At 41.3% G+C, this 107,982-nt stretch overlaps 3 protein-coding genes across 24 annotated transcripts; all 3 read left to right on the top strand.

Moving 5' to 3' along the window:
- Positions 1 to 7,062: 7,062 nt before the first annotated feature.
- On the top strand, positions 7,063 to 101,532 carry LOC119647948 (probable serine hydrolase). Of its 22 annotated transcripts, none has more exons than XM_038049314.1 (4): positions 7,090 to 7,192; positions 7,298 to 7,560; positions 24,386 to 24,506; positions 24,566 to 25,742. In XM_038049314.1, exons 3-4 carry the CDS (start codon positions 24,390 to 24,392, stop codon positions 25,472 to 25,474), a joined length of 1,026 nt encoding a protein of 341 aa, XP_037905242.1. In that variant the 5' UTR covers positions 7,090 to 7,192; positions 7,298 to 7,560; positions 24,386 to 24,389; the 3' UTR covers positions 25,475 to 25,742. The 22 variants fall into 22 exon arrangements, with proteins under 22 accessions (XP_037905243.1, XP_037905246.1, XP_037905261.1 ...); XM_038049335.1 differs by lacking the exons at positions 24,386 to 24,506; positions 24,566 to 25,742 and adding exons at positions 18,156 to 18,253; positions 18,313 to 19,371 and having other exon boundaries at positions 7,103 to 7,192; positions 7,298 to 7,417; XM_038049320.1 differs by lacking the exons at positions 7,090 to 7,192; positions 24,386 to 24,506; positions 24,566 to 25,742 and adding exons at positions 63,429 to 63,516; positions 63,577 to 64,495; positions 73,536 to 73,583 and having other exon boundaries at positions 7,202 to 7,560.
- LOC119647947 (probable serine hydrolase) lies at positions 38,521 to 40,038 on the top strand. The gene is made up of 3 exons (XM_038049310.1): positions 38,521 to 38,723; positions 38,804 to 38,894; positions 38,952 to 40,038. Exons 1-3 carry the CDS (start codon positions 38,638 to 38,640, stop codon positions 39,861 to 39,863), a joined length of 1,089 nt encoding a protein of 362 aa, XP_037905238.1. The 5' UTR covers positions 38,521 to 38,637; the 3' UTR covers positions 39,864 to 40,038.
- On the top strand, positions 52,961 to 54,220 carry LOC119647950 (probable serine hydrolase). Its single transcript, XM_038049336.1, has 2 exons — positions 52,961 to 53,101; positions 53,159 to 54,220. The coding sequence occupies exons 1-2, from the start codon at positions 53,072 to 53,074 to the stop codon at positions 54,068 to 54,070; spliced, it is 942 nt and encodes a 313-aa protein (XP_037905264.1). The 5' UTR covers positions 52,961 to 53,071; the 3' UTR covers positions 54,071 to 54,220.
- Positions 101,533 to 107,982: the final 6,450 nt, after the last annotated feature.

Genomic DNA, 107,982 nt, shown 5'->3' with positions numbered 1-107,982 from the left:
AATCGCCACATGGTCTCCAATCGCGGTTGGACTTTGGAACCATGTGTACTGAAGAAGGCCAGCAGCTATTCGATGGTCTGCAAATAAGTACCTGCTTTAAATGTGTGCCAAATTCTTCCTTATCAACAGCGTGTTTCTGGGGTGGTAATGGACGCACTTTGGAGAAGATATGGGAACCAGTAGTGCGGATGTGGTGATGTACATCACGCTTAGTTGGCTGCGAGAGACTACTTTCGGTAGTTATGTTGCTGCATTTTTGAAGAAGCGCACGAATGCGAGGGTCGGCTACCTCTTCAAAAATGATCGAAAGACTGACAGTGCAGGTAGCAAGCTTTCCTGGAGACCTGAGAGAAGTTACGGGATCTATACGAGACCTATTCTGCAGATCCATTAGCAAGCCATAGTGACCTAGAAAGTGTGCGCCTAATATGGGACTACTGATGTCCGCTACTACGAAACACCATGAGAACGTTTGTCGAAGCCTCAATTTTGTATCCATTTGCCTGTAGCCGTAAATATATATGGTTGAAGAATTTGCTGCCGCTAATTTGAGTTGATGAGGAATTAGTTTGCGAATCCGGGGGATCTGAGACGTTTGCGCATGTGTCGAACGGGTAATAGCGCTTACTCAAAAGACCGAAAATTGTTAAGCGAGTGGAACTGCGTTCTGGGTAGCCGCCGACGAAGCTCCCAACGAGTTTAGTTTTTTGATGTCGTGAACGAGCACGGGCTGACACATCTTTTTAATTTGCCGGCAAAGATACGGTGATACCAACAAACTGCAGGACTCTTTGAAGACCCCGACACCGTCCGCCAACCGAAAGTCGCTGCAACCACAACGACTTCAGAGGCTCACCACCAACCTTATCCCCGCCCAACTGCTTCATCTCACGTAGCAGTTGCCCTGGGGAGCGGTCGGCTAAGGTGAGCTCCGTCAGTAAGTGATTCAGCTTTGCCGATTCACTTGCCAACAGTCGCTTGATGAGGGTATTCTTTAACATCAAGTAGGAGCACTCCTCAACAGAGGCACACTCTGTCCAACTTTGTTGGTTCAAAAACTCAAATTTAAATAAACAAATCTTTAATATAATCCAATATTTAAAATAATCAAACATTTAAAATAATCTAATATTTAACATAGTCAAATATTTTAATCTTTGCTAAACTCAAATAATCTACTACTGCTGTCGGCGACGAAACGCTGCAAGCATGCAATACCATTTCACATAGCATGCATATGATAACGTAGACCAAATATTGTAGGAACTCTTCGAGTGCCTCGAAACCCTTATTAGCATGCGCTAAATGGAAATCTATAAGTGTCTTGTATGACCTGACTTGCGGATGCTGTTGTCTCAGCTTCTATTCTTGCTGTGCCAAACTCCAACGGAGATTGTGGCCGTGAATTTCTGTCTCTTACTTCTAATCCTCCACAAACGAGTGCTGTTGACGGTGATGAAGATGCCGCTGATGTTGAAATTATGTTTAATAATAATGATCGTAGGAGCAACAATCCATATTGGATCAAGGCCTTGAAGTGTGTTAGAGCACTTCATTCAAGACGGAAACGGCCCACTACAGTACACTGTAGGAGGCAATGTGGTCAGCATTGCGCTCGCTCGAGATTATTATCCTGATTTGACTCAGGTACTCATTCACAACTGAGTCGACTGGTATCCAACGTCAAATCACGATACAAATCCCACTGCCACCAGTGAGATTTGAACCGCGACCTTCTGTACGATAGCCTTGTGCTCTAACCACTCAGCTATCCGGACAAGTTTTGTTGTTGAAAATGCATTCGTATTGGTTTCATTAGCTGAGATCAGACAAGACTGGAGCACCCAGCATCTGGTTTCCTCACAACTTTTAGCCTAATTTGGCAATAAAAGAACTTTTATTGCTCTTTATTCTTGAAATGCACCACGGGAAGGTATTATCTAACGCATTTCTTTCACACCGAAGAGGGGACCCTCCGCTCGTCATTCCCGAAGTATTTAATGACCTTCCGGTATAAAAAGTTTTCTGATTTTCTTGTATTGTGAGGCTAGTATTACAAGGTGATACTCATATACAAGGTGTCTCAAAATAAATTTTATATTTAGTGGATCGATTAAAAAAAAGTAAGCCATATATAGAACAAATGTTTATTAATTATTAAAATACACTTTTTGGGGATTTATTTCTTAAAAATAATATCGTCTAAATGTAGACCCTCGCGTTCTCGACACTCATTTAATCGAACAGTAAGATTACTTATCCCGTCTCGGCAGGTGGACTCAGGGATGACCATTTCGTGACACGTGGCAGAAAACATATTGGACGTGTGTGAAGTTGCTCCGTCCTATTGCAACCATGTTCTTTGGTTATAACCAGGAAAGTTCAGGTACCAAGAAGTTGTCTAACATCTCCACATAACGGTCTGAATTCACTATAACTGCACGCCCCCTTTCGTCTTCAAAAAAGTAAGGGCCGATAATTCCTCGCGCCGATATCGCAGCCCATACGGTGACTTTAGTCGAATGTAGGGGTTTCTAATATTTGCGTTTCGGATTCGTTGCACTCCCATTAAAGCCATTAAGATGAAAATGGGCTTCATCCGAAAACAAAATGTTGGTAAACGTTGAAAATCGCTCGCTGATTTACGAAATTAAGCCTCTGACCAGCATCTTGGGGCTTTAATTCTTGCACCAACTGAATTTTGTACGGGTGCAGCTTTAGGTATTTGTGCATAATGCGATGTCATGATGATCTATGCACATTTAAAGCATTTGCATCCGAATTGAACGGACTGATTAACATTCTCCACGTTTTCTACCGTTCTTGATGACCTAAGTCGCCCGGATTTTGATTTATCCAGCGTTGTACCAGTCTCTTCAAACTTTTTAACCAAATTTCGAATGAGAGGAATGCTTGGCGCTTCATTTAAGTGGCAAAAACATCGAATAGTGCAGAATTTTCTTCGCGCTACAGTTGCTGAATCGCCGTTTTTGTAAAACTCTCGCACGCACAACGCGCAGTCTGCTCCCGAGAAACGCTCCATAGAGACTGAATTCCCAAGAGCCAGGTTACCAATTGACATAACCCCCGCGCCCCTCGAATACAAGGGACGTTCACTCAGCAAGCTAAATAAATATAAAATTTCATTTGAGACACCTTGTACTATGATGTCGTGGGAGCGTAGTAGTAAATTCGCACGAAAATGAATAGGACAACAAAATCAAAGCTACCTTCAAGTTTTCTAAGCTATGTTTTTCATCATCATCATCAACGGCGCAACAACCGGTATCCGGTCTAGGCCTGCCTTAATAAGGAACTCCAGACATCCTGGTTTTGCGCCGAAATCCACCAATTCGACATCCCTAAAAGCTGTCTGGCGTCCTGAGCTACGCCATCGCTCCATCTTAGGCAGAGTCTGCCTCGTCTTCTTTTCCTACCATAGATATTGCCCTTATAGACTTTCCGGGTGGGATCATCTTCATCCATACGGATTAAGTGACCCGCCCACCGTAACCTATTGAACCGGATTTTATCCACAACCGGACGGTAATGGTATCGCCCATAGATTTCGTCATTGTGTAGGCTACGGAATCGTCCATCCTAATGTAGGGGGCCAAAAATTCTTCGGAGGGTTCTTCTCTCGAACGCGGCCAAGAGTTCGCAATTTTTCTTGCTAAGAACCCAAGTTTCCGAGGAATACATGAGGACTGGCAAGATCATAGTCTTGTACAGTAAGAGCTTTGACCCTATGGTGAGACGTTTCAAGCGAAACAGTCTTTGTAAGCTGAAATAGGCTCTGTTGGCTGACAACAACCGTGCGCGGATTTCATCACCGTAGTTGTTATCGGTTGTGATTTTCGACCCTAGATAGGAGAAATTGTCAACGGTCTCAAAGTTGTATTCTCCTATCCTTATTCTTCTTCGTGTTTGACCAGTGCGGTTTGATGTTGTTGGTTGATTCGTCTTCGGTGCTGACGTTGCCACCATAAATTTTGTCTGGCCTTCATTGGTGTGCAGCCCAAGATCTCGCGCCGATTACCGCCTGCTCGATCTGGATAAAGGCAGTTTGTACGTCTCGGGTGGTTCTTCCCATGATGTCGATATCGTCAGCATAGGCCAGTAGTTGGGTGGGCTTGAAGAGGATCGTACCTCTTGCATTTACCTCAGCATCACGGGCCACTTTCTCGAGGGCCAGATTAAAGAGGATGCATGATAGGGCATCCCCTTGTCCTAGACCGTTGTTGATGTCGAATGGTCTTAAGAGTGATCCTGCTGCTTTTATCTGGCCTCGCACATTGGTCAGCGTCACCCTAGTCAGTCTTATTAGTTTCTTCGGGATACCGAATTCTCTCATGGCCGTGTACAGTTTTACCCTGGCTATGCTATCATAGGCGGCTTTAAAGTCGATGAACAGATGGTGCAATTGTTGTCCATATTCCAACAGTTTTTCCATCGCTTGCTGCACAGAGAAAATCTGATCTGTTGCTGATTTGCCTGGAGTGAAGCCTCTTTGGTATGGGCCAATGATGTTCTGGGCGTATGGGGCTATCCGGCCTAGCAACATAGTGGAGAATATCTTATATATGGTACTCAGCAACGTGATACCTCTATAATTACTGCACTGTGTGATATCTCCCTTTTTATGTATGAGACAGATAATACCTCGTTGCCAATCGTCAGGCATTGATTCGCTGTCCCGTACCTTGATCACAAGTTGATGAACCACTTGGTGAACTGGTCGCCTCCATATTTAACCAATTCGGCTGTAATTCCATCGGCTCCTGGCGACTTATGATTTTTTAGCCGATGAATTGCACGGACTGTTTCTCCTAAACTTGGTGGTGGCAGTATTTGTCCGTCGTCTTCAGTTGACGGGACCTCCAACTCGCCGATGTTCTGGTTGTTCAGTAGCTCATCAAAGTACTCAACCCATCGCTCTAATATGCCCATTCTGTCGGAAATCAGATTTCCCTCTTTGTCTCGGCAGGGTGAGCATCGAGGTGTATGAGGCTTCATCCTACTGACTTGTTGGTAAAACTTCCGCGCTTGGTGCGGTTATTCCCTGTACTTTTCTAGTTCATAGACTTGTTGGTTCTCCCAGGCTTCCTTTTTCCGTCTGTGAAGTCGCTTCTTCGCTCGACGGAGTTCGTGATAAGTCTCTGCGCGTGCCCGCGTTCTTTGAGAATGCAACATTACTCAGTATGCGGCATTCTTCCGTTCCGTTGCTAGCTTACATTCATCGTCAAACCAGCCGTTCCGACTGCTTTTGCGGCTGGGACCAAGTATGCTTGTGGCCGTATCCATGATAACGTTCTTCAGTTGATTGTGAAGATCATTTGTTGATGCGTCATCTCCAGGTCCTCTGTTGACTGCGGTTATTGCGGCATCCATTTCCCTCTTATAGGTGTCGCGGAGGGCTTTGTTGTGGATGGCTTCAGTGTTTACTCTCACCTGATTGTCAGAGGGGATTCTACGTATTTTTGTGGACAGCTTTCCGCGCAAACCAGGTACTTCCAACAACCATTTCGTGTCGTAATTGAATATTCCGCAGTCCGTTATCATTTGTTTTTTCGTGTAAGTTATGGGAGCCAACGTATCGCCTGAATACGGGTTCCTTCCCTACTTGGCTGTTAAAATCCCCAAGTATGATTTTGATATCATATCTGGGACAGGCTTCGAGGGTTCGTTCTACTGCCTCGTATAAGGTATCCTTCTCCGACTCTGCAGTCTCCTCTGTAGGGGCGTGAACGTTTATGAGGCTTATATTTCTAAACTTGCCTCGCAAGCGCAGAGTGCATAGCCGTTCGCTTATGTTTTCAAAGCCGATAACAGCAGGTTTCATTTTTTGGCTGACTAAGAAACCTACTCCGAGCACATAGTTTACTGGATGACCGCTATAATATATGATGCAGTGGCTCTTCTCCAGGAAACCGGTCCCTGTTCATCGCATCTCTTGTAACGCTGTTATATCAGCCCTATATTGGGACAGGGTATCGGCCAGCTGCTCATCAGCTTCATCTCTGTACAGGGAGCGCACGTTCCATGAGAAAATGCGCAAATCATTGATCCGTTGTCGTTGCCGGGTCCTTCGTTTTAAAATCCGTCCTGTCCGAGGCTCCTGTTATGGCTTCGTAACAAGTTGTTTTCCGTGTAGGGTTGTCAGCCCTACTCAACCCCCAACCTGGAGGACCAGTTGATACAATTTGTCCCGTTTACAGGCGCGGGAGACTCGCCTTCATCCTTCTCCGTCTGCAGCTTTTCGTTAAGAAAGGGAAAGAGTTCCCAGCGGTCACCATGTGGAGGTGGAGATAGGGTTTGTTAGTAGAGCTGTTGGTGTTGGTTCAGCAGGCATTTCCCAGGTTTTATGCTCCATCGTGGGTACCAATCCACGTTTCGCCCTGGGACTTATACTACCCCTTGACCTGACCATGCTATGTTTTTAGCAAAAGAATTTATTAAGTTGTTTGTTTAACTTAAGTTAAATAAGAAAATATAATAAAATAGCAGCGAACTAACTCACCCAGATATTGAAAAGTTTTCAATGTTCCGAAAGCTAACCGAAATGTCGAAACATTTTATTTTCGTTTCATTTTACGAGAATCTATCATCAAAACCCGTGGCAACCGGAACTGTGATGAAGTACATGTTTTGGTTGGGGGTCAATTCGAAAACTTCGACCTTCGATATTTCGAAAACGGAAGGAGATACCGAACACTTTTACTTTTTATTTCAGTCCTATTTTGGGCCATTGTGCCGGAATCCGTCATCGCCCGTGGGGCCTTGGAAACCGTAACCGTGTCGACCTGCCCTATCCAATCCAGAAAATAAATTATTAGCAAGTTTTGCCTTGATCATTCTTTTCGTAGCCAAATGATGACAATAAGGAAATTTCTTGATCAAATTTAATTCGTAGTTTTTTAATTGCATTACCGGTGGCTATTCTCTACAGTAGTGTATCTTTTTTCCAAACATTGCGCGAAGTATACCGTGCGGCGGTTAATGTGTTAAAAGTGTTATTCCCACGAACATATGATTCTGTCAACTGTCACTGACAGAAAACATTCGGACCAGTGGGTAGTGCCATTTTGACAGGTGTCCCGGTTTGGTCTTTGCACGGCTGATGGTCGATTCTTATCGGCTCCAGATTCGCAATTGGATATTCAACCTTTGGCTGATCAAATCATAATCTCAGGTAAGTGCACGCCAGAATAACACCGCATGCCGTCAGTCATTAGACGAGTGTAAGTCGGTGCAAAATTCGCAGTGGAAGTTTACATCACTTCATCTCGCCGCCAAGCATTTTTTATTAGTCTGCCCGCGGTTCCGCTAAATTGGACTTTGGCTTTTACAACTTTACTCGAGCTGTCTTGCGACAAATCCGCAAGTCACTTTAGAGACCCCGAACAAGAGATAAAAGGTACGATTTGGAGTTTGGAGTGCGTTAGTTGATTTGGATTTTAGTCGCGTGTGTAGGGTTGAGTGCTTCAGGTGGTTTTCAGTCAGCTATTCGAGGACTTAGGGGGAAGTCGAGCGATCTACCGTAAACTGAGCGGGTTTAATGTAAGTAGAACACAATTGCTGTCCATTTCTCTTTGGTGGTTAGTCGCATATCCTACATTTCTCCTAATAACGAAAAGGAGGCATTTGGCCATTCGCTCGTGTATTCATGAACTTTGATCCCATCGTACCTTGCGAGGAGTTATCCAAATGTTGCGCAAGCCATAGAGATTATCATGAAGTTTTGCTATATTTACGCCACTTATCAGCTTTCAGTGTAATACTTTTAGTGGAAATCCGACTTTTGAACTATGCTCGTGCGAAAAACGTGAAGATTGGGGGGAAGTGTTCTCTGACGAGAGAGGCAACAAACTATGAAAACATTGATTTCCCCCAAATATTCTTGAATAGGGAAGTCATTGCTTAGTAAACTGTGTGCATGTGAAGGCTTGGACTTCTTTGTATATTCAAACTTTTGCGAGAAACTTCCTTTTTTAAAAATACATAATTTAATGTTGACGTCCATCATTGTAGAATAAACTGATAATACCACCAGACGCTGACTAACTAACTTAGATTAAAATATATATGATTAGATATAATTCACGCCTAGTTATGCATAAAACTTGGTTAGGTTCGAAGGAAGCCGCTTTACACTTGAGTAACCTTTTGATGAAAAAGTTCTCGGAATTTATTCTAAAAATTCCGTAATACAAGACAATTCATCGAAATCGGAATGTACTTGTAGTTATGCCACTCTTCTTCTCCAATCTTCGAAAGACATGAATAAAAGAAAACCAACATTTCACCTAAAGTTGGGTCGTTGTCCTGCGCATGACATCATTAGGAGACCTCGAGTCGAGAAAGTGAAAAATGATTGTTCTGTACCGAAAATTTATTATGTCAGCAGCAACACCTCGGCGTAAATTCATCTATTTGCTGATGTCATTTTAGCCTTTAATTGTTAAGGTTTTGTGTAAACACAAAACCTTATTAAAATCGGGTTACTGTCTGTCCGTCTGTCTGTCTGTCTGTCTGTCCGCCACACACATTTTTCTCGGAGACGGTTGTAGCGATTGCCACCAAATTCGGTAGAAAGGTGGGAACTGTGAACATTCACACATATAGTAAGTTACATCCTTTTACGTCCAATTTAAGGGGGGTCCCCATACATGCAAAAGGGGGGTGCATATTTTTTTTTCATCAAATATAGTCATGTGGGGTATCAAATGAAAGGTCTCGGTTTGTACTTTTTGAAGCCGGTCTTAGTTTTGTCATTTGTTGAAAAGGTGGGGAATGCGGGGGGTTGAAAGTGATCATTTTTTCAAAGAACCCATTCTCAGAAACTACCCTACCGAAAAATCTGAAAAAAATCAAGGGGCTGCCACTATATGGTGCCTAGGCTCCGAAATACCCTTAATACCGATACATGTTCAAATAAAGTTAATAATAGTACATTACTATAATTTTTAGTAATTGACAGGAAAACCCCCCTTAACTTCACCCTAGAATTACAAAATTTTGCAGCAATGTAGGCTACAGCATAGAGCATGATTCTGCCAAATTTGGTAAAAACCACATCATCACTAACAAAGTTATACTAGGTCAAAACTGTCGCTTCTCTGCAAATTCAAGACTGTGAATGTCAATATCACAAAAGTGTAAATTTTCACATGATATATGCATATTTTACGTGCTACATGCTAATGGGACAAATGCACACTCAAATCTCTTTATAAAAGAAATGCACAAAACCTATCATACCTGAAGCGTCTAGCTTCCGGTTTCCCGACTTGTTAGATGATGTCTGTGAGTACCTCAGTGGACTCAAACGTCCTTCGAAAGGTGAAAAGTGAATCACCCAAGTTATCCCGGTTATTCGATTTTCACTCACCATACGCAGAAGTTTATAGCCCTTTGGTTTTTTATATAAAATTTAAATGATACAAGTGGGAAAACCATTGTCTTTTATAGTTGGCCAACACTCAGAACTATAGACAGCCAATGGAGAACTACGTTATGCTCCTCACATAGGGAGACACAAAACCTTTTATACCTCAAGCATCAAGCTTCCGGTTTCCTGACTTGTTATTCATTGAAGAAAATTTGAAAAAAGACCAAAATTCACAAAAAAAGGTTCAGCACGGCACAAAAAATTTAGTTTTTAATATTTTTTAATAATCCTAGTTTGCGGTCTGTAGTTAAGTCTGCTCGTTAAAATACTGTTTACTTTTTTCTTTAAGATAATCACAGCGCCCTCTAGCATAGCAGCAAAAAAGCACCATTTTTTGGAGATGGGTGTATAAATTGCTCTTTAGTTCAAAAATGAACTGTGCGATCGGGCTGGACAAATTACTATGAACGCTCAAGATATTAATAAATCTATAGCGAAAAATTCGTATTTGTATCTTTTTCCAGTTCTTCACGAAAAATTTCTAAAGAAACCAAAAAATGGCCTTCACACTGGATGACCCCCTTAATAGGATAACAGTTCCACTTGTACATAGTTAAAATCTCGATTGAGTACTAATTTTCGAGAGCCTCACCTCACACTTCACAATAGGATTTCAATGATATTAGCGAGTGCGAAGAAGTTAACCTAAAATAGGTACAAAAGATTAAGGAAAAGTAAGTTTTTCATGTGTTGGACTTAAGTCTTTCTCATCTTATTCCCATTCTCTAAGATGATAATTACTTTGAACTGGTATAACTTTGTTACTCATAGCAGGACTTTCACAAAACTTCCAGCATTATGTGTAGTTTCCAGAAATTGGAAATATACTATTAATAAGTTTTATTGAACAGATATCAAAAAGACACAGAGACATACATTATTATTCTGTTAGGGGAAAATCGCACCGCGTCCTTAAAGAACTATTGTACCCCTTTTGCTGGTTATAGTATACCTATTAATCACATTATCTCAAGCAAGCCTATAACCGTCAAGAACTGCAGTATATTCCCTACTTCCAGATCTTTTAACTTTGCATCTGATATCAAGTATTCTGTCAGACGCATCGACCTACTTTGCATAAGTGCCGGACACTGTCCCAGGACGTGTATAGAGGTTTCATCGTCCTCCGCACAAAACCTGCAGGTAGTATCCGTAGATATGCCTAGTTTCCCTAGGTGATAGTTTAGCCGACAGTGATCAGTGAGAATTCCCACTATGATTCGGAGGTTCTTTTTTTGAGGTTTAAGCAATCCTTTGTGCGCAAGGGTTCGTATTCCCCAATAAGCACCCTGGATTGCTCCATCCCTGGTAGGTCCGCTCAGCATAGTTCCCTCAGCCGTTCCTCTTCGTTTCTTAGTGTCATAGCCATGAAACCGTTTCCGATTGCACAGAAGGGTTCTAGCCCGTGTAAAGGCGTCCCTGCTCCCTTCTTCTCCGCTGCCTCCCAACCCAGCATGGCCTGGAACTCTAAGTATCCAGACCCTGCTGGACGAGCCGAGTGTATTCAGTCTCTCAAGACATTCCCATACCAGTTTAGAGTTCACCTGGTTGAACCTAAGTGCCTTGATCGCTGCTTGGCTATCGGTGAGAATGGCTATGTTCTGCCCCCTGTGGTTCCTTTGCAGATTAAAGGAGGCACATTTGTCTATGGCGTATATTTCCGCCTGGAATATGCTAGTGTACCTGCCCATTGGCTCAAAGTACATTTTCCTTGGACCAATGACACCGGCACCCGTTCCCTCTGCTGTGAGGGATCCATCAGTGTACCAAGTAATCATTTACTGGTTGAAGCCGTATGTCGCAGCCACGCTCTCCCAGTTTGCCTTGTTACTCCAACATGTTTCAAACTTCTTGTCGAAGTGAAACCTCGGTGTCATGTTATCCCTTGGTTCAGTAATTCGGAGTACCGCCTAGAAAAAATATCAATCTTGCTTCGGTTGAGGCAGCTCCCCGCGTCACTGATACTCCCGGCCATCCTGAATATTGCCCTCCCTACCTGCATCTGTATGTGCAGATGGAGAGGGGTTAATCCCAGAAGGACCTCCAGGGATGCCGTTGGACATCTCCTCATTGCAACACTGAGACACACGCAAGCCAGCCTTCGGAGCTTATGTAATTCCCTGGCTTGTGTGCTGAGTTCGATTTTTTCTGCCCAGATTACCGCCCCATAGATAATCACTGGCCTTACTATTGCAGTATATATCCAAAATTGTATCTTCGGGCTGCAACCCCACGTTTTTCCTGCTGTGGACCTACAAAGTAATTTTTAGACATACATACAACACATAAACACAATACATAAAAAAATTCGATCAATTAGAAAATCTGATTTTTGAAAAAAAATAACGAGCTGATCAAAGAACTAAATATGAGTGTTTTTAAGGTTTTCTGTGAAACAAAACCTTATTTAAATCGATTCAATGTCTGTCTATGTGTCACACCCGATTTATTCCAAAATAGCTGGACCGATTGTTACGAAATTTGGTGAGAACATCTGGGCTGTGTTTCACTTTACATACAGCGAGTGGCACCATTTTGAGAAAGGGAGATGCAAATTTTTTTTCACTGAATGTGGTCATGTTTGTTATCAAATGAAAGGGCTTAGCACTTTTCAAAACGGATCTTATTTCTGACATTAGGTGAAATATAAGGAAATGAAGACTTAAAATATGTGCTCCAAAAAGTGAAACAGGTCTCGTTCTCAGAACCTACCCAATCGAAAAATCTAAAAAAAAATCAGTCACCATCTACAAAACCTAAGCCTCAAAATACATCCCGTTCCGATATCTCCACAAATGAAGTTAATAATATTACATTACCATAGTTTGGAAACTTATCCGAAAACTTCCCTTAAGTTTGTCCTCGAAAAACAAAATATAGGACATAACTCTGGCAAGTTTGAACGCAATCTAACTATTATTAACAAAGTTATTGAAGGTCAAACTATTGAATTTTACGCAAATTTATTGCATTCTAGGACGTCTATGACGCCATCATCATATAAAGTGAAAGGCGGAGACACTTTCGCTTTTCTGTTTTAAGCTGTTTTTAGTTATTTGAATATCAATATTAATTACTGGAGAGCGGCATGTGTGCGTATACGTATATGCGGGTAGTGTTCAATAAGATGGACATATAGGTATGTATTCTTTCGTGCACAAAGTAAAATGGAAATGCGTAAATACGCATTAGATAATTTTTCCGCATAATATCTATGTCTTTAATTTGTATGTATATACGTATATTTTGTTTGCCAATATATGACGGAATTTTTTCTTAGCTATGAACGAATGGAAAAACGTGCATAGAGACTTGCTCAAATGAAATGAACACAAAACCTTTTACCTGAAGCGCTGAGCTTCCGCTACTCCAACTTGTTTTTGTAATGATATTTTGCACTAAAAATAGTTTTTGGAGGAAAAAAAAGTGGGGAGAATTTTTCAGAAGGGACTTTTATTGAAAATTAGTCGACTTTACGAAAAATAGGTCAATTTGGTTTATGTTGCATATCAATCACAAAACTCGTCGCATCACAATAATTTTCTTCTGTTTACTTAATAACTAAACAATAAATCTATAAATGCTTAATTAGAATTTCGCTGCACCTCCTTTTGCTTTGATTACGCCTGTAATCCTCGCCGGCGTTGATGAAATAAAATTCTTCAGAATCTGCAAGTCAATTTCGTTATTCCAGTGCCCAATTTCCGTGGTCTTTTGCCCATAAAAAGCGTTGCTTCCGCGTTCTTCCCTTTAAAAAATGCTTTTGTTTTTTGTGGTACGTCGGACATGAAATCCGCCCTCTCTGAGCCTCCGATAAATCATTGATGCATCAATTTCTGTCCCAATGGCACCCTTGAGCTCTAATGTCCGATAAACTTTTGAACCGATCCCGTAGGCAGAAATCTCCGCATCAGTCTGCCTTAGGCTGATGTAGTCTTTCTCAGCCTTTCAGAACGCTGTTTTCTGGCAGTAGACCCATTGACCCGGAATTTTTTAAAAAAGTCAGCTAAAGAGGACTGACTAAAACCCACAACGACCGCTATTTGTCGTGTGCCACATTTTTCATTGAATAAGGCAATTATTCCTCCTTGTCGATATCACCCATTTGATGTGTTTTTGCCATTTTTTTTAATTAATGCACTTCAAAAACTTATCACTGTGAAAATCTACAATCTAACGGTGCTAATACTCTCTTCACACCTGTATTTATACAACAAAAAAACTGCTTCTCAATTCAAATTAAAATAACGAACTTACACGAGATTAAGTAGGGTACACTTAACTGACCGGATTTTTTTTTCCCAGTACTGTATAGGTAGTGCGGAAAAAAACGTACTCAAAGTTTTTAAAAAAATTTCTGTTCAAGAACGAAAATATTTTTAATCTTTATATTAAGTTATTGTATGATTTTATAGCATATTTTGCATAGAAAAAGATTTGTAATTTCAATTTTTCAAGAACGTTGTCATAAAATAACCACTTTCATTTTTGCCGCTTTCGTCAATATTTTGCGCGGAAAAAAAGATGCTCCCTCATTTAAGGGGGTCGCTACACATCGCTACACAGCAGAACGCTATAAACGGCAAAGAACATTTTAATCACTTTCGGCTCGAGCACACCTCACAAGAGCGGTAGGGAACATTTTCTTCTCTCTTTTCTCGTAATGCAATCAATATATCGGAATATTTTTAATTTAAGCCTTGCCTCAGAATTGTCTAAAGAGTATACTCAAGGGCTTTTTAAACCCGAGGCGGGTTTATAAAAAAAACGATAAAAAGTAGTTTAATTTTTGAATTTTTTTTTCAAACTTTCCCTTCATTCAACATGTTTCAATTGCTCGAGCCTTCAAGGAGAAAATTCTCCTTAAGAATGACGAGGTGTAGTGACCCCCTTAAAATGCGAATTTTTTACCAAAAGCTTTAACGAAAATGAAAAAAAATGAGGAATAATTTGTCGCATATTGTTTCGCAATAATAACTACAAGACAACGCTGAAGCATAGAATCAAAAGGCAAAAAATTCATATCCATTAGAAGTGCCGCCCACTTTTACTAGTTGGCGGTGTATAGGCCAGTTGTTTTTGCTAAATTTCTTTCCCTAATTTTTTGTCATCAATTTCTCAGAGATGTTCAATATAGGATAGATCCCAATAATAAGTTACAGTATTTGGTTGCTTTGGATGCCCGGATAGGTTAGTGGTTCGAGCGCTAGGCTGTCGTACGGAAAAACGCGGTTCATATCTCACTGTTTTGTTTTGTTTTTAACATCATTTTTATTTTTAAGAAATAGATAACAATAATATATAAATTGGAAAAATGAACAAAAAACCGAATCTTTTAAACTAACGAAAATAACTTAAATCTAGTGGCACTGTGGGCTCTCATAATTTTTTGATAACGGTTTGCAGACCGAGAAGAGAAACAGTAAAAAACGAAAATCTTATTTTAAATTAAGCTGTCGGGAAACGGTCAAAATACCCCCGGCCTTAGTGGCAAATAAAAAAATATGAAAGTGATAATAATTGTTTAATCGATTGAAAAATACTATTAACTTAAATTATTGTTCTTTTGTTGTTACTTTTCGCTTTATATATTTTTTCCTTTTTTTATAATACCGATATCCATAAGTAATAACAATTGTTAATACAAGGAGACAAAGAATAAAAACATACGTATGTATATATTGCAACCAGAGGTAAAAGAACACCGTTCAATATGTACATACTTACAATGTCCCACAAAGCCAAATGACAGAACTGAACACGGCCGCCGCTAACCGACATCCCGCAGCCACCAGTACCAGAATTTCTCCTTTTCATCCCGCTTAATACCAATTGCTCTCACTCTGGAGTGTATCCACTTGAATTTCGGATGTGGAGCATAAAAGAATCTTCGAAGAGACATGGATGCCTTATTGACTGTCTAGGAAACTAAAACAAGTCGGGAAACCGGAAGCTAGACGCTTCAGGTACGAAAGGTTTTGTGTATTTCTTAGTACGTAGCACGTAATATATCCATATATTATGTGAGAGTATCCACTTTCGGGTGATATTGACATTCATAGTCTTCAATTTTCAAAGAAGCAACAAATTTGAGGTATTATAACTTCGTTAGTAATAGTGCAATTTCCACCAAACTTGGTAAGATCATGCTCTATATTATGACCTATATCACTGCAAAATTTCATGGTACTAGGATGAACTTAAGGGGGGTTTCTAACCAATTACAAAAAATTGTAGTAATATACTATTATTAACTTTATTTAAACAGATATCGGCATGGAAGGTATTTCGCGGCCCAGGTACCATATAGTGGCAGCCTCCTAATTTTTTTCAGATTTTTTGGTTTGGTAGTTTCTGAGAATGGCCCCCTTAAAGAAGTGATCACTTTCAATCCCCCGGGCTCCCCACCCTTCCAACGAATGTCAAAACTAAGATCGGTTTTGAAAAGTACTAATCGAGACCTTTAATTTGATACCCCACATGACTATATTTGATGAAAAAAAATGTTACACCCCCCTTTTGCATGTATAGGGACTCCCCCTTAAATTCGACGTAAAAAGATGTAATTCACTGTATGCGTGAGCGTTCACAGTTCCTATCTTTGTACCAAATTTGGTGTCAATTGCTATAACCGTCTCCGAGAAAAATGCGTGTGACGGGCAGAGAGACAGACAGTAAACCGATTTTAATAAGGTTTTGTGTTTACACAAAACCTTAAAAAGGAGTACATGGTTTACTTGATGGCCGCTATAATATATGGTGTAGTGGTTTTTCTCCAGGAAATCGAACTCTGCCCAGCACATCTCTTATAACATTGTGACATCAGCCTTATATTGGGACAGCGTGTTGGCTAGCTTCTTTATTGTACAGGAAGCGCACGTTTGTCTGTTTTCGTTGTCGGGTCCGGCATTATAAAATCCGTCCAGTCCGAAACTCCTTTCGTGACTCCATAGCACATGGTTTTCTGTGTACGGTTGTCAGTCCTATCCAGCCCAAGCACCTATCATTTTGATTTTCTTAAACCACTAGCTTACCGATTTGCTTTTCAGTAACTCACAGGTCCTAAGCTTTTTCACGGTCCGATGGACGAATTGCTTAACCGTCAGCCTCTGGATCTGGTTACCCCGGGATCGAATCACGGTTCGGTAGTGATGTTTGTATTCGCCCTTTAACTGCCCCTCCGCTGTGGGCTTATCAATTGTACGGTATGGTGAAATTGAAGCACAGTGTCATTGAAAATCGTATAGAAAGAAAACTGCTCTGTACTCCAGAATTTAGACCATAGTCATCACAATGTTTTGATAATCAACCAGGATCCATGTTTCGATATAAAGACTTCTTTGTGTCGTTGGCATTGCAACAATTTTCAAAAGCGAATGTGACGGTAAAACCATTTAGATAAGGTTTTATTTGACGGAAAACCGTAAAAACTATTTTAAATCTATGCATTTCAGATTATGCTGCATTCTTTCCTCGGCAGCTGCTTTTTGCAAAAAAAAAACCTTCTCTCTCCTGTAAATGAAACTTCTGACAAAAAATGCATTACCGGAAGATTATAAAAGACCTTTCATAAGCAAAGGCGCAACAACCGGTATCCGGTATAGAATATTCACTTTCGGGTGATTTTGACACTCAGAGGGGGGGGGTTTGCAACCAATTACTAAAAATTATAGTAATATGCTTTTATTAACTTTATTTGAATAGATATCGGTATGGAGGGTATTTCGGAGCCTAGGCGTGGCATTTTCTTATAAATATATTCACAACAAAAAATCAAAAGAAATGAATTTACCCCGCACTTTGAAGTGCCAATTGCTGAACATTATCTTTTAATAATTCTCATTCTATAATAAGGTTTCCACACGATCTGAAGCGAACTAATTTTATACCGTTCTTAAGCCAGCAAAAGTCTGGAAGTGAAAAAAAGCCTTATTTTGGTAGCTTGTATGTCTATCTTAGAATGGCAAACCTACACCCAAATCTGGTTTCCTTTCAGAAAGTCCCGATTTCTGAAATGAATCTTTTTCCATCAATAGCATGTATATGTGTACCATCGTTTCAGGAAGAAGGGATTACAGAAAAGCTGTCTAACACAATTATTCAAGAGCAGACGATATAGCACATTTAATTATCTTCTAATCTACGTCCATAATATCTATTAACTTGTATTATTAGCAATGTTGATATGTCCAATGCCCAAGCTCAACAACTTCATCATGAGCTCTCTTATCTTGCTTACCTTCAATGTAACTCAAGCAAATTTAGTTAATATTGATAGATAGGTGTCAGCCACAATATAATGGATAACGAATCATTAACATAGTTCTTCGGTTATTATGTGCGAGTGAACCCTAATAACTTTAATATAAATTACACCTGCCACTAATCACTCGTATCTCTTTTATTGAGGCTATCAGCCAAACAAAAGAAATAGGTATGAGAATGGGAATGAGACCTTAAGAATGAATAGTAACAATCAAAAATCATCCATTCTATTTTTCTTCAGTTTCTGACTTAGCGATGCGGTTAGACAATCTGTAATTTCGTCTTTTACTTTTTACGGGATGTGGGCATGTGATCTAACTTTCAAAATCCTGCTTCAATAATATGAAATCAACTAGTACCATTAGCATCGCATCTTCCACTAGCCTATTCAACAATTGGAGTGGTCACTTGTACTAATTTGAATCTATTTCTCTCTCAGGGATGATTCGAATTCTCAACCCTCGAATACTACGAGCGAATTTTAAATACGTTCGTAATATACACCACGATACGATCATGAGAAACGATAACATCGAGGTAAAGAAAATTTAGTTAAATTATCTAAATGAAGCTCCTAAAGCAAATCTCTTTTTCAGTGTGCTGAAGAAGTTCAAATCCCTGTGCCTTGGGGCCATGTATCAGGCAAGTGGTGGGGCCCAAAAGATGTTCGACCAATATTGGGATTGCATGGTTGGCAAGACAATGCCGGAACATTTGACACTCTTGCACCGTTACTGCCAAAACATGTTGGTTTGTTATCAATTGATTTGCCTGGACACGGGTTTTCATCCCGACTCCCAGACGGAATGTTCTATAGTGCAATAGACAATATTCATGTAATCCGAACTATAATGAAGGAATATAATTGGGAAAAGGTGTCAATTATGGCGCATTCAATGAGTTCTATTATTGGATTCATTTTCGCAGGCCTGTTCCCTGATAAAATTGACATGCTAATCGGATTAGATGCACTAAAGCCACATATTCGACCAGTTTCTTCTATACCCAAGACACTTGCAAAACGATTTGAAAATTTCCTTATAGCCGATGAACGGAATCGATCTAAAGAAGAACCGCCGAGCTACCTTTATGAAGAATGCATCGAGAAACTTCATATCGGAACATTTAAATCGGTGGACCGTGACAAGTGTCTACATTTACTGGACAGAAATATTCAAAAATCGTCCAAATATCCAGACAAATATTTTTTCACCCGCGACAGCCGAATGAAATGTTACAACTATGGCACTTTTTTCCAAGATCTTTGTTTGGATGTTGCAAAACGTATTACGACTCCATATTGCTTTATAAAAGCCAATAGTTCATCGTATTACGAGGACGAGAAGTATTTTCATGAAACAGTTGAAGTTCTCAAACAAAATCCTCATTTTTATTTACATCGAGTAGACGGTACTCATCATGTACATTTGAACGAACCGGAGAAAGTTAGCGGAATTATAAATGATTTTATTAATAAGTATCGAAAGCCTGAAGGTTTACATCAGGCTAAGTTATAACTCAAAGTATTCGATTTTACTTTCACTGCCTGGTAGATTCCTGGCATTGGTATTTTTCGATAACACTCTTAAGGAATGTTTTTTTTTTTTTTGAGATTTTTGTATTTATACACAAATAAAGTTCATATTGCGATACGAGTTGAAAATGCCTTCATCTTTATTTTTGACATATATAGATATATTAAAACTTAGCTAAGTATTTTCGTTCCAATATTATGTTGTGATTTACCAAAGACACAGGAAAAGCGAATGCCGCAGTAATTGAGCAAGTCAAAAGTGTCGCGATCTTTGTCCTATGAGGGAACAATGTTTAGGGCAGACAACACACAACTACGGTATCAGACACACTGCATAGTGGTTAATTTAACGCTTTCTAAGAGGTTAGATATTGTCTTCTATTTGTAGCCTAACCTAAAATTGATAGACCAGTAACTTACTGCAAACTACAATTTTATTTTTCACTGTAGATATATATATTTCGGGAGCAACTTACCCCCTTCATCAGTATAGTAGTATAGTAGCTTACTAAAAACAATTACGATTATACCGTTTTTAAGGTTTTGTTTACAAAACAAAATCTTATCAAAATCGGTTCAATGTCTGTCTGTCTGTCACACGCACTTATCTCAGAAATGGCTATACCGATTGACACGAAATTTAGTGGGAAGGTGGGAGCTGGGAACGCCCAGACATGCAGTGAGTGATATCCTTCTACGTTGAGATTTAGGGAGGATCCCAAACAAAAGGGGGGGTTAAAATTTTTTTTCATCGAATATAGTCATGTGGGGTATCAAATGAAAGGTCTCGATTAGTACTTTTCGAAGCCGGTCTTAGTTTTGAGATTTGTTAAAAAGGTGGGGAGTGAGAGGGGTGGAAAGTGATGATTTCTTTAACGGACCCATTCTCAGAAACTACTCAACCGAAAAATCTAAAACAAATTCATGAAGCTGCCTCTATATGGTGCCCAGGCCTCGAAATACTCTCCATATCGATATCGGTTCAAATTAAGTTAATAATAATACATTACCATATTTTTGGGGATATTGAGTAAAACCCCCCTTAAGTTTACCCAAGAGTGATATCTAGCAATGAGGTATTTGTGAATCATTAAAACACTCAGTTTAGAAGTTCACAACTTAAAAATAATGTCATATATGTGTAAACTATCACGTTCACGACAGTCATCTAAACAGATTGCAAACATTTCCCCTAGTGTCTCAGGGTTTAGACTCAGTGATGGCTACCAATTCATAACGACTAGAGAACTATACATGGAGAGGTAGAATTGCCAAGGCACGCCTTGCATTTTACGGGGATTAGGTCGGGTGGGCGGGGCTTTTCAACCAAAGCAGAAGAGGCGGTCTGCATATTTACTCGTAGAAGTATAGGTTTCCATTCGTGAGATGATCTGGTGGTACCAGTGCACGTGGATCCATCTGAAATAACCTCTTTTCAACAGGGTTGGTTATCAAACGCATCGTTGTGAAAAAATAGTTATTGTTGTATGAATAATTGTTCCTGCAAATGGAAAACACGGATTAAATTATAACGTCCTACTGTGGTTTCCATTCAGCTGTCTGTTGTATGGTTACATGGACACGCACCTTCAGTGAGACTGTCCGTTGAAATAGAAACACGACACAGTATGAACAAGGGATGCGCAGAACATACTGCGACCTATTTGAAATCACATCTGCATGGAGCCTGTTCATATCAACTCTCCTCAAGATTAATTTGCTTGGTTTGCCTTAAAAAAGTACGGGTTACTTACTCTTCGCGTCGGCATAACAGCCGAAACAACATTTCAGATTTGCTGCACTCCAGCAATGACTCTCCATACTCTTTAAATAAGAACGATAGGATTTAACATTCAAATAGTTTTCGCTAAATTCACACGGATTCCTGTTACGTACTAGTATAGTCTATGGTCTTTAGGATTTGGATAATATATCGCCGTCACTAAGCGTAACGCACCATTTTAGATGATGTAGTGCTCTAGAGCAAGACGAACTGCGCAGCGCTGATGAGAATGAATCTCTTGCTGAAGGTAGAACCCCCACACTTGCCATTGACTACAACCTTACTTGCGAATGTTTTAATTTCCTCGAAAGAGTAATCAAGACGATTACTTCAATTTTTTCCAACGCAAACCTGCAACCGTTGGCAAATATCCATCTGCCTACCCCTCGCAACAATAAGTCATATTGTCTATTTTGCACCTGTTCAACAGTGCGACCGATAACAACCGCCGCAGCATCTGCATATCCAACTAGACGTGACACTTTTCGCATTTGCTACCCCAACGTGATTTTCATCCTCTGCGGACTCTCCAGCATCTCCAGAGCAGAGAACGGTACCTCACATAGCGTCTCAATATTCACCAAAGATAGCCTGTAACATGGAAAGAATTTTCTAACGTAATATACTCCTTTAGGCAAACAAGGAATGCACCTGTAGATCCAGCCGACGGTCGAACAATAGTTTATGTAGCTTTGCTAGTATGATGTCGCGCCCTAGCGCCTTGTTATTTTTCATTTTTTCTGTGAACGACGAGTCTCCCTTTAACTGTGTCACATGGAAATTCGCCGATTGTCGCTACCAGGTTCATAACCGAATTGCTGATAGTGTCAGCTGGAGCACCATCAACTCTCTTTATTATTCTCCAGTGCGGCTCTGCCGGTCTCCAGAGCTTAAATACCCAATACTCAACCTTTCACGTGCAGGAAGTTGATCGGACTTATCCACCATCTTTGCGCTTGCAGTTCTGACGACCGGACGCCACCCACAATCTGAAATGTATCATATAATGCTCTCACCAGGCGTGCCACGATTCCTGCAATGAATGTAATTCTTCGTTCCAGGTTTCCGCTTCGTGATCTACCCATATACATCTGCGGCAAGCTTTGTCCCTGCCAGACGCACAACAGGTAATAAATTTGTGCCACTAGTTCAGACACTGATACTGCCCCTTGTATCATGCTTATTATCTAATCAATTTTGATTTTTACACTGTTCGGAAGTTTCCTGCGTATTCTTTGGGAATTTCCGCTACAGCGAGATTTTGGCTTCAAGAACTCCAAAGAAGTGATGCCAATCCAACTATATTTCTGCAGAGCCAAGCTCTCGAATTTCCAAAGAGGACTCAGGGTTAGGCACATATCTTTGTCGGTTGTTTTCGAATCGGATTCAACGAGGAAGACACTTCTGCTTCACTGCATTCGGGATTGATCTTATTGCAGATCTCATTCACTCCGTCTGCAAAGTCCTCCGCCGGTTTAATGAGCGGAGCTCGTATTCGTATCCGATCGATGACTTTCTATGGGCGCGGCAGACTGTTTCTTTTTATCCTTCTCCCCTTGTTTTTTTTGCTTTTTGCTTTTGCGCTTGCTCTTTGCGCTTCTTCTGTTCCTCTCCGTACCCGCCTATAGAAAATTCGGTTCAGTAGCTCTTCCAGTTTTACAAGCCGATTTTCTTGAAGGAAGTCTGCAGACTGTATGCGCATTTCTGAATAAGTCTCTTCTCTTCAACTCGGGTTCTGGACTTCTACTCGGCCTAACTATTATATTTCGTTCCAGCGATGTCCTCTGGGCTACATTCCGGAGCAGGAGCACTGCAGAGTCTTGGAGTTGCCTTCTTCACACTAGCAGTCGCATCAGTTTGCAAAACTTTCTTTGTATTTCAAGATCACCCAACTACTGGTCTATGTTGACGATATCAACATTATGGGAAGAACAACCCGAGATATGCAATCTGCTTTCTTCCAATCGAGCAGGCAGTGCGAAATCTTGGGCTGTACATTAATGGATACAAGAGAAAATACATGCTGGCAGTTGAACAAAACCTTAAAAACATGTTTGTTCAATCACAACGCAATGAACGAATAATGCACCATTATAGGGGGCTTCAAATCGCTCCGAAATTTTACTTTAATATGTTAGATTTATTTCAGTATAGCACGCGACATTTTGCTTACATATATATACATATATCGCCTTGATAACTAGTAATTTCACTAAAACGCCCTTCTGAGGAGAGCACTCTACATACACTTCCTATTGACACTGTCGAATAGCTTTTCGAAATCCACAATAGTCGGGTCAGGTAGATCCAGGGCGCAACCAGCATGCTCTCTATCGATCAGGCGTCCGAGGGGTGTTTTGATGCGTTCCAAGCTTATTTTAAATATTTCCTTTGTAACGGCAGGCAACGCGCAAATATCTTACCAATTGCCACATTCACTGCACAGTTATGATCTCAGATTTCCAGGATTCCCAAATAGGGCTGTAAGGAACAATTCCCCAAAAAGATGGCGTTGATGGCAGAGATGATTTTACGGTGGTTTACTATATCATCCACGAAGATTGAATTGAACAACCGGATGATGTGTAATTAGGAATCGTGGCGAAGTGCTCCTTCCACTTCTTAAACTGCTCATCATTGTGGATGTGAAACCTACCGTAAATGTTTTTCGTACGACTATGGAAAGTCTTAGGACCACTTGCAACTTGTTTCATGGTGCAATATATGGTGGCACTCCATGAATTCTTGAATCTCATCTCAAAGAGCAAATATTAGTCTACACATATTCCAAAAACTCAAATCATCTTTATTCGAAATAGAAACTCCCTAACATTAAAGCTCGTTGTAATTCAAGGTGTTATTTCTAAAATATTTATTAAAGTTAGCCTAACTGGGAAAGCTACATTTGTTTTTTAACTAAGACGTTATGACCCAAATTTAATAGAAAAAATGCATTAGCATATATGTTAACACTTACTGCACGTACATTTTCGCCTCAATAACCAAAGCTTTTAGGCCGAAATAGTTTCCCATCTTCTTTTTGAAACGATAGTGCAACAAACAACCTATGCTTGACATTAATTTTCAAAAATAGCATTCCAAAATACATCTAAAATGACACTGTATGCCCAACCTTATTGCAAGACGTCTAAGCAGTCTAAACTGATGCTTTTGATAACAATACAAACATATTAAGCGACAGACACATTTCGTAACTCAATAAGTACCTCTCCTGAATTGAAGAATCTAACCCAATTCAAGCAAGGGCAAATTTTGCTCCAATAAGATAAAGTTCACATTATTAGCTGCCATTTTCCTGATCTCTCCTTACCTTCCGTTTCTTTCAAAATAGATAGATGGGAGGAACGCTACTACAAAAGTGTCTAAGAGCACATACTTCAATAAAATCACCTTTTCACCGCGCTTACTGCAAAACAGCAAGTAGAATGGAGCCAAGCACCTTAAGTCGGCAGGTAGGTTGCAGCGAATCCGTTACGAAACTTATGATCTATGGCACATCTCATTTTTTTAGTGTGAGGAGATCAAAATAAAGGTTCCTTGGGGCCACATAGCTGGTAAGTGGTGGGGTACAAAATCCGTTCGACCCATTGTTGGATTACATGGCTGGCAAGACAACGCAGGAACATTTGATACTTTAGCACCATTGCTACCAGATCATGTGGGATTTTTAGCTATAGACTATCCCGGTCATGGACTCTCATCTCGATATCCTGATGGATCAGATTACACGCATATGAAATATCTATATGTATTGCGGTTGATAATGAAAGATCAAAATTGGGACAAAATATCAATTATAGGACATTCATTAAGTTCATCGCTTGGCTTTATGTTTTCAGCTTTATTTCCGGACAAGATTGATATGCTGGTGGGATTTGATATGCTTAAGCCGCTAGTGCGACCAGCGGATTCTCTCGCAGATTTATTATCGAGAAATATGGAAGGTTTCATAATAGCGAACGAGAGGAATATAGAGAATTCGGAACCTCCCAGTTATACTTACGAAGAGTGTTTAGAACGATTCTACAAGGGCTTAGGAGAATCAGTAGATAAAGATAAATGCTTCCATATTATGGACAGAAATATTAAACCATCTCGAAAAAACCCTAACCAATATTATTTTAATCGGGATAACCGGTTGAGGTATGGTTTTGGGACTGTTGGACAGGATCTATGCGTAGCCCTAGCACATCGAATCAAGACAACGCCACATCTTTTCTTTAAAGCAAAAGGATCACCGTACTATGAAGATGAAAAGAACTATTTTGAAATTCTTGATATTTTGAAAAAGACAAATCCAAATTTTGAGTATTATAACATCGAAGGTAAGCACCATTTACACTTAAATGAGCCTGAGAAGGTTATTGGCATCGTGAATGAGTTTATAAATCGACATCGTCCACCAAGCACGTGTTCATAGAAATAATATCAAAAATGCTAGTTACTAGGAGAAGCCTATAAGATGGCAAATCAATCTAAGTGGAGAGAAAAGTAGTCTTGTTTCTTCCCAATTCAATTGTGAAGCAGATTTGTAAGATTTTCCTGTATACTATCATAGTATGCATTTATGAATGAATAGATATATACAAATGAAAAAATGTTAACTTATTCGCAAAAATCAAATGTAATTGTGCCGTTTAAAATCTATAGATTGCAGAAATAAAACAAAATAGCGAAGAATATTCCTATAATGTTCGTATCAATTCGGAAGCAGGTGTATGAAACGGTCCTTGAAGAGATTCTAACTTCCACACCGAATAACAGCACAAATTAATAAATGACAAAAGAAGAGGAGATAACTTAAGCAAGTAATTTAAATTCAAACCAACCAACGATTCCCTTTGATAAGGACAATATCCAGTCACAATCTTTTCTAATACGAGCTAATTTTAAGGAATGCGTACTACTTTTCCAGCGAGGCTGCTGAGTAGTAGGTTCTTCGAGTTTAAAAATGTTGACAATTCAGCTACCCAGGGTTCATCCTTGATAGATTATTTAAAACTGTATGTACCTTAATTCAATACCATAGCGCCCATTATTATTCTTTCTCGGCAAACATGCTCTAAAATGATTCACAGGCTTTCAAGAGATTTGTCTTTGGCAGCAGTTGAAAAATAAGCTGGGACTGTGAAGAATTTATTTGATGAAGGTATTTTGCGGGAACAATCCAAATGAAGTTAGCAGAAGCAATTCAACTATGATCTCTCAGACTATATCTTCCTCATGGACCGCAACTCTTCATAATTAACATATAGTAAAGAATCTGCCAGTCACTTTCCAAAGTTTGGGTTTAAGTGAAATAAAATACATCCTTTTTGGCTAAAAATTCCGCTAACGATTCGATGCGAATTGGGTTTTATTAGTCACCAGTGCAAAACTATATTTCGCATGAGAATCAGTCGCGAAAAGGTGCTAATTAATACGACGAAAGGGGGTCGAAAATGACAACTGATCACGAGGATCCGAGCTACTCCTAAATCAAGACTGCGGGGCTAATACAAGCAAAGGATCCGCGTTTTATAGTACTGTCCCTTGATATAAAGTACTTCAAAGTAAAATGGGATCAGCCCTAAAACTAATAGTTATCCTTGACGAAATCCAAAGAACCACAATTTCTTCAAGCTGATAATTCTTCGATCAGTTGATTAGAAGTTTCTCCAATTCGTCGTGGCCATTTGAAAGGAACGGCCGACCAATTGTCTAGGGGATTCGGATCCATTTCTTTACAAGAAATCTCAGTAATACATGGAATAGATCAGAACGAAACAATAATGATAATTATTAATAAAATCAATCTTTGATACTCCTAAAATATTGAGCTAGTAGATTTCGATTAAATAACCTGATTGTATCAAATTTCGAGCATAAACTGTGAACCAGAGATGGGTCAGCGAGCAGCCTGTTTGCATACTTTTTTTTGTAGTAGGGTAGGTGAATGCATTTACGCACACAGTGTTGGACTCCCGATTCGGAACGTCGTCGGACTACCAACTAGACACGACCCCATCGTCAGAGAGCTAGCTTGGAACCGTTTATCACATTACTTCGGGCTAGTCCCCGAACTCTCCCGCCTTGCGGAGCCTTCAAATCAGGGAATTCCTTTCACCAACGGGAGGGGAGAGGAGGAAGGGAACTGTCAGTTCAAGGAACCCCCTGCCATCCGCCTCCTCCACCGATCGAGTTCTGTCTTCTTAGCAGGAGAGAGATCCCCTGTGTTTAAATAGAGGTGCTGACGAACCCCATCCCACCTTCCACAAGAAAAAAAAGTGTGGTGGACGTCGTCCACAACTCCATTGCAAAACACACAATCCGGAGAACGCGCCTTTCCAATCTTGTGCAGGTAAGACTGAAAACTTCCATGCCCACTTAAAAATGGGGTAAGGAAATAGTCAGTCTCACCATGCTTCCGATTCAGCCACGCAGCTAAGTTGCCGATGAGCCGCGCAGATGGCTCTAGTTTCATTTTGCCACGAGAGCTGCCACTCGTCTAGAATGCGTTGCCGTTCTTCGCGAGCAACCACCTCCCTTGCGCTTGTATATGGCCTGACGCTCCTTAGCACTCCCGCGATCACCATCACGGCCGGTTCAGAGACAGTGCGGTACGCAGACGCCACCCACAAAGCTCCCCGTCTCTGTACTTGCGCGAGGCTTTTACGATATACCTCCTTGTTAAGAGCGCCAGCCCATACCTCTGCGCCGTAGAGCAAGACAGACTGCGTTGAACTCATCAGGAGACGTCGCCTGCTAGACGTAGGACCCCCAATGTTTGCCATTAGCCTACTTAACGCCGAAACTCCAGCTGCAGCCTTGTTCACCGCTGCTTTGATTTGCTCAGAAGAGCTCATCTTTGAGTCAAGAGTCAATCCGAGGTACTTTACCGCTGATTTTGACTCGATTATCGACTCGCCGAACGATATGGGACGCAGGGTCAGGATGACTACTTCGGTTTTTTCCAGTGCAAGGTTGAAATCATGAGTAGTCATCCATCCGCTTACCCGTCGCATCAATATGTCGAGTCTGCTTTGCGCCTGTTCGACAGTGCGTCCAGCAACAAGCGCTGCGACATCATCTGCATAGCCGACCAGGCGCGAATCCTCTGGCATGTCCAGTTTAAGTAGACTGTCATAGGTAGCGTTCCAGACGTCCGGCCCTAGGATGGATCCCTATGCTACCCCCGACGTGACCTCCATCCACCTTTGACCCTCTAGTGTTTCATAGAGCAGGGAGCGGTTCCTCAGATAGTCCCTCAATATCCATAAGAGATAGTTCGGTACGTTGGAAGTATTGTCTAGTGTGCCTAGAATGTCTTTCCATCTTACGGAATTAAAGGCGTTTCTGACGTCAAGTGTTACGAACAGCACCACCCGTCGAGTTCGGCGGCTATGTGCCTCTGCTCGTCGAACGGCGTCCACGACTTGCATGACAGCATCAATTGTCGATCTCGCTGCTCTAAAACCAAACTGCCGGGGAGATAAATCTCCGGCAGCGCGTATCGCTTCAGCGAGTCTACTTCTGATGAACTTTTTGAGCACCTTCCCAGCAGTGTCAAGCATACATAATGGGCGGTATGAAGGCGGCAATTCGGGGTCGCCTTTCCCTTTATGGATCAGCGCAAGCCTCGCAACCTTCCAACAAGCAGGGAAAATGCCCTCTTTCAGGCAGCGTTGAATCCGCCGACCAGTAGGTCTGGCCGGTGTTGGAATACCAATTTGTATACCTCTGCCGGAATACCATCGGGTCCTGGCGCCTTCTTGTTTTTAATAGAGAGGACTGCCTGTTCCAACTCTTTTATAGAGAAAAGTGGACAGTCCTATGCGCTCTTCGCGATGACATCACCATCCCATACGGGGTGGACAGGGAAGAGTGCCCCCACAATGCAGTCCATCTGCTCGGCCTTAAGTGAACCAGGTTTCCGCAGAGCCCCGATTTTTCGGGTCACCAGTTTGTAACCGAGTCCCCACGGATCCCCATTCACCTCGTCGACCAGATCTTGCCAGTAACGAGCTTTGCTCTTGTTTATTGCGCTGCGGAATCTCCTTTTGGCTGATTTGTACTCCATCATTATGGTACATGCCTCCTCTCGGTCGCCTAGACGTTGTGTTAAGCGGCGGAGCCTGTGACACTCCTTCCGGAGCTCTGTGATTTCCACTGTCCACCAATACATGGAAGGTTTGCCGCGCCTCGATGTCTTCCTGGGCATAGAGGCTCCACAGACCGTCGTTACCAGATTCATAACTAAATTTACGACAGTGCCAGCTGCGGTGCCACCGCCCCCAAGAGTACCCTCCAGCGTGGCCGCACCTATTCCCAGAGTTTCGACAAACTTCCCGGTGTTCACTTTCGCGACGTTCCATGCACAGAAAGATCGCCGGGGTGGCGCACACCGAGAGTTTGTGTCCACCACTTCGAAAGCAATGTATTGGTGGTCACTTGCCGAGAAGTCTTCCAGAACTCGCCACCCGTTCACAAACGACACCAGTGATTCCGACGCGAACGTTACGTCTGGAATGCTTCCCTCGGATGGGATGGATCCGGTGTTTAGAACTACCAATCCTGTTCTCGCCGCCATTTCCAGAATTTGTTTCCCTCTGGAATCTGTGTGAGGCATGCCCCATTCAAGTGCCCTAGCATTGAAGTCACCCCCGACCAGAATGCGCCCATCCGTGCCTAAGATAGCATCCTCCAAAGCATCAAGCCTCCGACGAAAGTCCGGCATCGTCCCATTCGACGTAAGATCATCATCATCATCATCAACGGTGCAACAACCGGTATCCGATCTAGGTCTGCCTTAATAAGAAACTCCAGACATCCCACCACCAATTCGATATCCCTAAAAGCTGTCTGGCGTAAGATAGACACTAAACAAGTCGGGAAACCGGAAGCTGGACGCTTCAGGTACGAAAGGTTTTGTGTCTTTCTTAGTACGTAGCACGTAATATATCCATATATTATGTGAGAGTATCCACTTTCGGGTGATATTGACATTCATAGTCTTCAATTTTCAAAGAAGCAACAAATTTGAGGTATGATAACTTTGTTAGTAATGGTGCAACTTCCACCAAACTTGATAAGATCATGCTCTATATTATAGCCTATATCACTGCAAAATTTCATGGTACTGGGATGCACTTAAGGGGGGTTTCTAACCAATTACAAAAAATTGTAGTAATATACTATTATTAACTTTATTTAAACAGATATCGGCATGGAAGGTATTTTGGAGCCAAGGCACCATATAGTGGCAGCCTCCTGATTTTTTTCAAATTTTTCGGTTTGGTAGTTTCTAAGAATGGCCCCCTTAAAGAAGTGATCACTTTCAACCCCCCGCGCTTCCCATCCTTCCAACGAATGTCAAAACTAAGATCGGCTTTGGAAAGTATTATACTAATCGAGACCTTTAATTTGATATCCCACATGACTATATTTGATGAAAAAAAATTTTACACCCCCTTTTTGCATGTATGGGGACCCCCCCCCCCCTTAATTTCAACGTAAAAGGATGTAATTCACTGTATGCGTGAGCGTTCACAGTTCCCACCTTTCTACCAAATTTGGTGTCAATCGCTATAACCGTCTCCAAAAAAATGCGTGTGACGGACAGACAGACAGACAGTAAACCGATTTTAATAAGGTTTTGTGTTTACACAAAACCTTAAAAAGGTTTTGTGTTTACACAAAACCTTAAAAAGGTTATTCCTGAATACCGAATCCAGAAAAAGCCGTCCCCTCGGCCTTGGGCAAGAACCCTAAGGAGGGTGCCGTCCCGAACCCACATGGCAGCAATACCTGATATGTCAGGGTGCCATGAAACTGGGCCCTTGTTATGGTACTGCTCACTGATGAGTACTAAATCAACTTTGATCTAGCAACTCGTGAGCGGTTGCACTCCGGTGCATACTAAGACTAAGCCGCGATCGATACTGTCGTACGCATGTTTGAAGCCAATGATATTTTGATGGATATCAAACTTATATTCCCAGCAATTCTACACTGAGAATTAGATATTCTCTCTGGTATTCGGTAGCAATATTTTTGAAAAAGGTTCCAGCCTTCTTTGATTTATTTTTGAAATTACAACAACATCCTTCTATTGTTTACGTACAGAGTTTGTACCTTTTTTTTCCTCATCATCATCGTCAACGGCGCAACAACCGGTATCCGGTCTAGGACTGCCTTAATAAGGAACTCCAGACATCCCGGTTTTGCACCGAGGACCACCAATTCGGCATCCCTAAAAGCTGTCTGGCGTCCTGACCTACGCCCATGTTCCATCTCTGGCAGGGTCTGCCTCGTCTTTTTTTTCTACCATAGATATTGCCCTTATAAATTTTCTGGGCTGGATCATCCTCATCCATACGGATTAAGTGACCCGCCCACCATAACCTATTCAGCCGGATTTTATCCACAACCGGACGGTCATGGTATCGCTCATAGATTTCGTCGTTATGTAGGCTTGGGAATCATCCATCCTCATGTAGGAGGCCAAAAATTCTTCGGAGGATTCTTCTCTCAAACGCGACCAAGAGTGTGCGGATTTCATCGTCGTAGCTGTTATCGGTTGTGATTTTCGACCCATGATGTTTTAAAATGTTAAGCCCACCATGAAGCACTATAGGGCACCTGCAGAAAGACTTTCTTGGGACCGTTACCAGTATCATTCCAGAACTTCCTTTCCTACAAATTGGTGTCAGAACAGCAATAGATTAGTTGACCCATTGCCACTTGGGATCTCGTGATTACATTTAGGGTATGAATCTACTATTATTTTCCGAGTTATCACAATCTCGGCAGATGCCGGATTTTACCTAATACTAGCACTAAGTGCCAAGCATTTAGGCTCGGACGATCCTACCTACTTAAAAACTAAAGGGGCACTGGTGGTGGTGGCCGGTGGTAGGTCAGTGGGAGTCCGTCGAGTACTCCCCGCAACATCGAGCACGTTTGCAGAATGGTGTACTTCTGCATGGTTTGAACCAGACTGTGCGAAAGTCCCAGGACATCAAGGGAAGCCGTCAGGGATTTAGGTACAATACCTGTAGCTGACAATATTATGGGAACTACAACCACCCGCTCGAGACGCCAAATTTCTTTGATTTCCCGAGCCAATGGCTCATAGTTCACCTTCTTCTCCACGTATTTCCGTTCAATGTTGCTATTATGGGGGATAGCAACATCAATGATATACGCGGAGCGACCCGTCTTGTCAACTAGCAGTACGTCAGGCTTGTTGTGTGCGGTATGGCGATCAGTCAGAACTTGCCGGTCCCAATACATGCTGTAAGCAGAACTATCAAGTACTGCTTGCGGCTCATATCGGTAAACCGGACATGTTCCCGTGATCAGCCCATGCTTATATGCAAGGTTTTGATGGATAACCTTACATACAGCATTATGCCTGGTGATGTATTGCACCGGTGCCATAACAGTACAGCCAGAAATGAGATGGTCCAACGTCTCTAACGCCGAACCACACATTCTGCACTGGTCGTTCTCCACCCGTTCTTTCATGATGAGCTTTTTATAAGCTCGGGTGGCGACCACGCCATCCTGAATGGCACACATGAACCCCTCCGTCTCAGCAAAGAGCTTTAAGTAATCCAATTAAGTAATTATGATTACTTATTATTTTTATTGAAATATTTAAGCGAACTCAATGCGAATTTTATACAGCAAACTCAACGCGAATTCTATACAGTAAACTCAACTCAAATTCTATTTTCAAAAAGGACTTCCATATTCTTTAGCAATTTTCAACTTAATCATTAAATTCAGTGACAGGTCTGAAAAACATAATTACTGCGATCTTCCACTCCCTTGGTGTGCCACGCAAAGTGGATAGATCCGCGCCATCTATTCGCTCGCAACATTCGAAATAAATTTCGAATGCTGCGAATCCTGCCGCGCCACATCACTCCGCCCCCAGATGAAACCTAGGGGATTTCAGCGACTGATCCCCGAACTTCGTTCGCCGTTAATCCACAAAGCGGACACGACGTTGCTTCGGGGCGCACGCGGGTTTCAGCCTGGACAAAGAGACCGCCTTTTTGTGACCACCGATCTCGAGCTGGAAGAAATGTTCTCCCCGCTCGAGAACGCGGTACGGGCCCTCATATGGAGGCTGCAGCGGCTTCCGGACGGCATCCGTTCTGATCAGCACATGCGTGCATGTGTCCAGTTCCTTGGGCGAACAAGCAGGTATGGACGAGTGTCGAGTGGGTGGTGTCGCCTTGATGCGCCGGAGATTGTCCCTCAGCAGACGCACCAACCCCGACTCCGTGAGACCCGATCTCTTGTCGAAGACCGGATCGCTTGGGAGTCTTGGGTTCTCCCCGTAAACCAGCTCCGCGGGGCTGGCAGCAAATTCCTGTCGGCGGGTTGTACGAAGGCCGAGTAGGACGAGAGGCAAGACTTGCGTCCAGGACGGGTCGTCGCGTGCCATAATGGCGGCTTTCAGCGTCCGGTGCCAACGTTCCAACATCCCATTGGATTGTGGGTGGTATGCCGTAGTCCGCTGGCGTTTAAAACCAAGGAGTTTGCCTAACTCGGAGAAAAGGGTGGACTCAAATTGCATTCCCTGGTCAGTGATGACCACTGCAGGGACGCCAAAGCGAGGTATCCACTCTCGACAGAGGGCTTCAGCACATGATTGCGCCGTGATGTCTTTCAGAGGTATTGCCTCAGGCCACCGCGTGAACCTGTCGATGATTGTGAGGCAATACTTATAACCATGCGAGTCTCGCAAAGGCCCTATAATGTCGAGGTGTATGGTGTGGAAACCCTTGGTAGTGCGGGGGAATGAGCCCACTTCTTTCCTAACATGCCTGGAGACCTTACATTTTTGGCATGCGATGCACTCTCTGGCCCAGGAATTAATATCCTTGTTCATGGAGGGCCAGAAGTATTTTCCGGTGACTAACCGGTTTGTTGTCCTGATGCCGCATGTTCATATCACGTCGGGGTCACCAATTAAGTAATCCAATTAAGTAATTATGATTACTTATTATTTTTATTGAAATATTTAAGCGAACTCAATGCGAATTTTATACAGCAAACTCAACGCGAATTCTATACAGTAAACTCAACTCAAATTCTATTTTCAAAAAGGACTTCCATATTCTTTAGCAATTTTCAACTTAATCATTAAATTCAGTGACAGGTCTGAAAAACATAATTACTGCGATCTTCCACTCCCTTGGTGTGCCACGCAAAGTGGATAGATCCGCGCCATCTATTCGCTCGCAACATTCGAAATAAATTTCGAATGCTGCGAATCCTGCCGCGCCACAAGCTCCCCAGCACACAGCCATCTGTTCGACAGATGCAAATCGACAAATGGCTGCCAAAGACAATTCACGTGTTTACCGTGCATTGCCTTCGACTTCCATTCCTCGATCCGCTCCTGGTCCGACTTCACCCCACTCAGAGGATTGAAAGATCGATCCTTCAAGTTAAGTGGAGTCAGTCCACAGTCTGCCTTACAGACAGCCGCATGCAAGGGACTCGCCTGCTCTTTACTGTAAAAATAAGCGCGCAGCGAGTCGACTTGGCGATGATGTTGTGCCGCCACGTCAACCACGCCCCTACCTCCGATGTCACGAGGCAGGTTCATCCGCTCCACGGCAGACTTTGGGTGATGCATTCGGAATTTGGACATAGTTGTCCGTATCCGCCGCTGGACGTTTTCCAGGTCGGTCTTCGTCCACGGCAATATTCCGAATGCATAAGCCAGTGAAGGGATAGCGAATACATTCAACGCGCTTATTTTATTCTTCCCCGAGAGATGCGATTTCAGTACCAGCTTTACACGTCGCAGGAATTCGGACAGCAGAGCTTCCTTCAGATCACCAACTCGAGCATGGGTTCCTTGCAGAATTCCTAGGTACTTGTAGAAGTCTGTCTCGGTCATAGCTTCGATGTGGAGGTCACCAATGCTATGTCCGGCATGTGGCTCGTGATGACCTTTGCGAATGGCTTGGATTCGACATTTGTCTAATCCAAAATCCATCCGAATATCACGGCTGAACATGTCTATTATTCGCAACAGACTTCTAAGATGGTTGTCAGTACCAGCATACAGCTTGATGTCATCTAGGTACATCAAGTGTGTCAGTTCGCACTTAGCACGTAGGCCATATTTTATTGCAAAACCATGCCCTCTAGCATCATTCAGTAGCCATGAAAGGGGGTTCAGTGCCATACAAAACCAAAGAGGACTCAGTGAATCCCCCTGGAAGATGCCCCTCCGAATACGGATGGGCTCTGAGGTATTAGCACCCTCAGATGTACGGACTGGCAAGGTGGTATGCCACCCTTCCATGACTGTCGCCAAAAACTTTATTAGTTTCGGATCAATGCGATACAGATGTAGGATGTCGATTAGCCAGGTATGCGGAACGCTATCAAAAGCCTTGGCAGAATCGATATAGCAACTGAAGAGGTTTCTTTGGCCTCTAGTTGCTTGTCCTACAACTACCGAGTCGATAATGAGTTGCTCTTTGCAACCCCTTGACTCAACTCGGCAGCCCTTCTGCTCCTCGGACAGAATATTGTTGGTCTCGAGGTGCGCATTGATCCTTCCACTAATAATGGACGTGATGAATTTGTAGAGGGTTGGTAAGCAAGTGATCGTTCTTGTGTCTGCGGGGTCCTGCACCGTGTCCTTCTTAGGGATAAGGTAGGTAATTCCCGCAGTGAGGAAAGGTGGAAATTCCTCCGGCCGACTCATGACCTCATTTATACTGCGTGCCAACCGACTGTGTACGCTGGTAAATTTCTTATACCAGAAATTCTGCACCCGATCCAGACCTGGGCCCCTCCAGTTCTTCGAGATGTTTATAGCTCGTCGAACTTCCTCTTCGGTAACATCCGCGAAATTCATGCCAGGTGTATTGGCATGGCGGGTGCCTTCGGCGGTGATCCACTCAGCATGCTGGGCAGGTAACCCCCAAAGTCCACCCCAATACTCTTTCGCTTCCGTCACCGAGAACTGTATTGTCTGGGCGCTCTGTTGGGATTCGTTGAGAGATCTGAAAAAGCTCCGCTGGTTCCTCGCGTATGTTGCATTCTGGACACGTCTGGAATAACTTTCGCCATACCGTCGTAACCGACTGCATATGACAGAAAGTTTCTGTTTTAGTGTGTCCAGAATTTCAACTACGGGTGTCTCACAGGGGATGGCATAGTTCCGGTAAACCCTCTGCACTTTATTTCTCACCCGTCGGCTGGCATTGCCAGTGCTGATCTGAATCAGTCTAGCAATGTCCTGCCTTAGTGAGTCCCGCCGACGTTCCAGACGAATTTTCCATGGTGGATCTCTTTTGTCACTCAAACCAATAACGCGAAAGCGAATCTTCTGACCGTGCAATCTAATAGCCGCAACTGCACCACAATACACAAGTGATTGTATCATAGTTGCAGCAGCGACATATCAGCACACAGTCGAGATGCAATCTCATCATTGATTTGAGATAGAATTCCCGGAGTTGCTGGAGATGCATAGAGCCTGGGAATACCTGGTCTATGCAAAGGATCCATATCCGAGAATTCTATACACGCTCTTTGGAATTCGTCCCGAACTTCAGCGGAAACCTCAGCTGGACGGTAGAGAAGAGTGCTTCGGCGAGTACTGAACCTGTTGCCTGCAGTGCGGCGTGGTGTTGTTGATGCCGCCGCCTCTGCCCCCATCGACTCTCGGTCACCAGTTTCCCCGATGACTTCAAGTCGAACACGTTCCCTGATGGTGGCCGGGATTGTGTCACTGCGAGTGATGAAGCGGTACTGGTCTGCGACTCGCTGCACAGTCACGTGCGCGAATTGCGGGAAACGCTCGACGAATCTCTGGTGCAACAAGGGGCGGTAAGATGTTGTACCCGCCCCCGCCGTTATTTCGTAGTAGGAGCGGATGATGAAGAGGTTCATTTCTTCAGTCCATTTCATCCGCTTCCTACGCGAACCTGCTGAAGTGGTCGCCACAGATTGTGGCGAAACAGCTGCAGCAGGCGGAGCTGTGCTCCTGGTCGTCGTGGCACCTAGACGTCGAACCGCCCCACGACTAGCGGTTTCGACGCCGTGCTGTCCATTACGAGAGCCCGACTCAGTCACCAAGTCAGACGACTCCCGCCGGTTATCCGTACCGGACCTTAAATGTCTCCTTCTTCTCATTTTTTGGTGGTGCATTTTATCCCTAGCTGCCAGGTGTGTAGATAGCTTCCTTAGTGAGTAATCTGCAAGACTGCAAAGTTCCTGCACTTTCCTCACCTACCCCCTGAGACGCTGCGGTGGCGTACAGCCATTCAGACTGAAGCCAGCCATCCCTCCTCCTTTCACAACCGGGCTTGGGACCGGCTTCGGCGGAGACTGGAAAGTTTGGTGGAAATCCTAATGTTATTAACAAAAGTATAGTAGGTTAAATTTGCCTCTTTCAGATCAAATTATTACTCTCTAGGAGGTAAAATGTCAGTATCATGCGCCGAATTAAATATCGGGTATATTCGACGTATACATAAATGGAACTATCTTTAGTATTCCGGTGTAGGGCAAATTGCACTAGGCAACAATCTAAGACGCATGGATATCTTTTTCTTCGCATGTTTAGTATTGAACTAAAACCATCTGGGCCGGATTTGCACATTCAGCGCTCAACGAAATTTGTTACAACACTTTTGTCTCTATTCGTCATTCTTCGCGTTTATTATGACGTACCTTTTTCCTTCATTTCAACATCCCTTTCTGACACAACAATTGGAAATTATCGGCGAACCCGCTTTGATCATTTTCCAAACCTACCGATACTGAGGTGCTGAGCCCTCTCGTCTTCAACAATGGCTAAATACCCCAATCTTTCTACTGAGCTAAGTGCATATTGTACCGTGAAGAGTGCAAAACCTGACCCACCTTCTCCAAGTGGCAAGCATTATGGTCAATGTACAATGAATGTGAACGAGCGTACGAACGACTCAGCCAAACTGTAAAATGAAATTCATTACACGCAATTATATGTCGCAATGTCCACTCGCAAAAACTTTGGAAAAATTTAACTTTCACGCGAACATCTCTCTTTCATCTTTCATCCCAAGGCATTTATGTTTGTTCCACTTTGCTCGATATTATCAACAAGGAACAAAAAGAAAAGTCATAATAAGATCCGAAAGTAATTCAAATTGGACATAATGTAATGAGACAATGCACCTAAATATTGGAATAAACGGTCCAGTAAGCAAAAGATAAAGAAAGGACGTTAGCTTTACCTTGGGAAATAGAGCCAACTAAGCATGCACCTATCTCCTAGGGATTTTGAAACATGAAAACAGAATAGAGATGGGATTGTAACCCACTTTATCTCTTGTGGATGGCAATTCCTTCAGTTACAATAGTCAGGCAAATAAATCTCAGCAGGCTCCTCTTAAAAATTAAGCGGAGTAGAACTAAGCACTAATTTTCTAACCTTCAAAGGCAGTGACTTCGATAAAATCTCCAGTTGAAACTAAATAAAAAAAACTGTGTCCACCTGTTTAAGATATAATGATCAACCCTGCTATCCCCAGGAGCATATACCAATGACTGCTTAAAATCCCAAGTGAAACGATGTTACTCATGCAAGGAAACACCACTTTAAAGGTTTATCCTTTTAAAATTTCTAAAGCAACCAAGAGAGCGCGAGAAGTCGTAATGTAAAATTCCATTTAGTTTATTTCTGAAGACTGGAAACTGTGAACTGTAAAACTAAATTGTGTAACATCGTTTCTTTCAGCACAAACATAAAAGCTCCGACTTTTGAGAAATCCGAATCTGTAAGCGAACTACGATTGAAAATGGGACATCAAACTGCCAGATCTAGAAAAGTATATTTTTCAACTACTGACCTCAAAGGTTTCTTTACTCATTGCGTTCAATTTTAGTGGACTGAATTTGAGGTGGAAATGCCTTGGGGACATATTTCTGGAAAGTGGTGGGGATCGAAAAATGTTCGGCCTATTCTTGCACTTCACGGCTGGCAGGATAATGCTGGAACTTTCGACACTTTAATACCGTTGTTACCCGCTAATATGAGCTTCCTTGCTATCGATTTCCCAGGCCACGGATTATCATCTTATTTTCCAGAAGGGATGATGTATCACCAAATTGATTTCATCAATGTACTCTTGCTACTTATGAAAAAAATGAAATGGGAGAAAGTCTCTATCTTAGGTCATTCGATGGGTGGAGTTGTCGGCCTCTGGCTTGCGTCTATGTTCCCAGATAAAGTGGACTTACTTATTTGTATAGATACATTAAAACCACCGCAGTTGCGTAAGAAGACGTATTGGAGCGAATATAGCAAGTTGATAAAGAACACACTATTAAATGACGAACGAAATCAAAGCATTCGAGAACCACCATCCTATACTTACAAGGAGTGTGTAGAGCGATTGGCGAAAGGTTCTAATTCCATTGACGAAGACAAATGTTCCTATATCCTTGCGAGGAATATAAAAGAATCAACTGAAAAACCTGGAAAATTTTATTTTGCACGAGATGGCCGTCTTAAATATATGAATAAAGGCCTGTGGCCCCAAGAATATTATGTAAATTTAGCATCTGGAATAAAAATACCACACTTGTTTATCAACGCATTGGACACACCTATTAACGAGCCATTGGAACATTTCCAGGAGACCATTTCAATATTGAAAAAGAATCCTTTATTCCAGTTCGAAGAAGTGCGCGGTAGGCATCATGTACACTTGAATAACCCCGAAAATGTCAGCGGTATCATTAGTCAATTTTTGAATACGCACAAATCATCGTCGCAACAGAAGTCGAAACTTTAAATCATTTTTATTTCTTCAATAATATTTTCTGCGGTTTATGTCTTCGCAAGGAGAGGCTTCCTTAATTTAAAATCCTTTACTCGACCTTGGTTTTTCCCGGAACTACAAACGGGTCGAATAATTATGGTGCATTTCAGAAGTTAATTAAATAAAATTTAATTTTTGCAATACGAAATTTTTTGTTTACATTGATTTCAACCAGAAACATTTCGTTATGATTATCGGTTGTTTCTTCTGCAATGCATATGCCTTGGGATCCACGCGAATAGTAGTTTGGTACTTGCTTACTTCTTCACTCATTTCGAGCATGATAGCATCCTCTAGAAACTAAATGATCTCCTGTGTTTACAAATGGATAAGAGAGCGCTCGGCAATGCGTATAGACGTATGTTTACGTATGCATGTTAAATCTCCCATCAACTTTTACTTCACTAGATGGGACATGGTAAGAAGTATAAAGCTGCTGTAACGGAAAGCCAAAATAGGCAGAAGCGCAACAACGTTAAATTGGAACACCCTCTCAAAAACGAAATAAAAGCAGGAGGAATCTGGATAAAAACCTAAGGGCAGGGAAGTCTAGAGAAAAGTAACTCTCAAGAAAAAGAAAGGCAACAAGAGAGTGCAGCTGAAGGTGCTCATCAATTCAATGCCGCCATTTTCCGAAAGCTTAAAACAGATCGGGACTCATCAAAGGAGAAAACGTCAGTTGAACATAGTATAGTCATACGTTCTGTCAGTCGATGGGTATAGCGAGAAATGGTAGGCCGCCGAAACTGGTCAGTAGCGCGTGAACGACAATACGATGAAGTTCGGTAACTACGAAAAGAATCGATGCACCAATGTGGGAATACCCCGAAAAAACTCATAGTTTGTTAAAAAAGCTGCCGGTAAACGAACGATTCATTTTGAGGACATTAGCTCGCTATCGCGAAATAGCTAATGTGGTTGACAGGCCGCGGGAGAGGCGCCCGCGCTCCATACGTCACCCGAATGTCATGCATGCTGCGTATGAGCGTGTTCGTCCCAATTCCTTCTGCAAGCAAAAACGAATGTCGGCGGATATGGGCATTTTAACTCGAAGTATGAGTTATATTTCACGAGAAGATCTCGGTCTCGGTGCGTACTGACGATGCGTTAGCCATATGTTAACGCCAAAACTGAAGGAAATACGGCGAACCCGGAAATGTCGCAAAATTCTATTTTCTGATGAAAAAATGTTTACCATCGAAGAACAATTCAACAGACAAAATGATCGGTTATATGCTCACAATTGTTATGAAGCCAAAGAAAATGCTCTGCGAGTCCAACGCCGTCACCGACAACTTCTGTCTTGGTATGGTGGGGCGTCTCATATCACGGAGTAACTGATATGCATTTCTGCGAGGCCGTCGTCAAAACCAATGCGAGCGTGTACGAAAAGATGTTAGAGGATGTAGTCGAGCCATTGAGTGAATCTCTATCCACTGGAAAGCGGTGATACTTCCAGCAGGACTGGGCCCCTGCTCACAAAGCCAAGGTAATTCAGCAGTGGTTAGCAGCACATGCTCCTAACTTCATAACCGCGGATGAATGGGCCTTAGGCAGCGCAGATTTGAATCCTCTGGACTGCAGCCTTTGGGCTAAGTTAGAGGGGACTGCCTGCAATCGAGCTTACACCGATTTGGAGAGTTTGAAGGCCAGCATCGTGCGTGCAGCTCGAGAAATGCCACTGAAGCGATCGATGCATGGCCTCACAGACTTTGGGCCTGTATAGCTGCTAGCGGCGGCCATTTTGAATAATTTTTTTTGTTTGAAAGCTCTATGTTTCCTTTTTCTAATGTTGTACTTTTCGATCGATTTGATTTATTATTTCAAGAGAAATAAATTTGTTTCACTGACAGAATTTATGGCTATACTATGGATTATGAGATCTCATGCTTGAAAAGACACAAGAGTATAGTTACGAACAATTCAGTCAAATAGAGACGCTAGGAAATGGACATAAGGGTTAAAAAGCAAGAGATCATCACCGAAAGCCATCGATTAAATCAATACGAAAAAAGAAATTCGCGAAAACCTTTGATTGGGAATTCGGACTAATGGGATTGCAACAGGCGGGGACAAAAACTGTGCGTACAAACTAGTGGCGGCGAGGGTTCTAAAAATTTGTGAAGTTATATGTCACTTTCGTCAACAAGTAACACTGAAGGGGAACTGCTGATACTTTGAGTATGTTTGAACGATAGGTCTCAACGTCACGAAAAAGCCTTTCAGAAGGCAATGGAACACTCTAAGGGAAAGCGAAGGTGACAGAAATCCACGTCTACAGTTTCTAGGCTCCTTCTAGTGCAATACGCATTTAGTGATGGTTCCAACATTAACACAACGGTTGTGGCAACAGGTGCAGTCAGTTGACGCTGGACACAACTCCACAAATTGACAACAAATCAAAGGTGGCTTGGAATAGATGATCTTGGATACTTATCGATATTTCAAGGAAAACTCTGATACGAAGCCATCGACGAGCCCAAAGCGTACTTCATCACAACAAACCAACCGACACCACAAAACTCCGTGTTAGCTACCAAGGAATCAGATTGTCATTTAGTTTTCTTCTCACCATGTTAGAAAAAAACCATGATAGCCAGTTTCACAAATAACTTAATTTCAGTTGTTAGCGGAAAACTTCTCGAAAGTTCGAACTTATACACAATGGAGGGAGTAAGAACTGTCCAGAAATTACTTGGTTGCCCTTTGCGAAAAAAAAGACGGAGGCAGCTATGAACTTTGTGAAAACTCTAGGAAGATCGACTTCAAAAACGCTCTTGTGTGTTCATAACGTTTTGTGCAATACGATTATAAGCTCCAAGACACTTCTGGAGACTTTGGAAAGCAAAGGTGGTTAAAGGACGACGCGTTCCGAGTCAGTATTTACAGATCCAAATAGTACAACTCAGGAGACAAAAAAATGTGCTACAAGATGCTTTTGAGAGGCAAGATGTTCTTCAAAGGCTAGACGTTTTCTTCCAAAATGGAGCCAAGATTCATCAGACGCTACCTGGCCTCTATCGTGTCAGCTAGTATTGTTCTCTGCTTACATTTATTCTTCATGCCTCCTTCTTGGTCGAAGCCGTCTAGCCTTTTTCTTGTTTCTTTCATTGGATGGTTGTCTATGAATGAGGGGTCCGCACATAAAAAGTGGCACAGCAAGTTGCTGTGCACTTAATGCATTAAGTTGATGGTGGGCTGCCTAAATCCCCCAACAAAATAAATCCAAATTAAATTTCTGATAATTGGGGGTAGGGTAGGTGAATGCATTTACTCACACAGTGTTGGACTCCCGGTTCGGTACGTCGTCGGACTACCAACTAAACACCTCCCCATCGTCAGGTTCAAACAGTGTAAGATGATATTAGGGTGGAAGTTCGTCTGCTTCGCTAATCTAAATGAAATGTTTAAAACAGGGTTGATCACGATTGTAGCAAAGAACTGGAAATATCAGAGCTTGCAATAAAAAATACTTGAACGTCTATAAATATAATAGCAAGACGTACTATTTCTTCACTGAAGAGTATTTTACGAAATGGCAAATTCGGAAAATGGGAAGTTCGAACAAAAAGATGCGTTACCATTTCTCTTCACTCTGTTGGACCTCGAGCATACAGGCTTCTGTACAAGAGAAAGGTAGCATTGCCACCAGTGCCCACACTGAAAAAATGGGTTACAAAGATAAAAATAAATCCTGGAATCGTGGATTCTATGCTTCAACTAGTTTCAAAATCAAAGTACGACATTAAGGAACGACTGTGGGTTTTATCTTTTGACGACATGAAGATCAGAAGTACTTTTAAGCATGATAATGTCAATGACGACCAATGACTGGCACCTAAATTATTTGCTTCGACAATAATAATAACCGTTGGCGCAACAATCTATATTGGATCAGTGTTATAGCACTATATATATATATTTCAACACTGAATTTCTGAAAATGTAAATGAATTTTAGTGATGACTTCATTTTTGGTCGCAGTATTAACAAATCTGTGATCATCTTACCAAATTGGAATTTGGAAATCAAAGATCTCTGAGACTTTTCTACCGATTTTCATAGATATGGACTTTATTCATAGATAGAGATGTTACCTACACATCAGAATTCATAACTTTCCTTCAACCATAATAATTCCAGGGATACAAGATGTTTTTCAAATTTCACTATACATATCGGTCCATCAGCAATTTGACGTTTCATATTGATATTACCTTGTCTAGTCTGTGTAGAACATAACAGTCAAAATCGCAAAATGGCAAAATGTATGACTTACAAAAAATTATCGCATTGTCGGTGAGGCAAAATGCGGCCGAAGATTGATCATATTTGAAATGATATGACCAATAACTGAAATGCTATAGCCCATATTATTGCGATTAATAACACTGAACAACGTATTGAAGACGCCGGAAATGCCCTGGGAATATAGTTGGAAAGACTGTGAAGCCAGAGTAAAATTGGCTTGTAGTTAATTTCACTGTCATAAGAGCTGAATCATGCAAGTCTTACAACAACATCTAAAAATAATACTTAAAAGATGGTCTGAAAGTCCAGGAGCTACCAATAGATTGCCAAAAAAATATACAATGGAATTCAGATAATTCGTAAATCGATTATTCGTTTTTCCGACTAATTCGTGCAAATTTGTCGGTTCCCTGAATTAATTTTCTTATTTTATACTTCTGATAATTGGTAATCCCGATATTTCGTACGAATTTACGATCACCTTTTTCATTCCTTCTGATAAACAATTAATGCTAAATGATTCTTATATATATTCAAATATCCCAAAAGCTGGGTTCTATTATCCTTTGATCTCTAACAAATACCATTTCAACAACTATTCCTACTGTGAATTTATTGCTCACTCCATTGGGGTTGTGTGGTTTTCATCGGTTGGGTGGACTCTTTCCAGATCTCCATTCCTGCCAAGCCGCAGGAATAAAGCAATTCCGTTGTAATTAAAAAGCAGAAGTTACAGTGAATAGATCACACAACAATAAAGAGCGATGATTTTGTCCAGCATATTCACAGCAAGATCGACGATTATTCTATAGATAACGCAAAAGGATGAAAGAGGTTTGCTAACATTCCAAATAGGTCAAGTTAGTTAAAATACGTCAATATTTCATCTTGATGAAGTTTCGGATAAGTGAAAATCGATAGCGATGACAAGTGAAGGTGGTAAACACATTTGGTTCCAACTAGGGCCCCAGCAATCATATACAAGATATATTTCAGCAAAATTAAAATTGTAAAAAATCACCTTTCATGAGGATTCTTCAATGTCAGACGTAATGGCCAGTCGTCACCAGTTCCTTGGATACAAAAACTTATTTGCTGTCACGTCGACTTCCATTAACTACGCGTACCATTCAGAATCACTTTGTTAATTCTTTGGCGGAATTAGGGGTGTAAAATTTCTCGTCTTTGGATTGCAAGTCACGGAACTCTCTAGGGTGGCGTAAGAACTGTTTTTTTACGAAAGATGGAAGGTACTGACTTATGAGTTATTTATCACAAGCAAACAACCGGTCAAGACGCTGATAAATGCATCTCATTTCTTTTCAACTGCAGCTTTCACAACTTTGTTGGAATCCACGCTTTATTATTTTTATTATTATTACTTTCCTTTCCCCAACATGACCAGCAAAAATCTTCCACTGAAATCGGTGGAACCACTAGGACTGAGAACAACACTGTCTAACCGTCAAGGAAATAAGGTTTCTTTCTGCGACAACGCTGCCAGTACAGCTAATTTTTTGGTGATATTGTCTCTCAAAACTATACCTATAGCCCTGCAAGCTTTACCCAAAGGATCCATATTGACTTTACCACATAATCGCTTTTAGCAGCTTCATTTGCTTTCTTCCATGGCTATCCTCAACTTCCTCCTCAAGGCTTTATATTCTATTAACGCTTTCTCGTCATATTGCTGTGTTGGAATCTCCTTCTCAGTTTCAGGCATTCGGTTCTTACTCTAATAATACTATCGTTTCACCAGTAGATATGCTCTCTGTGTTTGTTAGCCCCTCGTCTAATCAGTTAGGCATCATATAGTGAGGTGCTTACGCTTTTTGAGTTCCTCTGCCTTCTTTGTGTTTTATCCCATTGTGCTGCTGCAGCACTTGGCGTCTGTGATTTGTTATGTTATTGACCCACTCGATGGACTAAGCATTGAAATCGCCAACAATGATCATTCGTTCTCCGTTTCTGAACTCTGCTTTTCACCCGAAGCGAGCCAGCATAGGGGGCGAATAAACCTCCCGTACTGCTTCGCTCCGAGTAGGCCATGTTTTTTATGTAGTTCACGCATATTGATTGAATACTTTTTTGAGCTTTTATTGAAAGCAGAACCTTATTAAAATCGGTTTACTATCTGTCTGTCACACCAATTTCCTCAGAAACTGCTATACCAATTGACAGGAAGTTCGATATAAAGGTGGGAACTGTGAATCCGCTTGCATACGTTGAGTTTAAGGGACGGGTCCCATACACGGAAACGAATATCTAGCCCCCAAAATAGCCCCCTTTACGATCTGCTCAAATAATAATATTTTATTATTATCTTTTGGAAATTTACTGCGAAGTTCATCCTAAATCAGCAATAAGATAGACTTTAGCAGGAAGCAACAAAGACTTTAGTACGAAGCAACATTGTATTATTAACAAAGTTTTAGTGGGTCAAAGTTGCCCGTTTCGCATCAAATTACTACTCCACATGGCCATGTCAGTACCACGTCGAATTGAATATCGAACTCGAAAATTCACTACGAACTATATTTAAGCGAAACCATCGTGGTTTCAAATATTGTTACATAGAACATCAACAAAACTTTTCATCCCTGGAGCGCCGAACTTCTGGTTTTCAACTTGTCTATTCCTACGGAAGATTGATGTCTGGAGTTTTCGTACCTAATTGCAGTATCGGCAATTCTAGATTTTTGAAGATTGTAGCAAACACAAAATTGAATTAAAGTCAAATCGAGGATAGGGAAAGTATCTAGCTTAGTTTCTACACTAAGCAGGTAAGTGATCAGCCGAATTAGACATCTCTAGGTATAGAGTTTTGTTGGCTTTTTGCCTAAGGCTCTAAGTTAGGATAGGCGAAACCACACTAAGCCGCGAGTTGTTACTCTTCTGTCCGATGGACCTCTTGAGCTCATCAGTCGAAAGTTCTAAAGCATTAGTTACATTTTACAGATATTACAGGTTGTAAGTCCCACTAAATATTCGAAAGTCAAAATCCATCTGCCGCATTAACAAATCATGATTAAGGTTTATTTGAATGAACCTCATCTTTGCATTATAGGGGGGTCATCCCGTGTGAATTTCGTAAAACTTTCAAAGAATTTCGTTGGATAGATTTTGGCTTATGGTGGCCTCCGATTTTCAACATACAGTTTCGAGAAAAACGCATTCAAAAATTACTAACCATTAACTCTTAACTGGCCATTAATCTGCTTTACCTAGTCCATAAACATATATAAAGTTTAGTATCTCGCTCTTTTGCCGAAATCATTCAAACGTTGTTGGGACGGAAAAATTCGCGCTTCACTGCGGCGGTCGCATTAATCTGACATATGACACTTTACCTTTTTTGATTGTAATTTCCGAACTCGACTCGACTAGGAATATCGACTCACTTTACCCAAATATTCCACACTCTATCTAGATACAATTTTTTTTTAACTATTTTCTTTTATTAATGAATCTTTCATATATAGAAAATGAAACTCACATTAAGCATTCAAATCTTAAAACCTGGGTATTTTACTTGCCTTTTTTTCAAAAATCGAGGTATGTATGATTGGTAGGAGTAACTAGAACATTATGTTTTCATCAAATATGAATATTATTGGATCCTTCTTTTAAATACTGGAAGCCTTTTGAGCTGTTAAATTTTGGACTTTCGCAGCAGATCGTTTGCCAAACTGTTAGGATGAGTTGTCAGCTTGTACATGTATTTGCTGATATAGGCTGCAATCTCACGCAAGACGTGGATATCTGAAGATCTCTGTGAAGCTGTTTATTTTTCACAAACCAAGGCGCCCCTGTAATTGTACGCAGAATTCTCGATTGCGCGTTTTGCAATAGCTCTGTGCTAGATATTCTCGCAAAATCCCATAACTGGATTCCGTTCGTCCAGATTTGTACTCCAATTAAAGAATAAGGCCTTTGTTTAAAAGCCAGTGTAGATCCCTTGCTTTAATAGTCATCTGTTGTTTCTTGGTTTCAATATGCTTTTTCCACGTAAGCCGTCTGTCCAAGTGCAATCCCAGATATTTGGAAGCAGTAGATTGAAAGATTTGGGTTCCATTTAAGTTGATTGGAGGGAAGATTCTCCGACTGAGCATAAATGTTATATGAGTGCATTTCGACTCATTGATTTTAATCTCCCAGACCCATTCTTTGATCCGATTTGAATGCGGACGCAAGTCGAGATTTGACATGAGTGGCCAGAAACGAAGTATCTATTCTAGTGCTCGGCTAATTTCCGGCACAATTCTGTGAACTTGTTCCGTCGTACTATGCCTTTATGGAAGCCAAATTGATCTTGAGGAATTACTTTTTCGTCGGCAAGGAAAGGCGGGATTTTTGCCAGGAGGCGGCTCTTTAAAAGCTTTGACACTTCCAATAGCAATCGAATTTGCCAATATGAGCTCGCTAGCGGTAAATCCTTACCAGCCTTGAGCTTCATTGTAACCAGCGGTGTTTTCCAGCTCCGTGGGAAGTAACCGAGCTGAATAATCCTATTGCAAAACTAAGTAAGATATTTGGTAGCGATAAGCGATAACTCTTTAAACATTTCGCCAGGAACCTTCTTCGAATTGAATTTCTGTAGTACGCAATTGAGGACGTCGTTCATTCTTATGCAAAACCCGCTTACTGGCCTAACAAGATAATCTGGGTGAAAGTGGAACACTGCTCCTTTATCGGCATCGCTCCTCCCCAGTTTCCTTTAGCAAGCCTGAATGGTGCCTCAGTCTGTAAAGGTTGCTTCAGCTTTTTGTCTTCCCTCCGTAAAGAGTGATCTTGCCTATGATAGGGGCTGAGACTACTCGTGAAATGGTGGAAGCCACTTTCTGTTTCTGCTTTTGTAGTATTTCTTAGATTTTGGTTTCTTCTGCGAGCTCCTGCTTCAATCTCGAGGATCGATGTTCCTGCCACTCTGGCCTCAAATTTCGTTTACTCTTTATCAATTGTTGGATTTTTGTGGAGGATATTTTCCTGAACCCCCCACTATTGTTCAGAGGTAGAGAAGAGTGTCGACGATACATTGATTCAATTACTCGACAGCATTGTCGATGTCGTAGCAAGTTTTCAGTGGAACTCTGACGTGAAGATGAGCGTTGATGTATAGTATTTCTTGTACTTCAACCAGTTTGTCCTCTTTCGGAGAAATTATTCTCAATCCCCAGTGGATGTGCTTCGCATTATAGTCCTCGGCCACCAAAAATTTCTTTCCAAGAATGCTGAAAAAATTAGTAAACTGTTGTGCCGTAATTTTAAAACTTGGAGGGCGATATATGGCTGAAAACAAAATTTCGTCGCTAGATTCGATTAGGTGGATAGATGCAGTATGAAGGTATTCCTCACAGTAACTGTTTGAGCGAAGTGTCTAAACCAAGATTTGATTAGAATACCAGTTCCACAGTGAGCCTTGTTGTCTGGGTGTTTGGTGTCGTAGAATGTATATCCTCACGTCTGGGAGTGGTTCTTTTGTGTAAGATGCGTTTTGGAGATCAGCAAAATGTCTATAGAATTGTCTATTGAAAATCTGTACAGCTCAAGTTTGTGTTGCCTGATGCCATTTGAATTCCTATGACAGATTTTCAGCTCGATCATTTATCACCGATTAGGACTTGTAGAATTTATTATTGGTTAGGCATCATCTCCTGAAGCATGGTCTGCATTGATGCCATGAACTGTGTCATACTTTCCGTCAACGTGACAACAAGTCCCTCTAAATTTTGCGAAGCGGAGCTCACTGGTGCTTGACCTTGGGAAGTGGTGGGCTGATTGTTAGGTGTTGTGACTGGCATCTGGACAGTTCTGAAAGACGATTTGGTTATTTCATGTCTATTAATGGGTTGATGATGTGGCTGGAGTCGCATTTTTTACTTAATATACAGGTCTACTGAACAACCTCTATAGTTAGCAGTATGTGGTCCACCCCAATTACTGCAAGATTTGGCACTTGAGTCCTCCTTGTTTTTAGTGCAGGTAGCTGTATTGTATAAATTTCCGCAGATTACACAAACACTGGATAGTTTGCAATATACTTTTTATGTCCAAATTCTTGGCAATTCTGGCATTGTATGGGTCGATTCCTCTTATGAGATTCTTCGATCAGAATTTTGCAATAGATATTTTAAGTTGTAGATTTTATGCGTGTCGCCCCTTTTTAGCTTTTTCTGGTCTGGTTCTAATACGATACAGTATAGGGGTTGTGGAATTTTATCCCGGTTAATTATATTGTATACAGAATTAATTTTGACTCCTTCAACTTCCAATGGTTTTTGGATGTTATTCCCTTCTACCTTCGATTCAATTCATTTAAGTAGTACTATAAGACCCTTAGCACTTTTCAGTTGGTAGGTATAAAATTGCTTTCTAACCTTTTCGAATTCAGACAACTCCTTTCTAAAACTGTTTTCGCCGTAAATTTTAATTTTAGCTTCATGTATATTATCTTTGGTGATTGGCACTACATGAAACGCACTTCCTTAAGGTTGATCTTCGTCTATATAGCTACCTACAATGTCACCACTGTCCTTCTCATCTTCCTGTTCGCGGTGTACACAGGCCAGGTTTTTTTCTCGCTATTTTTTTGCAAAACGGGCTTTTTTACCAACTTTTCTTCAGCAGTTGGACTATCTTGATTGCTTTTTCAGGCTCTGGCCAGGTAGCCGTACTCCAGGCAACTAAAGCACCTGGTTGGCGCTAAATTTTCTCGGAGTCTGAAGAGGACCCATCCAATATTTACCTTGCCAATTCAGAGCATTTTAATAGTCCATTCCATTGTCAAAGTGTTTATGGCTACGGCGGCTTTTCTAATGCTTTTTATAGACAATTCCTTCAGTTCCTGCAGATCAAACTAATCCACCAGTTCTCTATGAAGTTAATTTTTGGTAGTGCCCCTGCCCCTGGAGTAGTAAATTGGCTTTAACTTTTCTTAGATATCCGCGCAGAAAAGAGTGCCTTTCCAGGAAATTAAGATAGCAACTTGTTAGGACATCTTTCTACTGCTTTTCTGCTTTCATTTTACGGATATCCACGCCTTTCTGCGTTCCTCTGTTCGTGCTCCTCAAAACTGCTTAGTTCTGCTCGGGACATCAGTGAAACGGGATCAGGCAGTTTTCTGTGCTCCCAATCGGTATTATTTCGACATTTATTAAGAGTTGCTAGTCTCTCGGTTTCTTCGTCCATTTTTCTTGCACCGTCGGGTGCCATCATTCTACGTTGGATTTAGGAGGAGTTCTCATGCGAAAAGAGCATAACATATTTCCCCCAATATAGCCATTTGAGGCATCAAATGAATGGTCTCCATTAGTACTTTTCGAAGCAGCTAAAAGGACAAAGTGTCCGGATAGCTGAGTGGTTAGAGCGCAAAGCTGTCGTACGGAAGGTCGCGGTTCAAGTCTCACTGGTGGCAGTGGAATTTGTATCGTGATTTGACGTCGGATACCAGTCGACTCAGCTATGAATGAGTACCTGAGTCAAGTCAGGGTAATAATCTCGGGCGAGCGCAATGCTGACCACATTGCCTCCTAGTGTACGGTACACTACTACGGTCTTGAATGAAGTGCTCTAACAACATGGATTGTTGCGCCAACGATTATTATTATTAAAAGGACAAAAATTGAAGCCAAGGCTGTACATGTGTTTCTTGAAGAAACCTGAGGCTTATGGATTAGGTATAGCAGATTAATGGTCAGTTAACGTTTTATGGTTAAAAATCGCATTCTATTTTTTAAATGTGTTTTTCTCGAAACTGCATGTTGAAAATCGGTTGCCACCATAGCCGAAAATCTATCCAACCAAATTCTTTGAAATTTTCAGGACTTATTCAGAACATATTTCTACGGTCTGCAAACTAGGATAATTGCAATCCGTTCAGTAGTTTGTTTTCATTCATTGAAGAAGCCGTGAAAAAACACCAAAATTAGAAAAAAAGTTTAACACGGCACCAAAAATGTAGCTTTTAATATTTCTTTAAGATGATCACAGCGCCCTCTAGCGTGGCAGCAGAAAAACACCTTTTTTGAAGATGGGTGCATAAATTGCCCTGTATTTCAATAACCAACTATGCTATCGGTGTGGAATTACTATGCACGCTCAAGATATTAATAAATCTATGGTGAAAAATCCGCATTTGTATCTTTATCCAGTTCGTCACAAAAATTTTCAAAAAAAGCCGAAAAAAACGGCCTTCACACGGGATGACCGTCTTAAGTTCAAGGATGACCCTTGATGTGGAACACTTTACTGGAAATTTGGTGGAAATCCTGCTATTATTATCAAAGTTAAAGTATGTCATTGTCTAATTCGTGTATATTTATTGCATCATAAAACATGATATGTACACAATGTGAGTAACACATTGAAGCAAATAGACATACTCCATACACATATACTACCAGCTGTTTACAAATGAAACAATGGTGCATCAAAATATTCTTACATAAAAAATCGACAAAACATTTCATGCCTGATACATCGAGTCTCCGGTTCCTGAATCATTACTTGGAATTATGTATACCCATATAACTTTTTGTGGAGGCCATTTAGTACCTACTTTTCTATTACTTTTTTAAGTCACACATTAAACACTGGTTTGCCAACTGTGGCTTGGCTAGTGGTATTCCAAAGGCCCTAACAGACATTCATAGAAAGTCAGTAGTCAAGTGAGGTTAGATGTGAATTTATTATATTTTCATACATAGCAGTACAGAGCTCTGGAGTGTCATTTAAACTTTGTGTGCTTCACTACAATGCTCTACGGGATGCAACCTAGTTATATTTGTGAATTCTAAACTTTTTCCATCCAATTTGAAAGAATTGAATAAGCGAAGTGGTACTACATTTCTTAAAATATTGTTGTTGACGTTTGTCCTCTGATAGTTTCGATTACAAGCAGATCCAAATTTGTGAAAAATCCCCAGTGAAAAATGGAACATTTACCTGCAAATCAAAAACAAGTATATTTTTTTAATATCCACTCAAAAGGGCTCCTTACTGATTGTATCTAATTTTAGTGGACTGAATTTAAAGTAGAGGTGCCATGGGGACACATATCGGGAAAATGGTGGGGACGAAAAGACGCTCGACCTATTCTAGCCCTTCATGGTTGGCAGAATAATGCTGGAACTTTCGATGTCTTGATTCCATTATTACCAAATAATTTAGCCTTTCTTGCAATCGATTTTCCAGGTCACGGCCTATCATCCTATTTTCCAGAAGGAATGATGTATCATTCCATTGATTATGTTAATGTTGTGTTGATTTTAATGAAAAAAATGAAATGGAACAGTATTTCTATTTTGGGTCATTCCATGGGAGCGGTTATCGGCCTTTGGTTTGCCGCCATGTTCCCAGATAAAGTAGACTTACTCATTAGTATAGATGCATTAAAGCCAATACAATTGCCGAAGGAGACATTTTGGATCGAGTATGGAAAGCTTATTAGTAAAACATTATTAGCTGATCATCGTAACCGAAGCAGCCGAGAGCCACCGTCCTATACATACAAGGAATGTGTCGAACGTCTGATGACCGTGTCTGAATCCATCGATGAAGATAAATGTCCCTACATCCTGGTGAGGAATCTGAAAGAATCAACTGAAACTCCTGGAAAATTTTACTATTCTCGAGATGGACGTCTCAAGAATATGAACAAAGGATTGATTCCGCATGAGTTCTATATGACTTTAGCATCTCAGCTGCGAATACCGTATTTGTATATTAACGCATTGGATGCACCCCTTAACGAACCATTGGAAAGCTTCCAGGAAACGATTTCAGAATTGAGAAAGAATCCTTTGTTTAAGTTTGAGGAAGTGCGCGGTAGGCACCATGTGCACTTAAATAACCCTGAAAATGTCAGTGGTATCATTAGCAAATTTTTGAATAAGCATGTAAATTCGTCACAACATAAATCACAACTTTAATCGTAATATTGTTTTCCATGTTTATGTTCTCCATGTTAGTCCTTCTACTGATTCATATGCGAGAATATTTTTCAGATAAGAGAAGCCTCATTTGATATTGTTGCTCCCTAGAGTTGATGATGTTTATTATAAGTTATAGCCCTGAATCGCTTAAAGCAATAAATTTTAATACAATTTGTTATATTTTTCAATACTTTCTGCTGGTTAGTTTTGATTTAAATTTGGAAATTCTTCCCTGGTTTGCGGCATTATATATAATGTGATAAAGAGTAAATTGTATCACATGACTAGAATGATTTGCAACATAGCTCTGTAATAACTTCAGGATTGGTGGCAGACATCGACCTAGACGCAAGAGTTATCCCAAAAACCTCAAAATTTGACGAAATTGACCGTGAGGGTCAGCACCAAAATACTGAACCTCGGCCCAAGTATTCAGTCACGTGTTTGCACGTCTCTTTGCTACCCAGGCTCGAAAATATGACGGGTATTCTTTTTAACACTTCAGTTTCTTGCGTCATTATGCAAAATTTCACGTGTCCTTGAAGCGATGCGAGCACCAGAACTTAAAAAACAAATAAACGTGGGAATATCGCGCGTATTCATCGAAAATAAAGACGCAGGCTAAAACTTAAAATAAACGAGAACAAGTCGGAATACCGGAAGCTGGAAGCTTCGCGTATAAAGGTTTTGAGTTCCTCTTCTATGAGAAACTTTTGTGCACGTTCTTCCAATCGTACACAACCAAAAACTTCAAAATATTCCTTGATATGTTCACTTTATGTACATGATGATGGCGTCATACACGTCTTAGGGTGCAATAAATTCACATGGCGTACAAAACTTTGACCTTCTATAGCTTTACTTATAATAGTTGAATTGTTTTAAAAATTTTCAGAATTGTCTTATATAATCATTTATACTAATGCCACTTATACTAATTTAACTTCTAGGATGAATTCAACGGGGATTTTCAGGTATATTTCTAAAATGTAGTAATGGCCATGTTCTGTGAAAAAAATGCTCTTACCTTTCGCATAACCGAACAAAAAATAATGCAACGTGTTCACAGACCACATATTCTCACCAAATTTCTTGACGATAGCTCCCACGGTAAAACACAATAAATCTCGTGTGACAGACGGAGAAATAGACACTGAATCGATTTTAATGAAGTTTTGTTTCACACAAAACCTTAAGAAAAAGAATTCAAAGCCCAAGTACCGCGATGATGGAGGAAGATCCACCACGGACCAAATCTTCATTGGAGAGAAACACTCTTGCCTCAGCTGTCAATGAGGTGTGGTCTTTGGGGCTCCCATCCTGCCTTTTCATTCTCAGGCCATAATATGGGAGAATGCCCCTTGTAATTTGAGCTCGTGGGAGTAAGAGGGGAAAAGAGAGAGAAGTATTCCTCAAATCAAAAAAATAGTTTCGACATTGAATCTAATTCATTCAAGCAAAGGGAACAAAATCGTAACTTAAAATGTATTATAATAGAAATACAAAAAAAAGAAATAAAAGAAATTCACATAAGGCAAATTAATCATCAACGACGCAACAACCAGTATCCGGTCTGGGCCTGCCTTTATAAAGAACTCCAGACTTTCGAGTTTTGCGCGGAGGTTCACCAATTCGATATTCCTAAAAGTTGTCCCGCGATAATTGCTCCATCTGGGCGCAGATTTCATTGTGCGTCGTAGCAGTTATCGGTTGTACTTTTCGATCCTAGACAGGAGGAACGGTCTTACAATTGTAGTCTTTATTGTTCGCACTGGTCAACGATTTGATGTTATTGCCTCATTGTTTTTTGGTGCTGACGTTGCCACCATATATTTAGCCTTGCCAGTGCTAGCGGCCTTGAAGTCGATGAAAAAAGGTGCAATTAACAGCCATATTTCAACAGATGTTCCATCACTTGCCGCAGATGATCTCTGCCGATTTGCTTGGAGTGAAGCCTCTTTGGTATGGGCCAATGAGGGCGTATGGAGCTATCCGACCAAGCAAGATAGCGGAGAATATCTTATAGATGGTACTCAGCAACGTGATTACTCTAAAATTGCTGCACTGCGTGATATCTCCCTTTTTATCCACGGGACAGATAATACTTCGTTGTCAGTCATCAGGCACTGATTCGCTGTCTCACATCTTAAGCATCAGTTGATGAATCACTTGGTGTAATTGATCGCGTTCATATTTAACCAATTCGGCTGTAATTCCATCAAGATAACTTATGATTTTTAAGTTGGTGAATTGCACGGATTGTTTCTTCCATGTTTGGTGATGGCAACATTTACCCGTTGGCTTCAGTTGGCGGGACCTTTAACTCGCCGATATTCTGGTTGCTGAGCAGTTCATCAAAATATTCAACCCATCACTCCAATGTGCTCATTCTGCGAAAAATCAAATTCCCCTCTTTGTCTCGGCAGAATTAGCATCGAGGTGTATAAGGCTTCATCCTGCTGACTTGTTGGCAGAACTTCCGCGCCTGGTGCGGTTGCTCCCTGTACTTTTCAAGTTCACAGACCGTCTGTCCCTGCTCGTGCCCGCGTTCCTTGAAAATCCAATATTACTCGGTATGCAACATCCTTCCCTTCCATTGCTGGCTTAAATTCATCGTTAAACTAGCTGTTCCGACTTTTCTTTCGATTGGGGCTAAGTATGTTTATGGCATTATCAATGATAACGTTCTTCAAATAACTGTGAAGATCATATATCGATTCTTAATCTCCAAGATCTCTATTGACTGCGGTTATTGTGTCATCCATTTCCCCCTTCCAGGTGTTACGGAGGGCTGTGTTGCGGATGGTTCCAGTGTTAACTCTCACCTGATTATCAGAAGTGATTGTAGACGGTGTTGAGCCCGGATCACCATGCCAACCGGATAGTGATCCGAGTCTATATTGGCCCTCCTATTTGTTCTGACATTCATCAAGTTTGAAAGTAGGGCGGAGTTCAATCAACAGCTAGTCAATTTGGTTGAAAGTGACCCCATCTGGAGAGGGCCGCTTTCCACGCAAACCAGATACTTCCAATAACCATTTCCTTCCACTTACGTATTGAATAATCCGCAATCCATTATCATTGGTATCTTAATGTAAGCGATGGGAGCCAACGTGTCCTCTAAATGCGAGCTCCATCACAGCTTGGCTCTTAACATCTCTAAGTATGATTTTGATATCATACCTCAGACTGGCTTCGAGAATTCGTTTGCCGCTGATGGGCAACATTCGATCTGCACAGGAAGCGCACGTTCCATGAGAAGATGCACAAATCGTTAGTTCGTTTTCGTTTCCGGGTTCGAGGCTTTTTTTTGACTTCATAACTTCGGTTTTCCATGTATGGTTGTCAACCCTAACCAAAAACCAAGTATTAGTTGAGTGCACTAAAACTTCCTTGATTAGATTAGTTCGCACCATGTCTACTTCACTGGGTTATCTCCAATGGATCATATGATGAGCTGCTGGTATTTTTGTATGATGTAATCAGCACTATTAGCACTATTGACTCGTTCTGGTGTCTTTGCTCCTGTCAGAAGTGAAGCCACTTATTCCACCACAAATAATGAATTTCCCCCACTATCTTTCAAATTCACTTGCTTTCCAAATCCCACACTTGCAATACCACTTTAAAGTTAGACTTTATAAACTAGTGCTCAGGGAATCGTATAAAAAGACAGAATTTTGAGCCAGAACTTGTTCGGAATCCTGAAACAGAACTTTCCAATTACAGTGGAGTTCACGGTTCCGCTGCCCACTATCAGTGAAAAAAAAGTATGTTTTATGCATTCCTGTTCAGTTTTTATCACAGATTTTCAACTATTGCACCAAATCAACTTGCATTTGTCCGAAATTAATGGTCTTTCAACTCCGACAACAATTCACGGCACATAATAAGATCCGCAAAAACCGTCTATCCACAAGATTAATGAATCCTTATTATCATCGATGTCTAAAGCACTTCGTAACGCTAATGGTTCACTACACTACAAGACAAATTTTTGCCTCGAACATGATACGATTTCCACCTCAAACTACCTTCAAATCTAAAAACGCACTCCTACAACACTCGAAACTTAAATCAACTTCTCTTTTAACAAAGGCTCAGCGTCCTTCATCGAGCCGGCATCTGCCAAATAGCAGTCCCGCTATATCCCAGCACTTGCCTTTACGTGCAAACCATTTCATCTTAGCCCGAAACAAGCGTAAGAAATATATTTAATGACATGCAATAGGTAAAAAACAACAACAAAAAGTTAATGATCATTTTCGAAATGTTAGAAAATTTCTACATTAACAACAAATATTCAGATGGGGTTTAGGGTTGTGGGGGAAGTTAACAGAGTTTTATAAAGAAAATTGTAAAAAAGAAAATAAAAATAATGATGATTTGTATAATTTTTTAAAATAAATGAATGTCAAGATGAGAAATAGGAAATTGGAAGCAGTGTAATGGCTAAGAGGTGCTGAAACGCAAAAAAAAAATGCTGCATATTAACGAATGCGTCATTTCGCTTGTCACCGGACAAAACGAGCGAAATGTCGCACCGCTCCCATAATGGAAAAATAAGAGTGGATCATAACGGAAATGTCCTTTGTTCTACGTTAAACTTGCAAAGATCAAAAGCCTTACGCACGATTGGAAAGTTATCAATTCATTATTTCCATCCCCAGAAAATTTTCCAGCATCTTCCAAGCGCAACATGAATAGTAAAATATAAGAAATAAGACCGCCGAGGCCAGTTCGATTTGAGTGCGTTGATGGGAAAGATATTTTCGCTTCTGGTTGGAGGTGTAGTCTGTGTCCACTTGTTAGGGTCGCTTACCATATCATTCACAAGAAATGGAACTTCACCGGATGTTATACGGTTGAGAATTATGATGAAGTCCTTCTTCAACCTTTTGAACTACTAACAAGCCTGCAGTTAACGTTTCTGACAGGATCATCGAAAGGCTGTGAATTCCTTTGCGATGCTGTATACAGTAGCGTAATCTATACTTTTTGCCTGTCTCGTTAACGTAATGGTGGATTTCCTTTTTTCACACCGTAGGCTACACTGTACTCCTAGCACTTTTTCACAGTAAACAAACTGCTGCTCGTCGCACTCACCCTGTTCACAAGTTTCCATAGTCAACCAAGTCTTGTGACCTGGCGTCAAACAAAAAACGTTCACGAGCAAATTGTTCAGAAATTGTATCGTTTGTGCATTTAATTATCATATTTTTTTTCGGTGTCCTTTCAAGCAAAGAGAACCTACCATCAAACCCTTTCATAATTGTAGAAAAGTCTACAAACCTTTCGCCGTTGTTACTGCGACCAAGACTATGCCTCCCCCAGTAGAAAGACATGATTGCCATAAGGTCAGTCCCTGTACGAGGTGCTGTGGACATTTCGATGGCAAGAAAGTTTCAAGCTGCGAATATTTCGAGCACAATCTTAAGCCATAGCTCAATCGGAATACTTGTCGTCCCAACACATGTCACAAGCAGAACTATCTAATCCTGCCGGTGGTTCATTCATTGTTTCCATTACAAATCACCTTACATACAGCATTATGCCTGCCGGTATATTGCACCGGCGCTATCACGATACCGCCAAAAATGAGGTGACGGAGAGCGAACATAAATCCATTCGTCTTAAAGAAGACATTTTCAGCACAAAAACGAAGAGCAGTTAATCCGGAATCAATCTTACAAACAGTTGCAGGTAAAGGAGTTGAGTACGCCTTGTTGGAAAAATAAGCGTGCGGCAAGTAGCCTTCATATTGATTTAGTGCCACGATGTCCGCCATGTCCCTACCTCCGATGTTATGAGGCAAGTTCGTTTACCCAACACCAGAATTTGGGACTTAATAAATCGTATTCGCCCCTGGATATTTTCCAAATCGATCTCCCTCCACGGCATATTCTGAATACATAGCGAACCCATCCCATCTCATCCACTTACCTTATTCCTCACCGAGAAATGTAACTCACCAGCTGCAGACGTCACAGAAATTCCAAAGGAAGATAAACCTTCAAATTACCAACGCCCCCATTGACTCCTTGCAGAATTACTAGGAAGTCTGCTTGAATATGAAAGTCCGCAATGCTATTCCGGCATGCTGCTCGTGGTGACCTTTCAATAGTACTCAATAAATCCCATTGGAAAATGCCTCTTCTTATGCGGATAGACTCTGAAGTGTTACCCTTAAATGAGCGCACTTACACGATAGTATGCCAACCTTTCACGGCTTTTGTCAAAAGCTTTACTAGTGGCAGATCAATGCGATACAAACGAAGGACATCGATCAGCCAAGAGTATGACATGCTGTCAAAAGCCTTGATGTAATCGATATAACAAGTAAACAAATTCGTTCGTTTTGCTGCAACTACCAACCGTTAAGAATTTGTAAAAGGTTGGCAAAGTAGTTATTAGTATTGTGTCTGCGGTTCGTATCCTTTTTAGGGAGAAGGTAGATAATTCCTCGCATTGAACAAGGGCGGAAATTCCTTCGGCGACTAATGACCTGGTTTATACTGTGTGCCAGAAAAAAAACTGCATCAGATTCAGGCCAACCCCTCTTGAGTTTTTGGAGCTGTTTATGGCTCGTCAAACATCTTATTTGTTAACATCCGCAAAATATTATATATGCCCCGGATTCCACAACCACAGACGGATAACCCTTAAAGTCAATCCGATTATTTTTTTCACTTCTGTTACCGAAAACTGCGCTAACAGTGCGTCCAGGCAGCACAGTTTTCAATAACAGATTCGCTGAGAAATCTGAAAAAGCGCGGCAAGTTTCTCTCCTATGTTATATTCTGAACATGTCCCGAGTGACTTCGCTATCTCGTTGCAAAAGAACTGCATACGACGGTGGGTTTCTGTTTGAGTATGTCCAGAACTTCCACTATGGGTGTTTCAGCGATTCGCTGGCATTGCCAATGCTGATTTGCGTCGGCCTACCAATGTCCTGCCACAAGGGCTTCATATTCACAATGGCATCACTAAACACTGTGGATAAAATCCGGCTCAATAGGTTACGGTGGGCGGGTCACATAATCCGTATGGATGAGGATGATCCAACCCGGAAAGTCTATAAGGGCAATATCTATGGTATAAAAAGAAGACGAGGCAGACCCTGCCTAAGATGGAGCGATGGTGTAGGCCAGGACGCCAGACAGGTTTTGGGGATATCGAATTGGTCGACCTCGGCGCAAAACTGGGATGTCTGGGGTTCCTTATTAAGGCAGGCCTAAATCGGGTACCGATTGTTGCGCCGTTGATGATGATGATGATGATGATCACTAAACACAATTGGCCGTCGCTGCAGTAGTTATATATCAGCACGTAGTTAATGCGTATCAGCACGTATCTCAATGCCAAGTCTATACATAGGATTCATTTCCGAAAATTCTATACAAGCTCTTTGGAAATCGTAGTGATCCTCAGCGAAGAATTCAGCCTGAGGTTGAAAAAACTGTGTGAATCGCGATTCCACTGTGTTGTGATTTTTGACTGAATCGAACCCGTTTTTTATGTTTTTGAGTTAAATAAAATCTCTTATAAACATCGATTTATTGTCTGTCCATCTGCTCTTTTTCCCTTGTTCCTATGTTCTTTCATTTTATAGAATTAGAAAGCAGCGAAAACCAAGAATCGCCATGTCCAAAATGTCATAAATACTGGCGGTATCCACCATGAGTGGTCAGAAACTGAGTTATAGTCGATATCCCCATGAATGCGGGTAATCTGAAACGGGATATTTAAATTCAGTCTGAGCATCCTTTTATGAGAATTATCCCAACGTTCCTGCCGCACATTGATTGTGGGCGTTTTCTCCTCTCACTGTCGCTCTTCGGTATTATTGTCATTGTCACGTACCTTCCAGTTGTACGATTTTCGCATCCCTTTAGCCAAAATATCAATAGGTACCATTCCCGCACCTATGAATACTGTTTCGTCTGACGCTGTTCCGAATGCGCTAGTAACTTTTAATACGCTCAAGCGATACACAGCAAATATTAGACGAAATTGGTGCTGCGTATAGCAAACAGCTACTTAAAAGGGAAATGAAACAATCCGGACTGGCTTTCATCGCCACGTTTGGCATTCAGTCCAGGAGTCCCGCAGACAATGGGAAGTTCCTCCTTTGGGAGATCGTCTCTTTTGATCGCAATAGTATTTGCCTGGCTGTAAAAACAGAGTGGGCCTTGTCATAAAAGCATCACATTTTTGAAAATTTGCTCAGATTTTTTTCCGCCGTGCGGAGCTGTTTCACTGATTGTCGTCCCCTTCGAACGCTTGAAATGACTTGATGGCCTCCCTATGATTGAGGTTCATCGGATAAATCTCAATTATTATCCCCTGTTCACTTCAATTTTATTATCAATGCACTTACATTATTCCTCACATATGCGGAGTGTATATTTTTTTCCGCAAAATATAGGCTCGTGGGGTGCCAAATGACAGGTAGGTCTCAAGTAGTATTGAAACTGGCCTTAACTTTGGCATCAGTTGTAAAGCCTTCCTATATCCGATTAAATGAAATTTATAATATGTAGTATATTACTATATTTTACGGAAGTTGACAAGAGACCACCCTTAAGTTCCCCTATTATCATAAAATTCTGCAATAACATAGGCTATAATATAAAACATGATACTGGTGAAAATCCTACCATTACTGACTGAATTGGTCAAAGCTATCCCTGTAGTGTAAATTTACTATAACCCAACACATTAATTCCTCCTGTTGACACATATCTCTGCAAATTTAGACGCAGATACGTTTACCTAATATCGCTTATGGTGTTCGTGCTTTTCAAAATTACTAATGTTATTCGTATTGATACTTGCATTTTCCGAAGATTCCTAAATTATTTCCCACCTAACAGTTTTCATGTCATCTAGATTTATTTTGGGATGTGCTCAACTCGTATACTGTGTAGTACACAACGACGCGATGGTTGAGGGAGTAAAGCGGTAGTTTCGCTATCTCGTTGTCCTGGGTTCGAATCCCAGTAGTAATAGATATTTGTGTTCGTCTTATGTTTGTCTCACTGTTGTGAACTTAACACAACATTAAATGTATTGATAATGAAACCAAAATTCAGCCTCACTGAAAACAGGGGGGACAAAACAGTCCAGATAAGATAAAAAGAAATAGTCTTTTTACCTTCTGACATTGGTTAGTTTATCATTATTACTACTTCTCCCACACCGTATCGTTCTAATAGAAAGATAATGGAAACTTTCAACTAATTAAAAAAAAATAATTTGCCGTTTGTCTTTTTGTTTCTTTTCTTACTCCTACACTCTTCGATAATTGAGGGTAATAAAATAAACGCAAATTTTTTGAATGATTTTTTTTCAGACCACGTGCATAGAAACTTCGCAGCAATCGTAAAATGTCCAATTATAAAGAAATTCCCTTCGAAGTAAAACACGAAACCATAAGACAAGTAAATCTCTAATACACATTTCCAAACACACCCTTGTTAACTGTACCCATTCCATTTTAGTGGACTGAGTTCAAAATGGCAGTGCCATGGGGGCATATCTCTGGAAAGTGGTGGGGACCAAAGGATATTCGGCCTATTCTAGCACTTCATGGTTGGCAGGATAACGCCGGAACTTTCGATACTTTAATGCCTCTGCTACCGACTCATTTAGGTTTCCTCGCTGTCGACCTACCAGGGCATGGACTATCATCTCACTTACCGGAGGGAATGGTATATCACACAGTAGACTACGTCAAGCTAGTCCTTATGATCATTAAACAAATGAAATGGGATAAAGTTTCTATATTGGGCCATTCAATGGGTGGATTCGTCGGTCTTTGGTTTGCGGCCATGTTTCCGGATAAAATAGATTTGCTAATAACCATAGACAGTTTGAAACCATTACCACCCCCAAAAGAACATTTTTGGGGCTTCTGTGGAGGTCTGATCAGCAAAACTATGCTGTGTGACGAAAACAGTGCAAATGGCCAGGAACCACCATCCTATACGTACACCGAATGCATAGAACGGCTTTACGTCGGGGCTGAATCTATCGATAGAAGTAAATGCCCCTTCATATTGGCAAGAAATCTAAAGGAATCAGCTAAGTACCCCGGAAAATTTTACTTCTCACGCGATGCTCGCCTCAAATATATGAACGACGGCCTATGGCCGCATGAACATTATATGGTTTTAGCAGCCCACATGCGGATACCATACCTATTCATTGATGCGTCGGATGCTGCACCAAAGGAAACACCTAAAAATTTCAACGAGCTAATATCATCATTTAAGAAAAATTCATTATTTCAGTGCGAGGAAGTAAATGGCAGGCATCATGTCCATTTGAATGAACCTGAAAAAGTCAGCGGAATTATTAGCAGCTTTTTGATGAAGCATCGAATTTTGTTACATCAACAGTCAAAACTTTAAAAGTTCGGTATGTTTTTACTCCTAAATCTGAATGTTTTTTTCTAACATTTTTCTTTTCTAATACATGAACAAAATTTAATTCCACAATCTTAAATAGAAAATTGCAAACTTCCAGCGAAATAAATTATAGACAAATGTTTAAAATTACACCTCTCGTATATTCTTCATACAAGCCTTCCTGAAAAATCCTTGACAAATGAATTTCAGTAATGTTGCAAGTCCTTCATTTCTTTGATTATTCAGAATTCAGATTCAACAACTAAAAATACAATATAATGACTTTAAAAACGGTTTGCCAAAAAATAAACGCAATATTTCTCTCTTATTTGATAAAATTATGACCCCCACAATGAATTTTATTCACCGAGGTTCAGGACAAAAATTTAATCCACATTGTTGATCGGACTCGTTTTTAAGGTGATTAAAATCGATTCAAGGTTGTCTATCCACAACCGATTTTCTCGAAAACGGATGAACCGATTGTCACGAAATTTGGTGAGAACGGGTGGTGTGAATCTTTTTACATATAGCAAGTGGCATCATTTTGTTTTCGGTTTAAATGGGACTGGAGGGGAGGCGGGATTAGCTGAGTGGTTAGAGCTTGTTAGCACTGATGAAGGGAACAAGTGGTTCCCGAAATATCGGTATTTGCAACAATAAATATTTACACCAGCGAAAAAGAAAAAACAAGTTTTTTATTATTTCAAAGCTTCTTACTTTTGATAGGAAAGTGAGAGCTCAAAATGTGACCAACAAAAGGGAAAGCAGGTCTCGTTCTCAGAACCCATCCAAACCAAAAATCTGAAAAAAAATCACAATGATGGGCCTATACTAAATCTAGGCCCTAAAATACATACCGCTGCAATATCTGCACAAATTAAGTTAATAGTTACCATATTTTAGAAATTTACCGGAAACCCCCCTTAAGTTCATTCAAGAAGTATAAAATTTAGTAACAGTATAGGCGATAGTACAGGACATAATTCCTGAACGCAATGTAATAATAATCGTTGGCGCAACAATCTACATTGGAGCAGGGCCTTGAAGTGTGTTAGAGCACTTCATTCAAGACCGTAACGGTACACTAGAGGATAGCCTGTAGGAAGCAGTGTGGTCAGCGTTACGCTCGCCCGAGATTATTACCTTGATTTCACTCAGGTACTTGACAGTTGAGTCGACGGGTATCCGACGTCAAATCACGATACAAATCCCACTGGTGACCTCATGCAAGACGGTCAGATTGAATCTGAGTAAAACTGAATTTTTGACGACAAGTCCCTATGAAAGAGACACAATTACTGTCAGCGGCAGTGACCTGCCCAGAACTGAGTGATTTAAATATCGACTATAAAAGGCAATGGACGGTGTCTTGCGGTAATGGAGACGAAGATGTTGCGTTGGACTAGTGGCGCGACACGTTTTGATCACATCCGAAATGAGGATATTCGCGATCGATATGGGGTTGCACCAACCGTGGAAAAATTGCGAGAGAGGCGTCTTCAATGGTATGGTCACGTAATTTGCGCCAACGAGAATTTACTTGCCAAGATTGATCCGAACATCGAAGTCGATTGCATCCAGATTAGGCATAGGGTCAAATGGCGAGGTCGATCACGACGAGCCGATCCCGCTTGTGAATGGTACAAAGGCTGAAGAAAAAGAAGAGTGTAACTATTATTAACAAAATTATTGAAAATTGAATTTCTGCATTTCACGTAAATTTATTACACTCGAAGACGTGTATGACGTCATCATCATATAAAGTGCATAGGGCAAAGTGGAAATGCGCCAAGATGCGCTAGATTCACAGAGTTTCCAATGTTTTGTCTCTTTTATTCATTCCATGACATTCAGATCCATAATCGTAATAATAACCATTAAAAGTAAATCTTGTGAGGATGGAGCCAAATCTAAACATATCATTATGGCCAGTAACAGATATACTTGTATAAGCTCGCTTTTAATTTGCATAAACTTAGTTTTCAACAGGTATTCAATCGATGCGTCTCCACTTCTGGTTTACTCCTGCTTTCATGTGTCCGCAAATGCCGTGACCGTTAACTAATCAACGATGAGAGAATTCTCTTGTCTTGCATATGACTAAAAAATCATTTTAGTTGCAAATATCGGACTTCAAAAAAACTTGCAAATTATCGATGAACAGATTTAAAATCTTACTGAGTCGTTGCATAAACCCCCCTGCCCTGACCATACAGGCACACAATCGCTGTCGATTCCTGACATTATGTTTCCGCTCCCACACAACTTTCCGAGAAGCTTGCACTCCCACTCTACAGCTCTGCACGACGTATGTAGTGCTAAGGGAACCCATTTGATGGACACCCAGCGATAGTGGATTCCATTGCATGGCATAACCCGTAATGGAGTTTCACCCCTTCTCACCCCTATCGCTTCCAGCTTCGCATTTCCAACTTCTGAAGCATCACGTTCACGACTAGCTGACCCTTACGCTCGCGAAGTTCTTCAATTATAATTGTCTCGAGCGAAAGTACCCCAATGATACGACGCGGACATAAGTTGATGAAAGCTTGGAACACGTAAGTAACGGTACTACTCCCATATAGCAACAGAAACCAACACAAGGAAGACGTTTCCGCCGAATAATCTCAACTAGACGTTGGAGTAGATCTAGAATCTAGAGACAAGATTTTAGAGAAAGCAGCCGAAGCTGATTTAGCGTTTAGTTCGGTGCTTTTGTCACCAAAAAACACTTCCTAGCTGTACAAACTATTCGAAGCCTTCCATGTTCTGCCTGTTTATATATATAGAAATATTGTGATGATCAGTCAGACTGAGAAACTGGACTTTTAACTGTTGAAGCGGTTTTTTTTATTTCCTTCTCTTTTAAAAAATAGAAGAATTGTGATTTCCGCCAGAGTACCAAAGGCAAGTTATTATCGTTATAACAAGAATTTACTTGCGTTTTCATTACCCAACTATAGACAACAATGGAACTTTTTGACAGTCCGAACGAGTTACCGTTATTTTCGGTTGCATCAATCGAATTTTCAGCTTTATAATCAAATCAAAAATAGCCTAGGTAGTTCAAACCAAAGACGACCAAATCAGAACTATTTTTTTCACTTCGGAATTGATGAGTCCCACATCCGTCATCCACTTAATGGCGAACCCCACCATTTGTGAGAAAGTTGGGTGCTAGCCCAAAACAAAGAGGTCCGTAAAGCGAAAACAGTGACAGCAAGCTGCTCTTCGAGTAGATTCCCTCTATCCGGAAACGAAAAATTTAGACCTTTTGCGAAGGTTTTTAGAATATCATGACTTGTGTCCGTGTCCTTCTCTGTTATAATTCGTTTCAAAGCCCATAATTGTGTGGTTCATCTTTTTTGAAGAATACCATCTTCCTCCTATAATTCCGTCGACTGTTAACCTGCTCACGGTCCGTAGCCTTTGGTAAATGAAAACACTCGTGCTGTGCATTATAGCAAAGAAATAGTCCTCTAACACGCTACCCGCAGCAACCAACAACACGCAAGTAGAACGGCGTCTTTGTCTTTATTATTTTTTCTAAAGTAATAGTAAGAAACATTTATTCCAAAGCCTGTAAACATAACCTTTTGAAAAGACCTCGCTCCAGACGATGCTTTTCATTCACTTATCTCCTTTTGTGTCGCCTGGAAATGCTTCTCTGTATCAATTCCTAAATTCTTCGCAAGAGTAACTATTTCCAAATTAGAAGCTTCTAATTTTATTTTATATGAACTGATGAGCGCCTTTCATCGTTTCAAATCATCGACACCCTGAGAGATGCCTCTAAGACTTTCTACCATTCGCTGTCAGATGGCGCTTCCGGATCTTAACTCCTTAAGTTTTCCTTGCAAATTCACTGCAACCCAAAATATTAAATATTAATATCACATTAACGTGACATGCTACATTACGAGTGACGTACAAATGGGATAGTTCTACACTCAAATATGCTTACATAAGAAACAAGCAAAACCGTTCATACCTGAAGCGTCTAGTTTCCGGTTTGTTAACTTGTTTCCTTCTTCGAACAGAGTTTCTCGACTGTGTTCAACTGTAGCGTTATGAGTTAGATATGTTACAAACGAGACAAATGCCCACTCAAATATTCTTATATACAGAAATACACAAAACCTTTCCTACCTGGATCGTTCAGCTATTGGTTTCTCGACTTGTTTCCTTCATTCCTGTCTTCACATTATGGTTAGCAGTTTTTAGCGTTATCATTTATACCAAATAAGGTTCTACCAGGTGTACTCCTAATTAATTTTCGGTTTTTTCGATAGATGGCGTTCTATGTTTTGTGTCGCTGTTGGTCGTACATACCTGTCATTTTGTTTAGTTGTTGTCGAGTGTCTAAACTGCGTTGAGGTTTCCCCACAAAATTCCTCCAGCATATTTTTATTGCGCGTCAAAAATGTGGGCGTACGTACCGAATTTCGAGCATATGCGCCATGCATTGCTTTTCATGTTCAATCAAGGAAAAAAAGTGTCCGAGAGCCACTGTGCACTTGTGGAAGTTTATGGCGATCGTGCATTATAATAATAATCGTTGGCGCAACAATCCATGTTGGATCAGGGCCTTGAAGTGTGTTAGAGCACTTCATTCAAGACCGTAACGGTACACTAGGAGGCAATGTGGTCAGCATTGCGCTCGCCCGAAATTATTACCCTGATTTGACTCAGGTACTCATTCACAGCTGAGTCGACTGGTATCCGACGTCAAATCACGATACAAATTCGACTGCCACCAGTGAGATTTGAACCGCGACCTTCCGTACAGCAGCCTTGTGCTCTAACCACTCATTGTGCATTAACACTTCGAATATGTGAAACGTGGTTTCGACAATTCAAAAATGGAGATTTCGACCTGAACGACGCCGCACGCTCCGGCAAGCGAAAATCGTTTGATGACGCCGAATTGCAAGTATTATTGGATGAAGACAACACCCAAACGCAACGACAGCCTGCAGATACGTTGGGAGTTGAACAGCAAACAATTTCGAAACGTCTGCGAGGCATGGGAAAAATTCAGAAGTGTGGAAAGTGAGTGCCGCATGAACGGACCGAGAGACAAATGGAGAACCGAAAAGTAACGTGTGAAATTCTGCTTCAACGGTACAAAAGAAAGCCTTTTCTCCATCGTATTGTTACGGGCGATGAATAGTGGATTTCCTTGGAGGACCCTAAACGCAACCAATCGTGGCTGAGTCCAGATGAAGCATCGACATCGACGGCACGACCAAATCGTTATGGTCGGACGGTCATGCTGTGTGTGTGGTGCGACCAGACCAGTGTGATCAACTTTGAACTGCTGAAACTCACTACAAACAACAAATGAAAGAGATTTGAGCCGAGCGTTTGCGGAGAACCGACCAGAATATCAAGAAAGACAGAAGAAGGTGATTTTGCTCCGCGACCATGCACCATCGGATAAGTCGAAAATCGTTCGCGACACGCTGGGAAAACTCAACCGGGAGGTGCTTAACCATGCGGCTTAGTCACCAGTCCTGGCCTCATCGGATTACCACATCTTTGCTTCTTTGGCCCACGTAGTTTCTGAAAAGCGCTTCGACTCCCACGAAAATTTGCGGAAATAGCTCACTGAGTGGTTCACCTCCAAAGACAGACAGTCCTACTGGTGTGATATTCACAAATTATCAGAAAGGGGGACAAAATGTGTAGAAAGCGATGGAAAATATTTCGAATAAAATAACTATTGCGGTTCCCTTGGAATTATGTGTTTTATTCACAAAAAAACGGAAATTAATTATGAGTATACCTGGTAATTGATTGCTCGCCCGCGGCTTAAACTAGGTAGGCCAAGCTAGCAAATTTTTTTCTTAAGGATTGCTTTTTAAGGTTTTGTTTGTAAAACAAAACCTTATTAAAATCGGTTTACTGTCTGTCTGTCTGTCTGTCTGTCTGTCCGTCACACGCATTTTTCTCGGAGACGGTTATAGCGATTGACACCAAATTTGGTAGAAAGGTGGGAACTGTGAACGCTCACGCATATTGTGAGTTACATCCTCTTACGACGAATTTAAGGGGGGGTCCCCATACATGCAAAAGGAGGGTGTAAATTTTTTTTTCATCAAATATGGTCATGTGGGGTACCGAATTAAAGGTCTCGGTTAGTACTTTTTGAAGCCCGTATTAGTTTTGACTTTTGCTGAAAAGCTGGGCAGTGCGGGGGGTTGAAAGTGGTCATTTTTTTAACGAACCCATTCTTAGGAACTACTCAACCGAAAAATCTGGAAAAAATCAGGGGGCTGCCACTATATGGTGCTTAGGCTCCGAAATACCCTCCATATCGATACCTGTTCAAATAAAGTTAATAATAGTATATTCCTATAATTTTTAGTAATTGACAGGAAAACCCCCCTTAAGTTCACCGTAGAATCACAAAATTTTGCAGCAATATAGGCAACAGTATAGATCATGATCCTGCCAAATTTGGTGAAAATCGCACTATTGCTAACAAAGTTATACTAGGTCAAATCAGCGGTCCTCTGCAAATTCAAGACTATGAATGTCAATATCACTTGAAAGTGGGTATTTTCAAATAATATATGCATATTTTACATGCTAATGGGACAAATGCACACCCAAATCTCAGCTTAGCTTCCGGTTTCCCGACTTGTTTCTAGTGGAAAATGGAATATTGTTTAACCTATCCTTTGGGCCAGGAATGTACCGCATAAGTGTAGATAATTTCGCTGTAAGACAACTGAAACTGAAAGTTTGGCTACGTTGTTTTGGCATACATCCAGCCACAATGATTTGCGAAACAATGCTGAATAAAAATGGCACACGAGCTATGCGTAATCTGTCGAAAAAAGTCCATAAAAGGCCCAAATGAATTAATTGTTGTCATTTACTTCTTGTTTGGTTTTACGGTTGAGATTGGAAATGAAACGGTATCGTCATGCGAGCCGGGAGTAACTTGGTTTATTGTGTGCCCCCACATCGTAATTAATTTAAAATAACCCAAAAGCCACCGAAGGAACACCGACATAAAAACTGCAACAAAGATTTTAGTTGAACAGTTCACGTAACTATCCTAAATGGATCCCATGTATGAAGAATATTTGCATTCCAGGAGGGCAACAAATGGCGCTCGTTCAAGAAGGAAGGGCAAGTTCGAGTTAGTTGGACGTGCTTCGTAATGAAGTTCCACGCCAGTTCCACAAGTGAGGAAGAATGGAGTGATTTCATAGGATAGAAATTTATATATCTCAGCAAATATCTGCTGATGTTTTCCACCTCCAGTTTAAAACAATTTGACCATATTACCATATCAGCAGTAGATTCACTTTTGGCCTTCTGGATGTGGGGATAAAATGGATTCTTATACCAAACTTGAAAGTCAGCCTTTATTTTATGATTCCTAATTTTCGCTTACTCGCTGCATCCGCGTATACCCACAGGAGTGATGAATCTCCATGACTCGAAGCTGAACTGTGTTATTTAACAGTCAGAAAGATATCTTTCTATGCGGTTGATGGATATCTCAACCAACATGCCAAATCACAGCTGCCCACGAAAGTAATACATGAAAACTGTGATATCGCATTGGTTTTCATGAAGTGCTCCATAGTGTGCGAAGCAGAAATATCGTAAAATCTCAAGCGACAAACAACATATTTGGTTTCGATAATTTCTCTGCAAACAACTAGTTCAGAACGATTTCTGAATCTGTCTGTTAAAAGCATGCTTCATCTGGTACACATAGATTCGGTTTCAATCACTGCACAAGCTGCACAAATTCTCACCTCATCCGATTTCGATACACCTTAGATTCTGGTGTAATAGTGGTATTGGAATCATTAGAAATAACGGGCCGAACAAGTGAGCGATATCTGCTTCCGAGCAAATTTCGTATCAATAGTGTTAACCGTTTCTGAGGGAATGGGCGTGGCAGGCAGAAGGAGGGACAGACAGACAGACAGTTCTCAACAAAACCTTAAGAATGGAAACCGTAAGAAGGTGGCGGATAATTCATGTTGAATAGATAGTCCGGTACATAGGCTGAAGTAGTATCTGGTTTTAATTATAATAGTTATACAAAGAAAGAATCAATTAGAAATCGTAATGGCGACGAGAATGATTTTCTTCATATGAGCTAAATTGTGAAACTCGCTTCTGAATCACCCAAACTTGAGTCTTTGGTGAGTTTTCTTTCAAGCTGGAGAAAATGGTGCACTGCGTTGTCCTTAGATACACCCATTCATGCAAGATCTTGTTGGAAAAGTAGTTTCACATTGAAACGCCTATTACTCAAACTTCACCGTTTCCACAAATTGCTTTTCTGACCTTATTTCTTGCTGAGTTATCGTAGAGTGGTCTTCTGATTCTTCTTGTTTCCAGAATCGTTCCATTTATTTATGCAGTCGGCATGCCGTCAATATTGAGGATTGTATACATGACATCCGGTGTGCTAGATATTGTTATTCGAACAGCAATTATCCACCTAAATATTCTACTCTGAAGTAGTAATAATACTTTTGGCAGGCGTATTTGAACCAAAAAGTCAGTAGCTCATTATATATGTCTGCCCCAGGAAATACTTCAATACGATCACCATGGCTGAGTTGCGGAACATCTGACTAATAGTGGTGCTATGCAGCTTCTGGGTTGGTTGTGCGGAGATTGCCTGTGACAACAGAATGGAATCTAATTGCCTCTTAAAACTTGGTACTCTTATTAATTTCAAAGATAACTCAACCTTTCGGTGTGTTAGTTGCACGCCTCTGCATGAGCATTGAGTTCGTATATGATGTTTTACCAAGAAGAATCCTAGTTTTCTGGTGATAACTTCAGTTGTATTAGTAATCTCGGAACCGGTATCCACTTCTCCAAATTGTATTAAATTAAGGAAGGAACTAAGTCTCCTATTTGGAAAATTAAATTTTCTTCCTTCGTTTGGCGGAATTTATCTGTATTCCCATTTAAGCTTCCTGCAGTGCCCTTAAAATCCAATGTTTTAACGGTAACTTTGATATGAATACTCTAATAGGTCAACCTTGAATAATTTTCAGATAATCTAAACGATCATGGGAAGCAAACGTCAATCGGAACGAAGAGAGGTAAGAGTGCATATTTTGTGCTCTCACAAATAAAATTAAAAAAAATCCTTTCACCAGTGCACCGAAGTTCAGATTGAAATGCCATGGGGTCACATTTCGGGCAAATGGTGGGGACCACAAAATAGGCGTCCAATACTCGCTTTGCATGGTTGGCAGGACAACGCTGGAACGTTTGATACACTCATCCCATTACTCCCTCCGCATATCGGCATTCTAGCTATTGATCTACCTGGTCACGGATTTTCTTCACGTTTACCCGACGGACAAATATATCACCTCTCAAGCTATCTTTATGTTATAATCATGATCATGGAAAAGTATGATTGGGAACAAATTTCACTTCTTGGACACTCGTTGGGTTCCATGCTAGCCTTCCAGCTGGCAGCAATTTTCCCAGACAAAGTTGATCTAGTGATCGGTTTGGATGCGTATAAGCCTATAACATTTCTAGAGGTCAAATTTACATCGGAGACACGAAGTCACATCAGTGCCTTCCTTACTGCTGATGAGAGAAATCGCAATAATAGTGAGCCTCCTAGTTACTCGTACGATGAGTGCATTGAGAAATTATTCATTGGAGGTGGGAATTCAATTAATCGTGATAAATGCTGCTATATTGTGAACAGGAATATACAAAGATCTACTAAATACCCAGATAAGTACTACTTCACTCGAGACAGCCGCTTAAAGGCCTTCGATTTCGGTGTATGGCCAAAGGAGGTATATAGTAGTTTACTCGCGGATATTAAGTGTCCCGTGCTATTCATCAAGGCGTCAGGATCGAAAAGCACTGATTCAACCGTATTTCGTGAGCACCTGGCAGTAATGAAGAAAAATCCACTGTTTGAATTCCAACAGGTAGTCGGTACGCATCATGTGCATTTGAATGAACCCCATAAAGTGAGTGGAATGATCAACCAATTCTTATTGAAGTATATCGGGACAATATCGAAACTTTAACTCCTGTGAGCTATTAATATTTGAATCCAATTATTTTACAAATGGGGTTAATTATGTTTATCCAAACAAAAAAATCAAATAGAAAATTTCAGTAAGCATTCATTTCAAAATGCACTAAATATCCCTTTATTCTACATACATTTTCCGTTCTGATATTGCCACGTTATAGATTTCAAAATATATATATTTTGTAATAAAGGAAGGAAGCTGGAAGTATGGTGTTTCAGTTTTTATAGTTTTTTTTTTATATATAAAACTATGAGGTAGTCAGATAGGTAAATGTAGTCACTCGACGAAACACAGGCACAGATACGGCACAGAACTGGGCTACCGAACAGAGAGTGCATGATAGTCTGACCTTCTTTATTATAACTTCATCAGTATGTATTATTGGAGATGGTGAATATGGCGACATGGTCCCCTATTAGACAGAGTGCCTTCAATTCCTCCTCGATTTAGCAAATTATATTCTGCTCCTCAATACAGTCAGGAGGACGTAGACTACGCACGCCAGGCCCTATGTCGGCCCTTGTCGTGGTAAGTAGCCGGGAGTAGTTCACTACTACACTAAGAATTTCCAAAACATTACTATGAAAATTAAGGACTTGTACTCTCCATTTTGTAAAATGGCACAGACTTCGAATTAAGTCGCGGATTTTGAAGACCTCCCCAGATTCCATGGGGCAGCATGAAAAAGTCTATAAAAGATATGCGTTCCACTTGAGTGGAAAGCCTACACTTAGTGCCTACACGGGCCTGAGAATAGCTGGTCTATGCAAAGGATCCGTTTCCAAAAATGCGTTCCACTTGAGTGGAAAGCCTACACTTAGTGCCTACACGATGCAGCCACCCATAAATGAGAACACAACAACTCCGTAAAGCGGAATGAGAACATGGGCGCTGCTGCAATATCCCGAGAAATAGGGCGCAAGTAAACGAACCACCGGCGAAATAAGCTGATAACACTTCTTAACTAGTGACGGTTTTTTATCACATACATATGAGACTACATTTATGTTTAAAGACCTAAAGCTTAGTTAAATTACTCTGGAGCATGCCTAATCTTCTTGGCTTCTACTGGCGGCAAAGTTCCCCCAGAGGTCGCCTACGTCCCGGAGGCTACCGAGTAACTAGTTTTGTCCCAGTAGCTAACAGCATACCTGCGTTCCAGATAGAAGCCTTAAAAAAGCTGAGAAAGAGCGAACTGCGTGCAACCTATACAGATCGGAACACACTGGGAATCCTCAGGGCCATCCACAGACGTCAATGGGGTGATGTGAGCCTAGCTCTGTCAAAGTAGTAATTCTAGCGTGCATCAGGAGCACAGCCAGACAAAGAGGAAGTGTCGCAAATTATTGAGGACTCATGGACGTGGAAAACAACTGCATAATCTCGAAGTGCTGCTGCTCCGGAGAAAACAAGGTGTTAAAACTGAGCAAGTATCCTTGCTAGAATCGAAGAGAAAAGGGTTATCAGAAAATGCGCGACAATTTTGAAACACGTGCGGTCTACAATCTACCTCCAGAAAAACGTTGGTAAAGGCGTGAAAAACGGGCTGATGAAACTGGAAGAAGTCCTGAACCACATCTCCTTCTACAAGTAAACACGGTCAGCAACGGAAAGCGCATGAAACAGGCTTCCTGCTGAAGACACCATAAACGCCGAACAAATCGCAGATAGTCGGTTACAAAGGGATCTGGAAAAAAACCGAAGACAGGAAGATACGTCTAAAGAAGACTTCATCCAAGTTGCCTCTAGTGCTAAGAAAAGAAGGATGGAAGGAGACAGCACACCAAATACAAAGAAGCGAAGAGCTAGACCGTCAACTCTGCCTACGAAAGGCAAGGAATTTACGAAAGTTCTCAACAAAATGCGCTATAAGATCAATCTCAAAGACAACGAAGTAGAGGTGTCTTCCATCCAGAAAACGAAAGGCGGCGGAGCACACGCTGAGTTAGGAATAGGTCCGAAGACAATGAACATGAGTACGCTGTGCGGAGCAATCAAACAGCTACTGGGGGAGAAGACTCTAGTCTCTAATCTATACCTTACATACGAGATCTTGGCTGTCTGGCAGAAAAGGTAGAAGTAGAGGAGGACATCAAGCGTTCAGTTCAGTTCAGAGGTAACGAATGCCCGGATAGGTATCATCTCTTTGAATTCTCCCAAAAAGTCACCGTGGTAACTGCTTCTAAGCAATACACAAGGAAACTCCTAACTCCTTAACAACGAGGAAAACTAGAATTGTTTGGGTAGTGTGCAGGGTACTAATGCAAGTGTAACAGGTGCCTAGACTATGGGCACACGTCTACAACCTGTTAGGAATCTGATACGAGTTTTAGCATGTCGCAGATAAGGCCAGGTAGGCCACAAAACGAAAAGGAGGTTTGTGTTCACTGTAGAAATCGTGATTCGTCTGGTGAGAGCGTTACACACAATGCTGGCTGGGGCCGGGGTGCAGACTTCAGAGTGGAACTGGAGAGGGCTAGCACGCGGGTAACATGTTCTGCATCAATAACATGCACCGGAGTGCAACTACTCACGGGTTGCTAGTTCATTTCACTATGGAGCTAGAAGCTAATCAGCCAACAGTACCTTTGTTGGTTGGGAAAGCTTCAATGCCAGGACGCTAGAATATGGGATAGAAGGTCAACATCAAGACAACAGGCAGAGCTGCACTAGTACAAAGTACATTGAACTTCTCCACATCCTCCGGACAAGGCAGCATGAAGAACATCACCGAAAACAAGAAGAAATAATATCGACGACAAGATACAACCCTGGCCAATGCACGAGAGGAGCACTCACTCTTCGGAATCTTAACGATGTTTGGGTGACTCAGCGTTTACAACGCTAGGCTGTTCTGCAGAAGATTGCGGTTTAAATTTCATTGGTGGCAGTAGATTTATATTGTGACTTGACGTCGGATACCAATCGACGCAGCTGTGAATAAGTACCTGAGCCAAACAGGATAATAATCACGAGCAAGCACCATGTTGAACACATTGCCTCCTATAGGGTACTGCAATCCTAAAATCCGCTCTTAGTTTGACGTCATCCCACTCAGAAGATTGAAAGATCGATCCTTGAAGTCAGGTAGAGTCAGCCCGCAATCTGCCTTACAAACAGCCGCATGCAAGGGACTCGCCTATTCTTTGCGCGCGTCGCGAATCGACTTGGCGAGATGTTTTACCGCCATGTCAACCAAGCCCCAACCTGCGATTACACGAGGCGGGTTCATCCGCTCCAGTTTTCGTCCATGAAATATTCCGATTGCATAACCCAATGAAGGAATAAAGAATACATTCAATGTGCTTATCTTATTATTCCCCGAAAGACACAATTTCAGCACCGGCTTTAATTGGCCCAAGAATTCGGTTACTAGAGCATGCTTCAGATCACCAACTCGAACATGGATTCCTTACAGAACAGCACCAGCTTAATATCATCTAAATACATGAAGCTCGCACTCAGCACGTAGGCCATACTTTATTGCGAAACCATGCTTTTCGGTAACCATGAAAAGCAGTTCAGTGCGATGCAAAACCAAAGGAGACTCAATGAATCTCCTGGAAACAGCCCCTCCGTATACGGGTAAGCTCAAAGGGGTGTTGGTACCCTCAAATGAATACACTGATGTGGTGGTAATGCCACCCTTCCATGAGTGTCACAAAAACCTTTTTTAGTTTCCGATCAATGCGATTTAGATGTAGAACATCAATTAGTCAGGTGTGCGGGACGCTGTCAAAAGCCTTCGCATAATTGATATAGCAACTAAATAGATTTCTTTGGCATAGTAGCATGGCGGGTGCTTTTGGTGGTAATCCATTCAGCATGCTGAACGGGTCATCCCCAAAGTCCACTCCATTATTCTTCTGCTTCCATTACTGAAAACTGCACTGTCTGGACGCTCTGTTGGGATTAGTTGAACGATCTGAAAAGTTCCACTGGTTCCTCGCGTACGTTGCATTCTGGACACGATTGGAGCGATTTTGGCCATATGGTCGTAACCGACTGCAAAAGATAGAAAGTTTCTATCTTAGTATGTCCAGAATTTCAACCACGGGTGTCTCACTGCGGACGGCATAACTCTGGTTAACCCTCTGTACTTTATTCTTCACCCGTCTGCTGGCAATGCCCGAGCTGATTTGAGTCAGTCTAGCAAAGTCCTGCCTTAGTTAGTTCCGCCGACGTTAAAGACGAATTTTCCATGGTGGATCTCTTCGGTAACTCAAACCAATCACGCGAAAGCACTACAATACGCAAAAGATTATAGTTGCAGCAGCGACATATCAGCACACAGTCACGATGCAATCTCATTATCAATTTGAGATAGAAATCTCGAAGTTGCTGCAGATGGAAAGGGCCTGAGAATAGCTGGTCTATGCAAAGGATCCGTTTCCAAAAATTTATACACGCTCTTTGGAATTCGTCCCAAACTTTAGCGGAAACTTCAGCCAGACGATGAAGAAGTTCATTTTATCCGAACCTGCTGCGCCACAAATTGTGCTGGAGCAGGGGATGCCATGCTCCCCACCATCGTGGCGCCTAGACGTCAAACCGCTCCATGATTAGCAATTTCAACGCCGTGCTGTCCATTACGGGAGCCCGACACAGTCACCATGACAGACGAATCGCGCCGAATATCCATGCCGGACCCAAAATTCGTCTCCCTCCTCATTTTTAGATTTGCATTTTATATCTAACTGACAGGTTTGGTAATAGTTTCCTTAGTGGGTAATCTGCAAGACTGCAAAGTTTCTACACTTTCCTAACTTACCCCCTGAGACACGCTGCGTATTATTATAATTAACACCATATTATTATTATTATTAACGATGATGCCTTGTTCCACTCTCTAGGAAAGATCCCAGATTCCCAAGATTTCGATATAAGTGGAAGTAGCAGATTTGCAGAAACTGGAGAAGCAGCACATGCTTCGGCTGCCATTTCTTCCATAAGACGCAGAATTTCACCGAATGTGAAACGGTTAAAAACCGTGGTGAAGTGTTCTTTACACCAATTTAGCGGCTCATTATCATAGACTAGGTATTGACCATTAGCGCCCCTCACAGGACCATCGAAAGATTTGCTACCACATGCAAGTTCCTAGGTGATATGACCAGCATAATAAAAAATTCCCTTTTGTCACGTCGCATACTACGCTCAACTTCCCAAGAAAAGAAATTTTTTATTGCATGTTCATCAATATTCTTAGACGGGCGGTTCAGGTTATCTGCCGTCCAATCTGCGCATAGCTCTCCCACTGTCGAGCGACAGCTAGAACAAATAAACGTCTGAAATTGAACTTGAGAAGTCGTGGTTGTCCAACCCTGCGAGAAGCAGGGGACGCAAAAGCGACCATTAGATGATAATCCATTTTAAGGCCAATGTCAGGGCCTCTCTTGTTATGCACTCTGATTGCCCATACAGTATTAGTATATCTAAACCTAACTGGCTTTATGTGCCTATATCGAAACGATGGTTGCGGCAAAAATCGACAAACCTCCTCCCATCATTATCGTCATGGTCACCAAGACCGTGTTTCCATATCACATGTCCCAGCAAAGTGTTGTCAGAGTTTGCTTTGACCTTCAAATCACCCACCTCGATCACAATGTCACCTTTAGTAAACCTCTCCTGAACTGCATGTAATTGCTCATAGAAAACATTCATCTCCACTCAGTTGGTGCATAGCACTGTATATTTATTATGTTCCTTAACGAGAACCGAAATCATGTAGTCAAGATCCTTTCAGAAACTTACTCCCAGATCAGAGATCAGAAGGAGAGGAGTACTCTCTAGAGTTCCACCATCTCACTTCACTTAGGCCCAGAATGTTCACCTTATATAACAGAAATTTTAGCTCGAGTTGTAGAAAGCGAGCATTCTGGGACCTTGGATATCGTTGGGCGTGCACAAATTCCAGAAACCAATCGTAGTCCGTTTTCGATAGCCTAAGATCGTGGCCGTGAGGTTAGTCCCCATTCAAGGCCTTGTTGACGTTTCCGCAGCAGTAAAGTTTCGAAATTTCTAATTTCTATTCCTTTTAGTCGCATTTTACGACAAACAGGAAATACTTTGAATGTATTATTACACCCAGCCGCACAGGGAAAGGCAAGGAACATGAAGGAATGTCCTAAAATCTTTAGCGAACGATTTTAGATTGGTTTGCTTTCTGTGATTTCTGCTTGATCATATAGAAACAATATGCAACTATCCGGGCAAACATTGTTATTCTAAAAATTATATTTGGTTGTTCTCTCAGTGAGCCTTAAGCAAACAGATCAGGAGCGAAATACAAAAATACTCATATTAAACACCATAAAAGTTGAATGGATCATCGGATCCTTCTATAGTATCTTGACTGTTTTACCACCAGGATTTGACGAAAATTATACATTTTCGGAGAGACTATTGCGTAAGCAGGTAGGGTTGAATAAAACATCCAAAAGTCTGATCCTTCAAGTGTGGTAACTGGATATTAAAAGAACGGTGGTCTCACCAAGAAAAAAATATGAGACATTATTAGAGGGTTATGATGAACTGATTGATACCATTACCGATGAAGGACTCTGAATTGTATCAATTTAAAGAGGGAAGGATTGATAGAGTAATTCAATGTTTCCAATTGGTTATGGTAATCTTAAAATATCCCTTCACCCCTATGTGACACTAAGCGCTACCATCTTTTTCCAATCTTTTAACGGAAACTTTGCTATGAATGCTCTAATGGGTCAACCTTGAATAATTTTCAGATATTCTAAACGATCATGGGAAGCAAACGTCAATCGGAACGAAGAGAGGTAAGAGTGCATATTTTGTGCTCTCACAAATAAAATTTAAAAAAAATCCTTTCACCAGTGCACCGAAGTTCAGATTGAAATGCCATGGGGTCACATTTCGGGCAAATGGTGGGGACCGCAAAATAGGCGTCCCATACTCGCTTTACATGGTTGGCAGGACAACGCTGGAACGTTTGATACACTCATCCCATTACTCCCTCCGCATATCGGCATTCTAGCTATTGATCTACCAGGTCACGGAATTTCTTCACGTTTGCCCGACGGACAGGTGTATCACCTCTCGAGTTATCTTTATATGGTAATCATGATCATGGAAAAGTATGATTGGGAACAAATTTCACTTCTTGGACACTCGTTGGGCTCCATCCTAGCTATCCAATTGGCAGCAATATTCCCAGACAAGGTTGATCTTGTGATCGGTTTGGACACATATCAGCCCATAAATCGTCTACAACTGAACTTTACATCGGAGTCACGACGTAATATCACTACCTTCCTCACTGCTGATGAAAGAAATCGCAATAATAGTGAACCTCCTAGTTACTCGTACGATGAGTGCATTGAGAAGTTATTCATTGGAGGTGGGAATTCAATTAATCGTGATAAATGCTGCTATATTGTGAACAGGAATATACAAAAATCTACCAAATATCCAGATAAGTATTACTTCACTCGAGACAGTCGCCTAAAGGCCTTCGATTTGGGCGTATGGCCAAAGGAGATATATAGTAGTTTGCTCGCGGATATTAAATGTCCTCTTCTATTCATCAAAGCAACAGATACGAAAGTTTCTGATCCAGCAGCATTTCGTGAGCACCTGGCAGTAATGAAGGAGAATCCACTGTTTGAATTCCAGGAGGTAGTCGGTACGCATCATGTGCATTTGAATGAACCCCATAAAGTGAGTGGAATGATCAACCAATTCTTATTGAAGTATATCGGGACAATTTCGAAACTTTAACCTCTGTGAGCTGTAAATATTTTAATCCAATTATTTTACAAATGGCAAAAATTATGTTTATCCAAACGAAACAAATCAAATAATTTCAATAAACATTCTGATATTGTCACATTATTTCCAAATTACTTATAATAAAGAGATCGGAAGCTAAAAATTTCGTGTTTTAGTTCTTCTATAGTTTTTTCATATCAGAAACTGTGAGGTAGGGACAACCACGCATGTCGTGTATCGGTTTGTTGGCACAATTCTTAAAACCATCATGACCATTATACGGAAGAGGGAATCTTAGAAACAGCCCGTGAAGTGCACGAAACATGATAACTCTCTTGTCCTATACTTTAAGATCGCCAAGAACGGTTTCCCTAGTACCCTTTGCCTAGCTTCAGCAGGAGCTGAACAACCGCAAAAGAACCGCATGACAGTCTCGTCTTCCTCATCGCAACTTCCCTGTTGACAACTGTGATCCTGTAAGTATTTTCACCAGTGCTACCGGAAGCGGCAGGATAATGGTACCAACAAATGTGGCAAAAACGGACTAAATGGTACTTTTATAGATACAAGCAAAAAATAAGACTGTTGTGTCATGCCCATGTATATTGGGTAATGTGAGTACCAGTACAGTTCGTACACTGGGAAAAATAGTTCTGAGAGGGAGGTGGTTGAAGAAAGCACATCTAGACACGTATCAGACGATACAACGAAAACACCAAACCATTTGTTCCTACGTAATACCGATCACACAATGAAAGCAGGAAAAATGAACACAGCCAAATGCAACAAAAGCATTGGCACAACAAAAGCAAGTCGGGAAAGCGGAAGCTGGACGCTTCCGGTACGAAAGGTTTTGTGTATTTCTTAGTACGTAGCACGTAACATATGCATATATTATGTGAGAATATCCACTTTCGGATGATATTGACATTCATAGTCTTGAATTTGCGAAGAAGCGACAACTTTGACGTATTATAACTTTGTTAGTAATAGTGCGATTTCCACCAAACTTGGTAATATCATGTTCTATGTTATACCCTATATTTCGTGGTGCTAGCATGAACTTAAGGGCGGTTTTGAAGCCAATTACTAAAAATTATTGTAATATACTATTATTAGCTTTATTTGTACAGATATCAGTATGGAAGGTATTTCGGGGCCCAGGCACCATATAGTGGCAGCCTCCTGTTTTTTTTCAGATTTTTCGGTTTGGTAGTTTTTGATAATGGCCCCTTAAAGGAATGATCACACTCAACCCCCCGCACTCCCCATCTTTTCAACAATTGTCGAAACTAAGACGGGCTTCGAAAAGCACTAACCGAGATCTTTAATTTGATACCCCACATGACCATATTTAATGAAAAAAAGTTTACACTCACCTTTTGCATGTATGGGGACCCCCCTTAAATTCGTCGGAAAAGGATATAACTGTATGCGTGAGCGTTCACAGTTCCCATCTTTGTACCAAATTTAATGTCAATCGCTATAACCGTCTCCGAGAAAAATGCGTGTGACGGACAGACAGACAGTAAACCGCATCGAATTGGAAATGAATAACATCAGAGAAGAAGAAGTTTCATTCCCAAGTTCCTTCAATCATCATCAACGGCGCAACAACCAGTATCTGGTCTAAATCTACCTTATTAAAGAACTCCAGACATTCCGACTTTGCGCCGAAGTCTACCAATTCGATATCCCTAAAAGCTGTCTGACGTCCGGGCCTACATCATCCTTTTCAGGCAGATTTTGTCACGCCTTCTTATTCTTCAATACATATTGCCCTTATAGACTTTCCCACGATGGCCAAAAATTCTTCGAAGGATTCTTCTCTCGAACGCAGCTAAGAGTTCGCAATTTTTCATTGAAGAATACATTCTTGAGAAATACATGAAGAACAGCAAGATCATTGTCTTGTACAATAAGGGCTTTGACCCTATGAAATAGGGTCTGTTGGCTGTCAACAACCGTGCGCGAATTTCATCGTCGTTGCAGTTATGGATTATGATTTTCGACCCCAGATAGGAGAAATTATCAACGGTCTCAAAGTTGTAGTCTTTATTGTTTTTATTTGACCAGCGCGATTTGATATTGTCTCTTCTCTGTCCTTTGGTGCTGACGTTGCTTTTAGGAAATTCGAAAATTTTAAGAAGAAATGCCTTTTGTAGACTTGGGGTTCCACCAGATGCTAAAGATGTTCAACATGTTAAGGTCTACCGATTGGGGAGGCATGTAGAGTCGCGTGATGCATTATATGCGTATAACCATTATATATGCATAACCATTCTCGTGTTGAGAGCAGGGGTCCCCGCCCTATTGAAGGACAGTTGTTCTATGACTAAAGTAGCGTTTTGCAACAAATTATAGTCCAACACATTAAAGTATACTTTCTTTTCATTGCCTAGTTAATAAATCCCAATCTATTTACACTAGTCCTACCTTACCTATAGAAATAGTGTTTTCTATTAAACCCAAATGGGTTGTATTTACTTTTGCCGGACCAGCGAACCAATAGTCTAAGATTTTTGTATCAGCCTCTTTCACAAACGCGGGCTACTTTTCTGGTTACTTTCAGAGATGAACGAGTTTCTGATGGTCGGGCGACCATCAAACTTCCTAATGTACAACATTCTATTCAAAACTGGAACTGTCCGTCCATAGCTATCGGGACATCTTGCTCCAATGTCGTAGCGCATTTGAACGGACTTTCCTGTGGGTTGGGAATTTCATCCCGTTGTTTTTAAATTGCCTTCCGCACTGGGTCGTTCCACTTTATGCCTAATTTAGTGAGTTATTTTATACCTTTTATGACGTAGTGGACTACACTCCCCGAAACTACGACTTTGCTTTTGCGTTTTTACCAAAATTTTACACTATTTCACGAAATGCACGACCGGCATCGTAACGTTACCAGTTCAACTTTTGGATAATTTTGTCATTCACAAAACGTGATATTGCTAAATATTAACTTCGTTCCGATTTCTGTTAAAAAATTCCTACTTAACTAAAAAAGTACTGAAATGGGAAAAAATACTGGAGATTCTAATTAACTTCAAAAGGTACAAAATCTAGTATACTAAAAGTATTAAAAAGACAACACTGACTACCTTGTCTCACCCTCTCGTGTCCGGATTTTGTCATAGGAGGGTCAAGTCTTCTACAATTTAACACGTGTGCACTTAGCAACTGACAAGAATTATGAACAGATTCCGCTTCTCACTGCAGCTATGGTGACACAGAGTGTGCCTGCCAAGCCCAACAGAAATCGGAACCCCTTTTGACCCATTTTTCGCCACAGTCGTCCCTTCCTTATTGGTGTATTAGAGAAGGGAGAGATGTTAAGTGTACCGTCCAGACTATTCAATTTGTTCTGCACTGACTGTGTGATGACTGATGTCACTACTGACTTTATCGCTTTGGTAGCGGTTTGACTCATCATTCGTCATCCCCAGGCAAGCCTCCTGTATAGCCAGTCTCTCCGATTGAATGAATTTGGCATACCCTGGTAGACTGTAAGATTCAGATATTTTGCGTGTATCCAAGAAAACTCTCATTTGAATCCTCCAATTTTTAACTCGTTGGGGGAAAATACGCTACCATATCTTTTTACATCACGTCGGATTTCAGTCTGCCTTGATTGAGAATTTCGTAGCAAAGTTCCTCTTGAACCCCAGCTTGGTATAGCGCAGTCCCTTGGACATACTCAAAGTAGTCTTGATAGTAACCAATCGCTTCAATATGCCTGTCGGAAATCAGATTTCCCTCTTTGTCTCGGCAGGATGGGCATCGAGATGTGTAAGGCTTCATCCTGTTGACTTGTTGGTAAAACTTTCGCGCCTGGTGCGGTTGCTTCTTTTACTTTTCAAGTTCACAAACTTGTTGGTTCTCTCAGGCGTCCTTATTCTGTCTGTGAAGTCGTTTAAGAACACAACATTACTCGGTGTGCAGCAGTATTCTTATTCTTGTGATTGTGCATAATGGTAAGCACCTCGTTCAATTATGCAGCTAATTTCCTCTAACATCTTTAGGAGAGGTCGTCCTTCGTTGAAAATGACCGATGATATATAAGTTGCCAGTTCAGTAAGATCCCTCCCTACAAACGAATGTTTGGAAATTATCGCCCAAAGGGTTTTACTATAACACTCGTTACTATGATGAGTATTTTTTCCCAAAAATCGTTTGGGGAGTTAATCATTTGTCGATTCCTCTGCAGTTAGGACTGGCTTATGTTTGCACGAAATGTCATCTTTCTTAAGGTTTTGTGTAAAACAAAACCTGTTTGCCTGTCAATCTGTCCGTCTGTCTGTCACACGCACTTTTCTCCAAAATGGCTAAACCGATCCAAACCAAATTTGGTGGACAGATGGAAACTATGAAATCCCACGCATACAGCGAGTGGTATAAATTTAGGTGGAGTTTAAAGGGGGGCTCCTCATACATGCAAAGGGGGAATTCAAAAAATTTTTCACCGGATATACTCGTGTAGGGTATCAAATGAAACGTCTCGATGTGTACTTTCCGAAACTGGGATTAGTTTTGGCGTCAATTACAAAGCGCGTGAGTAAGGAGTCAAAATGTACGCACTTAAAGTGAGACAGGACTCATTTTCGGAAAAAAAAACCGAAAAAAATCAGGATGGTGCGCTTAAATGAAATCCAGCCCTCAAAATATGGCCCATTCCGATATCTGCTCAAATAAACTTACTAATAGTATATTACTAACTTTTAGAAATTTACTGAAAAGCCCCCTTAAATTCATCCTAGGAATTCCGAATTTTGTACTAGCATAGGAGACAATATTTCGTGCTAAATTTCATAGAAATCTGGCAATTAACGCCAAAGTAATAGCAGTTCAAACTTAGCAATTTCGCGCGAATTAACTACTTCCGAAGTCATGCAAATAAGATGCTGACGTCATAATGAACGGGAATAATTGATATTCGCGTGAAATATTAAAATTCCATTCAAGAAGAATCTAATTCTCTCCAGCCTTTTTATATATTTGATGTAGGTTAAATTCTTGGCATTTGCTAATAATATTAAACTCATAATGTGGAGCGTATGAGGATGACTATTATCAATGCAGGGGTTTCGATCAAATGATTTATTTAAATCGCTTTCTAAAAAATAGTTGGCAATGAAATTTTTAACTATGTGACACGTGGCTGTCGTGCACTCGTCGCTTCTCAAATCTTTTTCTTTTTCTTCAGCCTGTGTCCTGTTCACAAGCGGGGTCGGCTCGTCGTGATCGGTTTCGTCATTTTGTTTTATTAAATGCCCGATCAGGATGTAATCGTGAGCCCTTTAAATCCCAGTATCCCCCCGTGGCGTATCAAGCCACCGTTATTTCGGCCGGCTTTTTCGTTGCTTACCATTGACTTCGATGTTCACACCAATATTGGTAAGTGAATTCTCGTTCGCATGAATTACGTGACCACACCAAAGAAGACGCCTCTCTCGCAGTTTTTCCACGATCAGTGCAAACTCATTTCATTCGGGACTTCTCATTTCAGACGTGTCATGCCTCCAGGGCAATGCAACATCTTCGTCCGCACGACGCCGTTCATTGTCTTTTATAGTCGGCCAACACTCAGAACTATAAAGAGCGGCAGACGGACGACATTGCAGTAAATTTTAGATTTGGGACGTCCGTTGATACGTCGATCACAAAGAACACTACGTGAACAATACGTAAAGCAATTTCATTACGCAGTTCTTCATTGGCTGATAGCATTGATTGGAGATATTTAAATCGCTGAGTTCTGGCAATGGCAGTAACCTGCCCAGAACTGAGTGATTTAAATATCTCGAGTCAATGCTATCAGCCAATGGAGAGCTACGTTCTGTTCCTCACATAGGGAAACACAGAACCTTTTATATCTGAAGCGTCAAGTTTCCGGTTCCCCGAATTGTTTTTCTTTTAAAAAATCATACCACTCAAAATCGCAATTTTGATGTTGCGGATTTTCATCGGTGGAAATCATATGGTAAAATGTATATCAGCAACAGAGTCTGGGTGCCTTGGGATAGCTAATCCGTAATTTATAGATATTTTTTGATAACTTTGTCGGTCAAATCTTGGGTTTTTGGAGGTGGAGACGGAGATGGATCCGATACAGTTTCTCTTCTCTTACGGCAAACATAAATACAAACTAAAGATGTGAGAGATTGGTAACCTTTTGCCGATGGTGTATAAATATAGAATAACGGTATTTTAAAGAGGAGACACGTGCAGCCGTCGAAATTGACCAAACTGTCTCTCGAACGTTTAAAACGCGCACGCGTTAAACTTCCGTAACTTTCTTAATTTTTCGAATTTCTCTATAAAAATTTAGGAACGGATATCTGAAAATATTTTTTTTTTTTTAAATTATACTCGTTACTAGTCCCTTGAATTCACAAAATAATTAGAATGCTTATTATGCATTGCTTGATCTTCTGCTTGGTGTACAAGTATTGCAATAATGAGGAAGTTCAACCTCAGAGAAGAAAGGGCTTTGTTCATTCATTGTGAGTATGGGGTCAATGTGATGTATATGTATTGTCAAATCATCGGAATCATAGTTGAAACAAGTCGGAATAGCGGAAGCTCGCGCTTCGGGTATAAAGGTTTTGTGTTCATCTTGTGTAGGAAATTTCAACGCACATTTTTCTATCCGGATATAGCTACAAATCAAACATATTCCTTCATATTTTTCCAAACTACAAGGCATACGTACATATTACAGCCATAGACATGACGCTCACCCTAAACAAACTACCTATTTCCGAATACTGTACACATATATGCACGTACATAAATTGACCGTACCCATATTTCCGATTTACTTCTTATATCTATCTGAATTAGGCACTACCCGCAAACTTCATTAACACGCATATACTATATACTTACATACACACATGTCTCGTTGATATGATAGACAAATGATATGCATAGACAAATGACTAAAAAACTAAAACAAAATCATTCTTTCCGACCCCATTCATAAGAACTCATTTCGTTCTGGTATTGATGAATTGACATGTGATGATGACGTCATGCAGGTTGTACAGTGCACGAAATTCCCAAAAAATAGTAAAGTTTTACCCGCTATAACTTTTTTAATAATAGTTGAATTTTCTTCAAACTTGACCAAATTGTGCATTATGTTCTTCATTACACACATGCCAATTTTGTAAATTTCTAAAATGTGGAAATCTACTATTATTAACTTTATTTTATTTGTGCAGATATAGGAACCGAATATATTTTGAGGCCTAGATTTCGTAGAGATGCACCTCCGTGATTTTTTTCAGAACTTTCGGTTGGATAGGTTTTGAGAACGAGATCTGTTACACTTTTTGGAGGTCATATTTTGAACCCTCACTCCCTTATGTTTCACCCAATATCAAATATTGAACCAGTTTCGAAAAGTACTAATTGAGACCTTTCATTTGATACCCCACATGGCTACATTCTCTGAAAAAAAAATTTGCACCCTCCATTCACATGTATGGGGAGCCCCCCCTTAAACTTAACACAAAATGTCGCCACTTATTTCATGTAAAGGGAACCGCAGATTACATACTCTCACCAATTTTCATGAAAATCGGTCTAGCCGTTTCCGAATAAATCGGGTGTGACAGATAGACAGACAAACAGACAGACACCGCCTCGATTCTAATAAGGTTTTGCTTCACACAAAACCTTCAAAATGACTGATAAATGTTACATTTCATATTTTGGAAATTTCAGAACTTAAAATGCACAGTGAAGATCAAGCAAAACAAAGAGAGGTAAAAGCAACTTGCATATTTTTATACAACCGAAATAAAAATGCTCTTTTCATCAGTATACGGAAGTTACCGTTAAACTCCCTTGGGGCCACATTTCGGGCAAATGGTGGGGACCACAAGTCGGACGCCCAATACTCGCCCTACATGGCTGGCAAGACAACGCTGGAACATTTGACACACTCATCCCGTTGCTTCCGCCACAAATCGGCATTCTTGCTATTGATCTACCTGGTCATGGACGATCATCATGGTTCCCCAACGGACTTATGTATCACATCTCGGACCTTGTTAACGTTGTATTAATGATCATGAAAGAGTACAGTTGGGAAAAAGTTTCGATCCTTGCACATTCGCTAGGTTCCATTGTAGCGTTTCAACTAGCGGGGATATTTCCAGAGAAAGTCGATCTTCTAATCGGGATAGATACGTATAAACCCACAAGACACTCCGAGGATAACTTCACAGTTACAATGGAACGTATAATCGCCTCTTTTTTAATTTTCGATGATAGGAATTGCAACAGTAATGAACCCCCCAGCTATTCATATGAAAAATGCATTGAAAAGGTTTTTATTGGATCTGAAAAGTCAGTAGATCGTGGTAAATGTGCATACCTTGTTGAAAGAAATGTAAGGAAGTCTGCCAAGCTTCCCGATAAATTATATTTCGCACAAGATAGCCGAGTGAAAGCAATGAATCCCGGCGTATGGCCTGATAAACAGATATGTGACTTACTTGCTCATATCAGTTGTCCAGTTTTATTCATCAAAGCATCAGATACAAAATATTTTGACGAATCAGCTTTTGAAGAACACTTGAAAATTTTGAGGAAGAATCCGCGATTCGAGTTTCATGGAGTCTTAGGTACGCACCACGTGCATCTGAATGAACCCCAAAAAGTAAGTGGAATTATCAGCCAATTCTTGATGAAGCACTTAACCACGACAGCGAAGCTCTAAATTACGAAATGCAAAATTCGACCTAACACAAAATGATAATAATTGGAAAAAATTCACACGGGGGGCAGTCCGCCTTCAAAAAAACGGAAAATTTCATAGAAATATACATTTTATTAAATATGTTGTATTATTTTCACTACACCTGTGTTGTTTCGTGTTAAATAAAATTATTTTGGCATGAATTAGTAATGCGTTTGCTAAGTTTCTAAGTTAGAAAATGGACTTTGCTTGCGAATATTATCACAGCGCAAGTTAGAAGTATTGTCAAAATATGAATTGGGGATGCTCCATGTTGCCAAACACGAATGAATCCACAGAAGTGGCGGCTTTTGACCCTTTACTAGCTAATTGAGAAGGGTGGGGCAAGTTCTTTAGTATTTTGCCTTCATTACCCCATCAGCAAAAATAAAGTGCCTTAGGTCCATGCATCTGACCTCGTCGCGGCGGCACCTTAGAGCCCCAAACCAGAACCGAAACGGTGGCGCTGGCGTTAATTCAACTATGCATGGAAGCGTGGCTCATAGAGTACTCCTCCCTGCAGTTATGACATGTCATGGCTTATTTACTGTAGATATCTCATCTATGAATGGGGGTCTCACTGGGAATCAAGACAAATGGAATGGAACCTCGTCAAATTGAAGAAATCACATCACATCGGTCTAGGCCCGTTTTAATAAGGAACTCCAGACATCCCGGTTTTGCGCCGAGGTCCACCAATTCGATATCCCTAAAAGCTGTCTGGCGTCCTGGCCTACGCTTTCGCTCCATCTCAGGCAGGGTCTGCCTCGTCTTCTTTTACTACCATAGATATTTCCCTTATAGACTTTCCGGCCTGCATCATCCTCATCCATACGGATTAAGTGACCCGTCCAACCTATTGAGCCGAATTTTATCCAGAACTTGATGGTCATGGTATCGCTCATAGATTTCGTCATTCGTTCGCCGTCCATCCTCATGTAGGGGGCCAAAAATTCTTCGGAGGATTCTTCTCTCGAACGCGGCCAAGAGTTCCCAATTTTTCTTGCTAAGAACCCAAGTTTCCGAGGAATACATGAGGACTGGCAAGATCACAACCTAACCACAAAAAAAGTTTTGAATTATCTGGTTTTTCTATAAGCTGAATCCGCAAATGATTTTTAAATTTCCAAAATCTAACACATATATATTAATATGCATCCGTAAATGCAAAGGTAGTGGGTAACTTTCATTGCATTTGATCGACTCTTTTAGAAGGAGTTCAAATGTTATAAAATCATCACCATCGATCAATTACTAAATCCAAAGTGAAGAAAATACCCCATTAATAGCAGAGAAAGGGAAACCTAAACCTAAAACTTTAATGCCAAATAGTAATGTGGCGAAAAAGCTTCAGGGAAAGGTAAATGCGGAGCCTCGAGAAGAGCTGAACAGTCTTGAGAAACCCACACAGTTTACCCCCAAAATCCCAAAAAACTTCAGCTGGAAAACGAAAACCTCAACAAAGTGTCCCAAAATATAATATCAGATAGATGAAGCAGAACTTGCTGGAGGAACTGGTTGGACCCTGCAAACAAGAAGAGCTTCTAAGAAAAGAAAGACAAAATCGCTATTAGAAATTATTAGACAAAGCCCTGACGAAGCAAACTTTCGGACCCCGTCGAAAAGGCTAAACATGGAAGAAATCCAAAGGCACATGTATGAAGAGAAATACAATAGATCTAGGTTATGGCCAGGAGGCTCCCTACAACTCAGAAAGAAAATTCGAAGATTTTTGATAAAGTGAATATATTAAAAAGTGAAAGAGCTTCTAACGGAAAATGACAAACCATGAAGAACCATCGAGAACTTTCTCTGTTTATGCCTACGTTCAGCAACGGTGAAAATCAAAACAAAATGAAAAACTTAAGAGCAATATGAAGGTTAAAATAGAAATATAAAAAAAGTTACCGGGTTTAATCCTCTAGTACAAAGGACGCCAAAGATATAAACATAGATAAATCCAACCTGTGTGGAATGTGCTGATTTTCCGTATAAAGGAAACGAAATGAAGTAGCAATAGAACTACAACAGCTACAACTTAAAGGACTGCCGCCCTTGCGAATAACATTTTCCGAAAAACAACATCCCCTCATCTGCATGCATGCAGTTCAGGAGAGATTTCCTGGTCCTGACATTGTGCTCATGATGGGTGATGTGAATGCCAAAGTGGGCTCTGACAACATCTTGTTCGGACATGCACTCTTGGCGACCGTGAAGATAATGGTGGGAGGTTTGTGAATTTCTTCCTCATTAGTACCAGAGTGTTCAAATGCAAAGCTTGTCATAAAGTCAGTTGATTTCCGAAGTGTATACCGCATGACGAAAGAATTGACCTGAGATCGCAAATCTTTCGATAGTCCTATAACAGGCGTTAACAGTCGACTCCTCATCCAAGATAACGAGCAGTTTAAGACGTGAAAGGAACACTTCTCCCCGGTTCTTAATCGTATCATATCCGGGGAAATTCTGCCTCTTGTAGATGGAATGGCTATTCACAGTAATATGCAGATATGGACTGTTCCTCTAAACAGGAGAGAAAGCATCTCGGTCACCAATGAACTCAAACGGCGTAAAGCCGCTCCTGAAGTTTTTGCAAATCTGCTACTTCCACTCTTACGGAAATCCTGGATATTCGAAATTTTTCCCAGAGGGTGGAAGACAAGGATGATCGTCAAGATTCTACAGAAGGGAACCCGTCTTAAGTTCGACAATTGGAGTGGTATTCGCGTGCTTCCTGCTGTCCCAAAGAAGATACCTAAAATACTCCTGGGGCACATTGTGAAACAATTCGAAGGCTTGATCGACAGAGAGCAAACTGGTGTCCGCTGCGGATCCTCCTGTAATGACCACATCAACACCCTGCGGAACATTTTGGAATAGTGCGTGGAGTTTAGATCTTAAAATCATCTGTTGTTCATCGATTTTGGAAAGGCTTTCGACAGCGTGAAAAGGAAGTATATCTGGCATGCTCTACGCATTAGGGACATTCCGGAAAAACTAATAATTATTATCAAAGAGATCTAGGTCTATCCTAGTAAGGAAGCCCAGACATCTCGGCGTTCCATCGAAGTCTACTAATTCGATATCCCTAAAAAAATTCAGACGTTCTGGCCTACGCCATCGCTCTAATTGAGGCATTTAGATATTTTCCTTATAGCCTTGATTGGACTTGAAGAAAAGGGTGCTTCTTGCATTTACATTAGCATCACGGATCACCTTTTCCAGGACCAGGTTAAAAAAGATGCATGATAGGACATCCCATTGTCTTAGACCGTTGTTAATGGTGAATGGTCTCGAGAGTAGTCTTGTTGCTTTTATCTGGCCTCGTACATTCGTCATGGCCAACTTAGTCAATCTTATCAACTTAATCGGGATACCGAATTCTGTTATGGCCGTGTACAGTTTTACCCCGACTATACTATCATAGTCATACTTGAGGTCGATGAAAAATGGTCATATTCGCACATTTTTTCCATCACCTGCCCCACAGTAATAATGTGATCTATTGCAGATTTCCCTGGAGTGAAGCCTCTTTGATATGGGCCAATTATGTTCTGAACGTATAGGGCTATTCGATCTAACAAGATAGCGTAGAATATCCTATAAATGGTACTCAGCAACGTGATACCTCCATAATTGCTGCACTGCATGATATCTCCCTTGTCATGTATGAAATAGATAATATCTCGTTGCCATTTGGGTACACCTTGAGCATCAGAATCGCTTGGTGTAATTGGTGGACTCCATATTTAACCAGTTCGACTGTATTTTCAGCGATTAATGGCGGCTTATGATTTTTAAGCCGATGAATTGCACGGACTATTTTCTTTCACTGCGGTGGCAGCATTTGCCCGTCGTCTTCAGTGGGGGGGGGGGACCTCCAACTCGCCGATATTCATCATCATCATCAGTTCATCAATATACTCAACCCATCACCCCCTGTCGGAAATCAGATTTCCCTCTTCATCTCGACAGAATTAGTATGTATAAGGTCTCATCTTGCGGACTTATGGGTAATACTTCTGCTCCTGGTGCAGTTGTTCCCTGTACTTCTCGAGTTCACCGACTTGTTGGTTCCCCCAGGCTTCCTTTTTCTATCTGTGAAGTCGCTTCTCCATTCGACGGAGTTCGTGATAGGTCTCTGCGCGAACCCACGTTCTTTAAGAGTGCAGCATTACTCAGTATGCCGCATTCTTCCGTTCCGTTACTAGCTAACATTCATCGACATGTTTTGCGACTGGTACCAAATAAGTTTGTGGCCGTACCAATAATACGGTCTTCAGATAGTTGCGAAGATCATTTGTTGTACTTCATCTCCAGAATCACTTTTAGCTGCTGTAATTGATGGTTATCAGAGTTGATTCAAGGTGGTATTGTTATTTGAGCTCGGAGCACCTTGCCAATGAGATGATGATCCGAGTCTATATTGCCCCCCCCCCTATATTTTGTGGCATTAATCAAGACTAAGAAGGGACGGCGCTCAATTAACATGTGGTCAATTTAGTTAAAATTCGTCCTGTCTGGAGAGGCTCACGTTTGTTTGTGGACCGTTTTCCGCGCAAACCAGGTACTTCCAACAACCATTTCGTTGAATAACCTGCAATCCATTATCATTGGTAGTTTTATGTCAGCTATGGGAGCCAACGTATGGTCTTACTGCGGGCTTCGTCAATATTTGGCTCCTCGTAGGGGCCTGAAAGTTAACGAGGCTTATATTTCACAAACGCAGAGTGCATAACTTTCCGCTTATGTTTTCAAAGCCGATAACAGCAGGTTTCACCATATTTTTTGGATGACCAAGAGACCTACTGCGGGCACTATAACATATGGTGCATTGGCTCTTCTCCAGGAAAACGTTTCTTGTCCAGCGCATTTCTTGTAACGCTATTACATCAACCTTACATTGGGGCAGGGTATCCGCTAGCTACTTGGCAGCTCTTTTTCTGTATAGGGAGCGCACGTTCCATGAGAAAATGCGCAACTCATTAATCCGTATTTGTTGCCCGGTCCGTCGTTGTGTAGTCAATCCAGGTCGAGGCTCCTTACGTGACTTCGTAACTTTGGTTTTCCGTGCAGCGTTATCAGTCCTTGCCAACCCCCAAACTGGAAGGTGGACTGTTGGCACAATTTATAATACCGTGTTTACGCGCGGGAAACTTACCTTCATTCTCCTCTGTCTGCAGTTTCTCAGTAAGAAAGTACTCCCAGCGATTACCACGTGGAGGCTGCGCTAGGGTTTGGTAGTAGAGCTCTTGCTGTTGGTTCAGCAGACGTTTCCCAGGTATTATGCTCCATCGTGTGTACCAATCCACGTTTCACCCTGGGGACTCTACTACCTTTAAACCGCGTCACCAATATTATTTCTTCCTATTATCCCGTCGAGGTCACCCGTGGGCTATATGATCAGAAGATGGAAGTGGCAATGGATAGGTCACACATTAACACAAAACATTTGGCATCAATTGTATCTAGATATAGTGTAGAATATATGAGCAAAGTGATTTTTTGATATTCGGAATCATTCGGAAATTATAGAGTTAAACATGTGATAAGTCACATGCTAGATTTGTGCCGATCGCCGTAATAAAGCTCGTATTTATCGGTCCAAATGACGTTCGAGTGACTTCGCTAAAAGGACAAGAATTGAAGCCAAGGCCGTACATGTGTTTCTTCAAGAAACCTAAGGTTTATGTACTAGGTATAGCAGATTAATGGTCAGTTAAGGTTTTACAGCTAAAAATCGCATTCTACTTTTTAAATGCGTTTTTCTCGCAACCGCATGTTGAAAACTGGCTGCCACCATAGCCCAAAATCTATCCAACCAAATTCTTTGAAATTTTCAGGACTTATTCAGAACATATTTCTACGGTCCGCAAACTAGGATAATTGCGATTTATTCAGTATTTTTTTTTTATTCATTGAAGAAACCGTAAAAAAACGCCAAAATTCAAAAAAAAAGTTTAACACGGCACCACAAAATTAGTTTTTAATATTTTTTAATAATTCTAGTTTGTGGGCTGTAGTTAAGTTTGTACGTTAAAATGCCGTTTACTTTTTTCTCTAAGATGCGCGCAGCGCCCTCTAGCGTGGCAGCATAAAAACACCTTTTTTTCGAGATGGGTGTATAAATTGCTCTATATTTCAATAACGAACTATGTGATCGGGCTGGGAAAATTACTGTAATGATAATAATAATAATAACTCCGCCGAAGCCGGTCCCAAGCCCGGTTGTGAAAGGAGGAGGGATAGATAGCTTCAGTCTGAATGGCTGTACGCCACCGCAGCGTCTCAGGGGGTAGGTGAGGAAAGTGCAGGAACTTTGCAGTCTTGCAGATTACTCACTAACGAAGCTATCTCAATACCTGGCAGCTGGATAAAATGCACCACCAACAATGAGAAGAAGGAGAAATTTGAGGTCCGGTACGGATAACCGGCGGGAGTCGTCTGACTTGGTGACTGGGTCGGGCTCTCGTAATGGACAGCACGGCGTCGAAACCGCTAGTCGTGGGGCGGTTCGACGTCTAGGCGCCACGACGACCAGGAGCCTGCTGCAGCTGTTTCGCCACAATCTGTGGCGACCACTTCAGCAGGTTCGCGTAGGAAGCGGATGAAATGGACTGAAGAAATGAACCTCTTCATCATCCGCTCCTACTACGAAATAACGGCGGGGGCGGGTACAACATCTTACCGCCCCTTGTTGCACCAGAGATTCGTCGAGCGTTTCTCGCAATTCGCGCACGTGACTGTGCAGCGAGTCGCAGACCAGTACCGCTTTATTACTCGCAGCGACACAATCCCAGCCACCATCAGGGAGCGTGTTCGACTTGAAGTCATCGGGGAAACTGGTGACCGAGAGTCGATGGGGGCAGAGGCGACGGCATCAACAACACCACGCCGCACTGCAGGCAACAGGTTCAGTACTCGCCGAAGCACTCTTCTCCACCGTCCAGCTGAGGTTTCCGCTGAGGTTCGGGACGAAATCCAAAGAGCGTGTATGGAATTCCCGGATATGGATCCTTTGCATAGACCAGGTATTCCCAGGCTCTATGCATCTCCAGCAACTCCGGGAATTCTATCTCAAATCAATGATGAGATTGCATCTCGACTGTGTGCTGATATGTCGTTGCTGCAACTACAATCACTTGTGTATTGTGGTGCAGTTGCGGCTATCAGATTGCACGGTCAGAAGATTCGCTTTCGTGTTATTGGTTTGGGTGACAAAAGAGATCCATCATGGAAAATTCGTCTGGAACGTCGGCGGGACTCACTAAGGCAGGGCATTGCTAGACTGATTTAGATCAGCACTGACAATGCCAGCCGACGGGTGAGAAATAAAGTGCAGAGGGTTTACTGGAACTATGCCATCCCCTGTGAGACACCCGTAGTTGAAATTCTGGACACACTAACTTTCTGTCATATGCAGTCGGTTACGACGGTATGGCGAAAGTTATTCCAGACGTGTCCAGAATGCAACATACGCGAGGAACCAGCGGAGCTTTTTCAGATCTCTCAACGAATCCCAACAGAGCGCCCAGACAATACAGTTCTCGGTGACGGAAGCGAAAGAGTATTGGGGTGGACTTTGGGGGTTACCTGCCCAGCATGCTGAGCATGCTGAGTGGATCACCGCCGAAGGCACCCGCCATGCCAATACACCTGGCATGAATTTCGCGGATGTTACCGAAGAGGAAGTTCGCCGAGCCATAAACACCTCGAAGAACTGAAGGGGCCCAGGTTTGGATCGTGTGCAGAATTTCTGGTATAAGAAATTTACCAGCGTACACAGTCGGTTGGCACGCAGTATAAATGAGGTCATGAGTCGGCCGGAGGAATTTCCACCTTTCCTCACTGCGGGGATTACCTACCTTATCCCTAAGAATTACACGGTGCAGGACCCCGCAGACACAAGACCGATCACTTGCTTACCAACCCTCTACAAATTCAAGGTTATCCATCAAAACCTTGCATATAAGCATGGGCTGATCACGGGAACATGTCCGGTTTATCGATATGAGCCGCAAGCAGTACTTGATAGTTCTGCTTACAGCATGTATTGGGACCGGCAAGTTCTGACTGATCGCCATACCGCACACAATAAGCCTGACGTACTGTTAGTTGACAAGACGGGTCGCTCCGCGTATATTATTGATGTTTCTATCCCTCATAATAGCAACATTGAACGGAAATACGTGGAGAAGAAGGTGAACTATGAGCCATTGGCTCGGGAAATCAAAGAAATTTGGCATCTCGAGCGGGTGGTTGTAGTTCCCATAATATTGTCAGCTACAGGTATTGTACCTAAATCCCTGACGGCTTCCCTTGATGTCCTGGGACTTTCGCACAGTCTGGTTCAAACCATGCAGAAGTACACCATTCTGCATACGTGCTCGATGTTGCGGGGAGTACTCGACGGATTCTCCCACTGACCTACCACCGGCCACCACCACCAGCGCCCCTTTAGTTTTTAAGTAGGTAGGATCGTCCGAGCCTAAATGCTTGGCACTTAGTGCTAGTATTAGGTAAAATCCGGCATCTGCCGAGATTGTGATAACTCGGAAAATAATAATCATTGGCACAACAATCCATATTGGATCAGGGCCTTGAAGTGTGTTAGAGCACTTCATTCAAGGCCGAAACGGTACACTACAGTATACTGTAGGAGGCAATGTGGTCAGCATTGCGCTCGGAAAAATTACTATGCACGCTCAAGATATTAATAAATCTTTGGTCAAAAATTCGTATTTGCATCTTTCTCCAGTTCTTCACAAAAACTTTCTAAAAAAAGGCAAAAAACGGCCTTCCCACGGGATGACCCCCTTACGGAGGAGCGACAGTTACATTGCTGGCTACAATTTTCCCTAGACGGCCGACATGTGAATCGCTACAAGGGCGTTTGGTCCAAGATAGTAGAGGAGGAGTGCGGGCGTCTCGGGAAGTCCTGGAAGGAGTTGAAGCGCATTTCAACGCATTTCAAACTGTGAACAATGGCGTGTAGGTCTCGTTGATGCACTGTAGCTCCAAGGATGAATGGCAACCATATAGATGCTCTCTGAAGAACAAGCATTTAACAGATTCGTTTTAAAATATAATCCCAGGGAAAAGACTTTAAATACTTCAATCTGTGGCATACTTTTCGTCCCATTCGGCGTAGTATAGATACGGTAGGAGTTTCCCCATTATCTTTTAATTCTACAGTTTTCGCTTATGTACATTTAGCTAAATTAGCAAATATTTTCGAAATGAAAGAAATGATAATCCTTTTCAGTTTTCAGAGATATTAACCAGGGCACTATAAAATGAGCAATTCAGAGCAAAGAGAGGTAAGGGTCCCTTTTGAGTTCTTCAGAATAAAGATGCTAATCTTTTGATATTTTTTAGTGCACAGGAGTTGAAATCAAAGTTCCATGGGGTCACATTTCTGGCAAATGGTGGGGACCACAAACCACGCGCCCGATCCTAGCACTACACGGTTGGCAAGATAATGCTGGATCATTTGACACGCTTATTCCATTGCTCCCTCCACACATTGGAATTTTGGCTATTGATCTACCAGGACATGGATTTTCTTCGCGTATTCCTGATGGACAAATGTATTACAATCTGGACTATGTCACTACTGTTTGTATGATTATGAAGGAGTACAACTGGGACAAAGTCTCAATTCTTGGACACTCAATGGGTTCGATTGTTGGTTTCCTACTAGCTGGAATATTTCCAGATAAAGTAGAACTTCTAATCGGGTTGGATGCCTATAAGCCATTGAGTGTTATGGAAGACTACTATTCAGTCAAAATGAACCACATAATCACCTTGTTTCTGATTGCCGACGACAGAAATCGTAACGAGAGTGAGCCGCCAAGCTATCCGTACGATGAATGTATTGAAAAGTTGTATATTGGAGCTGGAAGCTCAATCGATCGCGACAAATGTGCCCATATTTTGGAGAGGAACATAAAAAGATCTACCAAGTATCCAGATAAATATTACTTCACTCGCGACAGCAGAATTAAGTACACAAACATCGGTATATGGCCTAAGGATTTGTATAGTAGCGTGCTGGAAAAAATTACTTGTCCAACTTTATTTATCAGAGCCTTAGACTCCCCCGTTATTCCTAATGCCCCTCCTTTTGATGAGCACTTGAGTGTTTTGAAAAAGAATCCACGATTTGAATATGAAGAAGTAGACGGTAGGCATCATGTGCATCTGAATGAACCTCATAAGGTGAGTGGAATCATCAGCAAATTCTTGTTGAAACACACGACCCCATCCGCAAAACTTTAAATTTGTGAAAATTTTAATCAAATCAAATTACCAAATATTATGTAATCCAAATAATTCGATCAATAACCCCAAATTGTACACATTATTCACGCTATGTTAGAAAAAATTATTGTTTTTCGTTTGATGATAAATCACGCAATCTATAATTTTGCATTTTTTATAAAAGATTTCGCATGTTATCGCATTTGTAAATAAATTGAACGATATTAAAAAAAAATAATATATAAAGGACTACTCGTTTTTTTTTTAGGCTAGACGGAAAGTTTCTTATGTATTATTAACTCGAGATGGTATTTGCATATTGTTTATTATTATATTGTTTTTTTTGTTATTACAAAATCACCATACATGCACGCAATAGAGAGCAAATCCAGGACCAGAATGGAAATTATAGATAGCCTTCTATTATCCCTTTGATTTCAGCGCTTCTCTCCCCAGAAAGTGAGCGATCTAAAAGTATGCCGCATGCCTCCTGCGTTCGGTATCTTTTTCATCTGATACATTTTTTGTTTTTTGACGGATTCTTTCACAAAGCCTTTTGGCGGTCGTGATTCCTTGCAATTTCACCCTTCTGAAGAAACTTAACAGTGGATGGTCGAATGCCAAATGCTGGCTTTTGTTCCACCAATTTATAGCCAAACCCTTGACGAATTAGTCCGTCAGCCTCCTTACCATGGATGTTAGAATGCCCTGGCAAGCGCATCAGGAATGTTTCGTTGTGTCAACCAAATTTGAGGAGCAACTGGTGGCGACTCCACACCATTATGTTATATTATTGCTATCCATTGCTCTTAATGATTCGGTATCCTTGTCAGCAGCAATCTTCTGCTGTGGATAAAATATGTATATCTCTGCCTGCAATATGGGCCTCATTTTTCCGAGAAGCAGTTCCTCAGCCCGATCCATCTGCCATGACTGAGCCGCCGCAACGGCGAAAATTATTAAGGCTGTAAATCCAAAAGACTCGGGGCCCATTTACTGACCACTCTTCTCTTTTGGTGATTACGGTGGATTATGCCTTTTCAAAGATGAATCTGCAAACGATATGATCATTAGAGCCACTTGATATTTCTCAAGGATTTACAGATGGACGCCCGATTGTACGATTGGCCGTCTTCCCACGTGCCAATGGTGTCGAGCATATGTGCGTTGTTAGCTGCTTTCCGTTTCACCTACAAATGAATAGGAATAGATTCAGAATAGCATCGAGTGCCGTCATCGACGTAATTTTCATTGGTCCAAACAACAACAACATACATGAAAATGGGCTTTGTTATGAATGTGTACATCCAATGAATCCGTTGCATCGGGAGTCCATAGGCCTTGCTTGTGGTAGTCCTACAGCACCAGAGCAATCCCCAAGACTTCTAATATTGATCTAGGATATGATGCTTCCAATTTGTGCCAGCTAGATTTGGTGATGTGTAGCCCTAACGTTCATAGTGGACATAAGTCTGATATGGAAGCACCAACTGTGCACAATCACATCTTCTTTTTCTTCAGCCTTTATCCGGTTCACAAGCGGGGTCGACTCATCGTGATCGGTTTCGCCATTTGGTGTTATCAAATGCCTGGTCTGGATGCAATCGCAAGGCTTTTAAATCACCATTCAGCGTATCAAGCCACCGCCCTTTTTTGGTCCCTTTTTATATCCCAAATGAAAAATTTAGCTTTAGCCTGGCTTACACTTAAAGTGTTGGCGATTTTAAGTTAGATATAATTTGCACCCTTGTCGTGTTTGCGATTATATTGTATAAAAAGGAGCGATTTCCATCTATTGCCACTTTTGGTCACGCTGCTCCCAGGGTACAAGGGAGGCAGCGTTTGATGAGTTATCATTGCACTGGACGAAACCGTTAGTGATTCTTTCTATTTTTAGCGAAAAATTATTACAACTATATCATCCGCAAATGTTTGCGCAACGACCGTTAAGTCCAAAATAAAGGAGAAAGAGGTCCTCTCTTTGAGCCCCTAAGGCATTCTGCCGCAATAGACTGCTGTCGGTATAACATGTGGATCTGCCTCCACTCAAGCATTTGAAGAATCCAATTGATTAGTAGCCGATCGATTCCTGCTATCTTGCCGCGTCACAAATTGTCGCAAATAAACCATAATTGAAAGCACCTTCGATGTCCATGAATGGGCTTAAAGCAAATTCCTTTTCGAATGCCGCTTTCTCAATATTTGGCGCGATCTCATGAAGTGCTGTCTCTAACAACTGTATTAGATTTCATAGCTTGGAGTCTAAAATGGAGCGTTCGGAAGTGAATGAATGCTCATTTCGAAATCAATGCACCTGTGATCTGGGAGCGTGATATCCTTCGATACATTTGACTCTCCAAGCCACCATATCGGGGGATACCACGACGTCAAATCGATAACCTCTCGCCTAACCACATTGAAAAAAGTGAGTTCATTACCCAAGTTGAGGATCTGCAGTTGTCGTGTTGATATTAGGACTCCCCCATTACATGTCGTGAGCGTTAACATCACGAAGTATTACAACCATCTACGCTTCAAATGAAGATGACGTGGGCTGCACGCTCTCTTCACTGATCTTAGGAGCCAATACTTCTAATGCGACCGTCCCAAGCCCATGGTAGTGTGCTCCTGATACCGATTCCCAAGGTAAAATGCCTGGCCTAACGATTGCAATAGACATTTATCACATCGACATCGACATGGGATTCATGCTTACTTCAAACAAGCTTATCAGAGTATAACAACGCAGTACCCGTATAACAGAGTCCGACGATCTTACGTTGCTTAACCCAGAATATCCAGCTTGTATCGCTGAGACTCTTGCTGGAATCTATACCATCGCCGAGAAACGTTCGAACATTCCAATTCCGTTCAAGCATAAACTGTTGATGAAAGCAACAGGACGTAGCCGAAAGAATACTTCGTTTCCGAAGTATAATTGATTTCGAGACTTACAGCTCACAAGCCTCTATCCTTTTTAGTCGCCTTTTATGACAAGCAGGGAATACTTTGTGTAAAGTCTACAGTCACAGTTCACAGGGAAATAACTACCTTAGCGAAGTAATAGAAGGTATCATTAATCAGAGTAGGATTGGCTCATGCCTACTCTCTCAGACGCCAAAATATTACACGGTCATTCAGACTATAATGACTCTTTTCTCCTTCTCTCTCGAACGGGCTTAGGACCGTCTACGCAGAGTTCAGTACAAGGAATTGAGTCCAAAACTCAATTCAAATTTTCGCTTCTTCCATGAAGTTTTTTTGACTTCCACTTTAAATAACACTTTTCAACCCTTTTCGTTTCAAAATAATGATCACGAAAACGGATCACGGTTTTTGTCCTGAATTCTGCTTCTGCAGAGATATTCCTTTAACGTTTTTTTCAGTTCTACAATAACTCTTTTTTTGGATACCAACTTTCTGTCCTATTGCCTGCTGAGGTTAGTGGTAATGATTTCCCAAGTTTAGAGGACCCACAACTTATGTATCATTTTGCCGCTCTTTCAGCGCACTCCTTCTCCTCATGAATTAATTTCTCTCCATATTATTAATGCTCATTCCTAGACTAAATGAAAATACGCAGATCACACCTACCCCAAAGCAAGTCGGGAACCCGAAATTCGGCGCTTCTAGTATGAAGGGTTTTGTTGATTTTTTATGTAAGGATATTTGGCTACACGATAATTCCACTTACATAAAGCTCGTCATACACATACGTTGAATACACTCAATATTCAATTCGACTTGGCACTGATATTTTATTTCTTAGGCAATAGCAATATAATGCGGAAAAAGCAACTTTGATCTATTTGCACCAAACCCTCCAATATGATTTTTCCTAGTAAAGCCTATATTACTGCAAAAATTTGCGAATCTAAATACAATATATCAAAATATAAAAATATATATATATACTACTATTAACATTATTTGAACAGATTTTTTAACAGGAAGCTTATTTTAAAGCCTGGATACCTTGTACCCGTGTACCATAGTTTTTTTTTCAAATTTTTCGGTTTGGTGGTTTGTGAGAACGAATCCTTGAAGAATTAACACTCTTCAAACTTTCGCAATCCTCCTCTTCGCAAACAATGTCAAAGTTAATATTTATTGTGAAAAGCACTAACCGAGAGGACCTCCCCTTAAGTTTAAAGTGCAGCAGTGTAATTCACTGTATGTGTGGGGTTCATAGTTGCCATCGTCCCACCGAATTTCGTGTCAATCGGTACAACTATTTCTGAAAAAAGTAGATATGACAGACAGACTGACAGTGCATTTTATACAAATAATGCGACCATTTGTATGAAATAATAATTCAAACTCTTCGCTATTAAAATAAAAAATTTGTTACTTGGACCCTGAAGTTCCCAATGGACAATTGCGGTAAGTGGTAACCCGTGTTATTTAGGAACAAAAATGCCTCTTCAAAAGATATATTTATTATAAATTAGTTATAACAGAACATAAAATAATAAGCAAAGCAAAGTAGAAACTTCTTAGCCTTTTCCTTTTTGGCCAAAGGTAGGAAAATGTGCTATCATTTTACAATGGTCATCCAAATGTTTGAACCCTTAAAAAATCAACAAATTTGGCAAATCCGTTTTTTTTAGTGAAGGCAAAACTATGATATAAGGGCGTTGCAGGAGATGCGTTAGACAGGGACCGGTTTCCTGGAGAAGAGTCACTACACCATATATTATAGTGGCCATCCAGTAAACTATGTGCTCGGAGTAAGTTTCTTAGTCAGCCAAAAAATGAAAGCCAAACATGAAGCAAATTTAGAAATATAAGCCTCCTAAACGTTCACGCCCCTACAGAGGAGACTGCAGAGTCTGAGAAGGATATCTTCTACGAGGCAATAGAACTTGGAGATTTTAACAGTCAAGTAGGGACGGAGCCCATATTCGGGCGATACGTCGGCTTCCATAGCTTACATCAAAATACAAATGATAACGGACTGCGGATCATCAAATTAGCAGTGTCACGCGAAATAGTTGTTGGAAGTACCTCGTTTACGCGAAAAGCGGTTCACAAACAAACATGGGCCTCTCCAGACAGGACCGTCTCCATCTCTCAGCCTTGATAAATGTCAGAACATATAGGAGGGCCAATATAGACTCGGATCACTATCTCGTTGGCATGGTGCTCCGAGCTCGGATGGCAACACCACCCAGAATCCCTTCTGACAATCAGGTGAGAGTTAACACTGAAGCCATTGACAACACAGCCCTCCGTAACACCTATAAGGGGGAAATGGACGCCGCATTAACTGTAGTCAACAGAGACCTGGAGATGAAGCATCAACAAATGATCTTCACAATCACCTGAAGACCGTTATCATAAATACGGCCACAAACATACTTGCTTGGCTGGTTCGACGATGAATCTAAACCAGCAACGGAACGGAAGAATATCACATACCGAGTAATGTTGCATTCTCAAAGAACGGGGGCACGCACAGATAATTATCACGAACTCCGTCAAGCGAAGAAGCGACTTCACAGACGAAAAAAGAAAGTGTGGAAGAAACAGCAGGTCTGTGAACTCGAAAATTACAGGCAACCTCACCAGGCGCAAAAGTTTCACCAACAAGCCAGCAGGATGAAGCCTTATACACCACGATACTCATCCTGCCGAGACAAAGAGGGAAATCTGATTTCCGATAGAGTGGGCATATTGAAGCGATGGGTTGAGTATTTTGATGAACTGCTCAACAACCAAAATATCGGCGAGTTGAAGGTCCCGCCAACTGAAGACGACAAGCAAATACTGTCACCAACAAGTATAGAAGAAACAGTTCGTGCAATTCATTGGCTTATAAATGATAAGTCGTCAATTACACCAAGCAGTTCATCAACTTATGTTCAAGGTGTGGGACAGAAAATCAATGCCTGACGATTAGCAACGAGGTATTATCTGTCCCATACATAAAAAGGGAGATATCACGCAGTGCAGTAATCATAGAGGTATGACGTTCCTGAGTACAATCTATAAGATATTCTCCGCTATCTTGCTAGGTCGAATAACTCCGTACGCCTAGAACATCATTTGTCCATACCAAAGAGGCTTCACTTCAGGCAAATCAGCAACAGATCAGATTTTGTCTTTGCGGCAAGCGTTTAAAAAACTGTTCTAACATGGACATCAGTATCAGTAAAAGCAGCAGAGTCACTCTCGAGACCATTCTACATCAAAAACGGTCTAAGACAAGAGGATGCCCTGCCATGCGCCCTCTTTAGCATGGCCCTGGAGAAAGTGATCCGTGATGCTGAGGTAAATGCAAGAGGAACGACCCTCTTTAAGTCCATCCAACTACTGGCACATGCTGACGATTAACATCATGGGAAGAACAAGCCGGAACGTACAAATCAGCTTCATCCAGATCGAGCAGGCGACGCAAGATCTTGGGCTGCACATCAATGAAGGCAAGACAAAATATATGGTGGCAATATCAGCAGCAAAATCCAACCAACCAACATCAAACCGCACTGATCAAACGGGAAGAATAAAGATAGGAGACTACAACTTTGAGACCGTTGATAATTTCTCCTATCTAAGGTCAGGCTCAAAAATCACAACCGACAACAGCTACGACGATGAAATCCGCGCCAACAGAGCCTATTTCAGCTTACAGAAACTCTTCCGCTCGAAACGTCTCACCAT

Source organism: Hermetia illucens, chromosome 2, assembly GCF_905115235.1.
Source record: "Hermetia illucens chromosome 2, iHerIll2.2.curated.20191125, whole genome shotgun sequence".
Taxonomy (NCBI): Eukaryota; Metazoa; Arthropoda; class Insecta; order Diptera; family Stratiomyidae; genus Hermetia; species Hermetia illucens.
This window is presented reverse-complemented; position numbering and strand designations above follow the sequence as displayed.

What these genes read in the sequence shown, in the direction of transcription:
- LOC119647948 (XM_038049315.1), top strand. Translation starts at nt 24,390, where the DNA reads ATGGGAGGAACGCTACTACAAAAGTGTCTAAGAGCACATACTTCAATA. An exon ending in CAAGCACCTTAAGTCGGCAG is followed by an intron (nt 24,507 to 24,565) that starts GTAGGTTGCAGC and finishes TCATTTTTTTAG; the next exon opens with TGTGAGGAGATCAAAATAAA.
- LOC119647947 (XM_038049310.1), top strand. Translation starts at nt 38,638, where the DNA reads ATGTTACTCATGCAAGGAAACACCACTTTAAAGGTTTATCCTTTTAAA. An exon ending in AGAGCGCGAGAAGTCGTAAT is followed by an intron (nt 38,724 to 38,803) that starts GTAAAATTCCAT and finishes CGTTTCTTTCAG; the next exon opens with CACAAACATAAAAGCTCCGA. An exon ending in AAACTGCCAGATCTAGAAAA is followed by an intron (nt 38,895 to 38,951) that starts GTATATTTTTCA and finishes GTTCAATTTTAG; the next exon opens with TGGACTGAATTTGAGGTGGA.
- LOC119647950 (XM_038049336.1), top strand. Translation starts at nt 53,072, where the DNA reads ATGGAACATTTACCTGCAAATCAAAAACAA. An exon ending in TACCTGCAAATCAAAAACAA is followed by an intron (nt 53,102 to 53,158) that starts GTATATTTTTTT and finishes ATCTAATTTTAG; the next exon opens with TGGACTGAATTTAAAGTAGA.